Genomic DNA, 144179 nt, shown 5'->3' with positions numbered 1-144179 from the left:
AAATGGTGGGCTTTCTAATTTATGCCAATCTGGTGACTCTCATGACTTTCTCACTGTAATTTTACTTTGAATTTCCCTTTTTCCTAAAGACAGCAAATATCTTTTCATATGTTTATTGCATTCAGGTTTCCTCTTTTATAAGGAGCTTATTGGTTTTCCTTATTTTTTTATTAGATTGTCTTTTTCTTACCGATTACATATATATATTACTTTCTGTCTTTACTTTTCACTTTCATTTTGATGCCTTTTGAATAGTTTTAATGTAGTAGTAGTATTCATCTTTTTCTACGTGGTTTATGCTTTCTAGGTCTTGTATAAGAAATAAATCCTTATCCTCAATGTCTTAAATTTCTTTCTCTGTATTTTGTTCTTAAATTAAAATTTTGTTTTTCACACTTGTGTTTAGTCTCTCTGGAATTAATTTTTCTGCATTATATAAGGTAAGGGGCCAATTTTGTTTGTGTCTATATAAATAACCAATTACTCTAGCACCACTTATTGATTAGTCCTCCTTTGCTACTGAAATGTTAGGTCTGTAATAAACCAATTTTTTGTAGGTAAGAAAGTTTCTTGATGGCTATTCTATTTCACTGGTCCATTTGCTCATTTTGTGCTAATACCATACTGACTTCATTGGCACCTGCTAAGATAAATTATTCAAATTCATTCTAATGTCTCAGTTATTTTTGGCCCTTTGTTCTTCCAAATATACATACTGGAATCAGCTTAGCAAGGTCTATTAAAATAAAAACTTTGAAATTTATTTAGAATTTTATTTATTCTGAAGGTTAGTTTGGGGATAACTGACCATTATGTGACATTAATCCTCTCAATCCATTAATATGGTATGGCTCTCAATCTATTCTTTAATAACTTTCAATGTAGGTCTTATACAATTTTTATTACATTTATTCTTAGATACTCTATGTTGATATTTGTTGTTAAAATTGTGTGCTGTTATAAATTATATTACTCTGTCAGTAATGAACACTCAGAAAACCTCTTTGACACACATGTAGAACTACAATAAACATCTCTGTGTATATTCCTTACAGACCTTCATAAGAGTATACTTGGGATCTATCCCTGGGAATGGAATTGTAGGCTCATGAGGAATACATATTCCTAATTTGATGAAGTAATCCCAAAGGTACTTCTGAACAGTTCTCACCAGCAGTACATGGGGTTTCTGTGTCTCCACTTCTCCAACACTTGACCCTAGCCACATTCCTATTTTTTGCCAATCTAATAGATGTAAAGGGATATCTCACTGTTATTTTAATTTCATTTTCTTTGATTCCTAATGAGTTTGAGCATCTCTTCATATACTTATTAGTTTTTTCTCTTGTAAAATGTTTTAAAATATTTTTGCTCAGTTTTGGGTTTCTGTTTCTTTTTCTTTGTGATTTGCAGTAATTGTATAGTCTAGATATTATTTCCTTGTTGATTTTAGTCATTGCAAAGATCTTCTAATCTTTCTATTGTCCTACATTAAACAGACATCTTTCATTTTGATGTAATTAATTTAATCTTTTTGCCTTATAATTTATATTTTTGAAAATGTTTAAAAAATCCTTCTTTGCCTCTATTATGATCACAAAAATGTTCTGCATTTTGTGAAATTAATTTTATATTTATATTACCTTTCATATTTAGGCCTTTAATTCATTAGAAGTCCACCTTTTCTTGCAGTTATAGGTTTAAATTCAGTTCCAATGACCCATTCTTAATTGATTCATGGTATCACCTTTGTCACATATTCAATTTTGATACACACATGTGCACATGCGTGTATACATAGGTTTGGCTCAAACCTATAGGTTTTACTCTCCATCTTCTTCCATTGGTCTGTTTATATATTCTTTCTCCACTACAAAAATGTTTCTATTAATATGTTAATATGGCTTTGTGTACTGTCTTACTATCTGTTAGGAAAAGACCCTTTATTTTTTAAAGGTTTTTATGTTGACATGTGTTTTATTTCTTTTAAATAAATATCCACAAGTAGGACTTCTGGATTGCAAGCAAATGTATATTTAACTTTATACAACGCTGCCAGAGCTTTCTCCAAAGTTGCCATACCATTTTGCATTCCCACTAGCAGTGCATGAGAGCTCCAGTTGCTCCATATCCTTGTCAGCACTTGATATTGTCAATTGTTTTAAGTTTAGCCATTGTAATGGGTGTGTAGTGTTTGTGACATGTATTTTCGTTTCAATTATTATACTTTTCATTTCTAGAAGTTCTATTTATGCTTTTTAAAAAAAATCTGCTTAATTATTTTTAGATACACTTGCTTCTTACTTATCTCTCCTTTACTTTTTTTCCCTTTAGATTTTATTCATTTATTTTTAATAGACTTTAGTTTTTAGAGCAGTTTTAGGTTCATGGCAAAATTGTACAGAGTTCCCATATTCCCCTTGCCCTCACACATGCACAGCCTCTCCATCATCAACATCCTACACCAGAGTAGTACATTTGTTACAATCAACAAACCTACATTGGCACATCATTATCAGCCAAAGCCCATAGTTTACAAGAGTTCACTTTTAGTGTTGTACATTGTATGGGTTTTGAAAAATATATAATAACATGTATCTACTATTACAATACCACATAGAATAGTTTCACTGCCCTAAAGATCCTCTGTGCTCTGCCTATTCATCCCTCCCTCCTCTAACCCCTGGCGACAACTAATCATGTTACTCTCTCTATATTTTTGCCTTCTCCAGAATATCATACAGTTGGACTCATACAGTGTGCAGCCTTTTTAGTTTGGCTTCTTTCACTTAGTAATATACATTTAAGCCTCCTTTACTTTCAAAAAAACATATCAAACCTACTTTATATTCTTTGTCTGATAACTCAGTAGCTACCATGTTCGCAGGTTTCATTCTGCTGTCTATTTTTCATCTGGCTTTGGTTCATGACTTCCTGTTGATTGTGAACTCCTATTTCATGGAACTTTATCTGAAGAAATGTTTTGAGGGCTGTGTTGAAGATAACTTCCTTCAGATAGGGAAGCCATTGTTTGTTGTCAGGTGTCTGGGGGAACTACCAACCCAAGAGTATTTGAAACTGTCACCTGAAGGTTTTTAAAAATCAACCAGGTAGTTTGAATTCAGCCTATACCTGCATGAGTATGACTCGAGATTACAGACTCTGGAGGGAGATTTTTTTCTCCTCTACTGACCACAAAGGTTTGAGACAGACAATTTTCTTTGAAATTCTTGGAGAAGTAGGATTATTTCTAGATCACTTTTTTTTTTTTTTTTTTTTGAGACGGAGTCTCACTCTGTTGCCCAGGCTGGAGTGCAGCGGCGTGATCTTGGCTCACTGCAAGCTCCACCTCCCAGGTTCAACTAATTCTCCTGCCTCAGCCTCCCGAGTAGCTGGGACTACAGGCGCCCACCACCATGCCTGGTTAATTTTTTTTTTTGTATTTTTAGTAGAGATGGGGTTTCACCGTGTTAGCTAGAGTGGTCTCGATCTCCTGACCTCGTGATCCACCCGCTTCGGCCTCCCAAAGTGTTGGGATTACAGGCATGAGCCACCGTGCCTGGCTCTAGATGACTTTCATGTGGAGGGCGTAGCGTTTAGTGTCCCAGCTTTTTGTTGGGGGTCTCCTGTCACACTTCCCATTTCAAAGGGGCCCTCAACTTTCCTCTGCTATTAGGAAATATGGGAAGGAAATCGGATTGGGCAGGCAACTAACACTGTCTACTACAAAGCACTATCTTAAATAAAAATGTCATTAAGGTAATGAATGTAAAAAGCAAGGGCAAAGGAACAGGAACAAAATCCTTACAGGTTTACCTGAAGACATGGTGTGAGTTGACTCTAAGGCTTTACACATCTCTTTCTGCATTAAGATTCAGACATCGTTTTCTCATTCTAGAAATATTCCTTGTGCTTTTGGCAGTATGCCTGTAGAGGTCAACTAGCAAAGCATTTAATTCACCTCCTTTAAAAAACAAAATTATGTATACCCATAATAAATACATATATAAAAGTATATGTTAATTTCTGCCATATTTCTAATAGTACACTAATAATATAGAATATACACTATATAATATATTGCATATATTTACTACATATAATGTATCATATATAGAATATATATACTACATATAATATATATTATATATTACTGTCAAGATAATTATATTATTATAAATATTTTATGAATATATATGACAACAATATATTAATACCAAATATATTAATATATTATATATTATATTTAACATATTCATATTAGTATTGTAATATATCAATATATAACATATAACAATATATGCATAATATATAATATACTATAATGTATAAGTTTCTCATTATTATATTTATTATAATATAAAAACTATATTATAATCAGTGTTAATACTATATTATGATATATAGTATATATATATTATACTATTAGTGTGCTGTTAGAAATATGGCAGAAATGAACACACCCCAACTCTGATGTGAACAAACATCCAGAGTGTCAGTTCTTGCCGGTACTGACAGAGATTGGGGGCTTTTTCACTATAATGATACTCTGTAAGCATTCTTGGTTTCTTTCTTCTTGCTGCCTGATGAATTCATTAGGATAAATTACTGGAAGCAAAATCACAGGAGGAAATGCATGCTGATTTCAAATTTGGAGAGGTATTACATAATTTTTATTCAGGTACTCTCTCACTAGCAGAGTGTGAGTTCTTTTTCCCTCACACCCTAGCCAACACTGGATATCACACAAAAAAAATCTCTTGCACAGTCTCTAGTAATCTTGTAAGAGTTCTTTTAAGTTAGTTCTAACTCTCATCTATAAATATCCAACCAAATTCAATGTTCAAACATCTACTGGGCCAGTTTCTCTTCTCTCAAATGTTTTTTCCCCTCTCTTCAATTTTGAAAGATGGTGTTTGGGTATAGTGAAGAAGCTATGTGATTTCATGGCAAAGCGCCTGGTTAATGCAGGGGCGCTTTTGCCCCTGGATTCTTGCTGACTTTCCTGCCGAAGGTCTTTGTCCTACCTGCTCCGTGGGCATCCTACTGGCATCTGCTACTTACTTCTGCCGAAGGTGGGGTTTAGTTCTTCCCCTACCTGCGCTGGCTCGGCTCCATCTAGGTTCTTGTTGCAGATCTTGAGTCTTGGTCACATTTTCCTTCTGGTCCCTGGATTAGGCCTTCCTCTCTGTAATGTTGGCCTTCCCTGGGCTCACCTTGCCCCTTCCAACTGTCGTCTCGCTTTCGACCTGCTGACAGTCATCCTGCACTCCCCAGTGGTGAGTGAGTGTGACGGTTCTGGTGGCTTTCTCACTGGGGAAATATCTTCAAAGTGTCCCAACCTGTATACACTCAGGCTAGGTAGATAAACTGCCCAGCACAGATATCCATCACTCCAAAATTTCTTCTGTGAATATATATCTATGGTAGGGTTGTGGTTGGGGGAACCTTCTCTCTCCTCTCTTCATGTTTCCAAGGGGTGGGACCTCCATTAAAGTTACACTCCAGCTTTTCTCTAATGCCTCACTTAATCTCTGAACTAGAGGGGTTTGGAGAAGAAGGTGGGCCTGTGAAGCTCTGCAGCTCCTCCTCCCTGGGATTTGCAGTCTACTTTGGGGTTCCCTGCTGTGAGTTTTACAAGAACAGGCTGTGGTACTGTTGAGGGAGCCTGTGTTTGTTCGATGTTGCCTGTGGCTGGGTAGGCAAGGTAGTCGGTTGTGAGGTTCTGTATTGGGAAGCCGATAGTATTCCTTCCTCTCTCTCTCTCCCTCATATATTGTTTAATTCCCTATGGGTGATCATTAAGTTGTTTCCACGTTTTACTATTAAAATATGCCGCTTTGTAAACATTCTTGTACATATTTTTTTCCTGCTTCTCTGATAAACTCATTAGGATGAATTACTAGAAGCAGAATTGCAGGGTCAAATGTAAGCTAATTTTAAATTTGGAGAGGTATTATCTAATTTTTCTTCAGTTATTCTCTGATCAGTGCAGTTTGGGAGTTCCTCTTCCTCCATATCCAGCCAACACTGCTTATAATTAATGTTTTTTAAAAAAATCTTTGCTCATCTGCTAGCTGAAATATTGTTTTAATTTCCATTCATTTTATTACTAGTGAGGTTGAACATCTCTTTAAATTTGTTTTTCTTCTTTAATTTCCTTGTGCATGTTCTTTGCAAATTTTTCCATTAGGGTGGTTTTTCCTTCTCCTTTGATTTGTGCAAGCTATTTTTACGTTAGGGACCTCAATCCTTTGTTGGTGGCAGATTAGTGTAGTGGTGGAAAGCTTGGGTTTTCCAGATGTGATTTTGGACTGAGTTACTTAAACTCTGTCTTCACTTTTTCATCTCTAAGTTAATGCATATTTCGTCAATATGAAATTTCGCTGCTTTCCTCTCACCACCACCCCCACCCCCATCTCAACTATGCCCCTCCAGAGAGAGCTGGAAGAGGCAGTATTGGTAGCAGCCTAGAGAAATGGGAGGCTTATGTAACAGCAACTTATTCAGAGAGCAGGAATCATAAGAGAAGAACTTGACCATGTTTTGGAGGACAGATGTAAAGACAGAAGGTTGAGAGCAGCTGCTCCACTCTGGGATGTGGGGAAGATAGAGGGACTAAACATTGTTTTTTTTTTTTTCCCTAAGGAATTTTTGTTTTCTGGATACTGTAATCTTCCATTTGCAGACTCTGACCCATCCCTTTGCCCCTTAGAAACTATTTATTAAATAAAGTTATTTTTTCTGAGCTTTGATTCAGAACTGTATTTCTTTAGTATCTACCTCTGTGTGGCACCAGATTTAAAGAAGCAAGAAGGCCCACTGGATTGGGCTTTTCAACTCGGCACATGAGGCAGATGAGACTCATGAGATTCATGCTGCAAATATTTCCCCCGATCTGTTATCAGTCTTTTCGCTAAGTGTATGGCATTGTGCTATTTAGGAAAAAATTATTTTAGCTTTAAATATTTCAAAACAATGTTTATTATGCTTGTGTCAGGATGCATTTGTCTGTAGGTAACAGAAGGCAACACAGAGGGGTTTAACCGATAACCGAATGTGTTGTCTCATTTAAAAGGAACTCTAGCGGTCAGGGGCCTCAGACAAAGGACTCAGATCTTTCCATCTTTCTGCTTTATCTTTTGGAGTATTGGTGACATCTTAAGGCTGATTCTTCTTGTGGCTGCCTGCCAGTAACTGTCAGGGCTCCATTCCCCCTTGCTCGTGTTTGGGGGAAATAGAAGGAGGGAGAGGAAGTCTAGCTTGTCCTGTGGCTCTCTTTTAAGAGAAGAAAGTTTTCTTCCAAAAAACTCCCATCAAACATCTCACCATGTCTCAGATGGTGTCAGCATCTTATCTCTGAAGCCGTCATTGGACAAAACGGGGGGATTTCTGCATTTGGCTTAAACCAGGGGTTCTCAAAATGGAGTGTGCAGACCAGCAGCAACAGCTCCATTTTGAAATGAAAATTCTCAGGTCCCCACCCCAGACTTGCTGAATCAGAAACACTAAGAATGAGAAACTTCTGGTGGTTCTGATGCCTGCTCAAGTTTGAGACTCTCTGGCTCAGAACCCACTGCTGGAGCTCAGTGAGTTTATATCCCTTGAATCACACCGGCTGCTAAAGGGAGAGAGATGAACAGCTAAACACAGCTGAGGTTCTGCAGGGAGGAGGGGAGAAATGTACACTTTGTTGGGAGGTACCAACAATGTCTGCTATGTAGGACAAATGATTCCTAAGTTAAAGGCCAGATGACATTTTAATCCTAATTTATTTTTCTTTCAACTTTTATTTTAGAATTGAGGGTAGATGTGCAGGTTTGTTATAGTACATAGATATATTGTGTGATGCTGAGGTTTGGAGTACAAATGATTTTGTCACCCAGGTAGTGAGTATAGTACCCAATAGGTAGTTTTAGAATTCTCACCCTCTTCACACCCTCCACCCTCAAGTAAGCACTGGGGTCTATTGTTCCCCTCTTTGTGTCTGTGCATACTCAACATTTAGTTCCCACTTGTAAGTAAGAACATGTATTTGGTTTTCTATTCCTGTGTTAACTCACTTAGCATGATGGCCTGCAGCACCATCTGTGTTGCTGCACAGGACATGATCTCATTCTTTTTTATGGATGTGTAGTATTCCATGGTGTATATGTACCACATTTTCTTTATCCAGTCCACTGTGGGTGGACATCTGGGTTGATTCCATGTCTTCGCTATTGTGAAAAGTGCTGCAATGAACATATTCATGCACGTTTCTTTATGGTAAAAAGACGTATTTATATATTTTTGAGTATACGCCCGGTAATGGGGTTGCTGGGTCAAAGGGTTGTTCTGTTTTAAGTTCTCTGAGAATCTCCAAACTGCTTTTCACAGTGGTTGAACTAATTTACAGTCTCACCAGCAGTGTATAAGTATTTGAAGGTCCATTTTTTATTTTGATAGCTATTTGCAAATTGTCCCCCAGTGGAGTGGCACTGCTTTACAATCCTACCAAGAATGTGTGAGAATTCCTGTTTTCCTACAACCCATACCTCATCAACCCTGGGTGTTACTATGCTTCTAGATCTTTGCTCATCTGATAAGCAAAACTATTATTGCTTTAATGTGCATTTCTTCATTTCTTGTCATTTAAATTGGCTTTTACTCATTTGTGAGGAAAGTTGGGCAATTTTTCACATTTTATTATGCTTAAAATTCATTTTTATGTATATTTGTAGAGACTGGCCACAGAGATATTTATATTTATGTTGTTTCCTTGAATGCTTCTGGCTTCAGCATCATGCAAAGAAAAGCCTTCTCAACTTTGAGGTTTTAAAGTGATGCTCTAATAGAAAAAAGATTAAATAAAGCATTTCTGGAGTGATAAAGAAGGTCAAGGCCGTTCCATTTGCAAGCATTTGGCTCTTTCAGAACTTCTCAGGAATGCGTGTCTTGGGTGTAGAGTGGCACAAGTGTATTTCTTTCCCATCTGGATGCCTGGTTAAAATGGTTGTTCACCCTTCCATTGAACAATTACGAACAGCTCCAATCTCAGCTTCTGGTGAAGGCTGGAGCTCCCGATCTGAAGGGCGAGGTTGGGGCTCTGGTGGAGGCCCCTGCAGGATGCCCCCCTCTCCCTGATGTTGTTGGCCACCCCTTCTGAGGGCCTCGTCGATCCTCTGTAGGTAGCTTCCAAATACCAGCTCCTCTGGGTCTTGTTAAAATCCTTTATCAATGCCTATCTTTCTCAGCAGGGGTGACCTTTAACTCAGCTTTGCTGTCACTACCTGACTTGGATAACCTCCAAAGGAAGGTTGCCATGGCGATCCAGCATTCAGCTCAAGCAAATCTGGTTCCTGTATCTTATTAAATGTTCCCTAAAAAGGAAATCACACCGAGACATGGAAGACGAGGTCATTCACATGCAGCCATAATGTTCTGTCACCCTCTCCCCCTCCCCAATTACCAGCCTGTCCTCTACCATGAGTTGAGTCATTGCCCCCTTCTCCTTTTCCTAATCTCAGTTGTCATGGTGAGTGCTTAAATTTTAGGGGGTGGGAGGGGGTATGGTTATGGCAAATGTCAATCTGCCTTTCAAAAGACGTTTTTATAGCTCAAATCTAACACCACTGGCAAATGTCAGAAGTGGGTGCATAATGAGGTCGTGTTAGAGAGGCCGATTGGATGGATGGATATGCTTCTTTTTATTGTGGCGTTTTCTCTCTTTTCCTGGGGACACTGTTTTCACCATGACTCTCATTAAATTGAGAGATAATCTCCTTTAAACTACAAGCTCAGTGCTCCTTGCTCTGGGAGAGCAGCTGGAATGTACAATTGCTGCTGGTGGCTTTCAGAAGGTTCTTTTGTATTCACTCCATGATTAAAAGAAGAGAGGAGAAGGCAGGCAACACGGGCACCCGCAGAGTTTGTGGGAGGGTGGACCCGGCTTTCAGTCCTTTGGTGACGGTCAGCCTGGTGAAAGGGATGATCAGGTATCAGGGAGGATAAAGCCACTCTTGGAAAGGGTAGGGGCTGCGGTCAGTCCTTGGGCACGTCAGTGGCCTTGGCCTCTAGAGGCAGAGCCCCACATCTGCTCTGGGTGGAGGGGAGGCCTGACCCTCTGGCCAGTGCACAGAGAAGTGGAGGGTGCAGGGGAGGCAGAGGACGGGGCTTTGCTGGGTGGGGGCCTTACCTCCTTCTGGAAGGTAGTCCCCACTGTATTTGTCCGCTGGGGCTGCCTTAATAACATATTACAGTCTGAGAGCCGCAACAATGGAAATTTGTTGTCTCTCTGTTCTGCAGGCTGCAAGTCTGGGATCACGGTATCAGCAGGGTTGGTTCCTTCTGGGGCCCCTCTCTCTCTGGCTTGTAGGAGGCCATCTTCTCCCTGTGTCCCACATGAGCTTTCCCGGGCATGCCCATGTCCTCATCTCCTTTTTTTTGAGACGGAGTCTCGCTCTGTTGCCCAGGCTGGAGTACAGTGGCACAATTTCAGCTCACTGCAACCTCCGCCTCCAGGGTTCAAGTGATTCTCCTGCTTCAGCCTCCCGAGTAGCTGGGACTACAGGTGCCCGCCACCACACCTGGCTAATTTTTGTATTTTTTACTAGAGACAGGGTTTCACCATATTGGCCAGGCTGGTCTTGAACTCCTGACCTTGTGATCTGCCTGCCTCAGCCTCCCAAAGTGCTGGGATTACAGGCATGACCCACTGCACCTGGCCTCCTAACCTCCTTTCTTACAAGGTCACCAGTCAGATTGGATTAGGGGCCACTCTAATGGCTTCATTTTTACCTTAAGCATCTCTTTAAAGGCTCAGTCTGCAAATACAGTTCTATTCTGATATATTGTGGGGTAGGAGTTAGGGTTAGGTTAGAGTTTTGGTGGGACACAATTCTTCCTGTAATTCTTAACTGCTTCTGCCCAGCCCTCTGTTCTGGGCCACTCTTGGCCCCATGCTGTGTTTGAGGGGAATAGCCAGAAGTCTGTTCTGCAAGCATGCCTCAGCATTGTGCAAAACCAAACAGTGTCTGGGACTTCACATTTACTAGATGTCGGCTGCTGTCTTGATGGAATGCCAATAACATTTGATGTTCAACTAATACAATAATCTGCTGTTAAAAATATAATAAAATATAATATTCTAATAAAATAATAAAAGTTGTCGGTTCGATCACTTGTTATAGTATCTCCTAGCTCTCTGTTTTTCTCTTCTGCTGCACTCCCCAGAGCCATAATACAGTGCTTGTAGAATGATTAGGTTATTGTTCCACTTGATTAGAAGCTTCATCCAGGCAACATCCAGGCCTGTTTTCCTCACCCTGTATTTGGATCCCCTTGCACAGGGCCTGGTAAATAGTGGGTGCTCAAAGGTACATGGTGGATCAATGGAGTGATATGCATTCTTATTTCTTCCTCTAGGAGGGAATGAATGACCACTTGCATCAGACACTTTTTTGACAAGTCAGTGTCCAGCTTCCACACATAACTGGAAAATACCCACAAGCACCAAAGGGGCCTTCAGTTGAGGGGGAGTCCATCTCATCCAGCAGTCTGCCCTGACCCAAGAGCTAAACACTGGTTCTTCCCTTTTTTTCTTTCATTTCCAGTTAAAAAAATTTCATTTCATGTTATTTTTTAGTTGGAAAATAATAACTGTACATATTCATGGGGTGTCATTATTGTACCCCATGTATTGAAATAATGATATTTCAGTACATATAATGTATAGTGAGTGATCAGATCAGGGTAATCAGCTTATCCATCATCTCAAACATTTACCATTTGTCTGTGTTGAGAACATTCGCTATCCTCCTTCTAGCTATTAGAACTTATGTAGTATATTATTGTTAGCTCTCATCATCCTGCAGTGGTACGGAGCCCTTGGACCTACTCCTCCTACCTAGCTGTAATGTTGTATCCTTCCTCCAGTTTTCTAAAGGACCAGCACAAACATTGATCTGTTTACAAAACATCACCAAGGTTTGAAGAAATTACACAAAAGAAAATGAGACCTTAAAACTGGCACTGGGGTTTCCTTTCCATCAAAGCCCATCTCTGCTGTGGGCCCACAGCGCTTCTCACCTGCTATCATCCTCATAGCAGTCTTTTGCCTGAGTCCAAGTTATGAGGTCTCGCCTTCCACAGCTGAGTCAGTTTTGTGTTCTCATGCCCTCACCCCCACTCCCACATACTTCACCCCTATTCTAGAGCCCCTGAGCCCCTGTGGGCTTGTCTGGGCCAGGTTGGAGCTAGCAAAAATCAGCTAGCCTCAAAATCCTTTTTTGGAGAGACGTCCCTGACCCTGTGGGAGTGATCGCCTTTGCCTTGATTATACCCCGAGGTCCACATCCCAATACAGCATGTGCATCTAGTTGCTCATCAGGCTCAGCATGCCTGCCTCAGGACACTTGCATGAGGGCTTAGTCCTTGCCCTGTAAGAGAGCCATCAGAGTGGCCTCTACTCACTGCAAGGGAGAGAGCCTACCCCCAAGGGAAACCACAGCATCTCCCTCAGAGCTTCTGGAAAGAAATGCCCTGGTCTTTGGCTTCATGTACTGGAGAGTCAGGAATACTGGGTTCAGTGCCAGAGATGCCTGTATTATAGCTCTCCTTATCCATAGCCTGGGACCAAGGTGACACTCTGAGACATTAGTGGACAGTGACTTGGCAAAGGGTGGTAAGATTGCTCAGTGAGGAGTGGCTGGCACAGGAATGGCATCAGTCTCTGATGCTCATCTGGGTGACCCAGCACACGTGCCGAGAAGCCCATTGATAGGCTAAGTGGAGTAGGGAGAAAGAGAGGGTTCCAGAGTCAGCCCCAGATGGTCACTACACTTCCCACCCCCTTCCCTTCACTCCACAAACCTGGGATAAAATCAGCGCTGCTGGGTCAGGCCAGAAAGACAGGGCTTCCCCGGGGACAGGGGCAGTGGAAGCCCATGCCTCTCCCTCCCCTAGGCCTGCCTGCCTGGAAAGAGGGCTGAGGAACTGGGCTGAGGTGAAGCTGGTACTTGTGGTGATGGAACAGGCTGAATTCTCCATGTCATTCTCTCTCACTGTGTGCTAGGCACTACACTAGGGATTCCACACAAATGTCTCCATCCAGGTCTTATGGGCACCTGTGAGTTTACAAATAGATCAATGGGAGATTCTGTGAGGCCCAGATCGCACTGCCGGGTTGAATCATTGCTAGAACTTGAACCCAGGTCTCCTGACTCCAAACCTCACCTCTCGATGACTCCCACTTCTTTACCACTCTCTCTCCTAGTGGGCAGGATCCTGGGTAGATGGTGCTCCTGTGTGGTTTTGAAAAGCTCACACCTGAGAGGTGATGACTGAAAAAATATTTTAAAAGTCTTCATAGCATCAGTAGCAGCACACTCAACTCTCTGAGTTGCTGGAAGGACCCTAGAATTCTCGGGGCTCCCCTCCTGAGCACATGGTGAAAAGAGCTGGCAGCTGTAAGGATGGCAAGCTCCTTAGGAGCTCAGCACAGAAATGGCCGGGAGCTCTGGGGAAGGCCAGCCCTGCCTGCACGGGGAGGTTATTCTTTCCAAAAGTAGCTGCTCTTCCTCCGGGTCACCTGCTGCTTTCTAAGGAAGGATCCCGTGCTGTCCCCACCATGACCGTGGGCTTCCCTGTCTCCAACCCTCTCAAGCTCGGCTCACCTTCCAAAGAGGGTGGACAACAGACCACGCCACCTTGGGCTGCTGCAAGGTGGTCACGGGGAGACTGGTGTCATGTTTTTAAAAGGCGTTAACTGTTTTTGTCCCTTGATAATTCCTGTCTTTGCCTCCCATACACCACCATGATTATCATGCATCCCACAGCAGCAACAAATCACATCCAACAAAACAAAACCAATGAGCGGGGAAGCCTGCCTGAGCCTCTGCCTGAGTCACCACTGGTGACTGTGTTTCAGGAAAGGGCAAGAATCCCAGGCAAGCATCAAGAGTGGAACCTGGAAGCTGGGTGAGACAACAGCCAGCCCCACCCCAAACCCCAGAAGAGCAGAGTAAGAACCTTCCATCAAGGCACAGGAGCAGGGGAGAGCAGCCTGTAGGGCATAAAGGAAAAGAACGAAGGGGATGTTGCCATGTCTAAGTTGACAGCTGACATCAAGGACCAGATGGTGCCCCTGCACTGGCATCACATAAGTCTCAGAGTTTAGGTGCAGTCGCTGGGAGGTGAGAGAATCCTGCATTGACCGAGAAAGACGTTTTTCTAGCCCTGTGGGGATGGCCCCAAATAGAAATAAACTTGAGTTATGGAAAGAGGAGGCAAGTCTTATTACCCACACACAGAACATGTTAAAAGCCACACATGTTAAAAGATTTAAAGGCCCTTTCTTCAGGCAGGAGAATGCTGGGCTTGTTTGCAGAGTGGATGTGGGAAAGAGGGGAGGGGCCAGTCCCGAATCTGGAAGTGTGTATATTGGGGTTGGGGGCGGTGAAAACAGGCTTATAGGGGGCAAGGGCAGAGTGGGGGTGGGGAGGAATCATGCGGCAGGAGGACATTGTTTGGCCTCTTTTCCCAAGGAAGTGAGTGAGGAGGCAGGGATCAATGTCTGAGCATAGAGTAAGTTTTCCAGGACATGGGCTCTGTTGCCAATTTTCTTTTAGAAGCAAGAGCTGGCTCCCAGCCTGGGCAAGCAGGCCCCTCTCCCTGGGACCACACTCAGCCCAGCAGGGTATCCTCGACTTCACATAGCTCTTTACTTATGCACCCTGGAACTTGCCCACATTGGCACTTGCTGGGCCAGCCGCTGACAAATAGCTCCTCAGTGAAGAGCTCTGATGTGAGTGCTCTGAGATCAGGAAACCAGAAAGAAATTGTGCTAAGCCTCACACTAGGTGTCGAAATGAAGACAGAGAAGAAACCAAAGGAAAACAAACAAAAAGAACCTTCAAAAATGTCCCTGATTTACCTTTTCAAGAAATCCATATGTTATTGTTTTACTTAGAATAGATAATAGAAAACTAAATAGCATCTTCTTTTAATTTCCTGATATGTTTCATTCCCATCTTAAAAGCGGCAGAAGGAACAAAACAAACAGATGTGACAACTTCCATGAGCTCCTATCAATCAAGCAATAAACAAAGCACAGTCCCTGTGCACATGCCTTGTGGCCTGCTACAAAACAAAGGCCACTTCTGTCTGAAGGGCTCCACTAATTCTTTTTTTGTTTGTTTGTTTGTTTATTATTATTATTATTATTATTATTATTATTATTATACTTTAGGCTCTATGGTATATGTGTGCAACGTGCAGGTAAGTTACATATGTATACATGTACCATGCTGGTGCACTGCACCCACCAACTCGTCATCTAGCATTAGGTATATCTCCCAATGCTATCCCTCCCCCCTCCCCCCACCCCACAACAGTCCCCGAAATGTGATGTTTCCCTTCCTGTGTCCATGTGTTCTCATTGTTCAATTCCCACCTATGAGTGAGAATATGCGGTGTTTGGTTTTTTGTTCTTGCGATAGTTTACTGAGAATGATGATTTCCAATTTCATCCAGGTCCCTACAAAGGACATGAACTCATCATTTTTGATGGCTGCATAGTATTCCATGGTGTATATGTGCCACATTTTCTTAATCCAGTCTATCCTTGTTGGACATTTGGGTTGGTTCCAAGTCTTTGCTATTGTGAATAATGCTGCAATAAACATACGTGTGCATGTGTCTTTATAGCAGCATGATTTATAGTCCTTTGGGTATATACCCAGTAATGGGATGGCTGGGTCAAATGGAATTTCTAGTTCTAGATCCCTGAGGAATCGCCACACTGACTTCCACAAGGGTTGAACTAGTTTACAGTTCCACCAACAGTGTAAAAGTGTTCCTATTTCTCCACATCCTCTCCAGCACCTGTTGTTTCCTGACTTTTTAATGATTGCCATTCTAACTGGTGTGAGATGGTATCTCCTTGTGGTTTTGATTTGCATCTCTCTGATGGCCAGTGATGGTGAGCATTTTTTCATGTGTTTTTTGGCTGCATAAATGTCTTCTTTTGAGAAGTGTCTGTTCATGTCCTTTGCCCACTTTTTGATGGGGTTGTTTGTTTTTTTCTTGTAAATTTGTTGGAGTTCATTGTAGATTCTGGATATTAAGGGCTCCACTAATTCTTTCTCTTGGAAATGATTCAGGCTTGGGTCTCCTTGACCTCCACCATATGTGATTATCTAGGTTGGTATAGTTTGCTTAATGTGTGCAATTATAAAAATGGCTCTTGTTACCAATAAGCCTGGTAGCTTTCCACAATTCTGCTTCCAAGCAAGAAATATGCATCCATGACTCTGAGTCTGGCAGGACATTTACAGATGGAAGGTGAAAAATGGGTCTAAAACAGTGGATTTCCAACAAAGGTGCTTGGATCCCTTAAATTTCTTAGACTTTTCAGGGTTAATCTTTATGGGGAGAAGAAGAGCCATGAGTCTCCCCCACCACCACCTCCCCACCCCATGCTTTCTTCAAATGAAGGAATTCTGTTTGCTAATTTCATCTGGGGAAAAATAAAATAGGTTGCCAAAATCGTCTTGAAAACCATGTAACTAAGACAACCAAGAATGGATCGTAAGAAGCACAAAGCCCTCACTCCATATGGAAAAATGGGCAGTATGGGATTTTGGTACATTTTGGACTTAATCACTGCCGTCTTGATCGGAGTTATGTAATAAAATGTTAAGAGAACCAGCGCGAAGATCATCATTTGAAGCTCGGTCCCATCCGGGTGGGAATGATGCCAGCAAGGTCCATGCAGAGCCTTGCCCTCTTCTTTGAATAAAGGTCATGTCTGGGGAGTAGTTGCTTTTCCTGGCAGCCCCACTTTGGGCTCACTAGCACTTCAAACAGCAGGCGAGGCCATCTTATCCAGAGATGCCACAGCTCAGATGGGCGTTCAGAGGGACAGCCATGCCAACTTTTCCTCTTTAATCTCTGCGTGGGCTGTGGGGCAGGAACACTGGCGTTTACATCCTGGGCTGCCACTTTCTGTGTTCGTGACCTTGATGGCTTACTCTTTGAACTCCAGCTTCTTCATCTGTAAAGTAGGGAGGACAGTGCCAGTCTCACGAAGGGCCTGTAAGAATGGACTCGGACAACTGGTGTGTCACGTGTAGTGTGATGCATGGCACAGAGCAGGTGCTTACCGCTTTGCAACATCTCTGTCCCCATCATCATCATCACCAGGAACTCGGGAGTGGGTAGGGTGTAGTTCAGTGACTGAGCAGTAGCTGAGGCTGCACGTGTGCCCTTTGTGATATTCCAGTGCAACATGTGGCATGGAGGCACAGTACAATCATTCCAGGATTAACTCCAAATTCTCTAGTTCTTTCTTCATTTGGGAGGGGCCAGGTCTCCTGCCCACTGGGCCTGCTGATGTCAAGTGTCCCTTGGAGATTAACTGGAAGGGCATGAACTGGTCTTCCACTCACAAGATAACTACATGAGGCGGTTTTAAAAAGAGCATCTCCTTGAATTCTCCCTCCCATCCTAGACTTGGGGTGTCAAAGTAGGATCAGCTGTGTCTGGTGTTGTGAACCCCTTGAAGTCTGGCTTGTTAAAGAAGTTGAAATGCTTAGTGGATTTCCTGGGGGGAATGGCTCAAAATAACTTAACAGAGGGTGGCTTGAAAGATGGAAAAAAGGCATTTTGTTCCTTCAAGGAGACTGTCAAATACTCAGTCCAAACACCCCCGTAACTAATTCATTACTTTGCACCAAGCAGACATCTTTTAAATTAGGCAGAATACAAATGAGTCTTGTTTTGTGCCATTAATTTCAATGGTTTTACACAATATTTGAATCACTGGCTTTTCTTCTCCTTTGGAGGCAGACCAAATCAGGCTGAATCTACTTGCATTAAAAGCCATTCATGGGACTCAGCCAGCCCCATCCTGCAGATGGAACACCATATGTTTTGGCTCGCCCCCCCATATGGAATAGTAATATGCAATCCAGGAATAGAATGTGCTATTTCTTTACATCTGCATTCCCGGTCACCTCCAACCCACAAGCACTTTCCATTCTGGACAGAGGTAGGCAAATTAGTCAGAAAAAGATTCAGAAAGATGCCGAGCATCTGAACAGATGGTTTTTGTTAACTCTGGTTCCTTCTAGACTCAAGACCTTAAATGTAATCAACTCCAAAAGTTTAGTGCTCTATGATATGGTATTTGTAAGTATTCCATTTCCACTTTTCCAGGAATATGTTCGGCCTTTTAACTTGAAAGCATAATATTTGACTTTTTGCTATGGCTCTGGAGGCTCTAGAAATTGTGAGTTAAGTAGTCCATGCAAAAGCATTTGAACTTGATTTGATATTTTTGGGGAAGATCTCAGGATAGACGAGCAGGAGCATTGGGCTCAGGAGATACTCTGGTAAAAATGGCATCTGGTCCCATCTACAACTAGAATAAGGCTTCAGTTTTTGAAAAGACTTGATGTGAGGGATGGGTCAAAGGTAAGTAAGAGGCAAGGGCTCCTTCTCCCATTAATTCGGGGTGGGGTGGTTGAAAGATCACTGAACTGGGAGTCTGGTCTTTGTTGTTGACCAGCAGCGTGACCTTGAGCACACTGCTGTGATATGATAGGAACATGATATAATGATGTTCCTCACCAATAAAATAAAGAAACTAGGTAGAACTGGTGATGGCAAATAGATTTTATCCCTCATGCCATCTTGCATTGGTGGGTACTGCCGAGGCTAGGCTCAGAGGTAGGGTGGTGAGATGAATTAATGCTTGCCATGAATATGTGGTCTGAGAACGAATGTGCTCCCCACTTATCCAATTCAAAACAGAATAGAATGTGTCCAAGGTCCCTTCCGGCAACACCATTTTTCAAACTATGATTCAGTTACTTCAGCAACTGACCTTAAGAAGCCTGAGCACTATTTGGAAACCTCTTAATGACTGAAGAAGGGCATTTCAGCTTCCACACCACTCTATCACACTAGGAGAGACTCTATAAAAAAACTCCTATAAACATCTGTCCATTGCTGTGAAGTTTTACTTCCTGGCTAGGGAAGAGTTCTAGCAACAGACCATTCAATGTCATGAAAACACAGATACTGCTAATCTGGAATTCTGATTTTAATGCAGTTGTAAACCAGAGGCAAGGGGCAGATCTAGTTTCAGATTGCCAAGATGTGGCTCACATTTCTTGCAGTTCTCTTAAGTTTTAATCAGCTATAATCATGGCTCTTAAGTTACCAAACATCTATTTTCTGGGACCTTAGAGATTGTGCTGTAAGAAATTTGGCTTCTGAGATTGCCTGACCTTTATAAACTGTCACTGTAACAGCATGTTAAAACGAGACTGTCTGCTTCTCTTTTATGCAAGATGACCAAGGCCAAAATCTAAAACAATGCAGGCACATACCCTCACATTTCAAAGCTTGCTAAGCATCTATTCAGGACTTGCCAATGGGGATGACCTAAAACCAGCGTCCTGACCCTTAGATTGTCACCCATCTCAGTGTAAAACCATCAAAATCGGCGACTGGAAAGAGAGGATATTTGGGGAGAGAGTTGCCAGTATATGGTATGATTTGCTATTAAAACATAGCCCTAATCTATGCACTGTAGGGGAGGGGAGGTAAAAGTGAGAGAAGCCATTGGAAGGGCCACCTGGAAAGCTAGAGGGGCATCCATGGAATTGACGGCCCAGTCTGGCCTGGAGTCTGACACATCTCAGATCCACAGACAGTTTTTCAGGCTGAGGCACCAGGGCTGGGAGAACTGGGGCTGCTGGGAGGCAATGTTGTGAATTTCCTCTGAGTCGAATGGTCATGAGGGGGAGACTTGGCCTGGAGATGCCTTGAAAGGGACATTGCCCAAGAAGTTCAACTGGAAGGATAATGAGATCCTAGCAGAGAGCATCTCTGAAGGGTCTTCAGAGTTCCCAAAAGCCAACAACTGGAATTGTTAAGTGGCCAGTTAAAGGAGGCATCTGCCATGGCTAGAGGCATAGGAGAAGGTGGAGCTAGGAGAGAGAAAAATGGAGTCTTCCTTTCCTTTTCCACTCTCTCACACTCAGGCTTGAAAGCAGCAAAGATTTGAAGGATAGAAAACAACATAAATTCATTCACCTATTAATAGTTTGTTCCTTTTTATTGCTGAATAATATTTTATTGTATTACTATTTTGCAATTTGATTATTCATCCTTCTGTTGATAATGATGTGGATCGTTTCCAGTTTGGGGCCATTAGGAATAATGCTGCTAAGAATGTTCATGTACAAGTCATTGTGAGAACATATGTTTTCATTTCTCTTGATTAAATACCTAGGAGGAGAACTGATGGCTGACAGAGTAACTGTATGTTAACTTATTAATACAAGGAACATGCTGTTTTTTTCTGTATTGTTTCATTTCAGTACATATGCTGACAAAGTGAGCACTGCTTGGTTATTTTTGACTGTGTGCCACTCATTTTCTGGAAAACTTATTTGTGAGAAGTCTTTTTTGGGCTAGGATGAAAGTGTCTTCCTCTGGAGAATGTTCATTTTGGCTTTTGCAAGGGGCCTTAGCAGCCCAGGATCACTTTCAACTACATTTAGGGCTGGAAGTTTATTTTGGACTATCTGTGTGATGAACATCTGGGCTGAAAATTTACATAAATGCCAGCTTTTGGTCATGATTGCTCTAAGAGGACTTCTAGATTTTTATCCCCTGCTTTGTTGAGTGCCAGAGCACCTGTCCTTGCAGACCCCTGGGTATAAATGGAAGCCTTATGGAATGGATTTCTTCCTAGTCCTCTTATTCTGGTAGTGTAATGTTGGTTATCTCACAAAAGGAAAACTTAATTTCACTCAGTTTGGCAATGCCTTTCATCAAAACAGACCTCAGTGCTCAATTTACCTCCCTAGATTTCTGCTTTCATTTAGGTTTTGGATGGGACATTCATTATACTTCCATTAGTGTTTTTATGTTTGTAAGATATTTTAAATATTTTATCTAGCATTTTTGGTTGTCTTCAGAAAACTTCTCCAGATAAAAGGTATATTCCCAGATAAAAGGTGTATCAGTCTATTTTCATCCATTTTGCTGGACATTTTTTAAAAATTAAAAATTTATTTCTGTTCTTAATAATTTTTTTCAGTTATTTATTTGATACTTATTTTTCTCCCTTAAGTTTTCTCCACTTTGTTTTGGAACTACAATTATTTGGATGATAGACCTCCTATATTGATCTTAGTCTTTTTGCCCTGTTTTCTGGGAGAATCCTTCAATTTTTTTCAAGTGCTTCTATGGAATTTTATTTTTTGCTATCATATTTTTAATTATAAGAGCTCTTTTTTGTTCTGTGAATGCAGTTTTCTTTTTTATAGCATTTTTGGTCATATCTTTTGAGTGAAATACTTTATTTTACTTCGTTGAAATGTTTAATCTCAATGCTTAATCTTCTCTTGATTAATCTTTGTTCTTCCAAGCTGCCATCTTCGACTTGTTCTAGCCTCTATTTTTTTTTTTTATTATACTTTAAGTTTTAGGGTACATGTGCACAACGTGCAAGTTAGTTACATATGTATACATGTGCCATTTTGGTGTGCTGCACCCATCAACTCGTCATTTAACATTAGGTGTATCTCCCAATGCTATCCCTCCCCCCTCCCCCCACCCCACAACAGGCCCCAGTGTGTGATGTTCCCCTTCCTGTGTCCAAGTGTTCTCATTGTTCAATTCCTGCCTATGAGTGAGAACATGCAGTGTTTGGTTTTTTGTCCTTGTGATAGTTTGCTGAGAATGATGGTTTCCAGCTTCATCCATGTCCCTACAAAGGACATGAACTCATCATTTTTTATAGCTGCATAGTATTCCATGGTATATATATGCCACATTTTCTTAATCCAGTCTATCATTGTTGGACATTTGGCTTGGTTACAAGTCTTTGCTATTGTGAATAGTGCCGCAATAAACATATGTGTGCATGTGTCTTTATAGCAGCATGATTTATAATCCTTTGGGTACATACCCAATAATGGGATTGCTGGGTCAAATGGTATTTCTAGTTCAAGATCCCTGAGGAATCACCACACTGACTTCCACAATGGTTGAACTAGTTTACAGTCCCACCAACAGTGTAAAAGTGTTCCTATTTCTCCACATCCTCTCCAGCACCTGTTGTTTCCTGACTTTTTAATGATCGCCATTCTAACTGGTGTGAGATGGTATCTCATTGCGGTTTTGATTTGCATTTCTGTGATGACCAGTGATGATGAGCATTTTTTCATGTGTCTTTTGGCTGCATAAATGTGTTCTTTTGAGAAGTGTCTGTTCATATCCTTTGCCAACCTTTTGATGGGGCTGTTTTTTTCTTGTAGATTTGTTGGAGTTCATTGTAGATTCTGGATATTAGCCCTTTGTCAGATGAGTAGATTGCAAAAATTTTCTCCCATTCTGTAGCTTGCCTGTTCACTCTGATGGTAGTTTCTTTTGCTGCGCAGAAGCTCTTTAGTTTAATTAGATCCCATTTGTCAATTTTGGCTTTTGTTGCCATTGCTTTTGGTGTTTTAGACATGAAGTCCTTGCCCATGCCTATGTCCTGAATGGTAATGCCTAGGTTTTCTTCTAGGGTTTTTATGGTTTTAGGTCTAACGTTTAAGTCTTTAATCCATCTTGAATTAATTTTTGCATAAGGTGTAAGGAAGGGATCCAGTTTCAGCTTTCAACATATGGCTAGCCAGTTTTCCCAGCGCCATTTATTAAATAGGGAATCCTTTCCCCATTGCTTGTTTTTCTCAGGTTTGTCAAAGATCAGATAGTTGTAGATATGCAGCATTATTTCTGAGGGCTCTGTTCTGTTCCATTGATCTATATCTCTGTTTTGGTACAAGTACCATGCTGTTTTGGTTACTGTAGCCTTGTAGTAGAGTTTGAAGTCAGGTAGCCTGATGCCTCCAGCTTTGTTCTTTTGGCTTAGGATTGACTTGGCAATGCAGGCTCTTTTTTGGTTCCATATGAACTTTAAAGTAGTTTTTTCCAATTCTGTGAAGAAAGTCATTGGTAGCTTGATGGGGATGGCATTGAATCTATAAATTACCTTGGGCAGTATGGCCATTTTCACAATATTGATTCTTTCTACCCATGAGCATGGAATGTTCTTCCATTTGTTTGTGTCTTCTTTTATTTCATTGAGCAGTGGTTTGTAGTTCTCCTTGAAGAGGTCCTTCATGTCCCTTGTAAGTTGGATTCCTAGGTATTTTATTCTCTTTGAAGCAATTGTGAATGGGAGTTCACTCATGATTTGGCTGTCTGTTTGTCTGTTATTGGTGTATAAGAATGCTTGTGATTTTTGCACATTGATTTTGTATCCTGAGACTTTGCTGAAGTTGCTCATCAGCTTAAGGAGATTTTGGGCTGAGACGATGGGGTTTTCTAGATATACAATCATGTCATCTGCAAACAGGGACAATTTGACTTCCTCTTTTCCTAATTGAATACCCTTTATTTCCTTCTCCTGCCTGATTGCCCTGTCCAGAACTTCCAACACTGTGTTGAATAGGAGTGGTGAGAGAGGGCATCCCTGTCTTGTGCCAGTTTTCAAAGGGAATGCTTCCAGCTTTTACCCATTCAGTATAATATTGGCTGTGGGTTTGTCATAGATAGCTCTTATTATTTTGAGATACGTCCCATCAATACCTAATTTATTGAGAGTTTTTAATTTTAGACCAATATCCCTGATGAACATCGATGCAAAAATCCTCAATAAAATACTGGCAAACTGAATCCAGCAGCACATCAAGAAGCTTATCCACCATGATCAAGTGGGCTTCATCCCTGGGATGCAAGGCTGGTTCAATATACGCAAATCAATAAATGTAATCCAGCATATAAACAGAACCAACGACAAAAACCATGTGATTATCTCAATAGATGCAGAAAAGGCCTTTGACAAAATTCAACAACCCTTCATGTTCTAACCTCTATTTTTTATATTAGAGACTTTTCTCAGAACTCTGGTGATCCTTGAGTACTCATTTAACATTATGCACCAAAATGGTAACTAAAAATTCTGTGTGTGTGTGTGTGTGTGTGGTTTTGTGTTAGCTAGGAGAGACTAGACTTATGTTTTGAAATAAACAACAACCAGTTCTCAGTGGTTTAGCAAAATAAAGTTTAGTTTCTCACACAGCATATCTAGTGATGTTTTCTATAGAACTCTACTCCACACTCAGGGGACCAGGTTCATGGAGATTCCATCATTTTATAGTTGCTTCATCCGGACCATGCAGTCTCTTTGGGCACCTCAGCAGGGACAGCCAGACAATTGTATACTGGTTCTTGTATGTTTCAGTCCATGCCACTTCTGACTATAGTCAATTGGTCATATCAAGTCACAGTTAGGCTCCACCTAACCCCACCTAACAGCAAGTGTGTTGGAAAATGTGGAGTTGCAAATGGAGTGCTTATTAACCACTGCTGCCTTTGGCACGAGCTTTTTTTTTTTCTTTCTTTCTTTCTTTTTTTCTATGAGCTTCAGTATACAGTGGTCTGGCTGGCTTCTGGTATCAGTATCTTAATGGTTTTTCCTCTTGAGCTGCTCAGAAGCCTTAAAAAAAATCTTTTCTAATTGCCTACCAAGAAGGTGAGTCCTGGAAACCAATGTTCTGGAAGCTGAGATGGGAAAGAAGGATAGAATCTGGGTTGGCGGTGGGGGCTCTATCAGCATTCAGTATGGACATAGTCATTCAGCCCCTGTTTTTAGTTGGTGCCCTTGTTCTATACCTGTCCCTGATGTTCACAGTTTTTTGGCTCTAGCCTTTCCAGTGTTGGGTGTTTGAGAAGCCATCTTCCAGTTTCCCAGAGGGGAGAGGCAACCTGAAGGCCTAATTGCTCCTTTAAAGTCTTTTAATCAGTTTTTCTGTTTTTAGTCTCATCTTCATCTTCACATTCATGGGCACCTGGTGCCACCTTTCCTGAAGCCAGCTTACAACGTAGCCAAGTCAGTTCCCACTCATCCATCTGCTTTTTTTCTTCCAAATGTCTCTTCTTGTTTTCTCTCCAATTCTTTATGTGCCAGTGGATTTGTATTCCTTTTTATCATTTTAATGGGGGTTCTGGAGGAAGTAGAGGTAAATGGATGCTTTCCATCCCCATCTTTATACAGTCCTGTTCCCACAATTCTTAGGAAATGGGCTTTTTTGTTGGATGACTATGACTGGAATCCTACATATATCTTATCATTTTAAATTGTTTTTACTTGGAACTTGGAACAGTTCTGTACCACTGCTATTCATGAAGCAAAAATAAAAAGCATTTTTTATTCACCCTATATTCCTCCTCATTAGAGAGGGTGATAAGCATACTTCTTAGCTTTGAAGCATTTTTGTAGATGACAGATCATGGTCAGTTGGAGGAAGCTTCAGCGAAGAGGAGTATTGAAAGTAGAAAGGTAGTTTTCTTTCTCACCATCCAGAACAAAAATTTATCCATCAAATATCCCCTCAACACCTAAAACTGTTGTACTGTTACTCTGGTACCACAAGCCTTAGAATGTGAAAGAATAGTCTACTGTGGCCTTATCATGGACTTTTTCAACTCAGAAGAGGCATCATGTTGCTTAATGTTTAAGAGTTTCTTTAATTAAAAAAAAAAAATTTTTTTTAGATGTTTAATATCTGTACAGTTACTACGATTTAGCCAATCCAAGAACAGTGGTAGAACCTGCCTTGTTTTGTGTGTGTGTGTGTGTGTGTATGTGTATTTTTTTGAATCAAGACATAATTGTACATATTTATAGGGTACATATGATATTTTGCTACATACATGTAATGCGTAATGATCAAATCAAGTAATTAGGATATCTATCACTTTGAACATTTATTATTTCTTTGTGTTGGGAACATTCCAAATCTTCTCTCCTAGCTGTTTTGAAATATATAATAAATTATTATTAACTGTAGTCACCCTACTGTGCTATTGAACACTAGAACTGATTTCTTCTATCTAACTGCATTTTCATACCCTTTAATCAACCTCTCTTCATTCCTCCCTCCTCTCCACCCTTCCCAGCCTCAGGTAACCATCATTTTACTCTCTACCTCCACTTTTTTAGTTCCCACATATGAGTAAGAACATGTGATATTTATCTTTCTGTGCCTGGCTTATTTTACTTTAACACATGACCTTCAGTTCCATCCATGTTGCTGCGAATGACAAGATTTCATTCTTTTTTATAGCTGAATGACATTTCATTGTGTATACATACCACATTTTCTTTATCTATTCATATGTTGATAGACACTTAGGTTGATGCCATATCTTAGCTATTGTGAATAGTGCTGCAATAAACATGGGTGTGCAGCTATCTCTTTGATATACTAATTTCCTTTCTTTTTGATATGTACCCAGCAGTGGGATTGCTGGATCATATAGTAGGTTTATTTTTGGTTTTTTGAGGAACCTCCATACCGTTTTCCATAATGGATGTACTAATTTACATTCCCACCAACAGTGTACTAGCATTTCCCTTTCTCTGCATCCTCACCAGCTTTTGTTATTTTTTGTCTTTTTGATAATAGCTGTGTTAATTGGGGTGAGACAATATCTCATTATGGTTTTGATTTGCATTTCCCTTATTTAGTGATATTGAGCATTTTTCTTTCTTCTTTTTATTTTTGGGAGAGGGTCTCACTCTGTTGCCCAGGCTGGAGTGTAGTGGTGCATTTACAGCTCACTTGTAACCTTGAACTCCTGGGCTCAAGTGATCTTCCTGCCTCAGCCTCCCAAGTGGCTAGGACTATAGGTGTGCACCACCATGCCTGGCTAAACATTTTTCCATATGCTCGTCAACCACATGGATGTCTTATTTTGAAAAATCTGTATTCAGCTAACATTCCACTGTGTATATATACTACATGTTTTAATAGAATTATTATTTTTTTTTACTATTGATTTGTGTGCATTCCTTATATATTCTGGTATATATAAATTCTTTATATATTCTTGTTGGATGGATAGTTTGCAAATATTTTCTCCCATTCTGTAGGCTATCTCTTCACCCTGTTTATTGTTTCCTTTGCTGTGCAGAAGCTTTTTAAAAATTTATTTACTTTTTAATTTAATTTTTATTTTTTGAGACAGAGCTTTACTCTGTTGCCCAGGCTGGAGTGCAGTGGCATGATCATGGCCCACTGCAGCAGCCTCGACTTCCCTGGCTCAAGCTCTTCTGTCACCTCAGCCTCCCAAGTAACTAGGACTACAGGCACATGCCACCACACCCAGCTAATTTTTTCTATTTTTTTGTAGAGATGGGAGTCTCACTATGTTGCCTGAGCTGGTCTTGAACTCCTAGGCTCAGGTGATCCTCTCACCTCAGCCTTCCAAAGTGCTGAAATTTCAGATGTGAGCCACCGCACCAGGCCAGAAACTTCTTAGCTTGATATAATCCCATTTGTTTTCGTTGCCTGTGCTTTCAAGGTCTTATCCACACAAAAATATTTTTTCCTGGCCAACTTCCTGAGGTGTTTCCCCAATCTTTTCTTCTAGTAGTTTCATACTTTCAGGTCTTATATTTGAGTTTTTAATCCATTTTGATTTGATTTTTGTATATGGTGAGAGATAGGGATCTAGTTTCATTCTTTTGCATATGGATATCCAGTTTTCTCAGCACCATTTATTGAAGAGACTATCTTTTCCCTAGTGTACAGTCTTGGCACCTTTGTAAAAAATGGATTGGCTGTAAATGTGTGGATTTATTTCTGAATTCTCTATTTTACTCCATTGGTCTATATGCTTGTTTTTATGTTAGTACCATGCTGTTTTGGTTACTGTAGTTTGTAGTAAATTTTAAAGTCAAGTAGTATTTCCAGCTTTGTTCTTTTTGCTCAGGATACTTTGGCTATTCAGGTCTTTTATGGTTCCATATGAATATTAGGATTGTTTTTTCTATTTCTGTGAAGAATGTTATTGGTATCTTAGCAGAGACTGCACTGAATCTGTAGATCACTTTAGAAGTATGAACTTTTTAACAATATTAATTCTTGCAATCCATGAGCATGGAGTATCTTTCAATTCTTGTGAGTGCCCTCTTCCACCTTTTTTTTTTTTAAATCGTGTTTTATACTTTTCATTATAGAGATCTTTTACTTCTTTGGTTAAATTTATTCCTAAGTATTTTATTATACTATTTTTGTAGCTATTGTAAATGGGATTGCTTTCTTGATTTATTTTTCAGATTTTTCACTGTTGGGGTGTAGAAATGCTACTTATTTTTGTATGCTGATTTTGTAACTTGAAAAATCACTTTACTGAACTGGTTTATCCATTCTAACAGTTTTTTGGTGGAGTCTTTAGATTTTTCTAAATATGATGCTATGTCATCTATGAACAGGGATAATTTGACTTCTTCCTTTCCAATTTAGATGCTCTGATTTATTTAAAGCTTGATGAAAGCCAAGTTTGTCCTCCTTATAAAGAGTCATAAGAGACCCCATTCCAGAAACACGTTGCGATGTAGCTAATATTTCACATGGAGAATATGGCAGAATAAATGGAGAGGTCAGGGGAGTGTATTGGGCCACAGGGACAGTATGTGGAGATTGTAGCCTGGGATAGGCTCTCACAGGCTTCATTGTGTCCCCAGTAGGAGTGTGTTATTGTTTTGCTTTCCAAAGGGAGGAAAAACACAACGCTTTGCGCTTGGGATTTGGCTTCTGAACCCTGGTATAATGTTGAGAAGATTATTGGGACTCAGTTAACCCACGCTGATGTTAAGTCTACTCTGGGTGTATGTTAGGCATCTTGGACCTACCCCCTATATACACATATGTGAGAACATTTGACATTATTTAATCCTCTGGTATAGAGCCAAGGCCTTTTGAGTTAAGCGCTGGTGGCAATGCCTAGTGTCATGCATAGGAATCAAGGGCCAGAATTATAAATCCAGAACAGTTCTCCTTGCTATCTAAATCAGTTTCCTGCCTTTAGAACATCCATTTTTGAGTCTAGCCTGTGACTGAGTGTTTCCCTGGGAAACCTCATAGCAATTCCAGAATAGAAATCACGTTGTTCTCAAAATTCTCTCTCAGAACTGGTAAGGGCAATGCCTGAGTCAAAAGCAGGCAGGGTACCTCTTTGTGCCCCAGCTTCTAGACCCTCACATTGTGCATGCTGTTTTAAAATAGGCTGAGTTCAAAGTCAAGACCTGGTACAGCCAGAAGCATGGCTAGTGTGTCCCACAGAGGAGTGAACCCAGAGATGAGCTCTGTTGGCATCTATGCTGTTGGGTATGAGGTTATAAGCACTGATAAAACACTACCATGTCATTATGTGTCATTATGTCTTGATTTCACCTGGCTTCATCTTTCACACTTGATCTTAGCCAAAAGGCCGAGAAGTGATCACCTGGCTTCATCTTTCATGAGTCTTAATGATTGGCATGCCAACTTACTAAACACTTTTGAAAAGTCATCACTTTGTAGAATGGCCTTCTCTGCTGTCCTCTTCCATGACCTCCAAATAGTGGTGGCAGACCTTGGGTGGATACTCCTGTTCGTGCCTCCCTCCAAACCCGCACATTTCTTTTTAACAGAGAGGCAAATTGTGGAGCACCTTACTGTTTAGAGTGCTGCATTTCTTCCTGTCATTCATCTCTTCCTGTAGTTGGGAGTGAGCTCTGACTTAGGACTTCATCACACATCCTTAATTCCCATGGACAGGGTGAGTAAGAATTATTCCTTTGTTTGGGATGGAAAACCAAGTCTCCTGGAGATTGTAAGAACTTTGGTGGGATTCTGGCTGAAGACATCATGAGGTGCTTAGACTCTGCTCTTCGTGTCAAAGAAAAGTCCTTCTCTCTCCAGGCCAGAATAAAAAAATACTGGGTCCTGTTTCCCTGGCTTGGTTATCTATGAAGCTACTACTGCTTTTCTTCTCAGCCTCTCTTCTCTGTCTAGTTTTACTCCATGAGACAATGGCAAGAGACTTCTATTGTCCCCGAGAAAAACAAGGAGAAAGCCTGTACCTCAGTGGCCTATGCAGTTGATTATAATCCTGGGAAACCCCATAGTATTTCCTGAAAGACTGGACTGGCGACTAGCTGACTTTCAAAGGCCATCTGCAGAACTTCTGAAGAGGGACCTGAGAAGTTAGAGCAGAGGCTTGCCAGGACTCCTCCTCTGTGCTCTAGCTTGAAGATTAACAATGTCAAGTTGAGAGTAGGCAAAAAATGTCATGCTCACAGACAGCACCAGACAACTAGGGCTCAGTTGAAGTTGGTAGGGGAGACATGCAGTGCCAGCATCAGGACCAGCTGGGAAAGAACATCTAGAGAGCGGGAGACATAGCTGCATGGAAATGCTGAGAAATAAGGACACCTAAACTGAGGCCCCTGGATTGGGAGAAACTTGTCCTTGGCAGTGCACTGCAGAGGCACTGCAGGAAGGACATGATAGGTTGTAGAAGTTTCCTAGATTATTGTATGAAGCAGGGCAGTGCTGTGGAAAGAGCATGGGCTCAGAAATCTGACTCGTGATCCCTGGTTGGTTGTGTGTCCCTGGGCAAATTACCTAAGAAGTCTGAGCTCTATTGCCTCATGTGAAAAATGTGGGTGATATATATAAAGCTGCTTACTGTTCACAATAGGAAAGACTTGGAACCAACCCAAATGCCCATCAATGATAGACTGGATAATGAAAATGTGGCACATACACACCATGGAATACTATGCAGCCATAAAAAGGATGAGTCTACCTCCTTTTTAGGGACATGGATGAAGCTGGAAACCAACATTCTCAGCAAACTAACACAGGAACAGAAAACCAAGCACGCATGTTCTTACTCATAAGTGGAAGATGAACAATGAGAACGCATGGACACAGGGAGGGGAACATCACACACCAGGGTCTGTAAGGGGGTGGGGGGCTAAGGGAGAGATAGCATTAGGAGAAATACCTAATGTAGATGATGGGTTGATGGGTGCAGCAAACCACCATGGCACGTGTCTACCTATGCAAGAAACCTGCACGTTCTGCACGTGTATCCCAGAACTTAAAGTATAATTTTTTTAAAAAAGCAAATTATATATATATATATAATTATATATATAGTTGTTACATATATAATTATATATATATAATTATATATATAGTTGTTACATATATATAATTATATATATTGTTGTTATATATATACATATATATATATATATATATATATATATATATATATATATATATATATGGCTGTTAACATAGTGCTTAGAGAATTGTGGACCTCCCATGTACTGGATTTAGGGAACTAATATTCATTGCCACTCCCTTCAAAGCTCTTTGCCATATTTGTGTGGTTGGAAATCTGGGAACTGTTGCATTTCCTGGCATCCCATACCAGCAAGGCTCTGATTTGGACTCCACCAATGGGAGGCACCCATGCATGATTTGAAAAGTAGAAGAACAACAGAGGTCATTCTTATTCCTGCAACAAGACAGAATCACCTGGGCATCAGGAAACAGTAGACCTGCCAGAGGTTTCATTGGTGGCTTACAGGACCTCCTGCTACAGTTTACCCTCTTTGGGGTGGTGAGAGACACAGGTTCTGGTGGGCAGCTTCCTGAGGTTCCTGTATGTTCTAATTTCCTGAAATTTGTGGTAGTTTTTCTGACTTTCATTCTCTTAGTTCATCCAACAGTGTTGTAAGCCTCAAATGATCTGCATTAAATCCTTCTTTGTTTGAAATACTTGGAGAAGTTTCTGTTTTTCAAACCGAATCTTACTAACATATCTGCAGAATAAAACGCAAAAAAATGCAAAAAGAAGGTGAGAATGAGTAGTCTTATATTTTCTTAGCAAGAAAGAGAAACATTTGAATATCTGAAAGATAGACTCCGGGGACTCTAATTGGAACAATTGAGGTTGCTCTAAGAATTGGGAAGACTTGGCTCAGGTTTAGCCAGTAGAGCTTGAGGAAGAGAGGATGGGAAATCATAAGCATCTCAGTAAGAAGTGAGATTTCAAAATATCTGTAGATATTATCTATATTATATTTATCTTATTTATAATCTTATTTATAAATAAGATAATTAAAGAAATATTTATCTTTCCCTGCTGCTGGACAAGGGATTCTTAACAGTAGAACGATCTCAAGAAGAATAAATTTAACGAAGAAAAATGTAACCCAAATGGAAAAATCATCTTCCTAGTGCTGATGCACATGAGACTGTAGCTGGAGAAGAGATGATTGAAATAAAGAGATTTACTCCATAATAGATGTGCACCCATATGACCTGCGGGGAGAGGAAGAAATCTATAATCTCAACAAAATGATAGCTTTTTAATGTTTTGCTGGACAAACATCCTGACCCCTTTTAAATGAATGTTATCCAAATCCCATTCAACTAGCCTTTTTGGAGTTTGCTAAATTATACAATTTGTCTTCTGCTTATCTGCAGAGAAGCATGAAGCCCCTCCTCCTGTCCAGACCACAAGGCACTTCTCAGAGAGGGTCTTAGGCTGTACCCTGGCATAATAGAAGACCCATAATTTTGATACATTCAGCAATGTGATTGTCAATCAGCTCCTGCTTGCAAATGTTCCCTTCGCCTCCTTCTTCCACACAGGTTTTAGGTAAAGGACAAAGCCTTATTTTAAACTCTGAGTCTTTATCTTATTTTCTACACAAAATCAATCAAGATAAGGGAGCAAATATGAAGAGAGACTTCATCAAGTAACAGGGATGTGTCTCTTCCATTATCAGTTGATGGCTACACAGATTGGGGTTGAGAGAAGCAATTTCAGTGTTACATACTATCAAGACGGTTCCTCATATCTGAGCTTTTATTTTCCTTGGAGTCTTGAATGCACTTCATTCTGCACTAACACCAGCTGGAATGGAGTGCCTAGGGGTTGGGGCCCAGGAAATTCCTGTCTTTACCCATCTGGACTGCCCCAGGAATGATTTCTTTGGAGGCTCCCCAAGAAGAGCCAGGGGTCAGCCACTCTGGGGTCCACTCGGTGTGCAGGGTCAGAGAGAAGAATCACAAGCAGACATGAGCTAGGGGAGGTTATGGCAGGGTGAGCCCAAGATGGGCAGGCAAATGAAGCTGCTATATCTGAAGCCTGGGCACCGTGAAGCCCATGGCTGAGGAAATGAGAGGGAGCAGACTCCACGCTCGGGAAGATGAGAGGGCCATCTTGGATGTAGTCAGAGGAGCTTGTGGTTGCTGGGTTGGGCTCTGACTTTTGTGTGTCTTTTATTCGTGACCTTGGATTCCCATGTCAGGCTGCCAGTCATGACTTAAGGGCATCCAGCTCCCTCTAATGCCTACTTTTTCTGTAGGCAAATGTAGTTTTACCCATATCTACTGTTGGGTAGATTTGATGAGAAAAGCTATTATTTTGGAAGAAGTGTGTATATTAGGACAAGTAATGAACACGTATTTGTTTAGAAATGATTTAAGCGGGTTGTAAAGGAATAATGTTATTTTTATATGTGTGTGGGCATAGTTCTGTTATGTTGGTAGAATTAAAAGTGTTAAGAAAATCAAGAGAATGGGTCTCGTTCTATAAGGACTAGGAGAAAGTGATGTGATGAAGAGGGGAGAGCCACTCAGCAAGGCTGCGCATGAGGAGACCCAAAGCATGGGTGGACGTTGAAAGTGGAACAGAAGGTGCAGCTGAGAACACACCAGGGAGCCCCCACCCCATGCTGGTGGCTGTAGTTAGAGACAGTGCCGGGCCCCACTTGCCCAGCTCAGTGATCTGTGGAGCAGACACCACTTTCATCCTCAGCTCTCCATTTCTGTCCAGTTTGACTCCCACAGGAGGGTGGTTGGAAACATCCATCCTCCCCCAGAAACACCAGGAGAAAACTGATCTGCATCTCAATTGCTTATGCAATTAACAGTAAGCCTAAGAAACTATAGCATTCCCTCAATGGCTGGCCTGGTGACTGGTATTACAATCAGGAGATCCGTAAACAAACCATGAAAACTATGATTAGAAGTGGAGCATTGAGGTCTCATTACACCTTGGGGGAGGGTGCAGAGGAAAGAGAATGAAGGCATGAAGGGGTGGACTTGGGTTGGACAAAAACAAAGTGAGACTGCAGGTCTCAACATTGACTGTGTGGGCACCTTCCTCTACCTCCTCTGACATCGCTGAGACCATTATCCACAAATCAAGGGCCTCGTGAATCGAAGTGGCCTCACCTGGGGCATCATCACGACCTAGTAGGGAGGCTGGGCAATGGTTGCAGGGCTTATTCCCCTGGTGGCTTTTGTAAATTGGCCAGGGTTGGCAGCAGTGTGATAGCTAGCATCTTGAATGCTTCTTCTGTTCCTTGCTGCCACTGAAGAGGGTGGAGCTTTCCCAGAAGGGTAGACCAGAGAGTCAACATCCCACTATCAAAATCCCACTCATTCTTCAAGGTCCAGCTTATCTATCACCTTCTCTGTGAATCCTCTGAACCCCCCAGTTGGTTGGATTGGCATTTCGTCTTTATTTCATTCTGCCATTGGCTGTGCATAATTGTTCCCCCCTTAGACTTGAGCTTCCTGAGGCAGGGACTGTGTGTCCTACAACGTCCACAGCAGGCATAGTTCATTGCTGGCTCTCAGTGGTGTCTGTGAAGCTGGATGAATGAATGGAAGCACATACTCTTTGGCACACACATGGAGACCTCTTCTTGACCTATTCTTGTTGAGATCTATTGGGTGGCGCATCGGTGTAGGTTGTGTACTATGCGTGTGTACTAAACCTCACAGCCCTGGAGCTAGAAGGGTGCCAAGCTTTGGATGTGGGGGTATGAGGGTCAGAGTGTCCCAGCCTTCACTCTTCCCCTGCAGTCCATATGTCTGTAGAGGAAAGGAGAACTCCATTCATGGGCACATGAACTACGTTCCTAAGGCTTATTTTAAAGTTCTGCTTCCATTCGGCAGTAAAGATGGTCCTAGAGAGAATGGATAAGTTAAGGAGGAAGGCATTGAAATGGGTGAGTTGGAGAACCAGCAGCAAGTATTCAAAGGCTACCCTCTCCTCTGTGAAGCTTCCCCTGAAGTGCCCTGTCTGGTGTAACCTCCTGCAAGTAGAATTCCGGGCTCCTTTCTCTATGTGCTCCCTCTCTCTACACAGCAGTATGCTCATTGTTCTACAACAGCTCTTACAGTGCTCTCCTATGTATCTGCTCTCTCTCCCCCTCCTACCACTGCACTGCGAGCCCCCACAGGAGCAAACACAGGGTGCTCATATGCCGGGACATCTAGTGGACACTCCCTGATGTTTCTTAAATGAATGGGTGAAGAAATCCCCTCGAAATTCATAGGTTGAAATCCTAGCCCCCAGGTGATAGTATTAGGAGGTATTAGGAGGTGGGGAGATAATTATGTCATGAGGGTGAGGCTTTCTTGAATGAGATTGGTGACCTTATAAGAAGAGACATGAGACACCAGAGCTTGCCTCTGTCTCTCTGCTTTCTGCCACGGGAGAATATGGCAGGAAGACGGCCATCTGCAAGCCAAGAAACAAGCTCTCACCAAGAACTGAACCTGCTGGTACTTTGATGTTGGACTTTTCAGCCTCCAGAACTGTGAGAAATAAATGTTCGTTGTTTAAGCCACCAAGTCAATGTTATATTTGTTATAGTAGCCTAAACTGACTAAGATAGAGATGAATGAATGAACGAATGAATAGGCTTCAATTGCTGTACAGATTATGGAGGCAGAGATTCCTAGAAGCAAGTTTCAACCTGAGTTTGATCCCTGTTCTGCCACTTACTAGCTATGTGACAAGTCATGGGCCTTGTCCATACAATAGAAATAAATAACACCAGCCTCACAGGGGGTGGTGGAGGAATGAGTGGCCTAATCAAAGTGCTTGATGCCATGGCTGGCACACAGCAGACACTCAACAAGTGGAAGGTATGATGGCTGGCTACCTGACTCATTTAGGGTGCTGCAGGAACACAAAGCCATTCCAACATTAACTGAGGTGCTGACATTAGATTGAGGGTGCTGTCTGTTCTCTCACTATGCTCCTAACTGCAGCTGTCAGGTAGAGGGAGACAGAGAAATGTACCTATTTTGCCCAGGCCTAGAAACTGAGGCCTGGGGAGCCCACTTGTTGAGCAGCCAAAGATGAAATACTTCAGTAAACTGGAAAGCATTCATCCATTCATTCAACAGGGATTCATTCATTATTGGACACCTACTGCAGGCCAGGCTGTGCCTGCTTGCTTCAACAGTGAAGAAGGCAGGCTGAGCTAGGTACAAACTGAGCAGAACTTACCACCAACTAGTCCTTGCTCCCTTGGCCCGAGAAAGCAGCCCCAGAGGAGAAGCAATGAGTTGCCAAGCATCTAATGCTCTGAGTGGGTGAAGAACTTAAGGCTGTATATCTAGTTTAATCACAAGAGCAACCCAGCCCGGCAAGCTTTTAATTTCCACTTTACTGATCATTGAGTGGCTGGATCCACTCTGCTCAGTCAGGAAGCTGAGGAGGCAGGGGTAGGGCCTGGGCCATCTGAGGTCCCCTATTTTCCCTGATGCTGCAAAGGAGGGCCTGATACCCCTTCCCTGCAGTAACCCAGCCTGATGCAAACACTTAATTTCAAGGCAAGCTGTTGGAGCAAGGGAGCTGATTAGGTGACCTGGTAGCGTCTTGTAGCATTCAAAGACAATGCCCTGCACTTTTGCAGCCCATTTCGCACTCCTGCTCTTCATTCGTTTGCTCTGTCCTCTGCTTTGTTGGTCTCGCTTCTCGCTTTCAGGCTGGCCTCTGCCAGAGAGCGATTCCACATTTTCCCAGCAGCCTGGCTGCCTCCCATCTCATCCTCAGACACTGAGCCAAGTGGCCCGGTGTGTGCAAAGAAGGATGCTCAGCTTCCCTGGCAAATTCAAAAGGCAGGCGCAACAGCCATGGGCCCAGGGCTACGCAGCCAGAGCCTGTCACTGGTTCTGCACTAGGAGCATTTCCACTGGGTGGACCCGGGTGACAGCTGGGGTTGGAGAGGCCCTGGCGGCTGAGCCGGGTGTGGGGACAGCAACTGTGGGAACTGGCTGGATCACTCACCTGCGAAGTCTAATGCCATGGGTTTGGCTTGATCTCAGGCCTCAGCTTCTAGGCCTGAGCAAAATAGTTACATTTCTCTGTCTCCCTGTACCTGAAAGCTGCAGTTAGGATCATAGTGATAGAACAGACCACACCCCTAAATTAATGTCAGCACCTCATTTAATGTTAGCATGGCTTTGTGTTTCTGCAACACCCTAAGTCGAGTAGCTAGCTACCTTCCATTAGTTGAGTGTCTGCCATGTGTCAGCCACTGCACTGAGCACTTTGAGTAGACTGCTCCTTCCTCCATCACTCCCTCTGAAGCTGGTGTTATTTATCTCCATTTTATGACCTTCATCAGCTTCAGTGGCAGCAGATCAAGATCAAGCTTAGAGGCTTCCTGCACCACTCTGGAAACTGAGGGCTTGAGTTTAAATCCCTGCTCAACCATTTCCCAGTTTTTTTGGCCTTGGGGAAGTTTATCAACCTCTTGCTTCAGTTTCCTCCTCTGCAGAATGAGAATAATAATAATGTCAACCTCAAATGGGTAGCTATGAGAATTAAATGACCTGGCCCATGTAAAGCATCTAGTTAGTGCTCAGTGAAAATTTCCTGCTCTTTTCTGGTCCTCAGACCCTCTTTCTGTTTCTGTCATCCTCTGGCCCATCACTGTGTACCTCTCAGAGGCTATTCAAGGTGATGGTTTGCTCATTACCAGTCCTGGCTGACTCTCCTAAGATGCCTCTTCCAGTGCCTCTCTATGCTTCTGCAATTGAATTTTCAATCTGTACGCACATCAGCTACACAGAATATCTGCTTTGGGTCAAGGATGTGTCCATGGAAAACAAGAGACGAAAGCCAGTCACCCAAAGTAGCTGCCACAGAAACACCAGTGCAGTGAGGCTCTGGTGTCCTGCCCAGTGGTCCAAATGCCCAAATCAGCCACCTGGCCCCTAGCTTCTTGCCTGGAGAACCTGGGAGCAGGGGTGATATGCAAAGTATTTACCAATACAGAGGGACCCTGACCAATCAGAATGGACCTTGGCCACAGTGCTGGAGCACAGGACACATGGAAGGCTCAGAGCTGTGGCTCTTGACCACCTGGCAAGGAAGCATTTGGCATTGCTACACAGGTGTGCTCTGGGTCTGTATCTGCTTTGCCAGTGGGAAGAGCCAGGGTGGAGCAGTAGCCTGTGAGGAGTCTGGGCTATAGGAAGGTGAGTTCCGTCTTCCTGTCACTCCTGAGCGCAGGCTCACCTTATGACAAGATGGTTGAAGGTTGGTAGAATTAAGTGGCCTTCAGGGCTTTTGAGCTGAGATCGTGTTAACAATGCTGGCTTCAGCATCCAACCATCCACTCATGAGCTTTGGCATCTTAAATGAGTCTTTAATTTCTGATAACCTTGGTTGTTTGATCTGTAAAATGCGTGCAACACCCCAACAAGGGCTAATATAGAAAGCATCTCACACAGGGTCCAGACATATGGCCTCTCCGAGAAAGGGGGAGCCATTCCTTCTCCTCTTGGGGAAGTCTTGGTGTTCTTCCTATTAGGTGGGACCCCTTCCCCACTCTGGGGGTCAGCCGGCTGCAAGTCTTCCTTTGAAGCATCCACACTTGTTGTTTTGTTCATGCAGCAGGAGTTTACTAAGTGCCTACTCTGTGCCAAGCACAGTTCTAGTGGTCAGGAATGCCTCAGTGAACACGCCAGACAAGGCCCCTGTCCTCACAGAGCATGAAGGGGAGGCAGAGAACATGGTAGACAGGCCTCTCTTCCCACTGCAAGCATGCAGCAATCCAGAGGCCTGGATGCCACTAACACAACGGCAGTGGCCACAAAACCCACCAGACAAAACAGATCCCAGCCTGGAATCAGGGAAGGAAACTCTCAGAAGCCAGAAGCAAAAGAAAGACCTCACACCAGGGGCTTGAGAGGGGCTGCCATGGAAGCGGTCACAGAAATTTAGGAACCGAGTCTGGGTCAGTGTTTCCCAGCTGGGGCTGCACCTCTGCGTGACGTGGTGAGCTTCAGGAGATGCCCGGGCCATACCCCAGACCAAGGAATCAGATTCCCTGAAGGCCAGGCCTAGGTTTCAGGAGGTTTTAAAGCTCCTCCAGTGGTTCTGATGTCCAGCTGAGCTCGTAAAAGTCTTTGGGGTGGGGCTAGGGGGTGGAGTTCTAAAGCCTGCACAAGCCAGGAAAGAGCCTCCTGGGTAAGGCAAGGCTCATGAAATTCTCTGAGCGGGTCAAATGGGGACTAGAAAAATTCCACCCACTAGCTCAGCTAATGGGTAAAAATGCTGGACATTTATCTGGAGCTGCAGGGGGTAAAGTGTCACCCTTGGGAAATTCAAAGCTGGCCTGTACCTGTTGAGAGCACCAGGGATATGGTCACATTGCCTGTTGCCAGCACCCCAGGCAGAGTCATCAACAATTACTTTGGAGGAGGGCCACTTCTACCTTCCAGGGCATAGGTGACCCTGTGGAAAACAAGTCCCCCTGGAACATCCTAGAAGGGGAGGCAGACCATAAACTACTGAGCAGATATGTCATTGTTTCTCAGTTCTGACCGTGAGCCAGGAAGATGTCCATGATCAGCTTCCAGAGATGTTGATTAAACTTGTGTGGAGTGTGGCCTGAGCATTGGGATCTTTTAGGAGGGTACTTGGGGTTGAGAACTACAAAATAAATGAGATAATTTAGTTTATGAAGACCACCTAGCAGGATAATGTGTCGTATAATAGAAAGTAATTAGCTGAGGGAGACAAGGAGCAGGCTCCCCAGGAGGTGACATTCAATTTGAAGCATGAAAGATGAGACAGAGAGGGAAGGCAAGGAGCTGGGAAGCAGATTTCCAGGCAGAGGGCGCAACAAGTGCAAAGGCCCTGACACTAGAATAACAGGGAGCCAGAGGGAGGAGGGCTCAAGGTCTTGTAAGCCATGGTAAGATGTTTGGAATTTTCTTGCAAAGATGAAGGAAAGCCACTGAGGGTTTAAGCAGGGCAATGATGTGATCTGATGTTAGACAAGCAGAATCCTGAAAACTCACAGCTGCATACATTTCACTTGCTTTATAACACTGAGCATCCCCACTCCCTCTACCCAATTTCTCTATCTACCTTGTCCTGTATTTGCATTTTTGCAATAACTCCATAAAGGAGGTCAGTAGGTGTCTTCTCCATTTTACAGATGGAAAAATATCAGAGCCAAGTCTCATTCATGCCCTCTAGGTTCTTGAGTGGCAGGCTTTCAGATCATCTGGTACTCCTTCCAGAGATCCTGACCAGAGATGGGGCATTTGTGAACACAAGATGCAGCCAAGCAACCTGTCCCGCTGTTATTACAGTGAGTTATATTCTTGCCCACCTAGGCCACTGGAATGAGAATGCAGTAAAACAGCTTGCCTCAGAGTGGTCTTCCCTGCAACACACAACTTCTCTTAGGCATTCATGATTCTGACGGGCCAGTCATCCCTTCATTGACTTTGTCCAGGAGCTCCACCATTACAGTCTCATTTTAGAAAATAAAGACACTTGGAAACAAATTGAAAGGTCGTTTTCCTGCACCAACCCCATTTGACTTGCCTCAGTATGCTGAATGGAGGGCTGCACTCCCCCGACGACTGCCTGGACCCATCACTCTAGGGTCCATGTGGGTTGCACGGCAGTCCTCCCACTTCTTGGCCATTGGGTCCTCATTTTCTATTAATTCCTTAAGGGATGAGCACCGCTCATAGCTGGTGCTGGGTCAGTTTTGGAGAACGCTCTTAAATATTTAAAAATGTTGTCATGGCTGGAGAACTTGAGGTCTTTGTTGACATGGTTTTTGTAAGCCCATAGTAGCCCCATTTCCCATCCCCCAGGTTCTAGGGAAAGGTGACTGAGGAAATGGTGAGGAAGACTGAGAAAAGCCACAAGGGACCTATAGTGCTCTTTGTTGGGTGGTTCTATTGGGCTTTGGCTGCAGACAACTAGGATGATTCTAGAGAAACTATGATCTGGGGCTGGATGGCTCAGTGGACTATATATGGAAATTGCTCTGTCACCTGGATTGCTAAGAACAGAAATTACATTACCCCCTTCATAAAGCCCCAAACAACTAAGACATTGCTTCTAGATGGTAACCATGGAAACATCCCATTGTTGTGGATGACCTGCCACCAGAACAAAAGCCTGTTTGTTTTCTGCTTCCATAAGGAGTGGCATACAGTGCTCCCCACTCCACACTCCCCTCCTTTCCTGCTATCTCACAGCATTGCTCCAGGTCAGGGCTCAGGGACCCAAGAAGAAGGGATGCCACTCAGCTCTCTGGGCTCACTCTGCTCCTGGTGAATGCCAAGGGAAGAGCCCTGAAGACAGGAAGCAAAGAATAGAGATAAAGATGAGAAGAGATGACATTCGGCAGTGTTGGTGAGAGACAGAGGCTGGGGCAGACTGTCAGTGTCACTGGGGATACCATTAAGGACATTCATGAGGCAGTACACATGTCTGGAGTCCCAGCTGACTGGCATCAGTGAACATCCTCTTCCATTCATTCTGGAGAGGGAGCCTTAATTAGGCATGAAGAGATTTATCAAAAAGCAGCCCCCTGGAGTTGTTGGTCTCCCTGCCATCTGGAAGGATGGTTTCCTACCCTCAACAACAGCAGTGGGAATGATTGATGGGGTCCTACAGCTCCACCTCCCAGGCCTTGTAAAACCCAAATGGCTTTTGTCCTTCCCAGAAAGGAGTGAGATTTTGCCTGTGTTGATGGGGTTCATGCTGAGGTTTGCTGGGTCTCTGTGTCTAGGCCTCTGCATAGGGCTAGTTTTCAGTTTACAGTGACCCAACCACAAAGATGAACAGAAAAAGCCCTGAAGTGAGGATGAGAAGACCTGGAAGAACATTCTACCAGGAAGCCATGAAGCTTCATGCAGGTTTTTGGCCTCAGTTTTATGACCTATACAATGGGGATAATGATTTCTGCTTTGGTCCAACCCACATGATTTTTCAGAGGTTCTTGTGATATTACAGATGCAAAATGACTTCCTTAAGTATAAAGCCCTCTACAGGCATTAAGGATTTAATCCAACAAACATTTATTGAGCAACTGCTGTGTGCTATGCACCACGCCTAGTGCTGTGATGGATACAGATGAATAAAACACAGTCCCTGCCCTTGGCGAGCTTACAGTCTAAGAACAGTTATAGGACAAGTGCACAAATAACTATAATACAAGGCAGAATATGGTAAGTGCCATGAGAAAGGTACAAATAAAGTGCTACGGTGGTTCAGCAGAGGGAGAGATCCCAGTGGTTGGTACATCAGGGAGGGCTTCATGAAGGATGTGGTTTCTGCATGGGCTTTGAAGGGAAGAAAAGGGAGCATTCCAGGGGATGGGAAGAGCAAGACCAAAGGCACAGAGACAGTGAAACACAGGCACCCTTTCCAGGAGAAACAACTCTCCTAGGCTGACCAGGGGAGGGTGTGAAAGGAAGAATGGGGCCTTATCTGGTGGTCTGTAATGTCAGAATAGAGAATTGTACATTTGTTCATGGGCCGGGGAACTTTTAAAGTTTTGTGTGCAACGGGAGAGGAAAATCACTGTGCGTGTTCAGGATGGATGGGACAATGTGTCAGTGTGCACAGAGGTAATCTGGGAGATGAGACTGTTGCTGAAATAGTCCAAGTGACAAGTAAAGAGGCGAGGTTAGTGCTAGCAGGAAGAATTAGCAAGGCAGGACATGGGAGAATAGTCGAAGATAACGTCAGCATCTCAGACTGGGTGGCTGATGGGATCACGGGTCTTTTAGTAGAAAAAGGAGGGATTGTGGGGGAAGGGGACACAGATGATCCACTTGGCTTCTGACGTTTCGAGTTGATGGTGCTGCCGTGGGAGCAGGTGGGGTGAGTGTCCCTCCAGCGGGTGGAATCCCAGCCTAGAGCTCAGGAGAGGGCTGGGTTGCAGAGAGGAGTTGGGGCAGGAGCAGATTAGGAAGGTGCAGCTGGGTCTGAAGGTAGGTGTGAGGTTGCTGATGGAGAGTGCGGAGGGACCCAGGAGAGGACGCCAGTGTAAGGCATGTCCACGTGGTGGGACAAGGAGAAGAGAGGGGAATACTGGTCAGATCTACCTTGATTCCTTTGTCAATCAAAGTAGGGGTGTCAATAAATAAATCATAAATAAATAAATACATACATATATAAATAAATACATGGCTGAGAGGGATTGGGAAAGGAGGAAAAAAACACAAGAACATGGCATTCTGGGTGCCGAGGGGCCAGGGAGCGTCCAGGAGGGGTCGCTGCAGAGCCAAGTGGCGTGGAGAGCTGGGAGGTGAGAGGGGCAATGTGGAGGCACTGGGATGCTGCTGCTAGGAGCTGGGGGGAAGCCAAGGGGCATCAAGAGGAAGGGCAGTCGTGGGTGCTGGAGGCCCTTCCCGGGGCTGGTGGAGGAGGTAAGGGAAGAGGCTGCAGGAGCCAGCCCAGGTGGAGTCAGCGTGGGCTGATGCGCAGAGGCGACAGAGGTGGAGGAGAGAGGGTGACGGTGTACAGGAAACGTAACTGGTGGGGATGATGTTTCCTCAGAAAGGGGAAGGAGAAGAGAAGAGATTTTAAGGGCAGATCTCATTTCAGAAGGCTCTGTCTCTTCCATGAAGTAGAATGACGGGGGCCTGTTGGGGCTTGAGGCGAATGGAGGTCGGAATCACTCGGGTGGCTGATGGCGGGCGGACTGGGTATCTGACAGGTGGCAGGAGGTGACAGAGGGGCGCCTGTCAGCAGTGAGGGCCGGCTGAGGCTGGAGGCTCATTCTCCCGGGATGCCTGTGACCCTGCAGTTACAGCAGAGGATCTGGGGGCCGGGTACAGGCTGTGTGACTCCCTGGGGCCACCCAACACCAGCTGGCCCACACCAGAACTGCAGTGGAGGCTCAAATTGAACTCTGAATGGGCAGGGAAGGACAATTGGCCCCCGACTGTGCATGCCCAGATGGAGAAGGACAATGAGCCAGGGAAAGCCAAGGCCCCTGGAGCTCCGCCATCACATGGCCAGGCCATTTTGGCAGTGCAGGACTCAAGCCAAGGAGGGGAACGGTGCACATGTTGATTGTCCTGGGGTCTCTAACCTTTCTCCAGAGAGAACCTGAAGGCAGGGTGGAAGGACTCCTTGCACTCCAGCTCACATCAGCTTCAATTTTAGGAGCCATGACTAGGATAGGCAGAAAGAAAACCATGTTCTGGTCCCCCAAAGAGTTCTGGCCCTTTGACTCCCCTGCAAAGGGATGGTGGGGTGCTGGCTTGGTGGGTAGAGCTCAGGGCCAACTCCAGAACCTGACATGTGGGTTCTCCGCAGCGCTTACCATGAAACATTCTGGAATCCAAGGCCTTGGATAATCCACCGAGGCCCTGCTGGAAATTCTACCTGCTCCCCGGGGCACTTCAAGCTTTAGAAATTAAATGTCTCCTAGGGTCTTTGAGATCCTCAAGATGAAAGGCTCTGGAGATGTATAAAATATGGTACTAATTATTTCCACCACCTGTGAGGAGTCCGAAACCACTCAGTTCCCACAGAGGCTATTAGGGCTGTTGCTTTTTAAAATATTCATTTTATAACGCAAATCCCCAATCACAGACTTCAAGCAACAACAAGGGAAAATGCAGAGATACATCGCCTTCCTCATGGTTTTGGGCTGGAGTGTTCTTGCGTAGGGTTAATGGTTCTGCTGCCTCCACTCCCTTCCAGTCAACCATTAATTTAGAGCCAAGGTCCTGTTCTGCATTGCCGTTGATTAATTACATCCGGTCTCATATGCTTAGGAGCAGGTCTTGATTACTTTTCTTAATTCCCTTCACCTTCGAGATATAGTTTTTTACTTATCTTTCAAATATGTTTTAAAACACTGTTATTCATCAGGTGAAAGAATACAACTAACAAATCAAGCTGGCTATTTCTCTATGTGAGACCTGTGATTCCAGCCCCTAAGTTGTAGGCATAGAGCCCAGATTGCCCTGGGAGATTATGTCCACTATTTGGAACTGCATTTGGCTTTGGGTATTTTTTTTGAAAAATCTTAAATATTAATCTCAATAAGGGGAAAAGAATTTTACAAAATTCTAAAATTGCTTCTGTGGAAAGAGGCGGGTGCCTGGGGGTGGGGTGGACATTGGAACCTCTCCCTGCAGAGTTGAAAACCTCAATGTTGGAGCTTGGTGTGGGCTAGTGTGACCATCAGGGTAGGAAAGTGACAAGAAAGTGACATTGACACAGCAGTCTGGCTGCAAAGGCCCCGCAGAGTGCAGAATGCAGAAGGCAAGCGAGAGTGGTTGCAGGGACATGGAGCTAGATGCTGAACATTCTTTCAGGTCTCACACTCTGGGGCTCTGTGAGGCACCCAAAAAGGCAATCATATATATTTTAAGAAGGATGACATTTATCTTGACAGCACCCTTTCAAGCTCTTATTGTGGCTTCCCTGGTGACAGAGGGGAGAGTACAGTCCCTCGTGACATTCTAACAGGGTGAGACAGAGACTAACCCAGAGGGTGAAATCCCAGGGTCTCTTCCTCCTCAGTGGACTCACATTGCTTTAAAAAACACCCAAAACAACTAGATTTTAGACATTCTCCTGCCTTATTCTAGGGTCAAGTGGGCCCTTAACAGGAGGTCTTGATTTTTCAAAAACATGATTCGGAACATTACTCCTCTTCATTGTCATCTGCTTGCTTCACCCAAAGTTCTTGGTGGCTCTTGCTAAGCCAGAACATGAACCATGCATTGTGTCTCCTCTAGGGTTCTCTCCATAGCTGTGGAGGCCTGTCTGAAATGTGCGAGTCAATCATGTTGTCCCTTGGGCAGTCAAACTCTAAGTTCGTGGAACGAGACCCTCTGTGCCGACGTGGCCTCTGCTGCTTGGTTTCCTTGTGCTCCTTTGCCCGGTTGACCTCTCCAACCTCCCTCTCCTCCGTGAATGGCACCCACTTTAGACTGGGTCAAGTGTCCCCTCTGGGCCTTGCCTCTCCCCAAATCCACATATCCCAGAGGCTCGGGGCAGCTGACAACAGGTGGCTCTCCATTCATCCATGAGCCCAAAGATCCCTCCAAGCCAGGAGGCAGTTTGTCATCCAAAGTCATGGGACTGGCTTCTTTTCATGTCAAGTCCTTCCACCCCCAAAGATGGATTGAGTTTCAATCTGGTTCAGGTGGGTTCTCCACACCTTCTTCCGGTGGCCTATCTGCCTAATGCTAGATGAACACCACACAGTTATAAATACTCAGGTCAATATATATATGCAGGTATAGATATATATATTCTGGTCACTGTTTTACACTTTAACAAAGAAAACCACTAGCCTGCTTGTTCTATTGTTTGTGCCACCCCGACTCCCATCTGCCCGTGGTGTAGCTGGCAGGAAATGTGAGCCACTGAGTCCCATGGGGCGCCCACCCTACGTGGCCCCATCGCACTGGCCGACAGTCAGTTTCAAAGCCCCCTGCTCATGTAGGCTCTTGAGGGCCTTAAACTCCAAGGGCATGGTGTGGGGGCTGGCCTGGGAGGTGTAGCCATACTTGAGGCTGTCATAATAGTGGTACTTGACTGGGTTCTGGTTCTGATCCAGTGGAAAGGGCCAGAAGCCGTAGAGGTAGATTTCGTTGCAGAAACGTGTGGCCAGGGTATACATCAAGAGGCCGGTGGTGGGTCTTTTGATGTGGACTTTGTTGGTCAGCCAGTATCTGGAAAAAAGAATAAACAGAAAAAATAAAAAAAGAAACATGGGTTTGTGAGTCATCTTTTCCAGGAAGACAAAAATTTTATCCTGCTCAGCAGCCTGCCTTCTGCCACTCCAGGCACTGATCAAGTCACACATCCCTGGTTCCCTCCACAGAGGACTGACAAGTGCATGAAGCAACCGAACTCCTTAGCCTGGATGCGGTCACAGACATGAGTTTACGAAATTCTCAAAACAAACCTTTTGTGCGTACGGATGCAGAAATGGGGCTCCGAGGTGAAAAGTGGCTCGCCCAAGGTTACCTGGGTAGAAAGGGGCAGCACTTGACTTGAACTCAGGACTGTGGACAGCTGAAGCAGGAGTTGGCAACCTTTCTGTAAGGGGCTAGATGATCAATATTTTTGGCTTTTGGGCCACAATGATCCCAATACTACTTGACCATTGTGCAGCTGTAGCATGAAAGGGCCATAGACAACACACATGGGTGTGGCCAGACTTGGCCCTTGAGCAGCAGTTTGCTGACCTCTGAGAAAACACTGGCTCTTGTGTGGTACCTGCTGCCTTTCCAAGAGTCCCATGGGGCATCCCCTTGCAGATCTGCATTCCTGATTCCATCCTTGCCTCCTGAGCATCTTCAGATTTCCTTGCTGTCCCTGCTGCAGGACCCCCTCTCTGATACCCATCTCTGACCACGGGTGACTACCCTGGGGGCCCTGGACACTGGTTTGCCCTGCAAGGCTGGGTTCTGCCGACTCTCTTTCTTCTAAAGACTGCTCACTACATCTTGGTGTATCCACCTCTGAAACAGAGTCCCCGCTTCCTGCCTCAAGTCCTCTGTTAAAGGGTTATGAGAGGAAACAAAAGAGAAGTGAAGAGAGAAGGGTGCAGGGTGCACCTTAGCCAAGAATGCAGTGAGGAAGAGACTATGTGCATTCCACAGACTAAGAAACACACTCAGAGGGGGGAACTAACTCAAGACCTGAGTTTTAGTGACAGTTTGGTCACCAACTATCTGTGTGCCTTTGAGCAAGCCACATCTCTCTGCTGAACCTAATGTTTCACATTTATGCAATGATGAGGCACAGTCTAGGTGATCTCCAAGATATCCTCCAGGTGCCAACATTCCAAAAAAATCTAGAAGTTTCTCCCAAAGTGGGAAAACATCCATTCTATTTGTCATCATCTTGCTTTCCATCACAGTTATTCTCCCTCTGGGACTCAGAACACATGCTGATGTGTGGTCTAACGTCTTTATTTCTAGTAAAAGCTTCCACTTACCCTAGGCTGACTCCCTTAAAAGGCAATGCTTATGCCTTGGTGGGAAGACATTTTCCTTACCACAAATTTCTTACCATTGTGTCTCTAGACTGGACACAATTCACATCTTTCTGTCCTCAAGCAAACTCCATGGTTTCCCCTCCCTAACTAAAGCGAAGGCCAGCATGGTTTCTGTTGACATCTCTGCAGAGATGCATGTGACTGTATAATCAAACACACCCATTAAATTCAGGCCAGAAGTAAAGATATGTCAGAGAAAACATTTACATATTGCTGAAAGATGAAACTGTTTAATATGATTTAGTGCTTTTAGCTGAAAGGTTGGGGCGGGAGGGACAGGTTTTCTAGAAGCCCAAATACATCTTTATTTTTGCAAAATTGTTCCTTTTGCAGCTCATAAAAGGAAACCCAAAAAACATCCCACAGTGTCGACCTTAAATCCTTTTTGTTTGTGTGTTTGTAGGAGGTGTTAGCCTGTGAATCAGATGAGATTATAGATTATCAATAACCTATGTAAGTTCAGTGAGTCACCTAATCATGTAACAATTGATGAAATAAAATGCATTTTGAGAATCCTCATTCTCACACCCCCCATCCCGACTATGGGGCTGGGGTGACTTGAATCTCCCCTTCGACATTGCTGATGAAGGTCATGGTCCTAGGTGGCTAGAATCGGAGTGAACACGATTCTCCCAGGCACGACAGGAGCCTCCTGGGTGGCCCGCCCCTAGACAACCACGGTTGTTTCATAAGCCTGTCCTTCGAAGACCCCTTTCCTCATACTTTCTCTGATTTCATCCTGTCTGGGCCAAGAAACTTCCTTGCAGCTGAATTTTTCAACTGGAAACCCGAGGGAGGAACAAAGGCAGACACAGAACAGGGCAATGGCTCTGGCTGGTAACTGCAAACACAACACAATTGAAAAATAACAGGAGCAAGCATTTGTGGACACTGAGATCTTCGTCATTTCTTCCCTGCACTATCTCTCAGAAGTCTCTGTGGTGGCAGCCCATCACCATGATCTGTCCTCCACCTAGTAGCCTCCCAGGCATTTCTCCGAAATCTCTCCCTGCTCCACATACAATCCAAGTTCCATAGTTCAGAAACTCTGCAAGACCTGGCCCCTGCCACCCACCAGCTTCAGCTCCCACCAACACTTGCACCCTCCCCAGAAGGTCTGGCCCACAGCTACCATGGCACTGTGCTATTTCCTCATGCCTCCTGCTACCAAGGCTCAGATCAAGATTCCTTTGAGCTTTTGCCCGTCTCTGAGCTGTGCTAAGTATGTCCCTCTGGGCACCCATGGAGACCTGTGCGCCAGGGGCTGCGGTGTCCATGCCTGCCTTATACACTGAGCTCTGGGTTCCTGCAAGGTTATCTCTCCTGCTGTCTCTGTACTAAGGCTCATGATGGCTGAAGAAGTGGATGGTTATTTCAGAATGGGAAAGGATGCTTCCTAGAAGAGATATGTATTTTTGGGGCTTTTTCCTCTTATATTTGTGATTCCAGGGGAACACAGCCAGTTTTCTATGGGGTGGGTAGGGGGCTGGGGCGGGGTTGTACCAGTCTCCAAGAAGTTCTGGGAATGTGAGGGGCAGACTATGGGTGGGGTGTTCCACTGGCCACGTACAGAACTGGTGCCAGTCTCAAGAACTCCCAAGATGCCTTGGAATTTTTAGGAGGCTGTGTTGTGATCAGGGTTATTAGATAACTGGCCCATGTCTCCACTTTGCTCTGAGCTCTGGGCTAAATGTCTCATTTGAAAAGCCCATTTCATGCCCCTTTCTCTCTCTCCAAACCTTCCTAACCACACTGCACAGCTCCTCCCTTCCCTCTGTATCACCCAGCTGAGATCTGGCCCTCTCTCAGCATCTTACCCTCACCTACCACTTTACAGGGTGTCCTTGACTCAGGCCCACACTTCAGACCCAGGCTCCACACAGGGCACGAGGATTGAGCAACACACTCAGATGGCAAGGGGTAGAGCCAGGTCCTCCTTTCAGGCCTTCTGACCCCAAGTCCTTGTTCTTTCACCTTCATGAAGCAGACCCAAAAGATAGGTGGGTGGCTAGGAATGTGGTTGGTCTAATGTGATTGTCCTGGGACTACCCCACATGGCCATTTGCTTAGTCATCAGCTAATATGTAGGAGGCAGGAGGGACGGTGCTGGCTCGGGGATGTTTGATGCTGAGCTTGGGGTTTGTTGGTTAAGGAGCCCTTGCCTAGACCACCTCAGCAGCATCTACGCTCAACGGAGCTAAGCTTGGGAGGCTTTGAGGGGCAAAGGCAGGGGGACTGTAAAGAGGAGAAGAATCTCAGAAGAGCAGCAGCTGATGCTGAGATCCTCTCACACGTCCCTGCAAAGTATTCATGCACCTTGGCTTAACTACGTCCCGTAACAGGGAGCTCACCCCCTCCTAAAGTAGCCCATTGCATTTTCAGCTCTAATGCAGAAGTTCTCAACCTACGCCATACACTGGAATCACCTGGAGCTTTAAAAGCTGCCTGGATCTCACTACCATGTGTGGGCTAGACACTGGGATTCTCACAGCCTCGCCCAGTAATTCAAATGTGCAGCTACGCCTAAGAACTCCTGGGATGACTGGTAGGCGGTTCTGCCAAAAGGACCCAAGAATGAGATATATTTAGAGAAAAAGAAGAAGTGTCAGGAATATAGTCATAGAGTTTTAAAGGTGATTGGGACTGGGGAGCTCAGTTAGCTCAGCAGCCTTGCAGGGGATGTGACTGAGTGAGCTGGGATTTGGGACACATGTAAGAAAAACGAACACCCAGCCTCAGTGTTGTGAAGGCAATAGGGAATGGTGAGGACTGGGGCATCGTGACGGGTAGCCAGTCTTACTGTTGTTGAGTATGGTGGTCCCAGGTCTTCAGATTTTTTTTGTGAGTATTAGAAATCGGGATTTTTATGCAAATTCTCCAAATTTTTAAATGTTGGCAACTAATTAAAATTTTACTTTGAGAGGCTGAGGCGGGCGGATCACCTGAGGTCAGGAGTTGGGCCTGCCAACATGGCGAAACCCCGTCTCTACTAAACATACAAAAATTAGTTGGGCATGGTGGCATGCACCTGTAATCCCAGCTACTCGGGAGGCTGAGGCAGGAAATCGCTTGACCTGGGAGGCGGAGGTTGCAGTGAAACAAGACTGCGCCATTGCCCTCCAGTTTGGGTGACAAGAGCGAGACTCCATCTCAAAAACAAAACAAAACAACACAACACCATGTGAAGCCTTACTGGGTGATCCCACAGGCCATGTCTGTGTGGTGAATGCATGGGCCTCCTAGACTGAACTTGTCCTCTTCTGTCATTTTAGAAAGGAAAATGCGGGAGTCCAGTGTGACTTGCTTAAGAAGAGACAAGCTTCTCAAACAGCTGGTTAGACAGAGTTTGGATAAAACACAGGCGTCTGAGGCTCCTGGTTCTTGAGCATTTTTCACCCCATGGCAACTCCCCAGGCTGGGAATGAGCTGGCTGCAGCTGTGGGCTGACGTTACCCAGGGATCGTCGAGCCACCACGGTGTCCCCGCATGAAACATCCCCCTGATGTTTACTTCCTAAGTGAACACAAGCCCTAATATAGGCCAGATAAACGACGGTTTGTTTATTTTCTGATAGCAAGGTCTTAGTAGGGGAAGGCTTTCAGAAATGAATTTCTTTTCAGGCCATCAATGCTATGCGCAGAAAGGGGGAGAGAGGAATCGAATCAGCGATGAAAGGTCCAAGTGGCCCATAGGTGCTTCTGAGGTTACTCAGGCATGTGCTGGGCCTCCACACATGCTGGGTGCTCCCCTAGATGCCTTTCCCCACTGATCCCTGTGGTGAACTCTCTTTCCCAGCTCCAGAAACTAAGCACGTGCATCCTATCTTCCTGGAAATATTGCCTTTGTTCTACCGTCATCTCCCCAGTCAGACTGAGTTAACCACCTCCAGCTGATTACCATCAGCTTTGTTTCTACTTCTCTTGTTGTGCTTAGCAACCCATGCTGAAAATTCATTACTGTGCTATTTCATGGCACCTCCTCCTATCAAGGCTCGGATCAACACTCCTTTGCACTTTTGCCCTGTCTCTGGGCAGCTGTGGTCACCCGTGCACCAGTGTCTTTCCCTGGCTACAGTCTTATGCATTGTGCACACCTGCCTTTCCCGCTGAGCTGTGGGCTCCTGGGAAGGTCGTTGGTCCTGCTGCCTCTGTGCTAAGGGCCTCGAGAACTATGACTGCAGAAGAAGTGAATGGTCATTTTAGAGTTGGAAGGGATGCTTTCCAGAAGGGGAACATGAAACTGTACTGTGGTCTCCCCAAGCGCAGGGACCACACCTTACACCCCTTTGTAGTAGGATTCAAAGGTGTCTTGCTCAGTGCATGCTGGGTCCAAAGCACTGTTGCAGAGACAGCAGCACTCAACAAACATCTCCTGGCATCTCTGGTAACTGGGCTGGGGTCAAGTGACTAGTTCTGGCCCGATAGCCTGCGAAAAAAACCAATGTGTCCTTTCTTGGTTGGTGTTCAAGAGCAGGCTCTCCCACTTTCTCTTCCCGTACCTTGGAGAACTTCAAAGTCTCCTGGTCAGAAGATGTCAGCCTAAGAGGGAAGAATCCTAGATCCCCGAATCACTGATTGGAAGAGACCCCTGCCAGCTCACATCACAGTTTGCGAGAGTGAGAAATAAACTTCTGTTGTGCTAAAGTGCTGGAGTCTCAGGGTGTGTTACTGTAGCATAGCCTAGGATTGATTATCCTGACTTCTGTTGCACTCAGCAAACATTTGACTCAAATGGAATTGAAAAATGGGAAGATGTAGGTAAGAAGAAAGGAGGAAGCCAGCAGTGCATGCAGCTTTGTAACTGTGGCCAGCTGGGACAGGAATAGAAACGCCAAACCTCTCAGATCTGGGGCCAGGCTTTTTACCCAGAATTGCTAACTGGAAAAGGTGTTAACAGCAAATGAGTCTCCGGAATGAATCCAGAGCTCAGTGGCACAGAGGGACCCACTTATTTCCGATTCTGCCTCCACGGGTAAACAAGAACTCCTGAGCGATGTCTGACAGGGACACGGGAGCGCCACTTAATGAGCAGCTTGTAATAGAAGCTGACTGAGTTATACAGGAACAAATCACTCTCGATTTCCTTTATCTCTCCTCCACTGCTCTGGCCAATTTAGAGACTGTGTGCATGGCCGACTTGTAGACTAGTCCATTCCTTAGGATAACAGCTGGGTGTTAAAACACAAACTAATTAATTTTGCCTTCCCAAATGAGGTTAGCTGGGTGCATCCGGGACGTTGTATTGACAATGCACCTTTAATATCCCAGTCTTGAGATTTTAATTAGAAGGCAAAGTAATCTCAAAGAAGGCAGTAATTATTTTTCAAATTGGCTACCCCAATTGCCATGACAATTAAGCACCGTATTTTATGAGCACGGACAGCAATCAATGAAGATTGCCAAAATCATCTCCAAAGCACATTCGTCTTTTTCCCTGGGTTCCTGGGCTGGGTATGTGGAAAGAATAGTGGCTGTCACTGTTGGAAAAGGGGACCAAAAGGGCTTTCTCCAAGAAGCTAAAAGCACTGTGGGATAAAGCTGATGATGTCCCTAAGGAGCAGGAATGCCTCATAGGTGGTCATCAAGGGAGACTTAGTGATGCTTTGTGAAAGATCAGCAGCAAAGCTGGGAACAGAACTTTTGGGCTCCTGGTCTCCTGTCCTCTGCATTGGCAGCCTCAGCCCTGATCCAGGGGCCCTACAGCCTATGGCTGTCCTTTCCTTGGGTACACTGTTGAGGCCTCTGGTGTGCTGCAGGATATCTCAGAATGAGATGCCATCTCTGCAGTATTGGAGAGCTGAGGCTTTTGTCTCAGAATTTGGGGCTGTTGGGAAAGGTTGATCAAGCCATGGGGATGCTGAGTCTAATTCCAGATCCCCAGGCCTCCGTGCCTGCCTAAGCCAACACTCTTGCTCAAGTAAGCTAGGCTAGCCTCAAATATGGACATGCCACTGAAAACTCTCCAATGACTCCTGGAGTCCACAGGATAAAACCTGAAGGCCTCCATTGGGCTTGTGAGGCCCTTGGGATCTGGGCCTGCACATCTCTCCCAGTACCCAGTGTGCAGAGCCACATTGCCACGAGGAACATCTTGGTTTCTTCCACGACACATCCTGTGTGGTCCTGGCTAGCAGTCCCTTCTTATGGTCTTGGCTTTGAGGCCACTCGCTGCAGGAAGCCTCCTGGACCTCCCTGGATGGTTTTGTGTCCGGTATGTTGTTCTTCCCCTATCACAGCACCTATCACGCTACACTGGAATTACTTGTTTACTTGTCTTTTCCTTCCCTACAGTTTTAAATTCTATAAGCAAATGTACTGACTTCCTGCTTCTGTATAACTCCAGATCCTAGCATAGCACATGTATAAAGTGGGCACCTCACAAATCTTTAATAAAGCAGTGAATGAAAAGCAGCAAGCAGAGGCTAGAGGCTCATTCTGGGGACATTATCAGGAGAGATAAATGACCCCAGCTTCACTGCAAGCCCTTTTAGGCAGCTGCCAGGACTGCACATGGGAAAGGCAGGCTCACACCATCCTAGACAGCAAGTTACCAAAAGAAAGAAGAAAGGTATGGCACTGGGGGTTTTTCCTGCTACGTGGTGGGCCCCGCCAGGAGTGGTGAGACTGCTGCTCATGCCCAGGTACCATCTCTGTCCCCTGTGGCCCAGCAGGAGATCCAGCAAGACCATTTCTTGGGGGCTTAAGCCTTCTGGCTGGATTCTGGAGTTTCAATCGATGCCACTCCAAAGAAAGAAAATTATATTCAATCTCATTCATAATCAAAGGAATCCAATTTCAAACAACAATCAGATACCACTTTTCATTGGATTGGTAAATATAACTAATGTTGATAATACACCCATTGGTGAGGTTAAGAGAAAACAGGTATTTTCAATAATTGTAGGTGAGGATGTGAATCGATACCTACCTCTAGGGAGGGTAATTGGCAGTAACTATAAAAATTAACAATGCAAACTGGCAAAGACTTCTGAAAAGCAAACCTATAGATGTGCATATGTTTGCAGATATCAGCACAAAGGTGATCGATGTAGCATTGATTATACTGGCAAAAAATTGGAAACACCCTCAATGCCCACCAATGGCTTCTGCTTACATAAATTATGGTCCAGACACACAGTGGACTGCCAGGCAGCTGTGAAGGAGAATGAGGTGTTGTGTGTCAATATGGAATACTTTCCAGAATTTAACAAGGTGCAGTAGTTAAAACATGTTCCCTATGTGTAAAAAGGGGGTATTTTTGGAAGGATCCACACACAGAAAGCCAGTTTAACAGGTTGCTTCTATGGAGGAGGACAGGGGGTGTGGAGTGGAGCTTGCTTTTTACATTAAATCCTTTAACCCAATTTGGATTTCTTTTCACTCTATGCATTGCTATTTAAAAAAAAAATGGAGAGAGAGAGAATCCGTTACACACAAACGCCAGGAGCCACCTATACCTTAATACCACAGACCTCCCTCCTTTTCTCTTTCATGGAGCACACTTCCAAAAAGGTGAATCTAGTTCACCTCACCCTCTGTCAACCGGAGCAGACTGGGACCAGCACAGGGAAGGGACCAGCACAGGGAAGGGACCAGCCCTAGGGACACACTCTTTGGATTGCCATGGTCCTGTCTGGGAGGAGCCACCAGCAACCTGTGCTGTTCTCTCCCTATCTTTTTGCACCTTACTCTTCTCTCACCTTGGGCCCTCAAGTCTCTGCAGCCGGGCTTGCTTTGCTGACCCGACCCCTCTGGCCATGGCCAGAGGCAAGTTGAATCAGTGCCATCCTAAAGCCTTAATTAGGCTCCTGGTGCCTAATTAAGCACCAATTCACAGGCCTTGTCTGCACTGGCTCAGTGGGCTGCTTTCCTGCCTGAGGGCCACCCTCTCTGTGGGTCGCAGCCTCCTTCAATGTTGTAATTAAATTAGAGCCATTCACCACCAGCTGCCTGAGGCCATACTCAATTGCCTCTGTGTCCTTCCACTCCATTGCTCACCTTCCTAGCCAACAGCCAGCCAGGGCTCCGTGCCACCCCACAGGCCAGCAGAGCCAGGGGCCCCTGGGTGAGCTGCTTAGGCTGGGGCAGCTGAAGCCCACCTTGTTGGCACCAGAGGCTGGGCCCTGCCAGCTGCTGGTGAGAGCGGAAGGATAGGCCTTCTGCTTGGGTTTCAGAAACATGCTCCCCTCTTCCTACTCACTGCCTCAGATGGGCAGAAATTTTGTAAGTCCGCTGTGGGGGCAGAGACTCAGATGTGTTGAATGAGAGAATCTCAGCGTGGGAAGGGAGGCCATCTAACCCACCTGTTATGGGTTGAATTTCTCCTTTCCCCCAAACTCATATGTTGATGTTTTAACCTCCATTACCTTGGAATGTGACTGTATTTGGAGGGAGGGTATTCACAGAAGTAATCAAGTTAAAATTAGGTCACTAGGGTGGGTCTTAATCCAATATGACTGATGTCCTTGCAAAGAGGGGGATATTTGGAAACAGGCATACAGGTAGAAGGCCATGGCAACAAGAAGATGGTGATCTGCAAGCCAAGGTGAGAGGCCTGGTGCAGATCCTTCCCTCACAGCCCTCAGATGGGACCAACCACGCTGACCTCTGAGTTTTGAACTTCCAGCCTCCAGAAATGCGAGATAATACATTCTGTTGGTTAAGCCACCCAGTCTGTGACACATTGTTATGGTAGCCCTGATTAGCGAGCTAATCTGCCAACTCTGTATGACAGGGATTTCCTCTCCACCATCCCAGTAATGGGGGGTTCGCTGCTGCCTGAACATCTCCAAAGATGCTGAATTCACCACCTCCTAAGAGGCAGCCAAGCCCATTTCAGATGATCTTATTTGTTGGAATATTCTTCCCAATGGCTGGATGGAATCTGGCTTCCTCCCCCAACCCTAGTTCTACACCTGGAGCCTCACAGACCAAATCTATGAGCCACTGGAGGGCAGGAGCCTTGTTCTATTGACTTTTTTTATTCCCCCAGCACAGGCCTGGAGCCTATTGGTGCCTAATGAGTATTTGCTGAGTAAATAAAACTCTCTTGTTCCTTGGAGCCTTCTCTCTCAAAACCTCTCAGCTTCCAAATTTCTCAGCTTCCAAATTTCTCTGCCACTGTGGTCCCTCTCTGGCCTGGCACCTAAAGAAAAATGTGATTCTCTAAGTGGGATCCGGCCAGGCAGAGAAAAGCAAGGCCATCACCAACCTCCCTGGCTCTCAGAGATGCTATCCATTCATTGCTGCGACCCAAGACCATGTTATCCTTTTGAGCAACCACACACCCGCTGACGGTTGGTGCTGTTCATCTCTCTATACTTGTACACATGTTTTGAACCTAAGTACAGAATCTTGCACTTGTCCATGTCAAATTTTTTCCTCTTTGATTGATTTGGTTCTAATTCTGAGACCCCAAATATGGAGAATCCCCCAAAAGTCACATCACCAGTGAATGTGCTAAGCAGACCACTGATGCTGTCATTTAAGTTATTGGTAAAAATGGGGACAGAGACCAAGCCCCGCGGCTGGTTCAGAGAGGTCTCTCTGTGGTTCACATTGATCTAATTAGCATCCTTTGGGTGTCAATGGTCAGCAGATAGTGGTTAAACTATCCGTCAAGGATACAAGGACGCCACATTGGAGATAGTGGAGATCACTGACGCCTATATATGTGGATTTGAATCCCAGCTTCCTTCCTCTCATCTGCAATTTACAGAAGGGCAGGCCTTCTGCTTGGGTTTCAGAAACATGCTCCCCTTTCCCTGCTCACTGCCTCAGATAGGCAGAAATTTCATAAGTACACGGTGGGGGCAGAGACTCAGATGTGTTGAATGAGAGAATCTCAGTGTGGGAAGGGAGGCCATCTAACCCAGCTGTTATGGGTTGAATTTCCCCTTTCCCCCAAACTCATATGTTGATGTTCTGTAAATTCCAGTTGGGCAATTTACTTTGCATTTCTGAGCCTTAGTTTCCTTATGAGTAGAAAGGAGAGGAAAACAATATCTATCTTATCAGGTTGTTCTGAGAAGTTAACATTTCTTCCCTTCGATTCCCTAAGCTGTCCGTCAAGTTCAAGTTGCTCATGAAATGCTTTGTCAAGGTAGCTGACTTATGTCCACGTGTGAAATGACTATACTGATCCCTGGTCTACCTGTCTGCTGCCTGCCTCACAAAGGAACATCAGAACAGTGTGCCAGGTATCTTCCAGTTTTACTTCTCCATCTTTAAGCATTCATCAGCCATGGGATTGTTAACCTATTTGAAACTCTGGCTTGGTGTTGACATTAAGCTCACCGTTGTCCATCCTTTCCTCATGTTTAGAAAATTGGGACAGAGATTGCCTGTCCCTGATTCCCTTTTCTAATTCTGCATGATTTGGAGAAGATCGTGGCCTGCTGCTCAGTGGTCTGACTGCAAGTTTGCCCCTGGGAGGTTCATTGGTTTTGACTTTGTGGATAGCAGTGGTTCTCAAACCTATGCTGTGCATCCAAATTACTTAGAGCACTGTTGAAACACAGATTGTCGGGCCCCACTCCTAGAGTTTCTGATTCACCAGGTCTGGGGTGAGCCTGAGAATCTGCATCTCTAACAAGTTCCCAGTGATGCTGATGCTGCTGGTCTGGGGACCATGAATGTTAAGAACCACTGCTTTAGAGCAGTAAAGTGGGACTGTCAGTAAAGAACCCAAAGTCCCCGTTCCCCTATCCGAGTGAAAGACGCATCTTTGCTGAAAAGACAGATATAGGAGTTGAGGAGTTCATAATACGTTTGCCCTTCGTAGCCCCTATGCCATCTGCTCCTAACCCTTTGGTTCTTACTTGAAATATAAAAAGACTTTTCTGTTTTTCTTAATATTTTCATAAACTCAAACCCATCCTGGCTTTGGCCTTCCTGACATGATTCTCCAGGGTGCCATCACTATTTCCTAGTTATGTGTAATAGGGGCAAATGGATGGTGATCAGGAGCAGGGAGGAGACCTGGATCTGTCCCTAGCCAGCCGTGGGACCTTGTGCAAGTTACTCCTTGAGGCTCAGTTTTCCTATCTTTAAAATGGGGATAACGGCAGTAGTCCTCTCATGACATGAGATAATGCTTAGCATGGCGTGCGGCATGTAAGCGTTCACTATGGTAGTATGTGCCCCTCAGCTGTTTTCCTACATGTCCTGTCGCAAGCCACCGAGAGCGGCATGCGGAACATGTGACTGCATTTCTGAGCCTTTCTGAGTCACCACCCAAGGATGTCTGCTTTCCTTCTGAAAAATGCCTTTGTTGTGAAGGGGCAGCCAAGCAAATTGAGAAGAGCAAAACCAAAGGCACATTCAAGGGCAAGTGGCATGGACAGCCTCAACTGGGATTTCAGCACGACTGTGTCATACCCGGGTGCTGGCTGGTGTTTGATGGGATGCTGAGGAGCTCTGACCTTTCAGCTTGTTCTCCCTGATAAGGTGCTGCCCCAGGCTCTGAACAACTGCAGTGTGCACGTGTAGCCTTGATGCGTTGCTACCTGCTGTGGTCTTCTAACACCTCCAGTGTGGCAGCTCCTGGCCCACTCAGCTCATTGCCATCCCTGTCCCTAGCCTAGTACTAAATGAGCGCAAATTTCTGCTGCACCTGGGGTACCACATTAGAGCGAGAGAATGCAGTTCAGTTCCTTGTTGTGCCATTTAGATGCTGGGTGGCCTCATACAAATGACCTAACTTGTCCGAGCATTAAGTTCCTCTTTTGCAAAATGAAGGTAACAAAATGAAGGTAACAAGTTAACGTTTGTCCCCTTCAATTCCCTAAACTGTCCGTCAAGTCTAAGTTGCCCATGAAATGCTTTGTCAAGGTAGCTGACTTACGTCCAGATGTGAAATGACTATACTGACCTCGGTCACTGCCCTAAAAGTGAATTCTCATTTGAAATTCCCGCCAGCAAAGCAGAAGGGTTCCTATTTCTTCACATCCTCACCAACACTTGTTATTTTCTGTGTGTGTGTATGTGTGTTTACTAATAGCCATGCTAGAGGGTATGAAGTGATATCTCATTGATGTGGTTTGGATCTGTGTCCCCACCAATTCTCATGTCAAATTTTGTAACCCTTAATATTGGAGGTGGGACCTGCTGGGAGGTGATTAGATCATCAGAGACAGTTTCTTGTGAATGGGTTAGCACCATCCAGTGGATACTGTCCTCATGATAATGAGTGAGTTCTCATAAGATCCGGTTGTTTAAAAGTGTGCAGCACCTCCCTCTCTCTCTTGCTCCTGCCACATGAGACGCCTCACTCTCCCTTTGCCTTCTGTCAGAACTGGAAGCTTCCTAAGGTCTCCCCAGAAGCCAAAGCCACTATGATTCCTGGAGAGCCTGCAGAACTGTGAGCCAATTAAACCTCTTTTCTTTATAAATTACCCAGTCTCAGCTATTTCTTTTTAGCAGTGTGAAAACAGACTAATACATTCATGTATTTAATTTGTATTTCCCTCATGATCAGCGGAGCATCTTGTCATGTACTTATTGGCCATTTGCATATTTTCTTTGGAGAAATGTCTATTCCAAGTCTTTTGCCCATTTTCGAATAGAGTTATTTGGGTTTTTTGTTGTTGAGCTGTAAGAGTTCTTCACATATCCTGGATGTTAATCACTTATCACGTATAGTATTTGTAAATCTTTTCTCTAATTATATGAGTTGTCTTGATAGATTGTCCTTTGACGCACAAATGTTTCACATTTCTAGGTAGTCCAATTTATCTATTTTTTTCTTTCATTGCCTGTACTTTTGGTGTCATACTTAAAAGACCATTGCCAAACACAAGGTGATGAAAAACTTCTCCTAAGTTTTCTTCTAAGAGTGAATTTCTTCTAAGTGAAATGTACAATTAACAATGCTTAAAATGCAGACAACCTACAGAATGGGAGAAAATATTCACAAACTATGCATCCGACAAAGGTCTAATATCCAGAATCTATAGGGAACTTAAACAACTCAACAAGCAAAAGACAACCCCATTAAAAAATCGGCAAAAGGTAGGTTAAGAGCCAAGATGGCCGAATAGGAACAGCTCTGGTCTACAGCTCCCAGCGTGAGCGAGGCAGAAGATGGGTGATTTCTGCATTTCCTTCTGAGGTACCGGGTTCATCTCACTAGGGAGTGCCAGACAGTGGGTGCAGGACGGTGGGTGCAGCGCACCGTGCACGAGCTGAAGCAGGGTGAGGCATTGCCTCACTCGGGAAGCACAAGGGGTCAGGGAGTTCCCTTTCCTAGTCAAAGAAAGGGGTGACAGACGGCACCTGGAAAATCGGGCCACTCTCACCCTAATACTGCGCTTTTCTGATGGGCTTAAAAAACGGTGCACCAGGAGATTATATCCCACACCTGGCTCAGAGGGTCCTACGCCCACAGAGTGTCGCTGATTGCTAGCACAGCAGTCTGAGAAGCAGTCTGAGATCAAAAACTGCAAGGCGGCAGCGAGGCTGGGGGAGAGCCGCCCACCATTGCCCAGGCTTGCTTAGGTAAACAAAGCAGGTGGGAAGCTCCAAATGGGTGGAGCCCACCACAGCTCAAGGAGGCCTGCCTGCCTCTGTAGGCTCCACCTCTGGGGGCAGGGCACAGACAAACAAAAAGACAGCAGTAACCTCTGCAGACTTAAATGTCCCTGTCTGACAGCTTTGAAGAGAGCAGTGGTTCTCCCAGCACACAGCTGGAGATCTGAGAACGGGCAGACTGCCTCCTCAAGTGGGTGCCTGACCCCTGACCCCTGAGCAGCCTAACTGGGAGGCACCCCCCAGTAGGGGCAGACTGACACCTCACACGGCCAGGTACTCCTCTGAGACAAAACTTCCAGAGGAACGATCAGACAGCAGCATTCGCGGTTCATGAAAATCCGCTGTTCTGCAGCCACCACTGCTGGTACCCAGGCAAACAGGGTCTGGAGTGGACCTCTAGCAAACTCCAACAGACCTGCAGCTGAGGGTCCTGTCTGTTAGAAGGAAAACTAACAAACAGAAAGGACATCCACACCAAAAACCCATCTGTACATCACCATCATCAAAGACCAAAAGTAGATAAAACCACAAAGATGGGGAAAAAACAGAGCAGAAAAACTGGAAACTCTAAAAAGCAGAGTACCTCTCCTCCTCCAAAGGAACGCAGCTCCTCACCAGCAATGGAACAAAGCTGGATGAGAATGACTTTGACGAGTTGAGAGAAGAAGGCTTCAGACGATCAAACTACTCTGAGCTACAGGAGGAAATTCAAACCAAAGGCAAAGAAGTTGAAAACTTTGAAAAAAATTTAGACGAATGTATAACTAGAATAACCAATACAGAGAAGTGCTTAAAGGAGCTGATGGAGCTGAAAGCCAAGGCTTGAGAACTATGTGAAGAATGAAGAAGCCTCAGGAGCCGATGCAATCAACTGGAAGAAAGGGTATCAGTGATGGAAGATGAAATGAACGAAATGAAGTGAGAAGGGAAATTTAGAGAAAAAAGAATAAAAAGAAATGAACAAAGCCTCCAAGAAATATGGGACTATGTGAAAAGACCAAATCTATGTCTGATTGGTGTACCTGAAAGTGACGGGGAGAATGGAACCAAGTTGGAAAACACTCTGCAGGATATTATCCAGGAGAACTTCCCCAATCTAGCAAGGCAGGCCAACATTCAGATTCAGGAAATACAGAGAATGCCACAAAGATACTCCTCGAGAAGAGCAACTCCAAGACACATAATTGTCAGATTCACCAAAGTTGAAATGAAGGAAAAAATGTTAAGGGCAGCCAGAGAGAAAGGTCGGGTTACCCACAAAGGGAAGCCCATCAGCCTAACAGCGGATCTCTAGGCAGAAACTCTACAAGCCAGAAGAGAGTGGGGGCCAATATTCAACATTCTTAAAGAAAAGAATTTTCAACCCAGAATTTCATATCCAGCCAAATTAAGCTTCATAAGTGAAGGAGAAATAAAATCCTTTACAGACAAGCAAATGCTGAGAGATTTTGTCACCACCAGGCCTGCCCTAAAAGAGCTCCTGAAGGAAGCACTAAACATGGAAAGGAACAACCGGTACCAGCCACTGCAAAATCATGCCAAATTGTAAAGACCATCAAGGCTGGGAAGAAACTGCATCAACTAACGAGCAAAATAACCAGCTAACATCATAATGACAGGATCAAATTCACACATAACAACATTATCTTTAAATGTAAATGGACTAAATGCTCCAATTAAAAGACACAGACTGGCAAATTGGATAAAGAGTCAAGACCCATCAGTGTGCTGTATTCAGGAAACCCATCTCATGTGCAGAGACACACATAGGCTCAAAATAAAAGGATGGAGGAAGATCTACCAAGCAAATGGAAAACAAAAAAAGGCAGGAGTTGCAATCCTAGTCTCTGATAAAACAGACTTTAAACCAACAAAGATCAAAAGAGACAAAGAAGGCCATTACATAATGGTAAAGGGATCAATTCAACAAGAAGAGCTAACTATCCTAAATATATATGCACCCAATACGGGAGCACTCAGATTCATAAAGCAAGTCCTGAGTGACCTACAAAGAGACTTAGACTCCCACACAATAATAATGGGAGACTTTAACACCCCACTGTCAACATTAGACAGATCAACGAGACAGAAAGTTAACAAGGATACCCAGGAATTGAACTCAGCTCTGCACCAAGTGGATCTAATAGACATCTACAGAACTCTCCGCCCCAAATCAACAGAATATACATTTTTTTCAGCACCACACCACGCCTATTCCAAAATTGACCACATAGTTGGAAGTAAAGCTCTCCTCAGCAAATGTAAAAGATCAGACATTATAACAAACTGTCTCTCAGACCACTGTGCAATTAAACTAGAACTCGGGATTAAGAAACTCACTCAAAACCACTCAACTACATGGAAACTGAACAACCTGCTCCTGAATGACTACTGGGTACATAACGAAATGAAGGCAGAAATAAAGATGTTCTTTGAAACCAACGAGAACAAAGACACAACATACCAGAATCTCTGGAACACATTCAAAGCAGTGTGTAGAGGGAAATTTATAGCACTAAATGCCCACAAGAGAAAGCAGGAAGGATCCAAAATTGACACCCTAACATCACAATTAAAAGAACTAGAAAAGCAAGAGCAAACACATTCAAAGCTAGCAGAAGGCAAGAAATAACTAAAATCAGAGCAGAACTGAAGGAAATAGAGACACAAAAAACCCTTCAAAAAATTAATGAATCCAGGAGCTGGTTTTTTGAAAGGATCAACAAAATTGATAGACCGCTAGCAAGACTAATAAAGAAGAAAAGAGAGAAGAATCAAATAGATGCAATAAAAAATGATAAAGGGGATATCACCACCGATCCCACAGAAATACAAACTACCATCAGAGAATACTACAAACACCTCTATGCAAATAAACTAGAAAATCTAGAAGAAATGAATAAATTCCTCGACACATACACCCTCCCAAGACTAAACCAGGAAGAAGTTGAATCTCTGAATAGACCAATAACAGGCTCTGAAATTGTGGCAATAATCATTAGCTTACCAATTAAAAAGAGTCCAGGACCAGATGGATTCACAGCCGAATTCTACCAGAGGTACAAGGAGGAACTGGTACCATTCCTTCTGAAACTATTCCAATCAATAGAAAAAGAGGGAATCCTCCCTAACTCATTTTATGAGGCCAGCATCATCCTGATACAAAAGCCGGGCAGAGACACAACCAAAAAAGAGAATTTTAGACCAATATCCTTGATGAACATTGATGCAAAAATCCTCAATAAAATGCTGGCAAACTGAATCCAGCAGCACATCAAAAAGCTTATCCACCACGATCAAGTGGGCTTCATCCTGGGATGCAAGGCTGGTTCAATATATGCAAATCAATAAATGTAATCCAGCATATAAACAGAACCAAAGACAAAAACCACATGATTATCTCAATAGATGCAGAAAAGGCCTTTGACAAAATTCAACAACCCTTCAGGCTAAAAACTCTCAATAAATTAGGTATTGAGGGGACGTATCTCAAAATAATAAGAGCTATCTGTGACAAACCCACAGCCAATATCATACTGAATGGGCAAAAACTGGAAGCATTCCCTTTGAAAACTGGCACAAGACAGGGATGCCCTCTCTCACCACTCCTATTCAACATAGTGTTGGAAGTTCTGGCCAGGGCAATTAGGCAGAAGGAAATAAAGGGTATTCACTTAGGAAAAGAAGAAGTCAAATTGTCCCTGTTTGCAGATGACATGATTGTATATCTAGAAAACCCATTGTCTCTGCCCAAAATCTCCTTAAGCTGATAAGCAACTTCAGCGAAGTCTCAGGATACAAAATCAATGTACAAAAATCACAAGCATTCTTATACACCAATAACAGACAAACAGACAGCCAAATCATGAGTGAACTCCCATTCACAATTGCTTCAAAGAGAATAAAATACCTAGGAATCCAACTTACAAGGGACGTGAAGGACCTCTTCAAGGAGAACTACAAACCACCGCTCAGTGAAATAAAAGCTACCAATGACTTTCTTCACAGAATTGGAAAAAACTACTTTAAAGTTCAGATGGCACCAAAAAAGAGCCTGCATTGCCAAGTCAATCCTAAGCCAAAAGAACAAAGCTGGAGGCATCACGCTACCTGACTTCAAACTATACTACAAGGCTACAGCAACCAAAACAGCATGGTACTGGTACCAAAACAGAGATATAGATCAATGGAACAGAACAGAGCCCTCAGAAGTAACGCCGCATATCTGCAACTATCTGATCTTTGACAAACCTGAGAAAAACAAGCAATGGGGAAAGGATTCCCTATTTAATAAATGGTGCTGGGAAAACTGGCTAGCCATATGTAGAAAGCTGAAACTGGATCCCTTCCTTACACCTTATACAAAAATTAATTCAAGATGGATTAAAGACTTAAACGTTAGACCTAAAACCATAAAAACCCTAGAAGAAAACCTAGGCATTACCATTCAGGACATAGGCATGGGCAAGGACTTCATGTCTAAAACACCAAAAGCAATGGCAACAAAAGCCAAAATTGACAAATGGGATCTAATTAAACTAAAGAGCTTCTGCACAGCAAAAGAAACTACCATCAGAGTGAACAGGCAACATACAAAATGGGAGAAAATTTTTGCAACCTACTCTTCTGACAAAGGGCTAATATCCAGAATCTACAGTAAACTCAAACAAATTTACAAGAAAAAAAAAAAAACCCCATCAAAAAGTGGGCAAAGGACATGAACAGACACTTCTCAAAAGAAGACATTTATGCAGCCAAAAAACACATGAAAAAATGCTCACCATCACTGGCCATCAGAGAAATGCATATCAAAACCACAATGAGATACCATCTCACACCAGTTAGAATGGCGATCATTAAAAAGTCAGGAAATAACAGGTGCTGGTGAGGATGTGGAGAAATAGGAACACTTTTACACTGTTGGTGGGACTGTAACCGTCCCCAATGATCTAATAACTAGAGGCCATAATCCTAAGTGAATTAACACAGGAATAGAAAACCAAATGCCACATGTTCTCACTTATAAGTGAGAACTAAACATTGGGTATTCATGGACATAAAGATGGCAACAGTAGACAGTGGAGAAGAAGGGAATGGGGAAAGGGTTGAAAAACTGTTGGGTACTGAGCTTACTACCTGGGTGGTGGGATCATTTGTATCACAAACCTCAGCATCATGCAATATACCCAGGTAACAAACTTGCAGAGGTACCCCCTGAATCTAAAATAAAAGTTGAAAAAGAAAAAAAAACATTAAAATGGTAAATTTTATATTATGTATATTTTATCACAATAAAAGTTTATTCACACCCCTCCACAAACCCTATAAACAGGGGATTTACTGGACAACACATCTTAACATAAGGAAACAAGATTATTTTGCAAACTGCAGTCCATTATTGGGACTTCAAGGTGAAGAACTCATAAGTGACTGGTTTAACTTAGTCCACTGCTCTGACTGCTACAGAGTCCTGTCTTAAATTCAGCCTATTGCACTTTCCTCCTTGTGGCTCCAGCCCCTGGAACTCTTGAGTCCATTGGACAAGTCTTAGGTCTTTCCCGCATTGTACCTCTCCAAGTGGCAGGTGGCAGCTGCCACAATCACAGTAGGCATGATTGATTGATTACATGTGTCCTCTGCGGGGCTCTGGGGGAAGGCAGGTGATACAACCAAGCCAGTCACGGAGCTAGGGTCTGGACCCTTTGGAGGTGTCGTTACTGCCAAAGCCCACGGTTTTGATGCTAGGCCACAGTGCCTCTTGGCCGGATTCCTCCTCAGCCTTCCTCTCTACAATCCCTTGGTCTTTTCTTGTGTGACTTTGTACTGCATCCCTCCCCAGCCCATTCCTCCACTTGCAGTGAACACCAGGTAAGGTCCCACCAAGGCAAGGGCTAATGACACATGCTCCCTACCTTTTCACTGGTGTCCTATTAGACCTAGCACCCTACAAGGTCCAATGGCCCCCACGGAGGGAGAGGATCTTTGGCAGAAATCCATTCTTCTCCCCCTGCTAAAAGCAGAGGCTAACCTCCTGCAGTATTTCCTCTTGGGAGGTCCTGCAACTGAAGATGTTGCAGTCTCAGGATGAACAGCCTGTTTGTTTAAAGGGCTTATTACTGGTGCTTAATGCTATTTTGACAGATGAAAGTGAGTCAATTATAGCTGGAAATAGCTCTGGCTGCATCAGTTTCTTCCAGGTGGTTGCCCATTCCCCATTCAAGGGACTTTTTCTCTCCTTAACAAAGGGCAGTGTTTCTCCTCTTATCCCCAAGGACTCCAGAACCATCTCAAGAGTTTCCTCCTTCTAGGAAGGAATAATATTTAATATTTAAACAGTCCATGAGATGAGGGTTGCCACTGCAGACCTACTCTGACAGGGATGAAGTGAAAACATGGTCCTGACAGGCCAACCTCCAGGATAAAGTATGTAGCCCCATTGAGCCCCGTGTCCATATGGGGATCATTCTGGCTCCATCAGACACACATGTGGCTGTTCCTTATCGAATGTCTCTCTAGGGCTTTCTGGGGGCAATGGGTTTTCCCTGCTGATACCCATCGTAATGAGGCCAGTGTTGGTCACAGGCTTGGGTGACCACAGTCACCTTCATGAGGACAAGAATCCTTTGTGGGTGGCTCAGAAGGCTTTCCAGGCTCACACTGAGTTATGCTAAGTCCCCAGTGAGGAGCATCCTGATGCCCCTCAGTCAGTGGGGAGTCTGTACACTGGGCTCTCTCACATACCTGGTAATCTGCCATGTGGTTGGATGGGCAGTTGGGTATAGGGCCTGACCCCAAGCTGGGAGGTTGGGAGTATGGTAGGATATACATTTATAACAGGCATCTCTCACTGCATATGCTCAAGAAAGAACTCCCTTCCACAATGTTCCACAATGCCCCCAAACATGAACGGGCTTCTCTAAGCTCTTCTATCACAGACTATGGCACTGCCATATTGAGCTTGTTTGCTTGGTCTTGTTTGCTCAAACTCTAATTCTAAGAGTCATCTTGGATTTTTCTCTTTCTCTCCTCCCATTATGGTGCTTAAATAGAATCCACCAGCAAATCCTGCTGCCTTTACCTCAAAATTTTATAGCAAATCTGACCAACTCTTAGATATCCCATGCCATAATCCTAGTCTAAGCCATAATTATTTCCTGCCAGAGCTATTGCAGCAGCTTCCCAACAAATATTCCAGCTTTCATTCTTGCTGGAGGGATCTTTTAAAGACACAACTCAGATCTTCTCCCTCAACTCCTTCGCTGCCCCTCAAACCTAGAATCAAACCCAAACTCTTTACTGTGCCCACAAACATATGTGCATTCTAGTCCCTGCCTCTCTCACCGACATCATCTCCTTCCTCTTTCTCCTTGCTCACTCTGTTTCAACCACATTTGTCTCTTGGTTGAACCTTGAACACACCCTCCCACCTCAAGGCCTTTGAACTTAAGGTTCCCTCCACCTGGAAGGTTCCTACCCCAGATCTGCACATGGCTGGTGCTGTTTCGTCACTTGAGACTTAGCTCAAACCAACTTCTTTCCAGAGAAGAGTTTCCTGATAGCAATATTTAAAAGTATCTTATTTATTTGTTTCCCTGTAATTTATCTTTCCCTATAAGAAAACTTAATTGTTAATGAGATCTGAGATCTTTATTTTATTCACTACTGTATCTTAGTGTCTAGAACAGAGCCTGACACATAGTAAGCACTCAATAAATATATGCGGAATGAATGTGTGTAAGTTTTAAAACATATCCACAAATTGGCACTTTCCCAATGAGAGGCAGGGTCTATGTCTACTCCCCTTGATTCTAAGCTAATTTAATGACTAGATGGCTAGTAGATGATAATAGAAGTGACACTATGTAGTCTTAAAATGTGATGCAGCTTCTGCCATGGTCTCTGGGCCACTTGCACTAGAGCCTGGGCCACCATGTACATGTCTGACCACTCTAAGGCTACCATGCTGTGAGGAAGCCCAATCTAGCCCATACAGAGAGATCATTCGGAGAAACCCTAATATAACATAGAGAGAGATGCATGGTCAATCCAAGCTGCTTCAGCCCCCCACTGTTTTACTTCCAGCCAGTCTGACTGCACCTGACCTAAGAACCATCCAGGTGAGCCCTTCTCAGATTCTTAGCCAACAGAAATTGTAAACAATATAAAATGGATGTTGTTCTTTTTTTAAGCTACTAAGTTATGAGATGATTTTTACTGCAATAGATAACTGGAAGAGAGTGAATGAATGATTAATATTAAACTATTTTTCTTGTGGTTGCTATCATGGGCACTAGTAAATTCCTAGCCAATTTACTGATCCAAGTGCCAGGGAGATCTATGCCAGGTCACATGAATGGCAGGAAACAAGGAGGAGATTGGGAACTACTACTTGTTTGGCTGGGGTTGTTTAAGAATGCCATCCAGGTTGACATGGACTTCTTGATAGGAATAGTTCAGACCCTCCTCAACATTTCCTGTTTGTTTTCCTTAATTCTTGGAATCTCTTTCCTGGAATTAGAGATCCAGGCCTAACCAGGAAAATCCTTACCTAATTAGTTACATCAAAACTCTTCTTAAAGAGAGTGGATTCCATTGCTTTCACTCTCCCTATCTCTTTCATATTGCCTAGGTAGAGTTCCCCTCCATCTTAGAGAGAAGACCTTGTGGACAAAAACATATCCTAAGAGATGCTCCTTTGAAGATCTCAGCCCAATCAATAAGATGTGCTCTGCAGAGTTAAAGAATATTGCACTGAGACATAAAGATGGCGATGATTGATGATAACATTAAGTGTTTCTACCAAAATGTTACTAGGCATTTCACATACATTATCTCATTTAGTCTTCACATCCTCCAATGTTACCATTCCCACTCATATTTCACTGAAGAGGCAACTAAAGCTTAAAGAGATTAAGGTGAATTACTTGAAGTCAAGTGCATCTGATCCTGATTTTTTTGAAAATCACACACCTGGGATGGTATGTGACTTGCCAGCCGCCATCTCTCCTCCCGTGTTAATGGCATCTGTTCCCACTGAGCCTCAAGACAGCCCCACCCCCCAGGATCATTCTCAACTCAGCTCTCTAGGCAGGCACTACCCATTGGTCAAAATTGGCATGCCAGATGAAACCCACTTGCCAAAACCCCTCATCTCTCAAGGAATGGAGGCTCAGAAAGGCCAGGTGACTTGCTGAGGCCATCCAGCAAGTGAGTGGTGGAGCTGGGATGGAAATGCACCTGGGAAAGGGATACTGCCTACCAAGAATCTCCCACACTTAGTGATGGTCCTATTGGCCTGTAGGGAGGCCGCTCACCCGCGAACGGCGTGCAGCAGGCGCAGCGAGGGGTATGCAGTGCGCACGTTGACATGGTGCTTCAGGATAAGCTCGTTGACCCACTCAACACGCTCCTTGCCGCCCCGGGCCATGAAGGCTGGGATCCACAGGATGCTGCCATTGAGGCTGTGCAGCCGCTGCAGCAGCTTCTCCCGCCACGTGGCGTTGACCAAGTCCTCAAAGGCCCGCTGGATGACCGAGGGGTTCATGGTTACCAGGTCTGTCTTGAGCCCCACATCCCGGGCGTACTCCTGTACAGGGGCCAGGTTGCACCTGCCGGTGAAAAAGGCAACATGATCCTTTTGGGAAAGCTGAGACCCCTTCTTCTATTTAACTTGATCCCATCCTTTGCCTCTCCTTGCTTCTTTCTCATCCCCAAACAAAGACCCAGGGCATCTCTCCATACTCACAGGCCCCTCCCATCATCCTTTCTCCTCCTTTTTCTGCCACAAACGTTTACTGAGCTCATTTCATTTACCTAAAACTTTGCTAGACCCTGTGGATGTAAATGCCTGTCTTCTGGAGTTCAGGATCTAGGAGAGGAGGAAAGAAGCAAGTAAGCCAGTCCTCAGCCCACAAGATGATGATGCTTTTGCCAAGAGTGACCTGGCCCATTAGGTGACAGCGTGAGGGATCTGAAGGCAGACTCCCAGGGTCTAAACTCATTTTGACACTTTCTACCTGTGTGATTCCAGGAAACTTGCTCAACCTCCCCGTGCTTCCTGAGACCTTCCATTACTTCAGATGTGATAGAGATCACAACAACAGCATCCCTCCCAAGGATTAAAAGAATTGCCACATGCCCAGTACTTAGAACACTACTGGATATAATAAGAGCTTGATAAATGCTAACTGTTGTCATCATTCTTATGGGAAGGAGGAGTGTCAGGTGGACTTCCCTGAGGTGGTGACCACTAAGCAGAAGTCTATTAGTGGACAAGGTACATGAAAAGAGTGCTTCTCCAGTTTGCCAAGTCAGAAGAATCACCCCAGGCACTCGTTAAAAATACAGATTCCCTGGTTCCTCACCTGGAGATTCTGATTCAGCAGGTGAGCCTAAGCATTGATACCTATTTTTCACGAGCTCTTCCTCTTCAGGTAGTGTTATAGCCAAGCAGTTTAGGAATACCATGCTATAGCACTGTAGGCACAAGAAAGGCATCGAAGGGCAGAGAGGTGGCAAACAGCATGGGTGTTTAGGGAAAGGCAAGTGATTTGGTCTGACTGGAGCATATTGTGTGGAGGAGATGGGCTTGGGGAGGCAAGCAGAGTGAGATATCAAAGGACCTGTGTGCCAGGGACTTGGTTCTGAGGGCAGTAGGGAGCCACTGAGGGTTCTGGAGCAGGAGAGTGACACGGACGGTTTAGAATTTTTGGCCACAATTAGAAAGCAATGAGATGAAGTTCCAGTATGGATTGGAGGGGATGGAGTTGGGTACTGGAGGGCAAACTAAGAGGTCACTGCAAACTCATGCTGACAAGTCAGGCTGCCTGGGTGAGCAGCCTCTGCTATTTAACCTGACGACTTCCTTGTGGGAGACCCGGTCTGGGTGTGCACACCTGGGTTTCCTGCCTGTGCCTGGGACTGGGATGGCAGCAGACGGCACTGCAGGGGAGGTCTGGCTGCTGTCTGGAACAGAAGATTTAATGGTGGAAAAGCCCTTTGACCAGTGAAAATAAGTCTGAGAAATCCAGTTAAGAGTGTAAAAATAGAGGCTGGAGACATGAGAACAAGGGATCGCAGGTCATTATCAAATGAAGAAATCCAGGAACACACCATTTATCCTTCCTTTAAGCAAGGACTTTCCTTTTTCAACAACTGGGGAGAAAAAGTGGGTTAATCAGAAAGAAAACTAACATTTTTTTGAGCCTCTGGTGTGTGCCAGGCACTGACTGGTCCTTTAACATAGGTCAGCTCATTTTATTGTGACCTAGTTTTAATCACTCTCCTGTTACAAAGGAGGAAATGGAGGCCCAGTGTGTGAGGATCAATTTGCTCAAAGGCCCAGAGCTAGAAGGGAACCACCAGGAGTCAAGATCAGGTATATTCGACTCAAAGAGCCTGTTTGTGATTTCAGACTGAACCCCCTAAAATATCGCCTCTTCCCATCCCTGCCCTTAGGCCTTGCTATTTTTGACTGTGGCTAAACCTTGCAAGGGGATAGGATTGCTCTGGGTCAATTCACCTTCAGGAGCCCTTGCCACAGGCCTCAGAGACTGAGGTGTCACTGCAGCACATCAGCCAGTGTGGGGCTGCCCAGGTCTCAGTTACTCCTATTGCCTTGAAACCCGGCTTAGCCAGGCTTCCAAGGCCTTCCTGAGGGTCTGGGGCCAATTCTAGGCCAAGCTCCGGGTCCTGAGAGCAGGGCCAAGTGGACTCCATGCAGTTCGGATGGATTGGGATCAATCATGGGGCAGGAGGGGCTGTGAGAGAGGCAAGGAGAATGAAGGGGATGTGGCACCTGACCCTGGCGTCTCACGAGGGGTGAAGCAGGAAATATACTCCCAACTGCAATGTTGGCCTGTCTGGGATGCCACCTCCTGGAAGATGCTGTGGGTAATGGGAACAGGGGCTGTGAGCTCCTTGCAGGCAGGCCCCAGCCCTCATTCAGTATAGGACTTGGCTCACAGTAAGGGCTCCATACCTTACCTGCAGAGGCACAGGAAGAGGGAGGCAGGGATGGGCTGTGAAGTCCAAGCTTTTCCAATGACTGTGCCTCAGTGAGGATGCTGGGTTGGGGGAGCTCTGCCCTAAGTGGACTGTCTAGATGTCTTCCTTCCCCACCAGATGTGAATTGCTTCATTTAGGTGAGAAGGAGGCGTTAGGAAGGGGTTCAATCTGATCTAGGCTCTCTTTTGTCCAACAGTAGGCCAGGCCTCCCAAAGTGACTTCTGGATGGGCTTGGCTCCGGGCAGGAGAGGAGTTACTCCCTTCCAGAAACCACCACACCCACAGGTACACATTGAAGAGTACTCTGCAGGGTGAGAGAGGCAGCTTGGGCAGGCTCTGGAGGCCAACTACTCGGTCCACTGCCTGGCTCCAGCCCTCATTAGCTGTGTGGCATTTGCCTCTCTCTGCCTCAATTTCCTCACTGCAAAGCCAGGATAAAAACAGAGCACTCCATACAGAATAGTTGTGAGAATTAAATAAGTTAATAAACATGAAGTACATAGAATAGCACCTGGTACATTCTAAGTGGCCAAAAAATGGTAAGGGATAACAGTGATGATGATGTGGTTTATCCATGGAAGGGCATTTGTTCATCAGATTCTCCCTATGGAAGAAGTGCGTGTGTGTGTGTGTGTGTGTGTGTGTGTGTGTGTGCACAATGAAGTTCTGATCCCCAAACATCTGAGAACTTATACTCTGCACACACGATCTCAGATACACCCAGTGTCCTCAGCGTGGCATTGCAGGATCATGGGGCTCTCCTGGGACCAGCCCCTCATCCATTCCCAGCAGCAATTTGTGCAGCTGATGCTTGCTTGAGCAGTGCCCTGCCGGATCCATGCATCTGCCTTCTTGCTTCCACACCTCTCTTCATGCTGTTTCCTCCTCCTCACCACTTTCACTGGTCAAAGGCAAGCCACGCTCCAATGCCGCTTCTGCCGGAAGCCTGCCTTGAGCTCCCTAGGAGGTACTAGGTTTTGCAAGATCGTTGCATTTTGCGTGCCATGTGTCCCACCAGGACTTACAAGCTTGTGTTCCCCACACAGAGTTTTCTGAGAGGGGGTGAGGTCTTGCGTGTCTTTGTGTTTCTCCCACAGAGGAGGTAGGGTGAATGGATTGAAGACTTGGATTGGCAGAGACAGAAACCTCTATCAGGAGCTTCACAGCGTCTGCCATTCTAGCAAAGCCACATGGAGGCCCTCCTCTGGCCTGGCACAGCCTTGTACTGGAGGCCCAGAGATGGACACAGCCACTCTGCTCTGGAGGAGCTCACCACCTGGGGTTGAGGTGGGTGGAGTGGAGACAGAGTCCACGGGGAATTAACACTTAGTGTCCCTGTTGTGTGGGAGACACCATGCCAGGCGTATTCACATATGCCGTCTCATTTAATGCTTGCAACACCATGCTCTCTTTACTGTTAGTGTGGGGCTTTGGCCTGTAGGATATTTCCAAGTGCAGGGCATGGAATAAACTCCTAGATGGGAAGAACCCAGAGGAATAGTCCCAGCGGGGTGGAGGAGCTGGTGCCACTGCTGGGTACTGTATCCCTGATGTCAAATGTAAGTCTGTACACGGTGGGGCTGCATAATCTTGTCCTAAAACACCCCTCAGGTCTACCCCAGAGACACGTGGGAGTTTCAGAGACATGGACATAGGCCTAAGGGACAAAGAACAACTGCACTTTTTGAAGTAGCTTGCTCCTTGGCATTTTTGATCCACATTTTCCAAGTATGTGTGGATGGGTGTGGACATGACTCCCAGGAGTGAGGCAGAGCATGCCCCGGCTGCGCCTCTCCACGTACAGTCACACACCAGCAGTGGTGTCCCCTGGGGTGCTTGTTAGAAATGCTGAGTTGCTGGCCTCACCCTAGACCCCAAAACTCTGCATGTCAATAGGCCCAGGTGACTCCTGTCCATGGTAAAGTCTGAGAAGCACTGGGCTAGAGCACAGACCGTATTCATAATGAAAGAACCTCACGGCCAGCCAGTCCACCCAGCCCATTTTACAGATGATAAAACTGAGGCCCAGAAAGGCAGAGAGATACACTCCAAGTCATGTGACAAATGGATAGCATGAGCCAAGGCACAGCTTTGGACTGTGCACTGCTGACTATGTGAAAGGATCCCAAGAGGAAACTGTGGCCAAAATCTGCCTCTAAAAATTCCTGGGTCAGGACTTCATGGGGTGTGTAAAGCTCACTGTGGGGACTCATGACTTGTGACAATGGAAGAGGCATGGCTTACATGTGTGGCATTAGGTCAGAAAGCCACCCTTCCCTCCCCGAGATACTGCTGAGCACTCCTGGAGAGGATCCGACCCCGTGGGAGGCCTTGGCCCCCACACACTCACCTTTAGCACCCACCCGTCACTCCTTCTCCGGCTTCCAATCAGACAGACCTGCCACTCTTCCTTCTTCCTTTCCTCTCCCCTCACCCTCCCTCCACCAGTCTTTAGACTAAAGGGCTTTGAAAAACAGGGACTGAGCTGTTGGATGTGCCAGGCCCAGACGGACCTGGCAGAGGATGACAAAACTCTGGCTGCCAGGCTGTGGTAGCATTTCAATCCCAGAGGATGCAAGAGTAAAGACACGGTTTCTTCCCATGTCCCAAGGTTTAGGGAACTCTACAATAGGGCAGCTTCCCAAAGCCCCAGGACAAGGCTGTCTTTGCCTCGAGTTGGTCCCCACAGAAATATGAGAACGTTTGCAGTTCTGCCAGGGCTGGGGAGCCGGCTGGAATGAAACTCGAGGCTCTGCATGCCCTATTTTTGACCGGGAGACAGCAAAGCCTTGTTTCCATGACTGTGGCGGGTTGGGGGTCAGGTGTCAGGGCCATGGGCAACCTTGTGTGCAAATGTCCCAGGCAACTGGAAAATGAGAGCTGATATTTTAGAGAAAATTATAGTCAGGTACAAAATTCAAGTTTCTGTGTTACTCCCGCACTTCCCAGATTTTGAGAACAGAGTAATAAAGTCACTAGTAGGGCACCCCCTCCCAAGATACTTACAAGAGTTTTGCAAACTTGAACCAACAACTGGCCAGCCCAGGAGATTTTCTTACCAACATTTTGTACCAGGCTTTACCTCAGGGGATCAGCAAAATTTTTCTATAAAGGGCCAGATAATGACATTTTTGGCTTTGCAGTGATATGATCTCTGTGTTGTGACTCTGCAGTTTCACCCGATGACTTAACCATGCAAGAGTGACTCCACTCTCCTTGTAGTGAGACAACAGCCATCAATGATATAAAAACGGGTGGCATGGCTGTGTTCCAACCAAACTTTATTTACAAAAGTAGGCTGCAGGCCAGCATCTGCCCACCTTTGCTGTGGATCAGTGATTCTCAACCTTGGCTGTAAATCAGAATGACCTGAGCTCCCTGGGTTGCCCGCACCCCTGCCACACCTCTCTTCCCCTCTCCTCCATTGATTTGATTGGTTTGAGGTACATTCTGGACATTGGAGGCGAAGCTCCCCAAGTGATTCTGATGGGCAGTCATGGTTGAGAGTAGGGGCTAACTCCGCCAAGGCCTCTTGTTTCAATCTCTTGGGACGGCTGGCAATGCTCCACTGAAACACAGCCTGCCCACCGCTCTGGCCCCAGAGTGCCTGCTGGAGCGTGTTACCTGATGACGAAGCTGTGGGCGTCAATCTCCTGCCCACAGCCGCTGTTCAGCAAGACCCCCGAGTTGCCCACGATGGCACAAGTTCCAAAGTGCTTGTTCTTCAGTGGCGAAGTCCTGGGGAGGAGCTCGTAGAGGTTCTGGGACACATTCATGGTGCTGTCTCGATCGAAGATGTAATGAATAATATCTCCAGGCTTCAGGGTTCCCTTTAGGACAGAAATGTCCTTTTCAGCATCCAAGAACTTTAAAATTTGCTTCCTGTGAAAACCAAACATGCATGAGGAAAGTCTCCAGGGTGCCAGCTGCCCTTTGCCAGCCCAGCTTTTCCTGTCCAGTGTCGCCCTGCAGGGTGGCTGCAGCCCAGCAAACACGTGGAGTGGCTGAGTTCAGATGCCCTCAAGAACAGGTTCCAGGCAGGGATGGCCAGAAGCGGCCCAGAAGCAACTATGATGGTGGCCAATATGGGGGTTGCCAGGGTTACACCTTCTTCCTTTGCTAGGTGAAAACTGCCCTGTGAAATCACTCCATTAGGGCTGGAGGTGAGCTCCTCACAGCGGGCCCCAGAAGGAAGGATGGCCCACCACCCCAGTTTCCCCAGGACTGCCTGGCTCAGGCACTGAAAGTCCCATGTCCCTGAAAGCCCCACAGTCTGGGGCACACCCAGATATTTGGTGAGCTTACATTACCCTCACTCTCTTAGGGGGATTTAGGGCCATCCTCTGACAGGGATGAAAATGAATGGCTAGGTATAAAATCTAAGTTTCTCTGTTACTCCCACAATTCCTAGATTTTGAAAAAAGGATAATAAAGTTGTCTAGGAGCAGAAAGCCAGATGACAGGCGCCTCTCACTCCTTACCGGCCCATTTTCTTCCGCGGAAGGTTTCTCTGGGCACATTGCAAAGGGGCTTTCTGGGGGATGGATACTGTGACGTGTATGGACTCTTCCGCCTTTGAGACACTGAGAGGATGGCCTGCCATCCTGCAAGCTGGAGCACGTCCCCTTGCTGACCCCCTCTAGTTGCTATCTAGTGTTTATGGGGGGGATTGTAAACATGGACCCCTCCCAGGTCCCACAGAGAAGGGCTCCTTTGTGTTGTTTCAGAACGAAGGACAGCTCTCTAGGCTCTAGGGTAGCTTTGATTTAGAGAAAGTTCTCGAATCGAATCATCTAGCAAAGCACAGAGAAAGGATGGAGTGGGGTCAGGAAAGGGATGAGTGTCCTCTTGGCCTTGCCAGAAAACTTTACCTGAAACACACAGCCTTCTGCCAAGGAGCCTGAAAATCCTAGCTGCGAGTTTTACTTAAAGAACTGTTTAAATCACCCGAGATTTTAAGAAATGATTCCAGTCATAAAGAGAAAGAAATTGGGTACCTAGATAAGCTGAAATTAATTTCATATTCTGCTGCAAATTCCTATCTAGAACAGATACAAAGATGCTGTTCTTTGTTTTCAGAGTCCTGGAGGTGCAGAATTTTCATGCACTTTGCAAATGTTAGACGCTGTTAGATGCTGTCCCATCTCGCAGATAGTAACACTGAGGCCTGAAAGCCTGCTGGATTTGAGATGTTCACAACCTATGGTATGTTCCAGTAGGCTGCACATTCAGTCACTTGGGGAACCTTTAAGTATTTCAAATTTCCTGGCTGACGTGAGAAATCTTGATTCTGAGAGTGGCCCAGGTCTCAGCATTACTCTCAAAAGCTCCCCAGGTGACTTTAATGTGTGACCAGGCTCAAGAGCCTCTGGGGCAACCAGGGGGCAGCTAGAACACTTGGTAAGCTCGATGCTTCTCATCCATTGTCTTTCCTTATTAATGACCTGCCTCTCTTGCTATCATATAGGGGAAACCACCCTTGTAGAATAATTCGTATCTGTTGATGGAAAACAGAGGCATTGTTTTTATTTACTGTGCTTTACCAAGGATTATATGACTTGACAAACTAATATAGTTGGGAAATTGCTGAAACCTTTGCAATTACTTACCCCAAAGTATTTAAAAACAAAGAGAGCCCCTAGAAAGCCCATAAATAAATACCTCTGTGAGTGAATTAGTTTCTAACTAATTATGAGAAATTACCATCAATTATTAAACATCATTCCAAATCACTTGCAGAATCTTTTATTATGAATAATCTTGGTGATTAATTGAAGCTGGAGGAAATTCTTTTTCCCTCTGGGTGAAGATACATTGTTGCTGCTGAAGGGACTGTGTTTGCAGGGTCTTTATGAAGGACACAGTCTCGTCTTCACAAGGGGTTGGGGAGCTATTTCTCTACCCAATGGTTGGAGAAAGGGACATTGGGGACCATGGGTAGCTCATACTGGCAAGAGGATTTCATTCACGGTGGTGTAGTGGGGAGAATGGTGACCCCCTCTAAAATATATGTCCACCTCCTAACCCCTGGAATCTGTGAATGTGCCCACATTTCAAAAGAGCATCTTTGCGGATGTAATTAACTTAAGGATCTGGAGATTAGATCCTGGATTACCCGGGTGGGCCCTAAATGCAATGACAGGTGTCCTTATAAGAGACAGAAGAGAACAAGACAGAAGCACAGAGGAGATGGCCACATGAAGATGGAGGTGGGGGTTGGAGTTCTGCGGCCACCAGAGGCTTGAAGGGGCTAGAGGATGGGTTCTCCCAGGGAGCCTGCAAGGGGGTGCTCAGAATTGTGGCATCCAGAGCGGTGCAAGAATAAATTTCTGTTGTTTTAGGCCACTGTGTTGGTGGTAACTTGTTACAGCAGCCCTAGGGAACTAATGCAGTTGGGGTTGCTGACTGCACGGTGCCCCTGATCAAAGGGGGCAGCTGTTAGGGCTTCTTGAGGGGGATGGAGGGCCACCAGGAGGCCTCTGAAGAGGCGCTGGGTAAGGAGTGCAGGGTGGCAGGGAGTCAGCTACTTCAGATGGTTTCTCAGCTGCTAGGTCCCCAGAGCTCACGCCTTTCAATTCCCCAGCCCTGCACAGTCCCAAAACTAAGCTTCAAGAACTAGGGTGCAGAGGCATTTCCATTTTGACAGTGAGCCTTGTGGAGGGGGCAACTCCCTGCTCTGCGCGGTGACATTGCTGATGGCTGCTGTCCTCTCTTCCCATGGTATGGCCTGGGATGGTCATCAATCATTCCCCATCTGGTCCTGGCTATCATCCCAACCTTACCCCCCTATTCCTTGCCTCCTGCTTCCTGCTCCTGCGGCACTGTCCACAAGCACCAGATCACAGACTCTGTGCACGTGGGAAGCAGCTTGGTGAACTCCTAATTATCCTTCAAAACCCACTGCTCCTGGCCAGCCTTCCTGGCCAGTCTTCTTAGTTCTCTTACAAAATGAATGACTCTTTGCTCAGTATGGCCTCTTTATTTCCATCTATGTGTAAGATGCAGCACCACCTAATGTGTAAGTCACAGCACACTGTCTTGTCTTTGATTGTATTCGTGTCCCCACCTAGCATGTCTGATTCATGCTAGCACCCCCGGGGCCCCAGCACGATGCCTGGAACTGAATAGTTGGATTATACTTATAAATATTTGCTGGGTCAATCATGGCTATATCTAAGCTAAGTGTCCAAAATGCTGAAGTTGTAATTCCTTCTCCACGGTTCCCCATTGCCACCACCCGATGATGCCTGCAATGCTCTGAAAACATCACTCTGCACAGATCAGGACGAGAGCTGCTCTCTGGCTAAACAGACCTCTGCTTTTTGGTCAGGTGTCATGTCAGTTCCTGGGTTCTCCGGATGCCCCTATAGCTCTAGGTTTTCATTTTCATGTTGTCGGGGAGGAGCAGCCTACGCAAGCCGCAAGGGCTGAGGGAGGGAGCAGCTCTCCAAGAACAAACTGGAGGACTGTCACTGAAAGGGGATGTGAATCCCAGGCAGACCCCAACAAGTAAGGACTCTTTATGCCTGGGAAGAAGCAGCCACCTGTGGCCTCCACTGCCCAGGCTCCCTCTGCTGCTGACCTGAGACTCAAGGTTTGCTGCTTCTAAGCCCAGAACCTCAGTGGGTGTTCCTGCCACCGCCTGGCCCCAGTCGCCACATACACAGGCTGGGCCGCTAGGCTTGTCTCCGGTTTTTATTTCCAATTGATCACTTACAGATGAAACCTGCCTCAGCGGGAGGTAAACATTTTATTTCTATCCTGACTTCTTTAGATGATGAAGAGCGGCAATTTGCCCGTGTATGCTGAAGACCAAGTCTACCTCTTGTCCTGTAGGTAATTACCAGTACCTGATCCTCAGAGAGAGCGTCTGGTTATGTCTCCATTTGGACGAGGCTGGCTGGATGTTGTGCTTGATGCTTTCATTACTTCTGTCAACAACAGCTGGTGATAAGGAGCCGTTTATTACAACTTCAGCTCTGGAAGGAAAAAAAAAAAAAAAAAAAGGAAGAGGGTAGACATGATGTGTTAGCAAGCCGATGACAAGTCTAATAGTTTTGTTTTTGCACGGGCTTGAATGTAAACTTCTCCAGAAGAGCAAAATTGCAGTTATTACCTGAGAAGAAAAGGAAGTCTATTTATCTTCCAGTAATGCACAAACTCTGTCCCTCAGGTATAACCTACATACATTCTTGGAGACAGGAAGGAGGGTGATAAACCTACTTTTCTTCCCCTGCCCCTAGTGATTTTTTTTTTCCTGGTAAAACCTGGCAGTCACTGTCAGAAGAGTAATATTTCTTATTCAAGCTATTGATAAGAAACTCTACAAGGAGCAGGTATATGAGCAACAAAGTATCAAATGATGGGCTTACAAACTTAGAAGAGAAAACAAGAACTCATACCAGGACAGTGTAATTGTAGCCTGTGGCTTCACCCTCGTCCCTGGCAGCCCCATCACTCTCTTGAGGATAATTCCGAGATATGCTCCTTGAAACATGGACCTTGTTACACAGTCATCTGTGCTGTGTCTGTCCCTCATAGGAGACTGTACGCAAGGGATCTCCCGCATTCATTTTATATTCCCTAATGGTCTAACATAGCGGGTGCTCAATAAATAAGTATTGTTGAATTTAGGTTGAAATCGATCCTGGGGGAGCCTTGAGTGAATGAAAGAACTGGCTGGCTTTATAATCCCTGGGTGGATCACGATTCTGGGTAAACACCCCCTTTCCATCTGACTCAGGAACACCAGGTATTACAGGACTGGCTTGAATTCAGAGGCTTGAAATCTATGCTAGTAGGTTTCTATAAACTAGGTTACAATTCTATCTTTAAAGGCAGTGTAAGAGTTAGCCGCCTTGTGGCAGGATGCACACAGATATATGTGGGTCACATCCAAAGTTCTTTTTGTCTGTGCTGACAGCAGATTTTCCCAGTTAGAATAAGTGGATTTGTGATGACACATTCTGAAGCTTTAAAGAGTTCAAACCAAACATCTATGTCCTCCTGATTTATCTTGAAACAGCCAAGTTAAAAAAGATGAAATCCTGTTAGTGAGTTCTAAACCTGACGCTCCACTTTGACTTTTTTTTTTTCTTTTGGAGACAGAGTCTCACTCTGTCACCCAGGCTGCGGTGCAGTGGCGTGATCTTGGCTCACTGCAACCTCCACCACCCAGGCTCAAGCAATTCTCCTGCCTCAGCCTCCTGAGTAGCTGGGATTACAGGCGAACACCACCACACCTGGCTAATTTTTGTATTTTAGTAGAGATGGGGTTTCGCCCATTGTCCAGGCTGGTCTTGAACTCCTGACCTCAGGAGATTTGCCTGCCTCAGCCTCCTAAAGTGCTGAGATTACAGGCGTGAGCCACCACGCCTGGTCCTACTTTGACTTTTACAGGTAGAGAAGGACTTCATTGAGTGGTGCATGTTGTCTCACACATTCCCTTCACGCACCCACCTCCACTCCTCAATATTTCTGACTCCTTCTGGCTGATATCACTTCTCTTGAATTCAAATATCTGTAACTTTGCAGAGGATAGAGAATTGACGAGTTTTGAGTAAGGCAGAGGAACTCTTCCTAGCATGCAGGCTTAAGGGAGCTTCTGAGAGGGTACATAAGACCTAACCCTTTGGAATTTTTACTGTTTTCATGCAAGAAGCAGAGGGTACAGTGGAAAGATTTCCTAAGCTGTGTGATGTGGGTCAATCACTTTACCTCTCTGAGCCACAGATTGCCCATTTATAGAAACAAGGTGTAGAAGAGACAGATATCCATCTCATGAGGTTCCAGAATTTTTAAAGGAGCACCGATGTTTCTGGCATGCCCCACTGGCTGCCACCTCATGAGGCTGTAGCAGGAGCTGGCATTGCTGCATCCTTTTGGTACCACCAACTTCTATGCAGAACACAGGCAGGGGCACTGACCTCAAGGACACAGAACTAGCAGCTTCACCCAAGCTTTGCTGAAGCCTACCTCAGTAGGCACGCACAACAGAAATGCTTTAATGTTGGTGATGAGGAGTCATCGCACTAAGAGGCTAGCTGATGTGCTCATCAGAAATCAGTGACTGGGCTCTGGTGTCTCATGGCTTAAGGTAGGTTCAGTCTAGGGTGATGCTTCTCAGAGACTGGGGCACACTGGATGGCACCAGGCTCAGGAAAGAAGGAGCTTCAGAGGAATTCTACCGTGGATGCTTGGAGAGGGGACCCGCTCGGAAACCTCCAGGAAAGGTTTCCAGACTTCTCCTGGACACAAGATGGCAAAGGTTGGAAAGGGAGAGAGATAAATGCTGGTGTGGGTAATGTTAAATTCCATTTCTCTCTCCACTTTCCAGGGTGAATTTGGATGGCATCCTGCATAGCCCATCATGGTCTTAAGGGATTTTAACCCTGGCTCAGTTGCAGTCTACCTGGGGGACTTGGAAAAGTCACTTCAGGTTTCCAGACTCTGCCTTCTTATCTGTAAAGTAAAGGGGATGGATTAGAAAACTCCAGGGTCCACCTCGGTTCACAGGTTTTACATGCTCTGTGCTGCACAAACACGTTGGATTGGTGAGTTGAGATATTCCTCTTCAATGAATGTGTCCTCCTGTTTCCAGTCCCCTCCCCCATTTCCAAAATGACATTAGAGGTACATTTCAGGCTTAAGCTGCTTCACCTCCTGACTCCTGAACTTCACTCCCAGTGACCTTCTTTTCATGCCACAGATATATCCGCAGTGGTACTAACAAGCATCAAATAAGTAGCTTTAACATATCAGGTGTTGGGCTAGATAGATTCTTACATTTGGTGGTTCTAATCCTTAAACACTCCTCAAAGAAGACACTGCAGTATTATTCTAATTAAATGGGGAAGCCAAGGCTCAGAGGGGTAAAATCACTTGCCTAAGGCCCTGGCTAACAAACACTGCGGCTGAGGCCAGGGCTGCCTGGCTCCCGGGACTGTTTCTTTCCACTTCTCATACTTGATTCCTATGAGACTGTGGCCCCTCAAGCTACCACGAGGACTTGGGCTTCAGGGGCAGGATCTTCTTTCTCCGAAACGGGGCCTCATTTCATAATAGAACAGAGGGACTTAGGAGCACGTGGCCTTCTTTCTTTCTGCCATGTTCACATTCCACCTGGCATAACACAGGCTTCATTCATAGCTCCAAGGTGGCTAAGAGGTCATTACAGAGCTAGAAGCAATGATGTCAGGGACAGAGGGAACAGTTTCTCGAGTCAGTCATGCAGGGTCAGGGACAGATGTACTTCACAGGTCTCATACAGAAAAGAGATCTAAAAAGATATGTGTCACCACACCCAGCTAATTTATTTTGCATTTTTATTAGAGATGGGGTTTCGCCATGTTGCCAAGTCTGGCCTTGTACTGCTGGGCTCAAGCGATCTACCTTGCTTTCCACAGTGCTGGGATTACAGATGTGAGCCACCATGCCTGGCCCATGACGTGGATTTATCTTATAGTTTCCTTATGACTGTATCAGGTTAAACATGTTTTAATATGAATAATACATAGGTGATACTGCTTTCAGTGCATCCCTCCAGGTTGCATATAATGTCAACTTGCCTCCTCATTGGTAATGATGAGTTTAAGCACTTGGTTAAGGTGGTGTCTGCTAGATTTCTCCACTGCAGTAGTAACTTTTCCCATTTGTAATCAATAAACAATATTTGGAGTGAAAAAAAAATAAAAAAAATAAAAAAATATGGAAGGGCAAATAACAGACTATCCTCTGCATCATACGGCCGTCTTATTCCCACAATGACCAAAATAGGACATTTAGAAAGCAAAACAAGGCCCTGATCTTGAGTAGTAGCCTTTGTTTACATCATATAACTTGGCACTTCCTTCCACTGCTCCTTAAGCTCAGGCTTATAAGACTACAGGCCATAGATACGGGACACTTGTCATCGATGGAGAATGGAGACTCAGAAGCATGGTGCAGCCACAACCAGGGGCAAGCCTGGGTTTGCGTGTTCTCCTGCATTAAGCTGTCCCCTGGCAATGATTGTTCTGCACCATTACATGAAGTAGAAACACTCTTTCAGAATTTGGAGCGTCCATTCAATAATCAGGGTTAACATTACTGTGTTGACTCCCTAAATATTTTAAGAGGTCTCAGCAAAGTTCCCGAATGCTTTATTTTCCATCTTAACCTCCTGGACAAGTCATTTACCACAATGAAATTGAGTGAAAATCCTGGTTCCCTTCAGGGTCTCCATTGCTCAGCAAACATGCAAGTTTGAGTAAGCTCATTGGTGTCCCAGGCATTACAAAGTGGGTGGGCTCTTTTCCAGAAAGTGACCCTTACCCATCTGCATTTTCCATCTCTGCAGCCTCTAGACCTTGGGCCATTTCATGTGATCTTCCATTGACAGCTCCCCCCAAAAGTGATTAGGGAAATGCAAAGCCAAAGTGAAACGAAACAGATCTATTTGCTAAGTAAGAAGGGCACCATCCAGCAAAGAAGAGAAGCAGATTAATAGCTGCCTTACAGCAAAAACAAATGAACACAAAATCTAATTTACAAACCTATTAGATTTGCTATGTAAGCTGTTCACAGCTGATCTGATTGTACCTCTGCCTCCCGAATTCCTGCAAGACAAAGGAAATGCATTATTTATAAACCCAGCTCATCTTTGCAAAGCCCTCTTCAATTGCCAGGAGATCCCACAGCCCACCTGGAAAACTACAGAGGGTGGAAGAGACCTCATTCTGGACTCTCCAGAATGGGCAAAGTCCTGGCCCCAGACACAGCCCAAACATTTTATAGGGTGTGGACCTCCTGGATCGTCCCCTGCCCCCTCCCCACTTGAATAGTGTTCCAATTAGTGAGTACCCAGGTTCTCACTTGAGACCCTCATTTAAGACAGCAAATAAACTCCCTGGGGATTAGTCTCCCCTGGTGAATCCCACAGCATAGCATAATTCAACATGACTCAGCATCTGCTCTAGCATGACTCAGCACCTGCTGGCTGTCTTCTCTTGCTTTCACTCACATGTAGTGAGCTGTTGTCCATTGCATTCTCTCCAACTTTGAGACACCAGAAATTCAACAGAGGCAGCAAGGTTAACTCAACAGTGCCTCCATTCAAATGTGATCACAATTTGCTCTTTGGTGGCAAAAGAAATAGTATTAAGTGGTGTCACTCTGCTGGGAAGTGGGAAGGGTATATGTGAGTCATGAGATCCCTTGTTTCTTCCTCTGTAGGATAGGCTTTTGAAGTAAAAGCACTCTAAGGCCCTTTCCAGCCCTACACTCTATTCGGTTCTGCCAAATCTCATTCTGTCTGGCCACACGGTTTCATCCCGCTTCACTGACACATCAGGTTGGTGGATGAATAAATACATGTGCCTCAAGTACCCCCGACTTTTTGCCCTGCATGTTTTAGAAAAGTTGTATGTGAGATTCATTATTTTTATTAATTAAAAAATGATGGGGTATGCAGTTTGGGGAGGTAATGGGTGCTTTTCTCATTTTTTAAAGTTCCATTTAGCCTTTCAGTCAAGGTGTTGGCAGACTCCAAATAAATAATTAAAATCACTGGGGAAGCTGTGTATTGAAAGGAACCTTGTCATTAAATGAGAACACTGTGGGGGGAGTTATTGCCTATCCACACACTGGTTTTAAGTCTGGATTTTGTATCTGATTTCCTTAGGATTTGCATACTTGTATATATCACATTGTATGTGCACACACATGTGTGTGCATGCTTATATGTACATGTCTTTTCCAGATAAATTATCTTTTCAACATTATTTGGCAACAGGCTATATTTAACCATTTCATAGGCAGATAATTAGACAACAGAAAGGGTATTATGACCTACCCAGTGTCTCACTTTAGTTCTCCCTTAAGATTCCAAATTTCATCACTACAAATCTAGTTCTCAATTACAAAGAGTAACATTGGGTCTTCTCATTTTAATTTGATGCCTAATATTTATTTTTGTCCCTCCCCATTTCCCCTTGGAAGTATCTCCTTGGGATAACAGTGTTCTTGTACTTCCATGTTAGGGTCTGGGAATGTCAGGTCAGCTCTGGTCCTGTAACCCACATTCACCTGGGTTGGGTCCCAAGGGCATTGCTGGATGTGCTATCACTGTCTGCTCATATGCCCCCAGCTGGACCCTAACGCTCAAAATCAGCCCTCCTTGGGGAGAGGGGAGACCTGCTAGGCCAGACATTAAGTCAAGCACAGTAATTCAATAAATGGTTTGGAATAGTTGGTTAACGATCTGGTGGTGAGTTGGGAGAAAAACAGTTGAGTGTTATCTTATTCTAGACAGAAAAAAAATCACGGATTCAACAAACGTTTCCCAAACTTTAGTAATCTTCAGATCCCTATCACCAGTTTTTCATATTTATCAACTGCACACACTATTATCCACTTAAATTTTAAAACAGATCCATCTTTAAAAACTTACCCTTACCCTAAGCAATATCCTCTGTGAAACACAGGTTTGATGTCTTGATTACAAAGTTATTAAAAAAAACCCTACACAACCATTAACACAAGAATATTTATCAATAGAATTCCTAAAATAATCTTACATTATCACGAGGAGTACCAGGAGTACCTGCACCACCCTCTGAGAAAGACAGAATGAAACAGTTAATTTTTTTTTTTGTTTTTTTTTTTTTTGAGACCGAGTCTCCCTTCGTTGCCCAGGCTGCAGTGCAGTGGGGTGATCTTGCATCACTGCAACCTCCGCCTCCCGGGTTCAAGTGATTCTCGTGCCTCAACCTCCAAATAGCTGGGATTACAGGCACCCGCCACTATGCCCAGCTAATTTTTATATTTTTAGTAGAGACAGGGTTTTGCCATGTTGGACAGGCTGATCTCAAACTCTCGGCTTCAGGTGATCTGCCCACCTCGGCCTCCCAAAGTGCTGGGATTACAGGTAGGAGCTACTGCACCCAGCCAGCCTGGCCAAAACAGTTGAATATTTAAAGAAAGAAACCCACAAGAAACTGGTAAGAACAGGGAAGAGGATATTCATCAAATCTTTGGTGAGGGCTGAGGAGTGTATGGGAGGGACTTTTTAAATTTAGAAGAAAAAGATGAAATTACCAAAAAAAAAAAAAGTCGACAGATTTAACTTTATAAAAATCTAAAATTTGGCTTGTACTAAAAGCAAACCTCAACAAACCCAAACCCAGTTTCTTTCATGAAATCTAAGGTGGCTCTGGATGAGGACAGCAATATATCTAAGTTATTTTTTTCTTATTCATTCAACAAAAATATTTTGAGTAATATTATTTTTCAGGCTTTGGCCAAGCTAGATATATATAGTCCCCATGCTCATGGAGTATAGCTTAGGAGACAGTAGGGATGCATTAATCTTTTCTTTTCTTTTTTTTGCCAAGTGCCCAGCGTCCCACCAGCTTTATTAAAACACAATAGACAAACAAATTGTGTATATATACTATGCGTAACATGATGTTTTGATATCTGTATACATTGTGAAATAATTAAATGAAGCTAACATATCCGTCACCTCATACACTTACTTTTTCTTTTTGAGATGAAGTCTCGCTCTGTCACCCAGGCTGGAGTGCAGTGGCCTGATCTTGGCTCACTACAACCTCTGCCTCCTGGGTTCAAGCAATTCTCCTGCCTCAGCATCCCGAGTAGCTGGAGTTACAGGCACCTGCCATCACGCCCGGCTAATTTTTGTATTTTTAGTAGAGATGGGGTTTCACCATGTTGGCCAGGTTGGTCAACTCCCGACCCCCTGACCTCAGATGATCTGCCTGCCTTGGCTTCCCAAAGTGCTGGGATTACAAGCGTGAGCCATTGCGCCCGGCCCACACTTACTATTTTTTGTGTTAAGAACATATAAGATCTACTTTCTTAGCAATTTCAAGGACACAATACAGTATTATTAACTGTAGTTATGCTGTACAGACCTCTAGAACTTATTTCGTCTGTCTGAAACTTTGTACACATTGCCCAATACCTCCCCTCCTCACAGCCCCACCCCCAGTCCCTGAGAGCCAGGCTTGGAGGAGACCAAATGCCTTGAAAGAGCTGGCTCCAGGCTTTCTCTTTTCCTGCTTCCAGCCAGGTGCTGGAGAACATCGAATCTTGCTGATTTGGGATACTACAAATCCATGCACTTTTCCATGCCAGTTCTTACTCAAACTCAGGGGTTCTCAACCTCGGCACTCGATATTTTGGTGGAGATATTTCTTTGCTGGTGAACTCTTGTTTTCTGCCTGGTGCCTCTCAGAAGAGGAATCCCCCATGCTTCACCCCCGGCCCCACCAGCCCGCCCATCTACATCACCTTTCCATGAAAACCCCCTAACCCAGCATCGGTGCCTCTCTTCCAAACCATCCCAATTTTCAATTCTCAGCCACCATTTCCTTTTTTCCCAGAGCATTCAATTCTATTATAGCATTTGCCACCTTCTTCTCATATTTAATTACTTCATGGAATCACAGATGGGAGGCTTTACAGAAATCTTGTCGTTTACACAATGCGAACTCCTCCTCACACAATCAAAGAGACCAAGGCCTGGGGATTTGTGTGCCAGGTTCAGCTTCCTCCTGCGGGCCACAATAAAGTGTTAAGTCCTCGAGGGGGCGTATTAACCACGTCTTTTATTTTCTGTATTCCAGTGCTTTGACATCTGGGGCTTTTCCGACCCTGGAGAAACTGCCCCTCCCAGGGTTAGCCGATTTCTAGAGACAGCAAACCACTCTCCTGGGAATGCTCCTGTCAAATTGCAATTTTGAATCCACACCCCTACTGTCTCATTTATTGGGGGCCAGTATTCCCCTGCCCTGTTGTAGGGCCAGGTATTCCCCTACCCTAATTACCCTAGGCTAGGTACCATGCAACGAGCGACAGCTCCTACCCTGCAGAGCCTGCTGAAATTACTCAAACTAGCCAATCCTAAACCTGCTCTGGCCCCACCTTGCCCATTCTTTCCTGTGCAAACCACAATAAAGGCTCTTACCAGTTTCCCCCTCCTCCTGCCTCCAGACAAACCCCAGTATCTCCTTGTGTAGAGCCCCGTGATGTGAGTATAACAAACTATCTTCTTCGTGGCAGTCATTGCTTCATCTGTTGGCCTTGATATATGTAAATAATAACAGAATCTACAGTAAAACAGAATAGAAACCTGTCTTGTTCACTTTTTTAGCCTTGCACAGTGCTTTGCCCCATTGGGACTCAGTGAAGCAAATCAGGCTTCAAGAGTTAAGTGGCGGCTTTTCTTCTAAAGTCGTCCCTGCAGTTTATGTGCCGTGTTCCCGCACATTATTTACACCTGTACAAGACACTGCTTCACCTCTCAGTTGTTCATAGGACAGGGGAGACCATCATTCAAAGAAACTGGGCTGCAGATGTTTGGCTCTAGAATAAATCACAGGAATTGATGAGGGATTTGTTTTTTCTAATTAGGTTTTGCCTCAAATGTTATTAAAATAAGGTTATATTCCTTGCGATTGGGAACTGCTGATACCTGCCTGGTTGATTGATAGAAGATGATCGGGTAAGAAACACTTGCTAAAGATAATTCACAGAGTGCTGAAATTGTAGAAACAGAGATGCTTAGATCATCCAAATGAGAAAACATATGGGGATACTCTTTGCACACTATAAAGAACTCTATAAAACAAGGTATAATACTAGTGATAACAACTGTCCATTTGACCCTGCTACAATATTCTCAACCATTGTAAGGGTAGAGGTTGATGACTTTAAAGGTCTACATTTTAGAATGTCAATTTTTACTGTGGGAGGCCGAGGTGGGTAGATCATGAGGTCAGGAGATCGAGACCATCCTGGCCAACATGGTGAAACCCCATCTGTACTAAAAATACAAAAATTAGCCAGGTGTGATAGTGTGCACCTGTAGTCCCAGCTACTCAAGAGGCTGAGGCAGGAGAATCACTTGAACCCAGGAGGCGGAGGTTGCAGTGAGCCGAGATCGCCACTGCACTCCAGCCTGGGTGACAGACCAAGATTCCGTCTCAAAAAAAAAAAAAAAAAAAAGAATGTCAAATTGTTTTTCACACTATGGACATTATATTCTCTCCTAGTAGAATGTACACAGTAAACTATGATAGTAAATAAAAATGGTATGTTAAAAAAATGTAAAACAAAATCAAACCACACACAGCTGGATCTATTCTAGTGAAAAGCAAGTAGCAAAACCTGAAAACTGTATTTTTGCTTAGCCTCTTCATCCAAGCCCAATTGTTTATTTTATTTTATTTTTAATTGAAAATTCATAACTGTGTATATTTATGGGGTACATCATGATGTTTTGATATATACACCAAGCCGTATATTTATGGGGTACATCATGATGTTTTGATATACACACCAAGCCCAGTTGTTTATAGGTAAGGTAAGGTCCAGTGTGTTGGAATCTCCTATCTGTGTTAAAATTTCCCACGTTTACAGTTTCTCATGGGAGAGTCAGGCTCAGAATGAACTTTCAGGAGCTGACAATTTTAATTAAGAGTCTAGACCCAACTTAAACAGGTGATTAGTCTTGAGAATAGAAGATGAAACTAAAGCACAATTCATGAATTTGCAGATGGTTCTTCCTTCACATTTTTGGGAGACTAATGAATGCTTTTTTTCAATTTGCACATTAAAGCCACTGAGGTTTATGCCTATTGACAGCCCAGGAACAAACTCCAAGGACACAGGGACAGGAGAAAAGTGAGGAACAGGATGACTTGGGGTCGGTCATATGACTAGAGCCAGGGCTATCAACAGTGGTTGAAGGCTTTTGTTTTAAGAATTCTTCCCCCGAATCCCAATTTTTAAAATTGTGGTAAAATACATATAACATGAAATTTACCATCTGCTATGCTTGAATGTTTTGTTCCCTTCAAAATTTATGGTCGAATAGGAAACTTAACCTCCAATGCAACAGTGTTAGTAGGTGGGGCCTAATGGCAGGTGTTTAGGTCTAAGGGCTCTGCCCATATGAATGGGTTAATGCCACTGTAAAGAGGACTTCTGGGAGTGGGTTCACTTTTTTCTGCCATTCTGTCATGTGAGGACACAGTGGTCCTCCCCTTTGGAGGAGGCAGTGCTCAATGTGCCATCTTGCAAGCAAAGAGACTGGGCCCTGCCCAGCTGGTGCCTTGCTCTTGGACTTCTCAGCCTCCAGAACTATGAGAAATAAATTTGTTCTTTCTAAGTTGCCTAGCCTGTGATACTCTGTTATAGCAACACAGAATGGACTAAGACAACATCTTAACCATTTTTATTTTTAAGATGGAGTCTTGCTCCACAGCCGAGGCCGGAATATAGGGGCGTGATCTCAGCTCACTGCACCCTCCGCTTCCCAGGTTCAAGTGATTCTCCTGTCTCAGCCTCCTGAGTACCTGGGATTACATGAGCCACTGCACCTGGCCCATCTTAACCATTTTTAAGTGTACAGTTCGGTGGTGTTAAATACATTCATAATGTGTAACCATCATCTGTCTCCAGAACTTTTGCATCATCTAAAGAGAAACTCTGCACTCATTGGGCAAAAACTCTCCCTCTTTACATCTTTTCCCCATAACTACTATCTACTTTATGAATTTGCCTATTTTAGCTATTTTATGTAAGTAGAACCACACACTATGTGTTCTTTTGTGTCTGGCTTCTGTCACTTAGCATATGTTTTCAAGGTCTCATCTGACACATAGCATGTATCAGAAGATGTGGCATTTGATGCAGAAGTTGATACGGCAGTTCTAAGGAGGCAGAACATCACAGAGATGAGGAAGGAAAGACCCCTCCAAAGTGGAAGAGTCTAGAGTCTTGAGCACAGATGATTAGAATAGCAGTAGAGGTCCCACCAGCTGACAAGTGCTTGACTGGCTCAGGCACTCACCTGCCCCAGAACTTACTTGGCTAGGAGCTTTTTGAATTTGTTGTCTGCAGAACAACCAAAGGTGCTACCCATCTTTTCCACCTGAGGAGCTGGCTGTACTTGGCCAAGGGCTCAGATGGGCAAGGGGCCCCAGCCTTGGTTGACCTAGTACAGATTCTCACCATGAGTTTGGCAATGCAAGAATCTTCAGTCACCCCAACACAGTGCGAAACAGCACCTTATCCTTCGGCCTGGGCCACTTTGCACTCCTGAAGAGATTCCATCATGGGGTCTCTCTGATTCACCTTGAGTAGGAGGCAGTTGCCCGAATCCTTGTCTGCAGTCTTGGTCATTCCTTTCCGGCTGGGCACAGGGAGATGATTCCCTGTCACATGGATATAACCTGCACTAGCAGAGAGCTTCTGCCAAGTTTCTCGGTCATCCTGGTCCAAGGCATCTTCAGTAGACACCACTGAGTAGTCCTTGATGAAGGACTTGTACCTGCCTACCAGCTGGTCAGAAGCGATGTAGCTGCTAAGGACATCTGGAGGCTTGAACTTGAAGGTCATATTTCCCGAACTGTAAGAACTAGAGGCTATTGTCCATGCTATTCACTACTTATAATACAGCCAGCCTCTCTAATCACATTCCATAGCAGCTCCAGGGTTCTGTATTCTCTAGGATATGAGTCAGCAAACTTTTTCCAAAGAGGCCAAATGTAAATATTTTAGGCTGTATGGGACAAGAGGAAAAATAGACGGTACTATGCAGGTACTTAAGTAACAAGAGAGAAAATAAGTTTCCGCCAATTATTTATTGACAACATTTAAGCTATAATCATAATTGAGACCATGTTTTTGTCATAAAAAACTTCATTAGGCCTGCTAATGAGAATAATGTAATTTTGTGGGGGAGGGCATATGAGTTTGCTTAATTAGGATTCAAAGTTAGTATTCCAGCCATCACGACGGAAAGGTAGCCTCGTTCTTCTACAAAGCCTTTCCTTGGTTCTCTGAGACACTGTTATCTTCCCTCTTGTGAACACACCAGAATGTGATACCTGAATCTCTCTTTAGGAACTTACCTTCTACCTTTAAAGCACTGGGGAACTTTTCATACAAGGAAGCACGTTAAGAGAGTAAGCTCGGAGCTAATACTCCCTGGGTCTGTAATTATAGCTGAACAAATCATTATCTGTATGATCTTTGAGTATTACTTAACCTATCTAGAAGCTTCCATCTGTTTTCTCATCTATAGAGTAATAGTATCTACTTCATGGGTTCGTTGTAAAGATCACATGAGCTAATGAATGCAAGGAGTTAGAACAGTGTTTGATTTATTGTAAATCATTTGATACTAATGTTACTCTTCTTTTGAATTTTTCTATTTTTGGCTGGAGGACAAGCCATGTAATAACAAGGAGCTGGCTGGATTTCACCTGTGAACCAATATTTGCTAATTCCTGCTCTAGGATGTGAAAAGCAAAACACCCCTTGTCCTCACTAGGAGGAATCTTTGCCATATTTCTGCCTGATGACATCCTTCTGGTAAAGCATGGCTTTCCTGAGGTTCCGGTTCCAGCAGGGAGAACCATGAACTCCTGCACTGCCAGCCCATTACCAGTGTGAAAACTACCATGGACCTTGCTGAAAGCTGGCATTGGCTAGATACTTTTGGATTGCCAGCCACAACCCATTGTGACAGTACAGGTGGCTCCTTGCAGCAGCTTCAACATTACAGACAGCAAGCAGCACTTCTAGTAAGGTCTTTGCACCCAATTTAGATGTGTTCCCAGTTAGATTTAAACTCATGCCTTCTTCCAGTTTGTTACTCTCCCCCAATTTCACACACACAGCTTCTTGCTCACCAAGATGGGCGGGATAGCTTTATTGAGGTGCTCAACAGCCTTTGAGATACTTTTCCTATACAGCAAGTCTTAGCCTTGTACTGAAGCTCTTAAATCTCACAGATACTGAGACACCGCTGGGCACAGCAGCTCTGGAGACCTATGTTGGTTTCAACCTTGATAGTGTTGTTTCCATGACAGTTGCCATCTCTGGTATTGGGCTTCTGAGGGTGTTGCAGGGGCCAATGGGGAGAATTTTGGGTGTCTCTCTTTTTATGATGATCCCTGAGCTGTCCTTATTGACTGCTCAGTTCTTTTCTTGCCATCCCTTCTGCCATCAATTTAAATATTAGCTTGATTGGATTTATCCTTCTGCTTTGATTCCAGCAAACTTTTGCTTGTCAATCAGCTTTTATTGGTGTACAAAAAGGTACCAGCTCACTCTTGGCTGTCTCCTTTGCTCAACTTCAGAAAACATCCCTGAGAACTTTGGGCTTTGATTATGTTCCAGCCAATTTCCCTAGTCTTTACATAAAGGTACTTAGAGGCATCTGCACATCAAAATGCAAGTAAACAAGTCACTCGGATGCCAAGCATTTCTCACTGCAATCATTCCTGATCCTTTCTCTTTCTCATAATGAAACTGTGGGTCACCTATAACCAGGGGGGGACAATATAACTTATCATCCAAGTGAACAGAAATGCCAACCAGAAAGGATTCATAAACAGGGACTACCAACTGAAGCAGGACTTGTCCTCTGATCTGCACCCATCTTATAAAGGAGACAGACTTTAAAATACAGACTTCTGGCTGGGTGCAGTTGCTCACACCTGTAATCCCAGCACTTTGGGAGGCCGAGGCGGGCAGATCACGAGGTCAATAGATCGAGACCATCCTGGCCAACATGGTGAAACCCTGTCTCTAATAAAAATACTAAAAATTAGCTGGGCATGGTGGTGCACGCCTGTAATCCTAGCTATTCCGGAGGCTGAGGCAGGAGAATCGCTTGAACTCAGGAGGCGGAGGTTGCAGTGAGCCGAGATCGCGCCACTGCACTCTAGCCTGGCGACAGAGCGAGACTCTATCTCAAACAAACAAAGCAACGACAAAAAACAGACTTCTAAGATAATGCTGCATTCTGAAATCCTTAACACTCAAAACCCCAGAAACCAAAGCAATTAAAACCCAGGGCAATACATATATGTATGCTGTTGGTTGAACGGGACCTAGTGAAAAGTTGTCAGCAGAGAGGACTATTCTCTATGGTGCTCATGGCTATAGAGCCTTTGCTGAGTTCCCCATCCCGATTCTGGAGCTCCCTACTATACAATGAGCCTGGGCCTCTCACCCTGCAGAAGGGTGCCCCCTATATTCAGCCACCATTATCTCTATGCATTCGGCGTCAGCACCCCCTCCCCAGACCATGGCCAGGCACAGGACCCGGGTCCTGCTCATCTCTGCATTGCTGTGGGAGGGCGTATTTCCTGCATATCCAGTGTGTTCTAGGGAGGACCACTCAATGAAGAGATGAGCCCGAATCACTGAAGATGACCCTCTTCTGTAGAAAAGAGGATTCAGAGAAGTCCATATTCCCCTCAGCGATTTCTCTCTCGCCAGCTCTTTGCAAACTTTCTCAGGTTCGTCTACACTAGTTGTCTCTGTTTCCTCACTCCACCCCCTGCTTCTTCCTAGCCTGGCTGGTTTGTGTTCCTGTCCCTGTACCAAGAGAGCTCTGATATGGCCACCTTGCAATGACATTCTTCAGCCCCCAGATGGCTCGAACCGCATTGGTGTTGGATGAGGGTGGCCACTCCCTCCTTCCTGGAGAGGGGAATTGGGGCTCCCTGTGTCTGGTTCCCACCTTCTGCCTGGCTCACACATGGCCCTGGAGAGACCTTCTCTCTGGGAGTGGGGAGGCAAATGTCCCCTTGGGCACCCCCTGGAGGAAACACGCTGCGGCTAAGAGACATGACAAAGGATCCCAAGTGAAGGGATGGGTTAGAGTCCCCAGGGCATCTTTAAGAGCCTTCTGGCCCAGAAAATCCATTATTTTACATCATCCCCTCGCAACACTTGAAGACTTCATTTAAAATGGCATAAAATTCCTCCTTGATCCTACTGTTCCCCTGGCAGAGGTGCCACCATTAAAAATTGTGATTTTTTCTATATTTACACCCAACAAGATTTTGTTCGGCAAGTTTTTCTTACCTAATGAAAGTTTTGTAAAATTTCCAAATACTAAACACCGTTTGAATATATACATATATATTTTCAAACGAAACAGCTTCTCTCCCCCTCAACCAAAGTTCACTCTGTAAGAGTGATGCCTCCACCATCCCAAGTGACCATTCTTGTCCCAGACAGGACAAAAATTCTCTTGCCTGCCTCTTCCTTAGACAGGGATGCAGATTCCAAGACATCAGTTAAAAATATTAAGAACTTCATTCCCTTTAGCCCCTCCATGTGCCAGGCACTCTACCAAAGGCTTTTTTTTTTTTTTTTTTGAGGTAGGGTCTCACTCCCGTTGCCCAGACTAGAGTGCAGTGGCGTGATCATGGCTCACCGTAGCCTCAACTTCCTGGGCTCAGCTGATTCTCCCACCTCAGCCTCCCAAGTAGCTGAGACTACAGGCATGTGCCACCATGCCCCGTATTTTTTTATTTGTTATTTTTAGTAGAGTTTGGGTTTTGCCATGTTGCTCAGGTTGGTGTTGATCTCCTGGGCTCAAGTGATCTGCTGGGCTCAGCCTCCCAAAGTGCTGGGATTATGGGCGTGAGCCACCATGCCTGGCCCATAGTAACTTTATTTCTGACTTGGTTTTGGAAATAGGACACCCAGCCTCAAAAAGGTTAAGTGATTTGCCCAGGGTCACCCAGCAAGCAAAGCAGCAGAGCAAGGATTTGATTGTGGTCTGCATGAAGCCCAACCTCCTATGCCTGCAGAAAGTGGCCCCCTGCATCCTGCCCTTCACCTCCTGCCCAAATATATGTCGAGGAGGCCCCAGAGAATTAAGAGGAAGCAAGGGTTACTCAGCAGATAGTTGTGAGATGGCGAGTTAGCTAAGTGGGAAAATATTCAAGCTAGACTCTCCACTCACATTACACTAGAAGGATAAGATATGACCCAGCCACTCAAAGTGATGCATAGGAGCAGTTTTATATGAAAATTCATGAAATCCGCCATTGCTCAGTTATTCAGCGTCCATTATTGCCAGTCACTGGGCCTCGCACCGCAGATACATTGTTAACCTCAGATGTCATTTTTCCTTTTATATTGTAGGAGAAATACACTACACAGAACCTTAACCAAGAGGTTGGCAGCCCTGAAAACTCCTCATTTCATTCATGTCACATGGTATGGATAAATCCATGCTCTTTAAAGAGAAGCAGAACGCCCGTCCAGCATGCCATGCTTTGCTCTTGAGCCTGCCTCGGGGGGACTTGAAAGACCCCTGCCTTCAACCAGGCTTTCTTCCCTCTCTTTTGTTCCCTTCCTGATGTACCCGCATTCAGACACAGCATCCCTGTGAATGTCAGCTGCAGCCTCTTCGTGAGAGAATTTCTGGAGGGCACTCAGTCTGGGGAGGACTTTGAAGTCACTTTTTTTCTGGGTATTTGATGTTTCCCCTTCCCCACCTACCTGGTTCTAAGGCAATGGCCACTCCCTCTGCTCTAGTGGCCATGGTGGTTACCACTCAGGAAGCCTTGGTGTCAGATGGAAGGAGGACGGATGGGACCACCGGCAGAGGGGACTGGAGTTCTGGTTCCTGATGGGTTCAGTTTGGCAGCCCTAGACCTCTCTCAGTCTTGATATCCTCCTCTGTCAATTGGGGTCCTGCTGTAGGATTAAAATAAGAAGGACTGGACAGATGTGGATGTTAGTTGCAGTATTGTTGAAGGTGATGGCTACTGCCCTTTGGAAAGGAACAAACCAGTTGCTGCCTGTGGAGTTTGACAAGTCCCCTTGGAAGAGCTGTCCTTGGATAAGTTGGTTTTGAACAGTGCAGTCCATTAGGGAGAAATAAGAATCAGTGGAGGAGAGAAAGTGTGCTAGCGTGGTAGAAGCACACCGCCTGCTGTTGCCCCTGCAGCTTTCATGGATGGAGTGCTGGGGGCCCGTTCAGAGGGGGGCCCGCTGGGGAGTGGACATGTGCATTTTCTTTTCTTCAGCACAAGAGGCACATCCGAAGATCACATGGCCAGGAGGCGGGTGAGGGCTGCCCACAATCCACGGGGCTGTGCAGGACTGAACCCCAATGGGACCCTGGCAGGGAGACCCTTGCAGCATGTCCCCATGTCTCCTGGAGCGGGTCCAGCGGCACATTCTCTCTGCTCTGCCAGTGACCTGAGCACGACCCTGAAGTACCCCTTAGGCCATAGACTCGCGCCTCCTTCATCCTCTGGCAACACTTTCTCCGGGTTTTCTTTGACCTTCTCTTTCCCAGCCCCTCAGGATGCTGGGGTTGGTGTGAGTGTGCCCTTTGCATGTGCCGGTTTTCCAAACCCTGCTTCCATTGTCCCTCTGTGTCTGATCTGCCTCTGGACACCTCACTCCGGGCTCCAGTCACAGCACATCCTGGCCACCTCCACACACCTCCCACCTACCTCCACCCCTTCCACCTGTCTCTCCCGGTGTCATCTCAGCCACCCCTAGTTCATTCAGAATCAGGGTGATGTCCACACTCCCCACTCTCCCTCACCACACCCCTACCCCCCCTTCAAGTGTCCCCCAGCCTCCAGATTTGAGCTCGCCCACCTGAGGGTGAGTGCCAGTGCCCTCATCCCTCTGCCATGAATCTCTCCTGTGCCTCCATCTTATCTGCCCATGTGCAGAGACTGCTTATCTGCCAGCTCCCCCTACACAGACACAGCCTTCCGAAACGCAGTGTGCCACATGCCTCTCTCTCCTTTAAACTCTTCAGGGTCTCTTACCGACCCCTGCAGCTTTCAGAATCAGGTTCAGATTCCTTAGCATGGCACAGAGACCCTTTCCGAACTGCCCCTTCAGCCTCATCTTCTTTTCCACACATCCACCTCCTACCAAGGGGAAGTTTCTGGAATGCGTGACTCAGTTCACAAGGCTGTGTCTTTAAATATCGTGCCCTCTCTCTGGAATCCCTTGTTCTATTTTTCATTTGCTGACTTCAGAGTTTATAAACTGCCAGCCCTGGGTCATATCTAGCCTAAACGTGTTCAGGGGCTTGCATGTTCAATCTTTTTAAAATCAGAGGCTACTGTTTAAAACTCAAGAGACTAGTCGTTATAAAATATCCTCATTTCTGGCTCCTTTTAAACAGTCAGAAGATCTGGTAACACTGAACCATAGTCATTGCTGGAGTTGGGAAGTATCTGTGTCCTCTTGTTGTGGGGGTGGGGCGGGGGGTGCATATGCTACATTTTTCTACAGCCCACACTACTCCCTACTGTCTTACACTGAGCGTCATCACTTATGTCTGTGACTTGCCTGGACCCTAAAGGCATTTGGGTTTAAGATCCCTAGGCTCATCCTATCAGTTAGCAAAATTCAGCTCATGTCACTTTCTCCACAAACTTCCCTGACTCAGAAGCCCCTCCTGTGCCAGGTACATTAGGACTGCAGGCCCTAAGGAAGTGGCAGAGGTGCTAGTTTCTTGCCACTTCTCAGCCTCAGCTGACCAGATGCTTATTGATAAAATCAAGCAGAAGCAGCAGGAGGAACACCCAGGGGCATGGTCCTTTTCTCCCTGTAATGTTCAGAAACAAAAGCTTAGGAGAAGGAAAATCAGGAGTTCCATGCTTCCTAAGACACTTGATGAGGCTGCTTCCTGGGCTTGCTGAGGACCAACAGATAGAATAGGAAGAGGAAGCCAGCCCTGGTCTCTGGAAGGGTAACAGCCCCAGGTGTTTTCAGGCATCAGCCATGACCTCCGTCCCCACTTTTCCCAGACATGCTCTTTTAGGAGCTCAGGGCTCTGGGGAGGAAAGGGGGCGGAGGAGAGGTTCTGCCTCTTTGGTCCTCCCTGTGAGCTACTTCCTGATTGGCTAGGGGAAAGCCCAAATATGTGTTCAGGGTGGAAGAAATTAACTCCAGCCATGTTGATTTAGGGCATGGGAAATGGCTGCGTCCAACTAATGCCACGATAGCTTGTGGTGGGTTCGGGTGGAGTGGTGACGGGTCATAGAGAGGATGGTGGCCCCGGGGATGTGACCAGCTTGATGCTAGAATCAGGTGTCTGGATGCAAGCATGAGAAGAACCTTGCTCGGATGGATGGATGTTGAGAAGAGTAATTACTACCAGAGTTAATGCTGCCTGGGCCCTTGCCACGTGGCAGTCCCTGCTGTGGATTTACTCCTTTCATCCCTGTCCCAACCCTATGAGTTCGGCATTTTTCTTCCTCCAATTGACTTAGAGATGTTAAGCATCGCATACCAAGATTGACAGTGAGGAGGGACCTCTAGGCAGGATTTGAATACACCTCTGTCTGACAGATTGTCTCCAAATTGGGAAATAGGTGCAAAGGTGAGGTTGGGGTAGGGGCTTGTCAGAACTTGAGCTGAGTCAAAACTTGAATGTAGTGTCACAGGAACAAACTGACAAGGGAAGCCAGTGGACAGGGCCAGGCAGCCAATGTACCTGGGTCACTACACCTGACTCCAGACAGACGCCAGAGCTTTACCCAGCCAGATCCGAGAGGCAGAGGTACAAAGCCAGGTCAGGGCAAGGGGAGTGTGTGCAGGGACCTGGGGTTGTCCCCTGTGATTTTATTCCTATGCCTTCCTTCTTGGCAGTTCTGGCCCTGTGCTTTGAATATTTCCAGCAGATTCCATCAGGACGTTCAGGCTGTGCAGAAGGCGGGGAGGCTAGCTTCTGTTCTGAACACCCACAGAAGAGAGGTACAAAGAAGAATCAATGGGTCCTTCCCTCCTTTGCTTTTCCTGTTGCCCTGAGTATCAGCACAGACTCCCACTTTGGGCTGGGCCTGGAGGGGGCATGAAAGTCACAGCCTATTAGCCCCCAGGGTCTGGGCTGGTGGCTGTAGACGGTGCCCTGAGGGCAATGGCTGAAGGTGTCATTGAGGGCATCACATCCGGGGCTGCCTCAGAGCCTCACCCTCTCCCCACACTCCTGCCATCAATTTCTTATAGAAAACTTCAAGAAAGAGGGCCGGAGTGAAAAGGGATAGTCTGCCACTCTCTAGGGATTAGAAGAATCCAAAGGCAGAGAGAATTCTTCCCTGCTGACTTCTCCACATGACCGCAGGGGCCTGACAAGTGGACAGGAGATTTAACCCTTTTGTCCTGGGCAGATCACACGCACGTGTCAAGCACCCTGGCACACAAAGGGCTTCCCAGGGGCACATCTGGAACAGGGCAGTACTTCAGTAAGTGTGCGGTGAGGATGCGCAGAAACTACCCACCCCCTGGCCAGGAGGAGGAGGGAAATGGGATATGGCCTCCCTGTTTTCTTGACAAACATGCCTCTTTGATACAATACTATAAAAATAAAATGAGGTGGCAAATGAGAACACAGTCTTCAGTATGGTCCCTAGCTCCACCTTAACTCGCAGAATATTCAAGACTGAGTTTCCTCACTCCTTCAAAAGGGTGAACTGTGAAGAGTAAAAGAGGTAATGAAAACATATCAACAGCTGGCAGATGCTATTTTCATTTTAATGTAATTACTGTTCTGATTAAAAGTTTTTTGAGAAGAGGATAGGTTATGGCTGATTTCTACCTTCCTTTCTTTTTGTTTCAATTAACATGCCTTGCTTTTTCGAGCATTATGGAGCACCTACTCTGCAACAGGCACTGAGCAGGGCTCTGGGGTCGCAGTGGGAATGGAGACAAATAGTCTCCAGTTTGAAGGTGCTTAAAATAGAAATTTGGGGACATGAAACAAACACACACTCACCCCCCTCCCCACTCTACACCCCCCACCAGCCAGCAAAGGAACAGAGCTATAAACACCTACCCATTACTGGGCAATGCTGAGAAGAAAACAGAGGCAAGGGCCAGGTGCAGTGGCTCACGCCTGTAATCCCAGCACTTTGGGAGGCCGAGATGGATGAATCATTTGAGGCCAAGAGTTTGATACCAGCCTGGCAAACATGGTGAAAGCCCATTCCTACTAAAAATACAAAAAATTAGCTGGGTGTGGTGGCATGTGCCTGTAATCCCAGCTGCTTGGGAGGCTGAGGCATGTGACTTGCTTGAACCTGGGAGGCAGTGGTTGCAGTGAGCCAAGATCGCACCACTGCACTCCAGCCTGGGTGACAAAGCAAGACCCTGTCTCAAAACAAACAAACAAACAAACAAAACAAAAACAAAAACACAGAAGCAAATGGTGGTGGATACCAGACTGCATGGATACTGGGGAGTGGACAGGAAGGGCTGTTTCAAGAGATGGCATCTGTCAGAACTCTGAAGGAAGATGGGGAACCAGCTTTGCAAAGGGCTGTGGGAAGAATATCAGGCAGAGAGGTCTGCATGGGCCACAACTTGAAAGGCAAGAAGAGCCTAATGGGTTAGAGGATCCCAATCTTCCCTCCTTTAAAATTTACCGTGTTTCCAGGCCCTGCTCACCCCTTCATCTCTCCTCTGAACCTTCATCCCTCCTCTTCCCCTCCCCACCTCTGAACCTTCATCCCTCCTCTTCCCCTCCCCACCTCTGCCATTTGGTCTCATTTTCACCTGACTGTGACTGTATCATTGAACCTCTCCCCCTTTCCTTCCCTCCTCTCATTTCTTTGGTTATTTTTACAGATGCACTCTTTTATTTGTAAAATATTATTCTCCTGCCTGCCTCCACCCCTCACCCACTTCTTCCTTTTCACACCTTCGGCAAGGCTAGTCTGCCCTCACTGGCCCCTTTATCAGGGACCTCTCTTCGGAATCTCGCTTCACCCCACAATTCCAAGGAAGGAGGTCTCTCAAATGCCACTGGGGATCTGCTGACAACCTGGCCTGAGGCCCTCCTCTGTAAGGACCCTCCCGCCGGGTCCACCTGCCTGTCTTGCCTTGCTTCTTCCTCTTGGTTGTCTTGTACTTCTCTCACTGCCCTTCTGCACGGCCTTTGCTACCTTGGTTTCTGTTTCCAATTCTCTAAATCAGAGCAAAGACCCAAGCTTAATCCTGGGGTCTTTTCTACTTTAGAGATTTTATCTATACTAAGAGCTTCAACTGCCATCTCCCCCAGAGGGCTTCGGATCTAGCCTAACCTCCAGCCTAACTTCTCTCCTGTTCGCTTACAAATTGGTCCCCAGCTGCCCATCATTGAGGTGATTGTGGACAAGTCACTTCCTATCTCAGGGCCTCGGTGGCTGTACCTATAAAATGAAAGAGGGGTGGTTCTGCTGCCCTCTTATCCCCTAGTTGCTCCAGTAAGTGGTGGCTTAATAATTTTTAAATGTCTTCATTTCCACATAGATAAACTCAGCCTCTTAAAATAATCATGTTTAAAACCAGACTCACTATAGGACCATAACACACAGCTTCCCCTCTGATGTCCTGCACCCACAGTGGGCTCAGTTGTTCACGCAGGCGTTACTGACTGTCCTGAGGGTGTTGCAGAGCTGTCATTTCTTCTTCATAACCATGTCTTCCTAACTCCCTCTTCCTTTTCAGCACCCCAGCCCAGCCCTCAATGCTACTACCATGGGTGGTCTTCCCGGCACCTGCCCCCTCCAAGCAACTGATGCATAGTCTGCACATACCTTTGGTCAAAACACTTCAAGGGTCCCAACTGTCCACAGCGGCTCCTCTTAAGCTTTTGTGGGTCCCTTTGGGAATCCTTTGAAATGTTTGAACCATCTGCTCAGAAAAATGCCTACAATTTCAAGGGGTTCGTGGATCTCCTGAACCCCATCACAGATTCTTTAGAGGTCTCCAGACCGCATGTTAAACCAAAGAAACCCTCAAAGAATCAAGTCTGAGTTCTTCAGCCCTTGACAGCCTGGCTCCAAGCCCTCTGTCCTCCCCTACTTTCCTCCACCTCTAGGCACTGCCAGAGTCTGTGGCAGCCGTGTCACAAATGTGAGAACAGCTCCTTCTTGTACATGTGAAACTTTCTTGGTTCTGGCCATTCTCTCCATCTAGGTCACCAATGTCATTCTTTCTCCCGCTCAAGTCCTTGGGCCCTTCCTTCAAGCCCCCAAATCCTGCCTTCTCTCATCCCCAGTCCTTGGTAGGGAACCCCCTCTTTGGAGCTCCTATGGTAGGAATCATCAGTACCATGAGCACGCTATTGTTATTTTTGTTTTTATTACCTGTCAGCTCACCATGGGAGGTCAGGGATGGCAATTAGGCTGATATACTACTCTCATAAGATGTTTGTTGGTGATAATGAATTTTCCTGATAGCTAAGTGAAGAAGGCTTCCAAAATCACCACATTTAACTATGCTTGAAAATAGCTTTTCTACATCCCGTTACATGCACTCATGTGCTTTTCTAAAACTTGGTATACAGGATGTCATTTGATGGGAACAGCAATCCTGCTGTGATGCAATGGTCCTCTAAGTGGACTGAAGGGTGCAGCAGTGACAATGCTATTGCTCCCCATCCTGCAAGTTTATCAGGACGTTCCATTGAGATGTGAAAATGTCAAATACAGTGCCTGGCAAAGAGCAGTATATTATACCCAGTATATTAGCTTGTCTTCCTCTTGCCACATAGCAGCTTTCTTTTCTTTTTAATGTAGAGCAGGTGGTAGGTGAAAATAGACCAACACCTATTTATTGCCCTGCTCTAAAATTTCAGGGCAAGGGATTTAGAGGCATAGCAGCAAATGGATTTGCTATTTCCAGTGAGGCTGAACTCCACTCCACAGGAAAACTCCTTGAGACAGCTGTCCAGTTTTGTTGCTCTAGAGCAAGTGAAGACCTGTAGGTCCATTGAGTCCACTTTTTATAAACGCGAAAGCTGAGGCCCAAAGATGTTAGGGCCTGACCTTAGGGCAATGGCCTGGTGGTGGCAATCCACAACCAAAGCCCAGACCCCCAAACTCTCACCTCCAGACACATTCCTCATCATTACACAACTCGCTCCCCCACCAGATCACAAACTCCATGAGCACCTTCCCTATGCTGTACTCATCTTTTCAGTCGCCAGCACTCAGCACAGGGCTTGTAAGCACCTGTAAAATGGATCGGATGCATTTTGCTCACACACAGCTTTGCAATGACTGCACAAAGCTCATGGTAACCGTCACAGAAACCAGGTACCAGGAAACCGTCCTGACGCCTTTCTCCAGGGGCACAGTGAGTGCCTTATAAGGCTGCTGTTTTTGCACCTAATCAGGAGCAGATTGGCTTTTCCAGCAGGGTGGCTCATGGCACACAGTCTGTGCTGGTGATGCTGCAATGCTGCATTTGAGAAATAGTTACTGAGCATTTGCCAGGTGTCATGCACTGGCTATACAGAAATGAACAGGAAAGAAATGGGCCCTTCCCTCATGAAGAATCATCGAGTGGAAAATGAAAAAAAGCAGAACAAAAGTAAATAGACCACCTAGTCCAGACAGAACAACCCTCTCCAGCAGCTAATCTCTGCCTATTTCCAAGACAGAAAATAAAAACAACACTACACAATGGGACTCTGATGAAGACTAAAAATCCCAAAGTCAACACATTTTACTTTATTTTATCTCAATTGATCTCAACTCCCAAATGCGTGAGCTTCAAAAGGTAAGATTAGGTACCATTAAGCCAGCCAGACCAGCATTGATTTGAAAACCCTCCTCCCTAATACAAGACTGAGGAGGTTGCAGGCCCTTATTAATCTCCTTGTTATCAGCTTGATCTCAGCCTGCCTGGAGCCAGCTCGCCTGATTCCCAATTCTGGACACATCCCTCCAGTCCTTTGGCTTCTGTGTATGAGACCTCAGAGCCCATATAGAACTGTGAATTAGCCTGTTAGGAATACTTACTTAAACTGTGGGCTGGTCTTTCTTCATGAAATGAGGGGCAAAAATGAAAGTGGGTGTCTTCTCTAAATAAGAGGGAACTCAGCTGGGCGTGGTAGCTCATGCCTGTAATCCCAGCACTTTGGGAGGCCAAGGCGGGCGGATCATGAGGTCAGGAACTCAAGACCAGCCTGACCAACATGGTGACACCCCTGTCTACCAAAAATACAAAAATTAGCCAGGCGTGGTGGTACACACCTGTAATCCCAGCTACTCAGGAGGCTGAGGCAGGAGAATTGCTTGAACCCAGGAGGCGGAGGTTGCAATGAGCTGAGATCACGCCATTGTACTCCAGCCTGGGCGACAGAGTGAGACTCCATCTCAATAAATAAATAAATAAATAAATAAATAAATAAAATGGAACTCAGTGGATTTCAAATCAGACAATTGCACAGGGAGCTAATACAGCCCCTACCACATTTTTTTCTCCTTTGGCCATAGAGAGAAATATGTAAGTGATCCTAGAATATCAGTAACTGGGGCCTATCTCAGCCTCCCTCAAGGAACTTACTCCCTCCCCTTCATCCCTTCCCTCCTTCCTTCCCTTCTTTCTCCAAAAGAGCACCTACTTTCTACCAGGCACTGTAGCAGGAGCTGGAAGTACAATGGGGCACACATCTGAAACGGTCCTAGCCTTCAAGGAGCTACAAGCTAACAAGCAGGAAAGAAACCATGCAACAAACATGGTGTGGGGAGATGTGCCAGACAGAGGCAGGGAGCTTCAGAGGACGGTGAGATGAGGGTCTAATCTAGTGGTGTTGCAGGGGTGAAAGGTCTTCTTGGGCCTAAGGCATCCTCTCCTCTTGGTGGGACCACCCTCTCTTGGAGGAGGGTTGTTGGACACTGTTTCAATCATTCATAAGGTTGTTTTATTCAAGGATTCTTTTGGTGTGTGCTGGTCCGTTTCCAGACACAGTTATAAATGGTTTCTGTAAGTAGGTACTTTCTGAAGGATTAACTCAGTCACTCTGGAGAGAAGTTTTGCAAGGAGTTGTCATGAGTTTGCTGCCATTCAGGGCAGATAATGACTATGGGGGAGAAGAAAGTCTGGGATGTCATTGCATAAACTTCAAAATTTTCCGGGTCTACCTTCATGCGTTTTGCTAACTAGACTTTATTGACTTAATACTTTCCTTTAAATTGACTCACTTAAAAACTTAAATGAATTTATCACAAAAGGAATCTTTATACCACTACCATAAATAGAATACCAATATCCCTTGCCCTAAATAGAAGGTAATAGCAAAAATAAATACAATTAAAATCTTGGCTTCCAGCCTGCTTGGAGGCTTTCTTTATCTGGAAGAGCAGATTGGTTTTAAAAGGCTCCCCTAGACTTGCCTTCCATCACCCCTAGAGGCCTCCCCTCTCCATTCCCCTGCTTTTTATAACTGAGAGTGGAGTTTGGAATTGGACTGCAGGCTGGGCAGGCCACCAGATCCACTCAGGAAACCCCAGAACTCTAGGGAACTGTGACTGCACACGCCAACTGTGAAGTGGGGCCCTGTGCTGTGTGAATGATCGCATCTTAGCCAAGCTCATTAGAGGGCTTAATGACACAGCTGATGAGCGCTTTGCTGTCCAGTTTCTCTAGAAATTTCCTTTAAGTGCTCCAGTACCAGGTCAAGCCTGTTTCTGGACACACTGTATCCTCCTTGTACTTATGTAATAAATCACTTCAACCCTTGGTTAAGATTTCTGCTCTCCTCATCTTACACCTCAGGCCTCATTTGGGAGGACAAAGGAAGAGAAGTAGGCTAATGGCTAAAGGCTAAACCCCTGGCACCTTGGAAAACAGCCAGCTAGATCGCCATACAGTTTAAGTTCTTTTTCTGTTTCCTAAGCAGTCACTCTGAGTCTCAGTTTACTTGTCCATAAAATGGGTTTTGCAGGGGTTTTATAATAAATGTGTGAAACAATGTATAAAAAGCTCCTGGCATACACTCAGGAATCCAACCAGTGGCTGTAATAAGAATCATTATCCATTTTTCTTTGTAGTATTTTTTTTTCTTTTTCTTTCTTTTTTTTTTTTGAGACAGGGTTTCATTCTTGATGCCCAGGCTGGAGTGTAATGGTGACATATCAACTCACTGCAACCTCCGCCTCCCAGGTTCAAGTGATCCTCCTGCTTCAGCCTCCTGAGTAGCTGAGATTACAGGCACACACCACCACGCGCCCAGCTAATTTTTGTATTTTTGTAGAGATGCGTTTCGCCATGTTGCCCAGACTGGTCTCGAATTCCTGGGCTCAAGTGATCTACTCACCTCTGCCTCCCAAAGTGCTGGGATTACAGGCATGAGCCACTGTGCCTGGCCAAGAATCATTATTCATTTTTCTGATATCCATTTGGAGGTCACTCTAGGCTGACTCTGTGATGGTCAGTGGAGCTACACTGACAGGCTACCCCTGGTGTGATGGGCTAAGGTCACTCTTAGGGCAGGGACTCTGCAGAAGGCAGGGAAACCAATCATTCCCCCAGCAAAGTGTGCATACACTTCACCTGGGGGCTTGTTACTGAGCAGATTCAGATTCGGCAGGTCTAGGGTTTGGAGGAGGGCCTGAGACACTACATTTCTACCAAACATCCAGATGATGTCCATGTTGCTGGTCTGAGGACCACACTGAGTGACAAGGCTCTCGCTCAGTGGTTCTCAAAGTGTGGTCCTGAAACGGGCCAGCAGTGTCAGCATCACCTGGAACCTGTTAGAGATGCAAACGCTCAGGCCCCGCCCCAGGCCTGTGGAAACAGAAACTCCAGGAGGTGTCCAGCGTTCTGTTTTTAACAAATCCTCGAGGTGACTGTGATGCTCTCTCAAGTCTGAGAACTGGCTTTGGCATCTCAAGCCTCCTGGAATCCACCTCACTTACTCCTTCCTGTGGTATTATAGAGAGCCTAAAAGGGAAGAGACAGCTGTGCCCTACCTCTTCCCAGCTCAGCAGGAGCCAAATCTTGGGATCAGTATCTTGGACTCTTTTCTTTTCAGGTTCACCCTTGAGCCAAAAACACTGTTTAGAGGCCACCCCTAGGCAGGTGATAAAGAAAGGGACTTCTGGAAGCTGCATCTGGGAGGGAGGGGGCTCTGGACTGTCTTGGCCTCTCTCCGCCATCACTCTGGGCCCTCCTTGCAACTTAGGCTTTGGCAAAACCTTATGGGCCCCTCCACTAAACTTAGATGGGCAGGGCAGCCAACAAGAATTCAGAGTGGCCACACAAACGTATGCTTGCACTTTCCACAATTCTAAATCCCAGATATTGGGTATTTGGGCCACCTCCAGCTTGTGTATACAAACATACAACAAAGTGATGATCTGTATTTTTCTAATTCTGTCTATAGCCACACCTCCCCCCTTTTCTCTCTCCATTTCCCCTGTATCTGCTTTTTGGTACTGTATTATTTTTAAAATTAAATAATACTCACATTGATGTTGCTTTGTTGAAAATCACAACTGCGCTCTTAAAATAACTCAGTGTGTCCCGAGCACCTGCCAGGCACTCTACTGGCTGCTTGTGCATGTGTGTGTTTCAACTGTGGTAAAATACACATAACATACAATTTACCATCTTAACTATTTTTAAGTGTTCGGTTCGGTGGCATTAAGACATTCATATTATTCTGCAGCTATCATTACCATCTGTCTGCTGAACTCTTTTCATCTTGCAAAACTGAAACTTTATACCCATTAAACAAATTCCCCTTCCCCTTCCCCAGACCCTGGCAACCGCCATTCTACTTTCTGTCTTGATCAATTTGACCACTCTAGACGCCTCATATAAGTAGAACCACACAGTATTCCTCTTTTGGCCTCTGGCTTATTCCACTTAGCTTAATGTTCTCAAAGTTCACCCACCTTAGAGCTTATGTCAGAATTTCCTTCCTTTTTAAGATTGAATAATATTCCATTGTATGGATATACCTTTTAAAAAATTTTTTTAAGAACAGGGTCTCGCTATATTGCCCAGGCAAGTCCAAACTTATGGGCTCAAGCTATCCTCCTGCCTCTGCCTCCCTAAAAGCTGGGATTACAGGGGTGAGCCACCACGCCCAGCATCTACCATATTTTGTTTATCCATTCACTCATTGATGGACACCTGGGTTGCTTCCACGTTTTAGCTACTGTGAATAAGGTTACTATGAACATGGGTGTACAAATATCTGTTTCAGTTCCTGTTTTCAATTTTTTTTTTTTTTTTTGAGATGGAGTCTTGCTCTGTCGCCCAGGCTGGAGCACAGTGGCATGATCTAGGCTCACTGCAACCTCCGCCTCCTGGGTTCAAGCGATTCTCCTGTCTCAGCCTCCGAGTAGCTGGGACTACAGGCATGCAGCACCACACCCAGCTAATTTTTTTTTTTTTTTTTGTATTTTTAGTAAAGACAGGGTTTCACCACGTTGGCCAGGCTGGTCTCAAACTCCTGACCTCAGGTGATCCACCCACCTCGGCCTCCCAAAGTGTTGAGATTACAGGCGTGAGCCACCACACCTGGCTCCTGCTTTCAATTCTTTTGAATATATACCCAGAAGTGGAATTGCTGGATCATATAGTAATTCTATGTTAAATTTTTTGAGGAACCGTCATACTGTTTTCCATAGTAGCTGTACCATTTTACATTCCCACCATTTGGGTTTTATTTAATCCTCAGAACACTGTAAATTGGGTATCATTAACCCCATTACACAGATTAGGGAACTGAGACTCCGAAAGGTGAGGTCACTTGCCTGAAGTCACACAGGTCATAAGTGTTCCACTGAAGACTAGAGCCTTAATCTTCCAAGAGTAGCTCTCAGTTGCTCCAACGGTCTGGCCCAATGTCCTGAATTATATGCCATGAATCCAGCTCTGGCAAGAACTTGTCAGTCCTTACAGATAAAAGTAAGGCCCCAGGTTGGCAGCAGGGAGAGATGTATGATGAATACCTAAGTGAGTCATTCTGGCATTCTTCTGGAGGTTAGAGCTATGGTGGGCAGTTCTGGCAGATTGGGGAAGGGCCTGTGGAGCCTTGACTGGCTTTACTACCAAGGCTGGGCCATCACGGGTCTTTCTTTGGGATGCCGTCTGTCAGCACGTTGCTGCCTTTGTGTCCAGCCGGCCTAAGAGGCTCCCTGCCCGGGCCAAGACAGAACACCATGGGGAGTTTCTCTCTTGCCCTTCTCTTTGCTTCTCCTGGGAACTAAATGTTTTGATTAGTGTACAATTTGGGCATCATCCTGAGTCCACCTAAAGTCAAATCCCAAATTGTGGGAACCTCAAGAGATGCAGTAGGAGGGCCTTTACTGCTGACAGGAAAACAGCAAACTAAAGTCACCTGCCCTATCAATTTACTAATTCACTTTCTCCAGACATCTTATGCCTCCCGCCTTCATTATTTAAGCTACTCTGGCATTTACCAAGAAGGCATGAATTAACCCTGGTTATCACTCCTCCAGCGTGCAGCCGATTTTCAAAATTAGAACTGGGGAAGCTCAATAACAAGTGCTCACACTGCCCCGGGTAGAGTCCAGGTATGTCTGCCTCTTCCACAGCCTCTGCTGTAGTGTTGTGCCCAATGGTGACAGATGCCATTGTGTTCACGAAGCTATCTGACATTGATGAGTCTATTCTATAGTCTCAAAAGCTTCCAGCATCTTTGTGCAAACTCTCTGCATGGTACAGAAAATGGGATAAAGTGCAGGAGGCCCAGGGCAGGAGGCATGAGGAATGGGGGCGAGCAGCCAGGTAACCTCAGTATAAAAAAGTGGCTAAGACCAGATGAACCACGGAGTCAGGCAAACCTGGGTGGAATCCCAGCTCCGTGTTTACTAGCTGTGTGACCTTAGCAAGTCCCGAGACCTCTCTGAGTCTCCATTTCCTCATCTGCAAATGGACTAACAGGGTACTTGAGAAGGCTGAGTGAGGTGATACATGTGAGCTCTCAGCAGAATGCAGTTACCGTAGGAAAGGGGGCTCCCTGGGATGTGCAATCTCCTTGCATGAAGCCTGGCCCCTCCCCGAAGGGCTCCCTCCCTCTCTCCCTCAATCCCTCCCTCCTTCCCTTCCTCGTCAGGCTCCACTGACCTGGCGAAGCTGACAGCACCAACCCTTCTGTCTTCCCCTAGAAGAAAATTCCTCTAGGCCTTAATCATTTGTGTTGTTTTTCTCTTCTCTCTCAGTGTGTCTCTCTCTCTGATAATGAGATGGTCAAACAAATGCCGTGCTCCGGAGCCATTCTGATGAGACTCCGTGGAGGGAAGCTGGTGTGAGAGGAGAGGAAAAGTGGGGAGGCAGAGGCGGAGTGGTGTGCCCCTGGCCCTCATTCCACATTAAGGTGTTTTGGAGCTGGCAACCCTAAACTGTATTGATCTTTTGGCTGCCATGTCCCATTATGGTCTGGGCTCCAACATGCTATCCCCTGAGGTTCCTTCAGCATCGCTACATCCCAGGGTTCTCTCTCCCACAGACCTTTGTGTTTCCAAGGCTTATTCCTTGAAAATACAAGCACGCATCTCTTCCCCACTGGATGTCATTTAAGACATCGTTTTTTGGAGAATTATCCTTGTTCCTGGGAGCCTGGGTTTGAATCCCAGCTCTGCACCTTACTAGCTGTGTTATTTAACTGCTCCGGGCCTCAGTTCACTGATCTGTAAAAGGGAGATAATAATAACATAGACCTCCTCAGACTGTTGGGAGGATTACAGGTGTGAATCTAGCTGAAGTGTTTAGAAAATCATTTGGACCCCAGCAGACACAGACAAAAAATGACTTTGTTGTTATTCTCTGCTGCCATCAGCCTCCATGGGGAAGAAAATACGTGAGGAGTGAGGCTATTTCCTGAAGTGAGCTTTTCAGAGTACCTTGTGGATCCAGACCCCAGACTATCAGATTTCAAGGACCCATAGTCTTTCCAAAACACTGGGGTTGGGGACTCATGAGGTTACCACCCTCTTCAGCCAAGGGAGAATTTCATAGCTACCATCACTCCCTTTCATAAAAGAAAGGACATCTTAGTATCCCAAAGGAAAAAGGAACATTATCTCAGAATATAGAAGAGTTCTTTTCAGGCAATGGCAGCTGGCAACTTGAAACTATTAATAATCATGGCTACATTGCGCTTTTTTTTTTTTTTTTTTTTTTCTGGCTCCTTTCAGGTCACCACTCATCTGTAGCTCACCATTTGGGAACCACTGACCTAGGGGTCCTTTCATCCTTTGGCCATCAACTAAGAAGCTGGAGGAGCAGGAGGAGGAATTGTTTCCCTGAACCTTAAAAAAGGTCCAGGAAGCAGAGCTGAGTCCCTCTGCATTCCTCCAATAATAACAAAAAGGTGCTGGGAAACCCTTGGACAGAGCTGAGAGCTTCATGCTAGCAGAGCAGTTTGGGAAGTCAAAGGCACACCCACACAGCAAGGCGGGACGCTGGATTTCCCAGGGGAGTGAATTGGGATCCCAAGTGCTCGAAAGTGTCAGGAGGAACCTCGACTGCTAATGTGTAATACAGACACATGTCGTGTTGGGGCTGCTGCTCTCCCCAGTTGGAGCCGTTCCCTCCTTGCCATCGTCGCGAAGTCAGTGACAGCCAAAGCTGAGAAAACACGGGACACACAGGTCCCATCAGGACACCGGGCAGCTTCCTAGCCGGGTGATAAATTGCAGGAAGACTAAGGAGAATTTAAAACCAGCCCAGATGCCACCCAGGAGAGTGACTAATCTCAATGATTAGGGACCAGCCTCAGCTCTGGAGAGATGGTAAGCAAGCCCAGGGGTGGTCAGCCAGCTGGTCACAGGGGACGGTGTCTCACCCCACAGTGCCCCTCTGGAAGATGAGCCCGTCCCCACGCCCTGGCAGGAGACAGCCACCTGACTCACCCAGCTGGTGGCTTTCATGTTCCTGTCCCTCCCCCGGCCGTTTTTACTGTGTCCTCCCATCTGTCTCTAACTCATTTCTGCTTGAGACAGCTGAGAGAGATGAGGCTCCTGACCTTATCTAGGATCCACACAGCTGCCCCAAGTCTTCACCCGTCATCAGGATTCACTGGTTTGACCAGTGTTTTCAAATAAAAACACCACTAGAAGGTGCTTCATGAGGAAAATCTTTGAGAAGACACATCCCAACCTGACCTCACATTTCTTACTGTCAATGTCTCTAACACTCAGTTTCCAGCATCCTACCGGGGGACCAGCCCTTGCAAGGAAACAGCTGGCCTTGCGTTCCTGGTCTGCTCTCAATGCCACTACGGAAGCCCTGAAGGGGATTAAGGTAGACGGGGCTGGCTGTCCTTCCAGGCACGAGGGGGCAGCCATAGCCGCACTGTGGGCAGTGGAGGGCTGGAAAGGGCTCTCTGGAGAACCAACAGCCGGCAGAGGCTTGGCATCTGGGCTCTAGATCTTTGGTTTTTATCTAAACTGGCAGGGGGCAAACACCACTGGGTCCTCTGCTTTTACAAATTAGAAAGCGGCTTTTATTTCCACTGGCCCCAAACATTCTGCAATGGTGAATAACGTCATAGCCAGACTGTGCTCTTCACTGGGATGCACCCTCCATGCTAGATACATAGGAAAAGCAGGCGGCTTCCAGATCAAGCGGAGGGTGTTTAATTGTTGTTAGAATAGTATGTACTTTTGGGAGCAGAGAGGCTGAATGCTTATTTTTGCCATATCCTCGGTCAGAGTTTGTTCATTCAAAAAATATTTTATGGGCTTCATTTACTAAACCATAGACATATCACCAGGGGCTGGGGATAAAGGATAAATAAAATATAATTGTGAAATGCATCTCCATGGGGTGCTGCATGATGGGGTGCTAGGGTGCACACAGGAGGGGCAACCAATGCAGATGTCTCAGAAGGGAATGGGGTCTAGGACATACCAGATCTTAGCCTGGAAGGAGAAGACAGAGCAGTGAGAGAAAGGTAGGGCCTGGGAGGAGCGGGGCAACAGCAGGAAGGATGGTGTGTGTGCAAGGAGGGCATTCCACAGAGCAGGAGCAGAATGTGCAAAGGCACAGAGGTATGAAATCCTAGGACATTTTGGGGAACCTGTAAGCAATACAAAATGGCTGGAGCCCAGGCCGGCTACAGACAGAGGCAAAGGCCAGATGATGCATTGCTTTGTATGCCCTGCTAAAAGCAACAGGAGTCTTTCTAGAATCCCCTCTTGAAGAAGTATTTATAATTTGCAATCTACAACATTTCCAATTTGTAAAACCTAAAACATGTTTAAAACCTAGCAACCCTGCCTTACAGGGGGAAAGAGGCCCTGAGTGGTGAATTGGTTTCTAAGATGGTATCTATTTACAATTTAAATGTGATGTTTGGAACAGTTGGCAACAAGGACTTGGAGAAGTGAGTTAAAACCAGACCTTCTTTCTCTCCTATTTTATCTTCCAATCATGCTTATACTTCAGTGAAGTACACCAGGACTAGAGAGAAGAATGGGCTTTTTAAAAAAATTGCATCGTCTTGAGCAAACATGTGTACTTCTTACAGAGTGCCTGGACTGCAACTGCTCAAGGTCATTTTCTTTCCCATCCACATGCACTCATCCACTAAACAATGCACCTCACCTCACTCTCGGCTGTTGGCAGTAGTTGCTGCCTGCTCACAGATCTCGTCATGGCTGATGATCAGAGCTAGCCTCTCCTTGTCTAGTGTTTTCCCAGACAGGGCCTGGTGTTTGGCTGGGGTGCACTAGGATCCCTGGCCGTGGTGTACTGGACGGCATCAGTTCTGACGGGTCAGATGTCCATTCTAACAGGTTGGTGCTGGAGAGGGAGCAGTTGTTAAATATCTTTACTATCTCCCCTGCTCCAGACACCTAGATGCCCAAATATACAGCATGTAGTATCGAGGCAGGCCCTTTTGATTGACATCAGAATCAGGTTTGCAATGGAATAGGAGCTTTCCCTCCTCCTGTCACTTTAGCCCCAGGCTCCACCTGAGAGTCTGGAATGCCCATACCCATGGCAGGTGACCTTGTATAACAGGCTGGGGTTAATGCCATTCTGTCCTCCAGCATGGCACTGAACTTAGCTGGACTAGAGGGACATTTTGGGGAGATGTGCTCAGAGTCCTCCTCTGGTCCTCCTCATTCACCTTCTCTCTTTCTAAATGACTGATGGAGAAACTACTAAGGCCAGATCAGGCTCTCAGGAAAACTCTGGACCTTTGGAAGAACCACCGGGGATGAGTTAGTCTTCAGATATATTTCCTAACATTAGCTCAGGGTAAAAAAAATAACTCAGAGGACAGGGCAGTCTAGCACGATGGTCAAGAGCATGCATGGGTTTCGGCCTTCCATAGAGCTGCTTTATCACAAGTTTATCAGCAGGGTATACAACCTCTCCAGGCCTCGGTTTCTTCATCAATAAATGGGGATAGAAATGGTACCTACCTTAGAGGGTTCTGGTGAGGATCCAGCAAATGTGTTTCAAAGCAGTTAGCCTAGCATCTGGCTCACAGAGCTCTACAAACAGTGCCACTGGCGGGTGATCACTGGATCGCCATGAGGCTGGAATGTGTTAACATCTATAAAGTACTTGGAATAGCTCTTGGCTCTTAGGAAGCACTCAGTAAATGCTAACCATGATCATCTTCACCGTTGTCATAATTGCTATTATTATCTTTACTAGTCACTCAACTTCTCTTTAACGAGATTTCTGTAATTCCTTTATGGGTAGAGGAACTAATATGAGAATTAGGGCATTGGGTTACAAACGAGGAGACCTGTGCAAGCCTGCTCTGCCCTTAACCAGCCAGGCTGTGATCTCAGATTAGTGATGTTACTTCTCAGTGTCAAATTTACCCTAATTGATAAAAAGGAAAGGTTTCTACAGGGAGAGCCCTCTGCTCTCTTCCTGTCCCAAGGCTCAGTGAGTTCATTCGTTCATTCCTTCCTTCCTTCCTTCCTTTCTTTCTTTTTTTTCTTTTTTTGAGATGGAGTCTCGCTCCGTTGCCCAGGCTGGAGTGCAGTTGCGTGATCTTGGCTCACTGCAACCTCTTCCTCCCAGGTTTCAAGCCATTCTCCTGCCTCAGCCTCCCGAGTAGCTGGGCTTACAGGCACCCGCCACCACACCTGGCTAATTTTTTTATTTTTAGTAGAGATGGAGTTCCACCATGTTGGCCAGTCTGGTCTCAAACTCCTGGCCTCAGGTGATCTACCTGCCTCGGCCTCCCAAAGTGTTGGGATTACAGGCGTGAGCCACCGTTCCTGGCCAGCTCTGAGTTTCAACTTTGCCCAAGGATGCTGTGTGTACCCATCATTGTGCCAGACTCAGGAAAATATTTATCCAACAGATGTTTATTGAATGCCTTGTGTGCCCAGTTCCATGGACACCATGATGGGCAACAGCTACGCCTCACAATCCCCTAGCGGAAGTTACACTCAAGATTAAAGGCCAAGAAACAATCAGAAGATTTTAGCTTACAACTTGGTCGAATTGGATCTAAAACTTGGGAGCGTGCGTGAATTGATCAGGGGCTGTTTTACCAAAGCCCCACCCAATTTCTGACTTAGAATTTGAATTCACTCCTTGGCTACCAGGCAGGACTCTCTAGGTGCTTTGCAGAGAACTTATCTTTCTACATTTTGTTTTCTTATTCAGTTCCAGCAGAATGAGAGCAAGAGAGTCAGAAATGGAACTTTTGAAAATAATCACTAAGGAAAAGAGATGTGTGTCTCAGAAAACTCCCCTCAAAGAAAGCCCTGCCCCTCAATTCATGGTGTATAATTTTTCAGGCAGGACAGGACCTCTGAGACCACCATATTAAAAGCCTCATTTTATAAAAAAGAGAATCAAGAGCTTCAGAAAAGTAAATCTCAGTTTTATTCCTCCAGATAATACACATGTAATTCACTTTCTTCTTTCACTTTTTAAAATTCCTTAATCCTTGAAAAAGTTACCCCCAAAAGAGGTTCCTTCTATCTTTCCTTCCTTCCAGCATATCACAGGGTCCCACTGTTTATTACTTCCCAGAAACAGCCATCCTTTTACAGAGCCATCCCTTTCTCCCAGGGGCAGACATGGGCAGATCATCTGTAATCCTCCCTAGCACAGGTCCGGAGCAAGTTGGGGATGGAGGGGCAAGGCTGGTGCAGCAGCCTCGTGTGCCTGACTATGATTCGAGGTCTCCAGGAAGGCATATGGTGAGGAAGGCGGAGCCCTCTTGACGCCCCTCGCTGGCCACTGTGCCAAGGCTCTTATTGGGCACTGAGTCCAGCTGCTCAAAGTTGGGGTAATTCCAAGAATGAATTTAGTGTTAAAACCTCACTTGTGCCGGGAGGGGTGGCTCACGCCTGTAATCCCAGCACTTTGGGAGGCTGAAGTGGGTAGATCCCCTGAGGTGATCAAGACCAGCTTGGCCAACATGGTGAAACCCCGTCTCTAATAAAAATACAAAAATTAGCCTGGTGTGGTGGTGCGTGCCTGTAATCCCAGCTACTCGGGAGGCTGAAACAGGAGAATTGCTTGAACCTGGGAGGTGGAGGTTGCAGTGAGCCGAGATCGTGCCACTGCACTCCAGCCTGGGCGACAGAGTGAGACTCCGTCTCAAAAAAAAAAAAAGAAAAAGAAAAAAAGAAAAGAAAAGACAAACAAAACAAAACAAAACAAAACGAAACAAAAAACCCTCGCTTGTAAGCAGACAGAAGGTGCTGTTGGGATTCCCATGCTCTGCCCCTGTGTTTCCTCCTCCAGCCATGGTGAATCCCAAAATATGCCTCCATTCCTCTGGATTAAACATGTGTGGGGCTGACCGTGGGTGGGGCTAGAGTGCCCGTCCCAGTCGAAAGGCATATGCAGTGTTGATCTAAGGCGGCTACATCAGCCTGGGAGAGAGGGTGTCTCAGGCCTGGTCAGGACTGGTCGAGCCGGTGGTCAGCCTGGGACAAGAGGCAAGACAGGGAAGGAAGATGCCACAGGAGGTGACATATCGGACTTGTTTGACCGTTTTTTCCTAGGATTGGCCGAGCAGACAGGATAAAAAGAAGCAGGGAGCACTCAAGTGAGACAAGTCCCAGGGGTGTGTACATATATGGGAACAACCTGATGTGGGGAGCGTAGGCTTCACCGTGCATTTGGCAAGAAAGTGCAACATTATGTGCAAAGTGATCTGCTGATTGCATTTTAAAAATTAAAAGTTCCCAGCATGTGGAAGGTATTTGGTAAGAATTCAATGAATGGCTGACCTAGGGGTGCCTGGATAAGCACAGCACTTATGTTTTTATAGCAGAACAATGGGCAGCGCCGGGCCTTCCCTCTCACATGGGCAAAGGTCAGCAAGTGATCTGAGCCCGACAGTGACCACAACCGGAATAAGAAGCCTAGAGGAAGGCCCTCCTCACAGCATCTTCCATTACCCCAAGACGTGACTTGCCCGATTTCCTTTCCGATCCACGTTTCTGAGGCGAACAGCTATGAAAAGTAGCATGTTTATCTCTGCGTGGGAGTTGGTGGCACGTTGTGTATTAACTGCACAGCATTTGTGAAAGTTTTCAGAGCTCTTGGGGAAACCGAGAATGAGGAGAAAGAGGCAGGGAGAGGGGTTCTGGAAGCCCAGCGGAGTTCACAGAAGGAATTCCGGGGAGATGGGCAGGGGCGGGGAGAAAATGAGAGCAGAAAGTGCCACTTGTCCCAAGTTTTTGTCCTTGGGGCCTCGGCATCCTGCCTGGGCCCAGGACTGGCATCTCCCATTTGAGGGACTGACAGCGTGGCGGACCCTCAACTAGCACAGATAACAAATGAAGTAACAAATGGGACAAAGGAGGGGCGCACGCGGCGCGGGACTCTAGAAGAGCGCCTGGCAGGGCACAAATCCCACAGAGAAAGAGACCTTCTGCCCTCTCTGAGACCTCACCTTCCCCTTGCCCAGGGCCAGGAAGCTCTCCTCGGGCCTCCTCAGAACCCCGGCTGCCTCCCCACCTGTCGTCTACCGCCCTTTGGAGGTTCTGGAGAGGGGCCCGGCCCGGCGAGCCGAAGGCTGCGGGGCGGGGCGCGAGTCTCAGCCTCTGGGACACACAGCGGGTGCATCCCGCGCCTCAAGCGCGCGCTCCAGGATGTCCGGAGCCGGGGGGATCCGGGCTCGCGGTCCCGCCCTACCTCTGGCGAGGTCGAGAGAAAAAAGGGCCAGATCGCCCGCCTGAGGGCCCAGAAGCCCACCGGGCGGCGGTACAGACTTTCCCGAAATGTCTCCGTCTCCGCGCTGCGAGCGCACAGGAACCCAGGGTCGCCGGGGTCGCCGTGGCTTGGCTGAACGTCCAAAGCCAGGCGAGGGCGGGGGTCTCAGTCCAGCTATGCGAGCCCTTCTCTAGTGGTGCCAGCTCCTACGCCGGGCTCCCGGGCCGGCGGGAGGCGCGTGTGCCTGTCTGTGTGTGCAGGGCACATTCCGCTTCCCAGTAGCCCATGCAGAACCCCGCCCTCCGCTCCGGCCCGGGGAACCCCTCCCCCAGCTCAGAGATCCCTGCGCGCCCCCTGCCCACTTTGCCAAGGCGAGAAAGCGGCCGTGCCGGAGACAAAGAAACTCCTGCCTCCCTCCACTCTCGGCCCCTCCGCCCGCCCGAGACACTCCCCGGCGCCCTCCCTCGACCCCGGCGACACTGCGCTTGGACACGCCAGGCAGGGGGGCAGGGTGGGCGAGTCCGCTTCCCGACGCGGGCCAGCTGGGGGCTTCCCGTGAACCCCGCCCGGGGACACCCCACGGCAGCCGCGCCCCCACCCTCCTCTCCCCAAACCGTCCCGGGCCCCTGTCACCGCCACCTTCTGCCAAACCGTCCTCATCTCTCCAGCGGAGCTACAGCGGGGCGCGGCGCACACAAAGGGGGTCGGAGGGTGGAGAGTACAGGAGGGAGAGATCCCGCCAGGGCTCGTGGCACGGGCCTGGGCGCAGCTATTTACCCGATTTCTTCTTCGATCTCTGAGATGTCTGCGAAGATGAGGAAGACCACGAGCAGCGTGAGCGCGGCCAGCATCCAGCTCCGGAACTGCAGCTGCATGGTGGGTTCGCGCCCGCCGGGACCCACGCGGGCCGGCGCGAGGAGCAGGGGCTGGAGGGCGCAGCGGCGGACGCCGGAGCCTCCGCGCGCCGCGCGCAGCTGAGCAGACACCCTGCGCTCCGGGCGAGTGCGGGCCGGCGGCGGCAGCGGCAGCGGCAGCGACAGGCAGGGGTTGCTCAGGCGCGGCGAGCCCGCTCGCTCCCTCTCGGCTCCCGCCTGCCCCTCCCTCCCTCCTTTCCCTTCCCCCGCCCCGCGCCCGGCTCCGCGCGCAGTTTGACAGCTTTGCTCCGCGCCTCTGCTCGCCTCCTCCCACCAACTCCAGCGTCCAGGCGCTAGCCTTTGCTTCTCCCGCCTGGCTTTATTCAGCTCCCGAGGGCGCGGGGATGCAGCCGGAGGCTGCCACTCCTGGCCTAGAGAGGCTGGGCTCTGGCCACCGCGAGCGACGGGTACGGAGCTGAGCCCAGGGAAGTGCGCGCACCGCCCGGCGCACCCCTCAGGCTGGCAAACGCCCTCCCTCGCCCGCTCTTTGTCCAGCTCCCTCGCCTCCTCGCAAAGTTTTCTCGACACAAAGACCAACACCTGGGGACAGCCCCCAGCGCCCGGCGAGAAGGCGGTTTCAGCCAGGCAGATGTTTCAGCAGTTGATGAATTAGGAGGGGAGGTGGGGGAAGGGGAGGAGAGAAGAAATACCCAAGACAGGCCAACTTCGGTGAAGATGCTGACTACAGTTTGTGGGCGAGGCTCTCAGCCCTCAAGAAACCACTCCCTCTAGGTGCTTATCTCGGTCTCCATTTATAGACCCGATGCTGGGTCGGGAGAGCTCTCCGAGCTGCCCCCAGGTCACGCAATCCTGGCTGGAACCCTCGGCTAGAACCCCAATGGGAGACTCAGCGCCTGCCTTCCCTCCGCCCTCGCGGTGCTGACGCCGGGTGGCCTTCATCTCCCTAGTTCTTGGACTCTCAATGACCCCAAAATCAATAACCGCGGGAGTCCTGTCTTGATCAAAATGCCTTCTAGAAAAATACGGCTCCCACAAGGGGTAATGTCCCCCACCCTTCCTGAATATTTTACACTTTCACAGCCTTAGACAGTTTAAGTCAAATTACATTTCACACCAACCATTAGCCAGGGGTGGGAAGGGCCCCATTAAGTTTTACTGGAATTAGATAATTACCTTTTATTTTCTTTGCACTAATTGGAACAATTCCTGAAATTAAGAAATGTAACTTTCCAGAAATGATCATCTGGTTTATGAAACGGTCCTTGGGGTTTGAGGGTGGGGAGGAGGAGTCCTGTTGGAGAAGCTACATGGAATGTCCTAAGTGCTGGAAACCACACCCCAGTGAATGGGAGGGGCGGGTTGGCCTTGTTCTCTGGACCACTCAGAGGAGTTTGGCGAGGGGCTGGCAGCAGCCAAGTCCCTTCATGGCGCCCCCGGGGATGTAAGAGGGCCTTCTTGATTTCCTACCAAAGCACCACTTGTGCCCAGAGCCGTTCTGCCCCTTCGTGTGTAAGGAGGGGCAGGAGGGAGGCTTCCAAGGCGGGGGCTGCTGCGCTTGTTGACCCTGGGAGCCAGGGCAGGCTCTCCCCTGCAGGAAGAGGTCCCATCATCCAGCCTGGAGAGTGGATTAGGGAAGCAGCACAGCGTCAAGGGACAGCTCTGCATCACCTCCTTTGAGGAGTGCCAGGAGCAGATGTCTTTTCCCCAGAGGAAGGGTGTACTAATTCCCACCTCAGCGCTTCATTTCCTTCCCATGCCTTGGCGAAGTCAGTGCACCCTGCTCCTTTTACAGTAAGCACTTCGAAAACACCATGTATTTTTCTTGGGGTGAGGTTTTTCTGATGTTGAGAACAATGTTGGACATCAATCTCCCTGTCTGTTAGAGGCAGGGATGAGACGTCAAAGGAGGGTTTCCCATCAGTGTGGCTGGCACGGAGTCTAACCATCCTTATTTCAAGTTTTCCAAATGCCAAGATCTTTCCCTTTGTCTTGCTTGAAGGGTGGTTTAGGAGGTGTGGAGTGGTTTTTGTCATCATTTTGCCTTGTTTTTCTGAAGGGAATGGTTGGGATACCTGAATAGGGAGAGGAAAGTACAGGATGCGCCTGGTATGCTGCTCTGTATTTGAATCGCTCCTCCACTCACTCCAACGTGCAGCAATATTTAACCTACCTTGTACCAGGCTCTGTGCTAGGGGCTAGAGACACCAAGTGGAGAGAGATACCTCGGGTTTCCTGCCCTCTAGTGGCTCACTGTTCAAAAGGAAGACAGACATTCAAGTGTCTAATTATGATAGGGGATTTGAGCTGCAGTAGAGCTAAGGTCTCCTGGCTCACTTATAATTGATTAATAAGATCCCCCAAAAGAGCAAGAAGAAACTGACCTTTCTCTCCTCTGTTCTCTGCTTCTCTACTTCTCTACCTACTACACTCTTACCATGCAGAACATCATGGAAGTGTTGCCGTGATACTAAATTCACCAGGTCGGGTCAACCTCATTGCTGCAAGCACGATTACAACAGAGTCTATTTCCATTTCCTGTTAGGTGACCCACGATTACAGCAGAATATATTTCTGTTTCCTGTTAGATGACCCATGTTCTCATCCCAGGCTCAGTCTTCCTCCTTTGCACCCACCAGAGAAGAGTCATATGAGTGGACAGGAAACAGTGGAACCTTTTGTTGAATGGTTCAATTCTGTATAGAGAAATCCCTGTAATCAGACCCACAGAGCAATATCTCTCAAGTATACCTGCTTGGAAGTAGAGCTAGCTTCCTCACGTAGACGCTGTCCTTGCAATGAGAGTCACTGAAATGGGATTTTTCTTGGAGGGTGATGGGGGACCCTTGTGATCATTGACTATAGAATACCTGCTATCTATGATCACTTAGGTTTGGGTCTTGTTGGGCCAGCTCCTTTAACAAGTGATCGTGTACATCCACCACCACCCGTTGCTGCCTCTGCAAAATGAGTTTGTTCCTGGAATCTGGAAAGAGGAAGACTGATGAGATTGGCAGAGAATGTCAGACTGGTGATGTGAACTGCCACATGGGCACGTGCTTGGCTCGGCCACCCTGACACCTCCCCTCCTGCTTACCCCTCTGTTTAAGCAAGTCTCTTTTCCTGCCTTGGATTTTCCAAGAAGCCTGAAGGTCCTACAGCCATCACTTCTGTAGACTAAGTCATTGAATATTTGGGTTAAAATAAGGGAGTGGTGGCAAATTAAAGGCCATTACCACCCATTGACATTTTAACTCAAATCAATTGAGTATATAAGCTATTCAGGCAATTGGTAAGGTCTTGGGCAGTTTGTAGTAATGAGGGACAGAGGGCCAAGAGGCTTTTCAGAAGCTCAAAGGAGCCCAACAGGGTCACACATGGACACCCCTTCCTTGTGTCTGACACTGGCTGAGGGCATGTTTGTCCTTCTAGCTGCAACGTCGAGAATGGGGAGCCACCAAAAGCCTGAATTCGTGGAAACTCTAAAACTGTATCTACCATTTACACATAGGGCTGAACTCCCCCTCTCCACCCCAGCTATGCAGAGTGTTCACCTGAGCGACTTCTTGGGAGTAGTAAGGTCTGTATTGATAATAACTTGTCCAAGTGACTGGCTGGAAACGGGGGCAAGTCAGATAGGGGAGGGAGCAAGGGGGAGTGGAGCTAACATTTGGGAGCGCACACAAGTTCAAGGCGCTGACCTGGGCTATTTCTCTGATTTAATCCTGGCAATCCTTTCATATAGATATCATTATCTCCCTTTTACATTTGAGGAAACTGAGGCTCAAAGAAGCTGATTTCCTACCCTGACCGAGCAACATGCGGGACTGTGGGATGGCCAATATCCTCTTCCGCACTTGGGGCAATTCTAAACAGATTTGTAAACAGGCATCTTCTTTAATTCTGACTGCGTGCCCTTAGTTCTGGCAAGTCAGGATTCTGGAAACAAATCTGTCTTCACTCACTGCACACCCTTCATCATTTGTGAGACTATAATAATAAATCTCTGTTTTCTTCTTTCCACATGGGAAAAATGAGTTATTTCAATCAATTCACAATTTAAAAAAACCTTAAGAATAAATAATAACAATCTCATTCAAAATTCTGACCTAACACCTTTGAACTCACTCCAAGAGCAATTTAGAATGTGAAATAACTACAAAGTGGTAATGGTCTTGCTTTTTCATCGTCTCTGAAGGGAGAACTGTATGTGTGTTGCGACTGGGTAGGATGGGAGGGTGATGTCAACAGGTAGACTATCATAGTCGGGATAGATTCATTGGCTATTGTGTTTCTGCACTGCTAATAAATGAGAGAACTTGCCTTATCTTGAGAAATTTACATTAAATTTGAGTATTCTCATAAATGCAACGTTTTCCCCTTTAAAATCAGACTCAGAGTGGTAAGAATATGGAAAAGTTAACGGGCACATTTGCATTCCATTTGTAACTTTTTTTAAATAGCAAAATTATAGTTTAGCCAAGGAAAGAAAAGAAATGTACTCAGGCGATTGCCGTAAATATTTCCGAGACTATCAGCAAGAGATCTTGGGAGGGGCGTGAGAATGAGCTCCACAGTGAGCTGGAAGTGGTAGTGCGCAGGGGGATGCTTCAATGTTTTTTGTTTGTTTGTTTGTTGCTGGGATTTTAACAAACTCTTCAGCTGAGATTCAAGGCAGTATTGAACCAAAGCATGAAGTCAGGTACCAGACAGCAGAGAAGAACTAAAAGGAATGTCCACTCACGATTCTCACCAGGGATTCGAGGAATGATCACTGTGATCTCAGTCAGACATCCTGGCTTGCCCAACTTCTTGGCTTGCCCACCTTTGCCCAGAGTCCAGCATGGCCCCTCCCTTGTAGGCATCTGAGGAAACTGGCCCGTGTTGACCATCCCTGGCTCTCAGTCTTGTGCCACTTCTCTTAACCTTAGTTTGGATCATGGACCTCTGCATTCTCAGAGCTGGAAGGGTTGGTGGAGATGGTGCTTTCTCACTCATTCATTCACTTGACAAGCATTGCTTCATTGCCTCTTACATGTCTGGAATTATGCTGGAGGGCTGGGAGGTAGCAGCAAATGGGGTAAACGCAGCTGCTCCCCTGGTGGAGCTTGGAGTCCAGTGGGATTTTTCAGATGAAAAACGCTGTGATGACAGACCAAGAGACTTGCCCACAGTCCCACCACTTGTTTCAGAGCTGAGAACAGATTCTAGCTCTCCTGCCTCCTAGTTGAGTTCAGTTCTAGTTCTCCTTCATACATACTATTTTATTTCATGTTTGTGTTACTTCAATGAGATTGGAAACTCCGAAGGGATAGGGACTTTTATTCCTCTCTGGCCCCACATTATCTAGGAGGAAAGAACCCCAGTCAATACCTGTTCCCATCATGGTCATTTTCAAACCATCATCGTCGCGTCGCTGAAGGTAGAGTTAGGAAAAGATGTGAACCACCCAGCATGACACAGTATTCCCACCATATTCATACAAGAAACAAGATAACTTCAAGAACATAGATCACGGTCAAGGGTGGAAAATGAAATTAGGAAGTGATGAGTTCTGAGTATTTATTGCCTTTGTTTTTGATATAATTTATTGAACTTCAAGTTGATATATTTCCATTTTTAATAATGACTGTATTGAAGAGCCAGCATGAGCCACCTCCAGCACAAAACTAGGGACCAGTGGCAACAGGAGGTTGCCACGGTCACAATACCTTTGTGAGCATGCCAGGTGAAATACTGTTTCTAAAGTAAACTCGAAGCAGCATAGTCCCCAAAGGCATGGCAGCGTTTGCCAGGATGTCAACCTGCTGGGATGCTGGCGCCAAACACTGGACAGAGGAAGGAGACTCTTGGTGCCAAGTCAGTTTCTTGTAAAATGTCCCTTTGGGAATCCTCTTCCACTTCTCCCCTGCCTCAAATGCCGTCTGTGTGGTTATACATCCTCTCTTCCCAGTCCTCAGATCAGATTTGACAGAGTGGACTAGGGAGAACTGGGAGCGGGAGGGTGATCAAGAGACCAGTTTGGCTGCGTGAGTATACTAGTTTGGATTGGATTTGGCTACAAGGGACAATAAACCCCAAATGCTAGTGACTTATTTGAAACAGAAGTTTATTTCTTCTTTATGTGCCAGTCGTCCAGCAGGCAGCCAGCACTGGTTTTGCTGTGGTTATTCTGCAAAGTCCTTAGGGATTCTGATCCTTCCAGCTTCCTTTCCACCATCTCCAAGGTGAGACTCTTTCCTCTTGGCCCATCAAATCCAGGTTCCAAGCAATAGAATAGAAGCAGAGATAATAAGGAAGAAAGAGGAAAGTTCCTGACACCTCCAGGAGATGCTCCCATTTACACCCCTCTGTCTGGACCCTGTCCTGTGTCCCCACCCCAGCTGCAAGGGATGCGGGGAACAAATCCTTATTCTGGGCTTCTGTGTGCTCAGCTGAGACTCAGTTTTGGAAGAAGGGAGGGAAAGATGGAGGGGGGTGGGGACAGCCGGTAGCATCTGCCACAGTAAGAATGGAAAAGTCCATCATAGGATTTTTCTCTCCCATCTTCAGCTCTGCAGGCAAGTCCTCACCGGCCCTGTCTTATGCTTGGGTGGAGCAAGGACTTGCCAAAAGTCACTCACCATTAATGACAGAGTTTGTGGGCAACAAAGTTCTTTCTGAAGCTGAGCTCTGTAACGGTGCATCTTCCTATTTCTTAGCATCTTACTCGGCTACATTGATTTCTTTGTTTTCACTCCAGGGAGGCAATATAATGGTTTAGAGCAATGCTTTGGAAACTATTTGTGACAAAGGACCAAATTTTTTTCTCCTTAAATCTCCAGTTGATTTCAGAGCGAGTGTCCTACTGCCTGACTGGTATTCAGTTCACACTAGGTGCCCCTCACCAGCCATGCAAGTTGTGTGCCCCCAGACCCTTCATCAATAAGAGTCAGTGATTATGTGCATCACAATGTGAAGTTGCCACAAAGGCGTCTAAATGCTTGTCCTGGATTCCTATACTTATCTCAGCATTGATCAGTAATATACAGTTGATAGATCAGCACTGGTCCCTGGACCACACTTGAGTAGTTCTGGTTTAGAGTTGATTCTGAGATCACACCTATCAGGGCTCAGAACTCATCTTTTTCTTTTGCTATTTGTGTGATCTTGGTCTGTTTTAGTTCCTTGATGTTAAATGGGAACAATAATAATACTTAATTCACAGGTTTTAGTAAGAATAAACTAAGATAATGTGTCTAAAGCACTTAGCAGAATGTTAGCATAAAGTAAGTGCTCATTTCATAGAGAACTTTATTATTTATGATAATGCAAAAATAGAAAGGACAAATAAATATATATAATATATTTATTTATAAAACAGCAGTTACTCAAGGTAATAAAATTGGCATTGATCTTGATTTTTCTTCATACTTTTCTCTGTTTTATAAATTTTCTACAATGATCATAAATTACTCTGTAATCAGGAAAAAAGTTATTAAAATTTGTTATGCCTACTTTCTCTGCACTGAGGTTCTTTTTTTGCCAGAGCTTAATGTTCTTTCTCAATAAACCAATATAAGCACACATATTTAGTAAAATTAGTTTTACAGACAATTTTCAACCTTTCTTTGATGTTTTGTAAGCATCTACCTAATATTCATATCGCAGTTTTCAGGGCAGGAAAACAGGCTGTAACACATTCCCCCGCTGGGCCGAAAACCTTGGAGACACTTCAGGGCTCCTTTCTTACATCCTTTCCACCTGGTGACGACCTCACCATCACCCAACCTGGACGTCTCTGTCCATAGCTGAGAATCACAGCAACCCCCCAGCTTTTGGAGCAAGGGGGTGATTCAAAGAAAATACACGGTGGCTTCACATCCACATGGGTGCCCCAGTCTCAACAGCAAACACAGGCAGAGGGGGCTATGTCCCCGGCTACCTCACCATCGCTCAGACACCACTGCTGGTGATTTCGTGCAGGAAGCAACACAGAGGATACGTTAACATGGGGGAGGAGTAGACAAGTATGAGGATCATAATAAAGAGACTTTCCAAATCTCCACAAATAAAGTCCTTGGTGAGGTCTTCCAGTCATCCCGCACTGCTCAGCTGTCTGTGAGAATAATTATCTTCACCTTGAATGCAGCAGCGTGGAGACTACTACATATTTTGGAATAACTTTTTTCTTTGCTAGGAGAGAGTTTATTGAGATAAAAAAGATGACAGTAATTTAAGTTTCCTTGGACAGTTTCTTAGAGATTTGTAAAATCCAAATGGTCTCAAACTCTTCCAAACTCTAAGAGGGCATTATAACTACTTAACATTTATTAGTGTTAACATTTGTTTGGAAAGACTATCTTTATGACTTAGTAGTGTCGCATGCTTTTGTGTTACAAATATTCCTTAGGGTACATTGAAATCCCAGATATAACTGAGGCTTAGAGTAAATGTTTACTAACAGGGAGATAATTTTGGCAATTCTATATAGGGATCTATAACTGTGTATCTGCCTGTATGTCAACATGTTATAATATGGTAATAGCTATGATTTATTCACTTCCAAATCCTTGGGCAGTAACAGAACCCTCCGTTATATCCTTGATCCAATGGAGAAAATGCAGTCCATTTTGGAGGTTTCTGGAAATTCACTGAGATGACAAGAGGGCACTGCATTGCTCTTAAGGTCTGAAAACAGTTCAGTAAATTTCCCTAAGTGGCCCTGGGAAAAGCCATGGCCTCAAGCTATCTGACATCACTGGGAGGTAGATTGGGCTCATCACAGCAACCCCTGTGAGCATCTAAGTTACTCACACACTGAGTCAGAGAAATGCATGTGACTTTCCCAATATAGCAGAGCATGGGCCGGAGACAGATCAGGAAGGCCAGCTTGAGCTTCTAGTTTTCTTCCCAAGGGAAAAGACTGGGGATCTTAGAGGAGGAAAGGCTCTAGAGGTGGTTATCATACCCCTCTAAATCCCCATAAGATCTTTAGCCAAACTCTCTCAATTTTACTGGAGGGACCCACGGGCTCAAGTCCATCAGCTTTTGGCTGTATGGGGAGACTTCAGGAATGCAGAATCGGTAACAGTTAGATACCCTGGAGGACTTTCTTAACCAATGTCCTTCTCTTTCCTTTTTTTTGGTCTGTGTGAATAATCCACATTTAGGCCAGCAAGGATACGTTTGAGAATACTGCATTTATGTTGCAGTTTTTAAGGTATAAGGGACTTCATCCAGCATGAGGACCTCCCACATTTCCTAACGTTGTCATTCTACCTTTCCAACTGGATTGCTAGCTTCCTGGCTCTCGTGTATTTTATAAAGCTCTTATTTTCTGTAGCGCAGCTCATTTCAAAAGATAATATTCACTTGTGGCTCAAGGCCTAGCAAAAGGAAACCCATCCTTTCCTGCCGTTCTTTCCCTCTGGTTTCCAGCCTCTGGGAGGAACAGACTCCTCCCTGCAGGATGAGTGCCCGCAGCTCGGACCACAGCTGGCCTCTGGCAGAGGTGTGCCAACAAAGGAAGAAAACAAAAGCCAAGCTGCATTCATTTCAAGCTCCATTAGGGGCATGCATTGGGTGAGGAAATCAATGGGGAAGATGAAGCTGGCAGGAAAAGAACTTCTTTTTCTCAGTCTCTACAATGGAATTGACCACAAATAATGGTAGGGCAGAAATCACTAAGCAACACCCATTTTAAAAATAGATAAATTTAAAAATCACATCCAATAAACATTTCTGGGGTCATTTCCAAAGCATAGCTTAAAAAAAAAAGATAACCGCCACTTTGTTCTTTTCTTCTTTACATGGCAAAATACCAGCCAGGACCTAGGATTACGGTACCCAGCCAGCCTTAGTGAACATCAGATGCTTTGTATGAGGTACGAATTGTTGTTCCGAGGTTTGCTGCAGCCATTTGAAAGGATAAACTCTTAAGTGTCAATAATATTGATGATTCATCATAATTTGCTAGAGAATAGAAAAACATTTTATAGTTTTGCTTTCAGAATCCAGTAAAGACAGAGCTTCCTTAGGGAATGGTTAACCACTCAAAAGTCCTCCTCATCCCCTGACCAATACAATATAAAAGGTATTTTGAGAAAAGATGTGAACAGAAGTATAATTTTGATGTTTGTAAATAGTCTCAGCAGAATCAATTCTTACTCTGTTTTCATGCAACTTTTGAATCTATGGGAAGTTCCATAGAAGGAAGATTTTTTTCTCTCTTTCTCTGTTTCTCTATATCGGTCATTTGCTTTCTTTTATATGGTTAATCTTGGCTGTCTTCATTTTCACGGATTGGGTAGGTTTTCTCCTGCTGTTGTTGTCCTGCTGTAATAGCGGAGGGGGGCCACCAGGTGGCACTGTGATAGACGAGGGGCCCCGGAAAGATAGCGGACTTGGTCTGAGCCTGTGGCAGGTAAATCCTGGGGCAGGGAGGGGTCAAAGGAGAAAGTGAGAGAATGAGAATAGGAATTGGGAGAGGTTACAACCAACTGGAGGATAAGAATCTTGCCTTTTGCTTATCGACTAACCTGAACTCCTGGAAGCTAGTTTCAATCACCATATAATTGGAACTGAGATGAAAAGTGGACATATTGTCTGTGGAAATCAGTATTCAAGGCAAACAAATCGAGGGGAGATGCACCTGTATCATCAAAAATTGGTTGGAAAGTCCAGGTAATCTCTGCAGATGGGTCTTTTCATTAATGCTGCTAGCCTTGGTGAAGAAATTAAATTTGAGCAGTTCTTCCAATAATCAATAATGAAAATCAGTAACAGATTGACACCTTGCATGATCAATGAAAATTAATAATACATTGACACTTTGCACTATCCCTGATTTGGGCACAACCAGAGTAGGTGTGCATTTCTGGCTGTTTACATTTAAAAGTTAAAAAATATAAATTGTCTCCACTTTGCCCAGTTATCCTTATAGTATAAAATTAGACCAAGAGTCTTTCTCTTAATGCCCCCACCCCCTACTCTCCAAAGGAAGGTATATAAAACAGTAAATCCACTTTCTTGGGGGAGGAGGAGGGGGGTTACATTAACACAGCATTTGTATTCATGAAGTCTGCACCAAACATCAGGTAGTTACTAAATATCTTCCCCTTATGTACCCTGCACTGTGCCCAGCACTCTGGTAGTTAAGAAATAGAAGCCATAACTTGCTCTCAGAGTTTTTGCAAAAAGATCCCTTATTCAATTATGGGGTGACGCTTGTCACAAGTTGCACAGATATAGCTGCACCTAACCTGTCATTAACTTAATGGATTCCTATAGTCAGTTCTCCAGGGATGTGGAGTTGAAGCTGCTGAGATTCACAGAAAGTGTGGGTGTATTTATAAATGCATCTCCCATTACTCCCAGGTTCTCAAAAGGAGAGAGCTCTGTTCCCATAGCAGGTAAGGAGAAAGTGAACACTGTAGCAAGAAGCTGTCATCATTTGTTCATTCAGTTATGCTTTTTATGACACCTAGTTTTGCATCCCAAGAAGAGAAAGTCTGGTCATTTTTGTGTTCTTTGTCCATCTTGGAGTTCCTGATGGCCCACTTTGTATGACTTTTTATGTAGTAAGGACTGACTACTTTACTACACAAGGTCACTTGTATGAGCCAATTGGCTTTGCTTAGGAAATGCTTTTGTTTCATGATCAGAGGCAACAGTTCTACTTTTTAAAAATTACCAATTGTTTCTCAGGAATAAATCATGGATTATAAATTCATAGCCCACATATAATCTGAGCCACAAAAATATTTTGTTGGCTCAGCAACGTGTTTAAAAATGTTTTTGAATATGAAGGCCTTTCATGGGCCATAGACGTTCCAGTTCTTTACAGGGTCCCCACTTTTTGGTGATTTACATCTAGTCTGACTCACATATGAGAGGTTTTCAAAATGTTCATGAAAAATACATATTATGAAAAAAGCTATGCATGGATTTCAAAAATTTGTTGCAAGAAAATAAACTCATACTAACTTGTTATAACATGTCTGAACAGGATCTAGACTGAGGCACTAAGAAAGATAAGACCTCAGTTTGAAAAGAGCCCCTATCAGAGCAACATGAATTCTGCTAAAACTGAAGCAAAAGCAAACATCAAATTTATAGTGAAGCTTGGATTGAAGTATGGTAAAATAACAGATGCTTTACAAAGATTTTATGAAGCCAATGCCCCCAAAGAAATTAGCAGTTTACAAATGAATAACATGTTTTGAAGATGAAGCCTGCAGCAGCAGATCATCCACATCAATTTTTAAGGAAAAAAATTAATCTTGTTCATGTACTAATTGAAGTGGACTAATGATTAACAGCCAACACCAAAGACATCTCAGTTGGCTCAGCTTACATTTTTCTGACTGAAAAATTAAAGTTGAGCTAACTTTCTACTCAATGGGTGCCAAGATCATTGCACCCAGATCAGCTGCAGACCAGAGCACAGCTTTCAATGGAAATTTTAAACAAGTGGGATCAAGATCTGGAAGCATTTCTTTGAAGAATTGTAGCAGGAGATGGAACATGGCTTTACCAGCATGATTCTGATGACAAAGCACAACCAAAGCAATGGCTACCAAGAGAAGGAAGTGGTCCCATTAAAGCAAACATGGATCAGCCAAGAGTGAAGGTCATGGCAACAGTTTTTTGGAATGCTCAAGTCATTTTGCTTGTTGTCTTTTTGGAGAGCTAAAGAATGATAACATCTGCTTAGATGAGAGTGTTTTGAGAAAGTTAGCCAAGCTTTAGCCTGAAAACTGCTGGGAAAGTTTCACCAGAGAGTCCTTCTTCACCACAAAAATGCATCTGCTCACTCCTCATCAAACAAGGGCAATTTTATGATAATTTAAATGGGAAATCATTAGGAATTCACCTTATAGTCCTGATTTAGCTCCTTCTGACTTCTTTTTGCTTCCTAATCCTAAAAGAAATCTGTAAAGGGCACCCATTTTTCTTTAGTGAATGATGTAGAAAATATTGCATTAACAGGTTAAATTCCAAGGACCCTACATTGTTTAGGGATGGATTAAATGGCTAGTATTATCACCTACAAAATTGTCTTGACCTTCGTGGAGATTGTGTTGAGAAATAAAGTTTTCTTCTTCTTGTTCTTCTTGTTCTTGTTCTTGTTCTTGTTCTTCTTGTTCTTGTTCTTGTTCTTGTTCTTGTTCTTGTTCTTGTTCTTCTTCTTCTTCTTCCTCCTCCTCCTCTTCCTCTTCTCCTTCCTCTGCTTCTTCCCTCCTCCTCTTCCTTCTCCTCCTTCTCCTTCTCCTCCTCCTCCTCCTCCTTCTTCTTCTTCTTATTTTTAGAGACAGGGTCTTGCTATGTTGCCCAGGCTGGTTTCAAACTCCTGGGCTCAAGCAATCTTCCTGCCTCAGGCTCCTGAGTAGCTGGGACTACAGATGCATGCCACTATGCCTGCCTTCTATTTTTATCTTTCAGTTCCATTTTTTTCCATGAACGTTTTGAAGTCCCCTCATACTTGTGATCTCTGCCTGGCTCCAGAGGCATCTGGGAAATGGAACAGCATAAAACCCACATATGTACTTCATTAAGGGTGGACCAGCACCTTCTCATATAACAGATCTAAAATAAATGGGGATAAATCCCATACACTGTTCACAGGATGGTAAATTGGAACAACTTCTCTTGAGGGCAATTTGGTGATATAATAGAAGCCTTGTTATATGGGGTTCCCATTATGTAGGGTGAATTGATGGTGAGAATGGAATATACAGACCCACCAGAAGGAGGCTGACTTCTCCTGCACATAGGCATGCCCTGGAAAGAGAAGCATGCTTTACCACTGGGAGGAAGGGAGGGCTCTCGCCAATCTAACAAGTCCTTTATTTGGAGATCAATTAAAAACATTTCATAAAGTAACAAGTCTTTAAAAAGAGCATTGTCTTCAACTCAACAATGACACTCATCTCTAGGAATTCTTTCCCAAGAAAATATATAAATGAGTGTGGAAATGTTTAGATACAAGGATGTGCATAAGAGCATCCCTTGTAGAAATAAAAACGAAAAAAATCTCATATTCAGTAGTAGGGCTTGGTGAATAAATCATGACAGTGATTCAATGGAATACTATGCAGTCATTAACAACGATATACAGATGACTGTTATAGATACAGAAAGTCATTTGCATTTTAGAAATTTGAAGAAGATTATAAAACAGCACAATTCCACCTTTGCAAACATAAATACGCACATATTTAATGTGGTGGACATCCTTAAGATGGTGCCCAATGACATCTCTCTCCTGGTATTCACAGCTTTATGTAATCTTTTTCTCTTGAATAATTTGTTTCTAACCAATAGAATTTTGCAACATTGAGGAAATGTCAACTCCCTGATGAGGTTACAGATTTGGTGACTTCCATCTTGCTCTGAGACTCCCTTTATTGTCTTCTTGGCTTGCTCACTTTGATGAAGCAGCTTCCACGTGGAAAAGGCCCTCATGGCAAGGAAAAGAGGGTGGCTTGCTGCCAATAGCCATTGGAAAAATGAGGTTCCAGTTCAACAACCCACAGAGGGGAACTGAATCCTGCTCGCAATCACTGAGTGAGTTTGGAGAGGGATCCTTCCTTAGCTGAGCATTCAGATAAGACTCCAGCCCAGGGCAACACTTTGATTGCAGCCTCTTAAGAGGCTGCAAAGAAAATAACACAATTTATTCATAGCCAGTTGAAGACAATGCTCACTTACTACGAGATAATGTGCGTGTTGTCGGAAGCTGCTAAGTTGATGGTAATTTGCTACATGGTAAGAGAGAATTGACACCCAGGTCAAGAGGTTTGGATACTACAAAATATTGGATGTTGTTATGTCTGGAAGGCATAAATGTAGAATTCTTAAAATGTTTGGGGGCTACAGATCACTTACATATGGTACTGGCAGGCTTTTATATTTTATTCTGATGAAAAAGTTGAGATTTTGACATTGTCATTGAATAAACAGAAGGGTGACTTTAACGGTTTACAATTTATTTGGTTGATTTCATATTCTTATGACAGAGCTATCATGTCTTCAAGACACACTATGTTTATGGTGGTAGTGGGGGGTTGTGATTTGAGGTGACTTTAATTCACATTCTTTTTTTCTTTTTCTTTGGCACACGTTGGGTTCTCTGGAGGTAGACACTGAGATGAATGAAGTATGCGTTACAAGATGTTTATTAGCTATCAACACTTGTGGAAAGGAGGGAGCAGAAGCAGCATTGAGTGGAAGGAGATCAGCCCTTCTTACAGGGGACGGCCACCTCTGAACATCTTAGTGATGCTGGTGCCCCTAACTCCTGGCCTTAGAAAATGGTATCTCCTTTGAGTCTTTCTTAGCACATCTGTTGAACATTGGAACATCTGTTGTATCTTCTGGCTGTACGTGATATATTTACTCCAGAATGCCTACTTCGCAGAGCCTTTTAATCCCTTCCTGCAGCATCTGCCATGCAGTTCTGGTATTTCAACTTCACTTCACATGAACTGTCACTTGTTCCATGTTTCTAGAGTCCATCATAGTAGCAAGTTTGCATCATTTCCCAGACTTCTTGACAAGGTGTATCTTGGGAGAGAGCTCCCAAATCAATATACTCTGCCTGAGCCATGTTCTCACCCCATTGATTGAACACCCATGGTCACTGATTAAGCACCCCGCCTCCTGCTAGCACATCGTGGCTAGAGCTTACAGCCTGTTTGGGATATAGCTTCTTTCCTCTGTAACAGGCCCACAGACTGGTTATGTTGTGACTTAGCCCTATTACAGGCCTAATGGGCAGGAGAGGAGGCAGGGGCAAATCCTGAAAGGGGTATATGTTGTCTAATGGGGAAGCAGCTTCTGCATTAAATCTTAGACCTTCAAAGGGAGGGTTAGGACTTTTTTTTTTTTTTTTTTTTTTTTTTCAGGCGTGGAGAATTCCGAGGAATCTGGGAATTCAAAATTCCAGAGGCATCTGCCTAGATATTCTCATTCCAAAAATGTGGGCCTGATTTTTCCCATTCCAGGACCCTGACTTTGACATAACAGAGCTGTCTTGGTTGAGGACTGAACTTCTCTGGAGTTTGTCTGCTCTTACTATGAAGTCTTGAGCCTGGACCTCAGCTTTCTCTGTCCTTCCACTGCAGGAGATGAAAGCCTCTTTGTTAGGTACCAGGAAGGTCCTCTGGCTTTCATACTTGCCTTTCAATTGTAGCTTTTCAGGAACGTTTTCTAGAATATCAGTGGTGCTTAACAATAGCCTTTCAAGCCATTATCCTTATAGTTATAGTCCCATAGTCCCATAGTCCCACCCCAGTACATACTCCTGGTCAATTGCTCCATCAAATGTATTGTCTTCCATTGTCGTGCCATCCCAGCTCATCAAAGCTGAGAGTTTTAACAACTGGACTGCTACCTCACGCTGGAGGCTGTCCATGCTCCACCCACTACCAGTGATGGGGTCCTCATTGCCAGCTGGCAGCCAATGCTCCTCCTCAGAATCTCCAGCCTGCTTTCTTGAACCACCCCCAGTACCAATTATCCTAGGTTGCGTTCTCTGAAAGCAGATGGGATTTTTATGGGTACTAACTCCCGTGAGAGGAAGGGAGAGGCAGCAGGTTTGGGCAAAGGAAGGAGTAAAGCTTGAGTGCAGGCTTGGTAAAGCCTTTGCCTAGCCCCGGGGAGCTCTGGAGCATGTGTGGCCCGAGATGTCCCCTGTTGGACAGAAATAGCCAGGCATCTGTGATGAGTCACGGGAGGTAGGCTTCCCTGGGAAGGGCATGCTCATGACTGAGCAGCTTTCAGGAGCTGAAAGATCGGACAGCTGGAGCCATCAGCCCACAGCACCCCCAGCAGCTGGGGCAACCAGTCTTTTCTTGAATGGGAATCTGGGTGGGGCGTCGTCGTGTTCACCACACTGCTGAAATGTAATTCTTCATTTTGCCCTACAATGTCCATGTGTTACTTTTCTAACTAAATTAATAAAGAAAGAAAATAAGACAAAATTTATTTTTCTATTTCAGGGTGGAATTCAAATCAGATCACCCCCCACCTCCACCTCTTTTTTTTGAGACAGAGTCTTGCTCTATTGCCCAGACTGGTGTGTAGTGGTGCAATCTTAGCTCACTTCAGCCTCGACTTCCTGGGCTCAGGCAGCCTTCCCACCTCAGCCTCCCAAGTAGCTGGGACTACAGGTGTGCACCACTAGACCCGACTAATTTTTTTTTTTTTTTTTTTTTGTAGAGGCAAGGTTTCGCCATGTTTCCTAGGCTGGTCTCAAACTTTTGAGCTCAAGAGATCTGCCCACCTCGGCCTCCTTTCAAAGTGCTGGGATTGTAGGCATAAGCCACTGCACCTGGCCCAGATCACCCTTTCTTACTTTTATTATTTACTTTGTGAGAATACTGATTTGGTGGTAATTTCTAGTGTGTATGGGAGCACATGTGGCCAGGATTCCAAGCATCAGGTTACAAAGGGTAAATTCAGTCAAACCAGTTGATCTCTGCAGAAGCCACTGCTGTTTCAGCCTCTCTTGGGTTGATTAAATCAAGTGCATCTCATGTCACGCAGGAAGGATTCAGATCTAATGGCCAATCTATGGTTTGGGCCCTGGTAGGTAGTGACATCTTATGTCCTTAGGGCAGACAGTGAGTGACAGGCAGCTCCGGACCCCATCTCAGAGTAGTGCCCACTTGGCCATGTTGTGATTATTTTTAGAGTTATCTTTTTTGGCTGGCTTAGATTCATGTAGCCATTGGAGCCAATCCCTTTACACAAACACTGGCTTATTAACCTGGGGCAATCAAAGGGAAGGGGTGTCAATCTTCCTTCTCCCTGTTATCACGTTGAAACTTCTTTTTCTGTGAAAGTTCTTATGGAAGGAAATTAGCAGAAGGCATTTGCTTTTGAAGATACAAAGACCACCCTGGGGCCTCACCCCTGCTTCTGCCTAATGACATCTCTTTTCCAATAAGAAAGAAGTCACCTCCTGAAAAGAGGCTTTGCGGAGTAACTAGGGAATTTAGTTTCTTTCTAATAAGTATCAGAAAACAAATCCAGAGAAAAGAACAACTTGAACAATTGTGGAATGTCTGTCTGGGGGGGGAAACAGAGCACAGGACTTGGTGACAGTCAGCCTCAGGGTAAATGGGTTTCAATGCCACCTACTAGTCTGAGACCTTGGTCAAGTCATAGAAACTCTCTGAGATTGAGTTTCTTCCTCTAAACAGCCAAGACCCTGGTAGTGGTCCAGTCCTCTGTCCCCTTTCATAGTAAATGTCCTTGAATGGGATGCCAATTCCCTGTCTTCTCCACTTCCTCGTCCTTTATGCTCATTCTCCCTCAATCACTTCCAGACAGTTTCGTCCCCGCCATGCCTCTGAAAGTGGCTTCTTTTGTTTCACCAGTAGCTTTCATCTTGCCAGCCAAAGAGTCCATTGTCTATCTCCATCAGACAAGACCTCCTGCAGCCTCTGACTGCATCAGGCCCTCCTTCTCTTCAGACACTCCCACCTTGAGGCTTCCAGACAGTCCACTTTCTAGGGTGGCCCCTTCTTCTCTGGGTCCTTGACTATTTTTGTTTCTCTGGTCAAAAAGGGCTCCATTCTGAGTCTCCTAATACCTTCTGCAGCTGCACGCTGTCTCTGACAATGCTATCTTAGGAATTCAAGGCTTTCAATACCATCTGTATGATGAAGACTTTCACACTGAGACCTTCCTCTCCAACCTCACCCCTGAGTCTCGGTCTCAGGTGCCCAACTGCCTGCCTCACACTTCCACGAAAATGTGTCATCTTCACCTCAAACATAACTCTCATTTTTTTTTTTCCTGTCTGTGCTGGATGGTCTGCTGGCAACTCAACACCATTCTTCCCTTTATGCTCTGCCCCCGATCACAGAGGCTGGGCATCTGTCAATTATATTCCCCAGAACCCCTGCCTATGGGTTTCCAGTTTAGATCCCACCAGTAAGAAGCATTTGGAGGGAGGAAATAAGCAGAAGCCAAATAATTGTTCCTCCTGGACCTTAGGCAATGAGGGGGTGGCTTCCAACCTTTTTCTATGAATCATCTACCCCTGAAGCTGAAATTATTGCAAGAAGTTTTCTGAATTTCCTGCAACTTCCTACCTTTTGGAAAGCTGGCGGTGAACCAAGCTAGCAGAGGCACCTTCCCATGACCTGTGTTTCCCCCCTACCACTCCTTTTATGGGTTTTAAAGCACTTATTACCTTAAATGCTTTCCTGCCTAAAATACCTAAAATTGCTTCACTTCTGATATATCCTCTAAATCACTGCTTTTCAAATATTACCGTGCATCGGAAATGGAAGAAATGGGAGGCATGCTAAAGCAGGTTGCTGGGTCCCTCAAGTTTCTGACTCAGTAGTTCTGGGGCAGGGCTGGGTAATTCTCATCCTGCTGCCGTGGGGGCCACACTTGGGGAACCACTAGTCTAAACCTTTGCCATCTCAGTTAATGGTGCCACTATTTATGCAGTTTCTTAGGCCAAAACACCCAAGAGTCATCCTTGATTCTCTCTTTCATTCATAGTCATGACCAGGATCTTGGATATCTAGATGAAGAAATGGGATTTTTAGAGAGTTTCTATGACTTGCACAAGGTCTCATACTGGTAGATGGCATTTAAACCCATTTAGCTCTGAGGCTGACTGTCATAAAATCCTGTCCTCTCTTTCCTCTCCCCTGATAGATTCTTTACAATTTTTCAATTGGGAAAATGAGTTGTGTGTGCATGTCTTCCTCAATGAAGCCTAAAGAGGAATCTCCAGTTGACAGAAGTTAAGAGTTTAAGAAATGAGGGGCTGGTATGATAAGGTCATCCAGGAGAGGAGGGCATCTGACTTGAGAAGAGTGATGCAATTGCTGAGCAGGGTGGGGTGCCTGTGTGAGATGTGAGGTTACAATGTCAAGTGATTCTAGTGTGCACAGGTGTGGGATTTTTCTTCGGTAACATTGACATGGGCTATGGTAGCTTTGGGATAAAGTCGTAGGAGGGGAATTGCTAAATCAGGGATCATGTCCATTTTATGTGTCGGTGTGGCAATTGCCAAAGGGCTATGCCAGTATACTCTTCTGTCAAAGTGTTTGTCCACATTTGGTAATACGGTGTAGTATCAAACTTGTAGATCTGCCATCTGCTAGGTAGAAATTATTTCATTATGCATGAGAGTGAACATCTTTTCCTGTGCTGCTTCTGTGAACTGCCTATTCATGATGGGACTACTTAGGAATCTCAGAATAGTCAGATTAAAGGGAAATGCATTTTGTCCAAACCACTGAGCAAAAATACAGATATTAAGAAGAAGGTCATATTACCCTGGGGCCAGAACTCAATCACTGGAATCAGGTGTGACTTTTTGGAAAGTGAGGCTTCCTCTGTCCTCGCTAGAAACATTTTGATTGAGGCCATCACTGTCCTTAGAAACGTGCCTTTTCCACCCAGGTGGTAGGTGCCATCCACCCGGAGACCTATACCCAGATTCCCAATTCCCATCACTGTAATCCCATAGCTAATCACAAATGAAATTGTGCCTATGGCATAGTCCTAGGGAAACACTGAAAGAGAAGGAAAAGCAATGAAAATAAAAATGAAATGATAAAATAAATCCTTTTGCTTATAGGTTTGGTGGGAACTATGCATCAGAATTAGGCATTTGGCAACATAGAAATGATACTAATGAATGCACAAACTTTGAATCATGTACTTTTAACCTACTGTACAACTCCTCAAGAGAAAATAAGACTGCGAAGTCTAGTAAATTTGTCTAAGCTGAGAACCATGGTGCGTGCAGGTACACCCACTCACGCATGCACCACACACGCCCCCCGCCCAAAACACACACTGTACTCTTCCAAATTTTTAACCTCAGGTGTGAAAGAAATATTTCGGATTTTTTTAGGGTGGGATTATGTATAGGTTCTGTTGAAAGGGGACTTGGGAATTACTGTAAGTTCATAGTTGGAGAGGTGCACATGGTACTGATGAAGAGAGAACACAGGGCATTGGGATAAGTTGCCAGTGCAGGTGTAAAGGGAATTGTTCTGAGGGTGTGGATGTGGCCAGAGGAGCCCAGCCCTCCCTGAGATATAACAACGTCTTCATGTGTGACTGGATGTATGCTTTATATTTAGGACTCCTGGGAGTGAGAATGGGAGCACCATCCAGCAGATGCAGTGGAGTCTCATGAGGTGGGTGGTTTTAAAATTAAGGTGCTCTCTGAAGTCCTGGCTCCTGGATTGTGATTCCAGAGGTAAGTAAGATCCAAATGGAAGGGCTACCTTTGCAGAGCAGTTCTGCTCTTACTTCCTATTTAGATTGTGCTTCTGTCTAGGAAGAAAAGTGTTCTGCTGCCAAAAGCATATTTGGGACAGTTCTAAATCACCTCCTATGTGTACTGCTACTGTATTAGTCTATTCTCACACTGCTATAACGGACTGCCAGAGACTGGGTAATTTATAGAGAAAAGAGGTTTAATTGACTTATAGTTCCACATGGCTGGAGAGGTCTAAGGAAACTTAACAATCGTGGGAAAAGTGGAAGTAGGCATGTCTTACATGGCAGAAGGTGAGAGAGAGCGTGTGAAGGAGGAACTGTCAAACACTTACGAAACCATCAGGTCGCAGGAGAACTCACTCACTATCATGAGAACAGCCTGGGGAAATCTGCCCCATGATTCAATCACCTCCCACCAGGTCCCTCCCTTGACACGTGGGGATGATGGGGATTACAATTTGAGATGAGATTTGGGTGGGGACACAGAGCCAAACCATGTCAACTATGTGATGGTTTTCATGTACTTTCTGTCATTTAACTTTGACAGTTACCTGATAAGTCTCCCAGTTTTAGACACGATGGAGACTCAGAAAGCTTATGTGGCCTCCCCAAAGCCCCAGCTAATCAGTGGCAAGGCTGGATGTTGTGGACTGGACGTTTGTGTCCCCCATATATTCCTGTGTTGAAGCCCCAATCCTCAATGTGATTATGGAGATAGGCCTTTTGGGAGGTGATTGGGTTTAGATGAGGTCAATAAAGTAGAGCCCTCGTGCCTTTATAAGAAGAGACATCAGAAAG

The 144179-nt window shown here is 45.4% G+C and overlaps 1 protein-coding gene and 2 non-coding genes across 4 annotated transcripts; all 3 read right to left on the bottom strand.

The window, feature by feature from the left end:
• Positions 1-37249: 37249 nt before the first annotated feature.
• LOC100459956 (uncharacterized protein C15orf32) lies at positions 37250-38712 on the bottom strand. Its single transcript, XR_008514264.2, has 2 exons — positions 38237-38712; positions 37250-37814 (listed from the first exon to the last, which is right to left on the bottom strand). It is a non-coding gene; the product is annotated as an uncharacterized protein C15orf32 (transcript).
• Positions 38713-44537: 5825 nt separating this feature from the next.
• ST8SIA2 (ST8 alpha-N-acetyl-neuraminide alpha-2,8-sialyltransferase 2) lies at positions 44538-122341 on the bottom strand. 2 transcript variants are annotated; one of them, XM_002825854.5, is made up of 6 exons: positions 122035-122339; positions 86085-86147; positions 81402-81530; positions 77176-77433; positions 70860-71153; positions 44538-46682 (listed from the first exon to the last, which is right to left on the bottom strand). In XM_002825854.5, the coding sequence occupies exons 1-6, from the start codon at positions 122130-122132 to the stop codon at positions 46397-46399; spliced, it is 1128 nt and encodes a 375-aa protein (XP_002825900.1). In that variant the 5' UTR covers positions 122133-122339; the 3' UTR covers positions 44538-46396. The 2 variants fall into 2 exon arrangements, with proteins under 2 accessions (XP_002825900.1, XP_054387882.1); XM_054531907.2 differs by lacking the exon at positions 86085-86147 and having other exon boundaries at positions 122035-122341.
• Positions 98507-98644, bottom strand: LOC112129300 (small nucleolar RNA U109). Its single transcript, XR_002911705.1, has one exon. It is a non-coding gene; the product is annotated as a small nucleolar RNA U109 (small nucleolar RNA).
• Positions 122342-144179: the final 21838 nt, after the last annotated feature.

Source organism: Pongo abelii, chromosome 16 (assembly GCF_028885655.2).
Source record: "Pongo abelii isolate AG06213 chromosome 16, NHGRI_mPonAbe1-v2.0_pri, whole genome shotgun sequence".
NCBI lineage: Eukaryota > Metazoa > Chordata > Mammalia > Primates > Hominidae > Pongo > Pongo abelii.
This window is presented reverse-complemented; position numbering and strand designations above follow the sequence as displayed.

What these genes read in the sequence shown, in the direction of transcription:
- ST8SIA2 (XM_002825854.5), bottom strand. Translation starts at nt 122,132, where the DNA reads ATGCAGCTGCAGTTCCGGAGCTGGATGCTGGCCGCGCTCACGCTGCTC. An exon ending in GAGATCGAAGAAGAAATCGG is followed by an intron (nt 86,148 to 122,034) that starts GTAAATAGCTGC and finishes TTTGTCTTGCAG; the next exon opens with GAATTCGGGAGGCAGAGGTA. An exon ending in GCCCACAGCTTCGTCATCAG is followed by an intron (nt 71,154 to 77,175) that starts GTAACACGCTCC and finishes TTTCACCGGCAG; the next exon opens with GTGCAACCTGGCCCCTGTAC.